Raw genomic sequence first — 144,179 nt, forward strand, 5'->3', positions numbered from 1 at the left:
CTACATCCTTGCCAGCATCTGCTGTCATCTGAATTTTTGATCTTAGCCAATCTGACTGGTGTGAGGTGGAATCTCATTTTTGTTTTGATTTACATTTTTCTGATGGCTAATGATGTGGTACACTTCCTTAGATGCTTTTCAGCCATTCAATATTACTCAATTGAGAACTTTTTGTTTAGCTCTGTACCCAATTTTTTAATAGGGTTGTTTGATTCTCTGGTGTCTAGCTTCTTGGGTTCTTTGTATACCTTGGATATTAGGTCTCTATCTGTTGTGGGGTTGATAAAGATCTCTTCCTACTCTGTTGGCTGCTGTTGTGTTTTCTTGACAGTGTCCTTAGCCTTACAGAAACTTTGCAATCTCATTAAATCCTATTTGTCAATCTCTGACCTTATGGCACGAGCCATTGGTGTTCTGTTTTCTCCTGTTCCTATGTGTTCTAAGGTTTCCCCTACTTTCTTGTTTCTTAATGGTTTAACATAAATGAAGGTAAGTTGTCAAGTGTTTTTCACGTAGTTCAGATTTAAAATATGCAAAGTGCAGGACTCCCAATGAAATCTCACTTGGATCATTTCTTACCTTGAGGAAACCCCATTTCAGAAATTCAGTAGCAGTACTCACCAGTCCCAAAGAAGACACTATGTACCCAGATACTGCTGAATACAAGAAGGTGTCAGTTAAGGAAAGGTCAGTGGCTGATGTAGCTCAGAACAAAATTCTTGTGTATTACAGGCTAGGCCCTGAATTCACTCCTCAGTATCACAGTCAATCCATCCAGTATTTAGTTAAGGGAGGAGAAGTTAGAGTGAATTCTGGAATCCTCAAGCATGAACTCCTAATTGTTCTTCTCTAGTGAAGTTGTCCAAGAAAAAGTTAGTTGTGAGGGCACCAAGGCCTGACACTGATGCTATGACATGCATACAGGTGGGAGCCTGGCCTGGTTGTCCTCAGAGATGCCCAACAAACAGCTGAAAGAGATAGAGGCAGATACTTACACCCAATCATTGCACTGAAGTTGGGGACTTCTGTGGTTCAACTAGACAAATGATGGAAGAAGCTGAATAGGAAACTGATGTCCATAGGAAGACCAGCAGTCTCAACTAACCAGACCCTAGCAAGCTTCCAGAGAGTGAGCCACCAAGCAGGCAGTATATATGAGCTAGTCCAGGATCTCAGGCATAAATATAACAGAGGACTGCCAGGTCTGACCTCAGGGGGAGAAGATGTGCTCAATTCTGGAGAGAATTGAGGCTCCAGGGAAGAGGTATGACTATTGGGGGAAGGGGGTGACATCCTCTCAGAGGCAATAAGGAAAAGAAATGGGATGAGGAACTGTGGGAGGTGGGACCAAAGAGGCAGGAGCACCATCTGGAATGTAAATAAAGTAATTTTCAAAAGAAAGAAGAGAAAGGAAGGAAGAAAAAAAGGCAGGGAAGGAGGGAGGGACAAAGGGAAAGGAAGGAAGAAGGAAGGAAGAAGGAAAGCAAAAAGGAAAGGAAGGAAGGAAGGAAGGAAGAAAGAAAGAAAGAAAGAAAGAAAGAAAGAAAGAAAGAAAGAAAGAAAGAAAGAAAATGAAAGACGTAAGTATACATATACTGAGCACCAGAAATGCTTATCTTGTTTTATGGATATAGCTGATCAAGCACAGAATAAAGCATAGTCTCCAACAGCCTTTCCAAAGGCTAAGCTGAGCTGAGACCATATGGCCACAACACACACACACACACACACACACACACACACACACACACACACACACACTATCATAGCCCATGTTCCTAAGCTAATTTTTTTTTCTAACCAGGAGGATATCATACAGATTTCTGGGACATTTTACAAAAAGTCATGAGCAAAAACAAACAAGCCTCTATTCAAACAAGGCTCATTCTTTATACATTAATATTTGTAGGAAGCTTTTGTAAATTAAATTTTAATTAAGTTGTTTTCTAAGTATTTATTATAATCAATTATTACACTATAATTATTAAGGGCAATTTGCTTAATTCAAATATTTATTTTGAGCATTAAGTGATTTTTAACCAAGATATTGTTAAAGTGAATAATTATAGAATATTTGGCTTCCTGGGCATTATCAAAATCAGAAAAAACCCTAACATTTGATCACTAAGACTAGTTTCAAGATGTTTTTATTTAAAACAAATTACAATTTGAAAGGAAATTATTTTGCAGGAATTTATTATTATAAATTTATTTTATGTATTTAAGAAACACAACAGGATGTTATATGTATATATGATAAAATTAGTGTCATAACAGAACAGATTAACATATCAATCAGAACAATCAAGGTTATCTATTCCCAAACCCTTGATAAGAGAAGACAGAGATATTTATAAGACAAAAATCTCAAGTCCTTAGTATTAAAAATCAGCAATTACAACCTCATTTTGTATGCTATAATTTTTGACTTGTTAATCCTATAAACTAGATACTCTACATCCTCAGATATAAGATTGATATCATTTGACCTCAACAAAAATGTGAATTCTGCCATTTGCCATAATGTAATGAATCTTGACGGCATTATTATAAATGCATTGCTTACACAGGAAGAGAAATATTGCATGACATCTCCTCTACATATGTAGAGTAAAAGAACCATAATAGTTAAGTGCATGGAAATGAAAAACAAAACATTTGTTACCATTATAAAATTGATTTTTTATTTATATCCTGAGATACAAGCATACATATGTGTTAATGTATATAAATACATATATTTATACACATTTAAATAGCATGTACATCGTATATAGAAAGTTACGTGCAATATAATATATACTTCTTATGTCTCAATTTATTGAGATGAGAAATGATATAACACTGTATTAATATGTTAAATGTGCTAACAAAGCTAATTATACCTGATTGTAAATTTTAAAGTTTGTGAGGAAATCTGGTTATATGTTCTCTACATGTAATATTATGGGTATTAATGTAAATTATATCTGAAATTATAATAATATATGAAATATAATATTAAAATAGATCCTTAACAAATATAGAAAAAGTTTAAAATAAACTACTTCTAGGCAAATTATGGGTTAATTATTGTTACATTCAAAACTAGTAAATTTTATAAATATTTTACTCCAAATTATTACAGAAAAACATACAAGGTAAATAAAGCTTTTGCCTATGAATTACCATGTTTCACCCTAGGGCAGAAAAAATTTCTATTTTTTGAGAAGGATAAATTCTTATTAATAAATATTTCAGTTTTCTGTACCACTTCTTTAACAATTATAAATTATAACCCACACACACTACTGTGCTCCTTGTATTTGTTTTCCAAAACTAGACTTGATCCTTCTTCATTCAAAATATTAAATAGCCTACTACCAATAAGTTTAAAGGAACTAACATATATCCTACTCCTAAACTACTGAATAGTTTAATAAATGTATTGAATAAGATCACAACTCTTCACAATTACATGTGCACTAAACACCAACACCAAAGGTTTGTGGTCTGTCTACTGGGTTGTAGGGCCTGAAGACAATTATGGGTCATATTTCAAAACACTTAATTGATACCTCTTATACATCTGAGACTAATCTTTCTGTGGCCAGAGCATTTCAGTAGAGCCCTTAGACAACCAATCTAGCCTATGATTTGAATTATTTCTGGAATGATCTTACACTCACTAACAAGTTACAAAATCTTGGTGATCAAATCTTTATCTTACATTATTATCACATTCATTAATAATCCTGGCTATAGTCTCCAGAATTCATCAACATGTAAGAAGTCTGTATTGGGATTTTGTGGTGGACTCAATTCCAAACTACTGAAGATCATTTGGAAACCTAAATACTGATGTTGTTTTATATTCCTCTGATTATGGAGGTCAGAGAACTACTTTGTGCAGTCAGTTTTCTCCTCTAACCTTTATGTAAATTCTGGGGATTGGTGAACTGAGATAATGATATTTTGTGAGGCAAGAACAATTACCTGCTGAGCCATTTTGCCAGGGCATGACTTGGTATTTGAGAGAGGTACTGAAATGGTGCCTATTTGTTGTCTAGCTAAATGTTCACCTTGGAAGAAAGCTCTTTAAGATTTTTTTAAAAAGCTATTCTAAAGGAAGATAATACATGCCATACAACAAAGAAGCTCATTATTAAAATCTTAAAAGGTTTAGGCAGTCCTATGAATTGATAAGGTACACCAGACACCTTTCTCAATAACTATTTGTAGTAAGGAATCTGAGAGACACTTTCAGATCAGCCAAGCCATCTCCAAAAACCATAAACCAGCCACAATGGTTTTGGGTCAAGCAGGGATAGACCCAAAAAGGGCTAAAAAGCTACCTGAAGGAAACAGTCTCAATGTATTAAATTTGCTAAAACTGTGAAGTTCAGACAAGGTTTCCAGCTTTTGTGAGCTGTGAGCCTTTTCATTATGTAATGATTTTTGAGTCATTTCTGTCCCTGTAGATAACCCCAATGAAACTCATTGAGTCAGTATGTTAGATATTGGTGGTATGCTTAATTTGATTGCACATACTTCTCTATCTGAGATGAGTAGACACTTGTCCACATCTTCTAAGGAACAATGTCATGTAACACCACCCAATGTATTTGCTGGCGGCAGTGGACCATGCCTGTGTTCCCAGTCCTTGGGGTATAGGTGAAAAAAAAAAAAACTTAAATAACTATCAAACAAAACTTCACAACCAAATAAATAAATAAATAAATAAACAGCAATTTTACTTAGACTTATACTTAGTTTACTTTGAATAGTTCTTGTGATTGATAGGTATCACAAAACCTTTATACTTAAAAAATATGTACTTGTAATGTGGAAAATATTGTTAACCCCAGTGAGTCTCACTGATCATGTAAAGCCAATGAACATGTTAAAAATTAGATCATCAGGGCATGTCTGAATGTTTAAAATTACAGAGAAAATAATTTAACTAAAACCATACACTGAATTCAGATAAAAGGCACAATTTCTTCTCCAAATCAAATTAAGCAAATTCACAACATGTCATGCATTTGTTTTGTATATCACACTGTGAAAGGACTCAGGTATGAAGAAACAGTAGCAACATAGGGCAAAAAGGGCAACAGTAAAACCAGAATATGAGCAAAATAAATGATGCCTCATTTTACAAGACAGGAAATATAAATAGCTCATGCTAAATGCCAAGTGATATCTTCACACTGACAACTTACTCTTCATGTTTGCTTAAGTGAGGAGACTCATGTCATAATATAAAGAATTCTGTGTGCAATCAAAAACATAATAAAATTTACAAAGAATAAATAAACCTGACTGAGAGTAAAAAGAATAAAAGTTATCTTTTACAGGAAAAAATTCTAATTGTATTAGAGCCACCTAAGGCAGAGCTAAATTTTCTATTCACTTAAAAACTGATCTGAGGTAAAAAGGGCAAAAGAAAATGCTTGCTTTAGTATAACCATTCCATTAATGTCACTGTGTAGCCTTTTATACCCAACATTAAATCTGTAGAAGTAATTAGGAACTTTAAAAAATTATCTTTAAGTCAAAGATTACATCATAATTCTTTGCAGTATTAAAGTTGGGTCAATGGCCAAGTTCCTTAATAACAATTCATTATTTTTTAAAAAATATCAATAAGAATCAAAATTATGAAGTAAAACCAAGGATAGAAATGTTTCCTACTATTCAGCTACTCAGTGCTTTTCAAACTTCACTTATGGTATATAAATTCATAGCTATACTTAATTACATTACATTCAATTTGAGAATTATATATTCCCATAATTATATATAACATTTGAAATTAAAAGGACATGTGTGTGTGTGTGTGTGTGTGTGTGTGTGTGTGTGTGTGTCTCACTAAGGACTGACAAAAAACCCAGTATTTTTCAGTTGAAGAGTTTATTAAAATACGAGTTACCCTATATTTCCCTAATATGGTGAATAGAATATATCTAAATTATTTTGTTACTATGGAAAAAAGGCAACCTTATTTTAAATGATTTAAATGCTTTATCAGTGTATAATTGACAATAATAAACTACATTTCGTACATTGAAAAATAATAAACTACATATATAGAGATATATATCAATATATAAATAAAATATATTGAAATATATAAAATATGTATATACATGCACAATATATAGATGCCAAAATTTCCTTTTATATCATTTAATTTTCTTACCTATTTATTTAACTAGATAATTAAAGCTGAAAATAAATATAAATTGCTGTCTTAGGATAAATGAAATATGAAATGGAATGGCTGAGATTATATTCATAACATTATGTACGCTGTTTCTTTTCTGTTTTCCACAGTTAGCTTCATTTTAAGGCTTGGGTATCTAATTATGTTACACCAAATAAAGCTGTAGTAGAATCATTACCTTTGGTGAGATGATACAGCATTTGAACAATGTATTAGAATAACTTAGAAATGTAGCCACAAGTAAAGAGCTTTCACCTCAATAAAGCGTTCATTGATCTCAGAAGTGACTGTCAAGAGGTGGCAGTTGAAGGTAAAGTAATAGGAGATAACAGTACAGGGAGTGTATCAATCATTATGGAGCTAAGTCTCTGGAAGATTAAAAAGCCAAAATGGTGCCAAGTTGTGGCTTGAGGTGAATATAGTAGAATACATGTAGGGTTGGTATAATACTCATATTTTATTATTACAATTTAAAGCAATAATGCAGCTAGCTCTAACCTAGAATCTGTATATATCAGCACTGTGTATATTAGTAATGAACTTGAATATTTATTACAGTATCATATAAGCCTACAGCAGAGGCTTACTCATTCTTGCAGAGAATGGGGCCGGCATAACCTGAGGGGTGCTGATAGCAGTAAAGGTCTAAAATAACTCACTTCCTAGTTACAGTTGTGCTGAAATATAAGATAAAATGCAGCATGTATTCAAGACATATTTATTTTAATTCTTAATGTATCTAGTTGTAAATGAGTATATATTCATATATCAATGCAAATGTTTTCAGAATCCCCTGGAGCTGGTATTCTAGGAGGATGTGAGCAGCTCCATGTGGCTGGTCAAAACTGAACCCAGTGCTCTGCTAGAACAGTTCACATTTTTAACTGTGATCTGTCTCTACAACTCCTCTAACAGAAAGCAAAACCTTTATTGTGAAGTAGGTTGTTGGCTTTTATGCTGGGAAAATTGGCTGAGCGTTCTTTACCCTTTCCACAAAATAAGTCAGGAAGCATTAATAACAGAAGAGTCTGGCTGAGAAGTTTAACATGAGTGTTAAACAGACAACATACATGAATCATGAACACGGTTATGAAGGAGGAGGAAGGAAGCAAACACATCTAAATACCTGAATTCCCAGACATAGTTTTTTTTTTTTAAATAAACAGGGAAAATTTTATATACAAATTTTATACTAAAAGAAAAATACAACCTTAACAGAAGGCACCCAATGTGGTTTCACCTGGAAATGTTTAATCATTAAATAGACAATTTTAAAAAATATCTTCAGTGGTAAATCAATGACTTTCGTGTGATTTTAGAAATATGGCAACAAACAGTACAGAAAGATATGCCAATCAGTGGGGCAAAAATACAAGACCCAAACAGAAAGGAAAGTAACTTCAGTCACCTAATATTAGACAACCCTACCAAAAATACATATGGGGGTAGACACAGAACATGAAAAATATTGATGGGAAAACTGGGTGTTCACATTTAGAAGAGTGAAATGTCATTTATATCTACCACCCTCTAAAATATGAACTGCAATGGAAAAGGAATAAAATATCAATGTTAAAATATCAAAGAATGTCACTGCTAAAAGTAAACATGGACAGTGTTCAACAAGATATAAATTTAACAGCAAACATTGTAAATAGGATTCAATTTGCTAAGGCATTAAGGCCAAAAGATAAAAAATGGCCAATAAGACTTGATGTCATACTCCACAGATGCTGACTCAGTCACAATCATTGTCATCCTATCCACAAAATACTGGAAACAAAACAACCCAAATGTCTTTAATGAAAATGTGGTACCTACACACAATAGAATTCTAGTGTATAACCAGGAGTAAACACAGGTAGCAAGCATCAAGACTGTAAGGGTGGTCAATGGAGTTGGGGAGGGTGAGCTCTAGAGAATGAATGTGTTCTATTAACAAATGGAAATTAGAATTATAAGGCAGGAGTGACTTTAACTGGGGAGGGAGAAACAGGAAGGAAAGTAAAAATCTGTGTTTTTAATAGCTACCGGAAATCATATTATTTTGTGCTTACTTAAACTTGCATAGTGTGTATATGTGTGTGTGTGTGTGTTAAATGAAATGATGTTTCTTAGAGTGACAATGCTCACTCAAAAAGCCATGAACTATCTCACAGTGACAGGCTAAAAAAACTCCAAAAATTGTGTCTCCAAAGCTTCACATGTTATTATAATTACCTGTTTCCCTTCAAGAAATAGACACTAAGCCTATATTGCCGAAGACACCATATAATTTGAACACTGTACTTGGAGGAATGAGTCTGGATCTAACTAACATCAAAGTCTTCCCTTTAAGGATTAGTATGGTAAGGTATTGTTATGAAAGCTGTCAAGGAATAAAATTAATCAACAGTATTTCCTGTGTAATGCCTACAAGCTGCATTAAATAGCACACAGCTACACCGAAGCTGTAACAGTATCATTTCTTATGGGTAACCGCTGTAATTTTGAACTTAAAGCCTTCTGTCTTAGTTACAGTGTCAGTTGCTGCAACTAAACATGATGACCAAAACCAATTTGGGGAAAAATGAGTTTATTCAATTTACACTTTGTTATGGTAGTTGGTCATTGAAGAAAATGAGAACTGGAACTCAAACAAGGAACCTTGGTGCAGGAGCTGATACAGAGGCACGTGGGTGCTGCCTACTGGCTTGTGTTTTATAGCTTGTTCTGCCTACTTTTTTGTAGCGACTTTGACCACCAGCTCAAGGATGGCACCTCCTTTACTACTTAGCATAATGCCTTAGAGTTGGCTCACATGGAGGCATTTTCTTGATTAAGATTTCTTTCTTTTAGAGCAATCTAGCTTGTGTCAAGTTGATATAACACTAGTAAGCACAACTGACCACTAGTCAACTTGACAGAGCACACCATTGTTAAGGCATAATCTTTCCTTTCTTGTTTTTCTTCAAGACTATGCATTAATATCAACCAGACAATATTAATTTCAACTTTTAAAAGTTACTCAGTCTTTCAAAATTCACACACTTAAAAATTCAATGTGTTTTAAAATACAAATTTTTCTTAAATTGAAGGCTCTCAACTCTGGACTTCTGTGTAATTAAAAAAAAAAGTTAAATACTTCAAGAAATAACCAGGGCGCAGTTATGATATGAATAAAGCAAAGCCAAACTCTAATGATGTAAAAATCTTAATGCCCAATTCCTGGGCTCCATTCACTATCTGTTGGGCTGTTATAAAGGCCTTGCATAACTTTTCTGTCTTTGCTCTTTGCAGCAAACACAGCTTGTGTTCTAATCTACTTCTGGCTATGCTCCTCCACTGCTGCTGTTATTGGTAGTCATCCCATGGCACTGGCACCTCCAAAATGCTGATGTCTCTGCTAAAGCTGGGTTGTACTTTCACCATTAGACTATCCTGGGCTCCCTTCAGAAACTCTCTCTCTGGCACATAAGTTCCAAGACTCTCTCCATGACCTTCAGATCCATCACCACATGGAAGAGTCTTATACTACCATGACCAGATGCCAGTACAAAGATATAATTATAGCCATCTCTGGAACACAGCTTCTGTATGCTGATCCTGAAGGAACACTTGCCAGAATATTTGTCCTCAGTAACACTTCTAATTTCTAATTTCTTAGCTCCAGTTAACCAACATGAACTATGCAACTAAAGCAAAGGTTTCATTTCAGAGGTTCTGTTCTCTTGTTAATTATGGCTAACAATTCAGCCTCAGCTGACCCCAACCACAGATTCTGAACATAAAAGACCTGATGGAGTGTGCTTTCCTCTGAAAGTTCACAAGCCAGACCTTCATGATCAACACTAATCTCAGCATTCTTATTTTTCAAGATCTTACAGAACAACCAACTGGCTTTTTCATCTCAGAGTTCCAAGTACTTCCACAATCCTTCCCAAAAAAGCATGGTCAGATATGTCAAAGCAATACTCCACTATCCTGGTACCGAGTTGTCTTACTTAGGATTTCTATGGCTGTAATGAAACAACATACCCACCACTAACACACACACACACACACACACACACACACACACACAAGTAAATAAGCAAGTTGGGGAAGAACAGGAACTTAAGCAGGATAGAAACCTAGAGGCAGGAGTAGATGCACATTTCAAAGGGAAGCCACAGTTGGGCACTGCCTCACCCATATTGGTTGGGGTCTACCTGATCAATCACTAATGAAGAAAACACCTGATAGCATTTTCTCAGTTGAGTTTCCCTTTTCTCACATACCTCTAGCTTGTGTTAAGTTGACATAACTTAAGCCAGGACTTCTCCTCAGCAGGATTCAGTTCATTCCTGCTGCAGTTAACCTAGCTAACTATTCATGGCTACTGAGGCTACGGAACCTACAGGAAGTCCTTTGACTATCGACTTCCGAAAGCAGTGTAATTTCTAGCTACAGCCTAAAGACTTATCCTTATACCCATAAAAATGCATAGCTCCTGCTCCTTCTCAAAGAATCTACTTTTGCAGCAGATAGCAACTGTTATAGAAATCTACAACTTGTGAGATATGGAGAAAAACTTAGCATGCTGTGTCTAGTCGCAGATGAAGAATCTATCATAAACCCCTACAATTTAAGGGTTTACACTTACTATAAAATCAAATGTTCACTTTCCACACAGAAATTTTTTTCAATATTTGTGACTACAAATTTTTAATTGGTAGTTAGCTAAAACCTGTGTTATAGGTAATTATAAACATAATAGCTTCATGTTTATCAAATAATAACAGTAATTTTCAAAGGATAGATAAGTATCCATTTCTACTACATCATTCTTTTGATTTCTGGTAAAAGCCAACAACCACAATAAGCATGTTGTAATACTTACTATCTCTGAATAATATATATATATATAAATATTATAATTAATATATATTAATATATATTAACTATATATATGAGATTATATATATATATTAATAATATATATTAATATATATATGGTAGCTAACTCATAAAGACAAGGGTCTGATTCATTTAGTTGTTTTAGATACTCTACTCCAATTATACTTCAGATGAAGGTGTTAAATGCATTTGGTGTGTCATACAGGGCCAGGAAGCCAAAGAAAATGAGAGAGTCAGCTTCTAGTATAACCTTTAGGGACACTCCTTCACTCACTAATGACTTCTCACTCAGCCTCATCTACTTCTTACATCTCTCCATTCTTTACCCTTGTGAATACTCCTTAAACAGTGAGACTTTGAGGGTACTTCAGTCCTATTCAAATTGTAAAGGTTCTTTTTCCTCAGACCACTGAGTGAGACATGCTTTGACTACAAGGCTAAATTTAAAATATAATATTATAAAATTTATAATATTATATATAATTATAAATACATTCTCATAAAACCTTTGGAGAAAAATAGGAAAGATGATGTCAATAATTTTGAAGCTCATTTTTATATATAAAAAAAGGCTATCAAAAGTGTTTTTTTAATCTATCACATTTGCTTTTAAATAAGATATTTTAAAGCATGAGTAAATGTTCATTATTAAAATATATTTGAATGCTTCAACAATTAATGATTGAGAATAAATGCCATATATTTAGCCACCATTTAATATTAATTAATAAAATATTTTAGTAACTATGGGACATAGCCATTATTAGCAGAAAAATAAACTCTTAGTGGGTTTTTTAACCATACTATTTTTGAACGTTCATTTGTAAAAGCATCCCATTAAATTGTGGTTTCCAATTATTTAACTTATGTATATTTTTTATACTCAAGAAAGGTTTTTATTGATTTACTTCCATGGTTATAAAGAAGATATTTTCTATCTTTCAACATTAATTCAGAAACTGGTAAGATTAAAAAAAAAACTTTAATATCATAGAAATAGCAAATATTTTGTTTTTTTAATTAAACAACTTTATTTTAAAAAACAGAGATAAATGTAGAGAATTTAAAAGCATTTTGCATAAAAGTACATGAATATATATTTTTGACGGTGGCCTGGGAACCCCATTCCTCCAGTTGATGTCCTGTACTTCCACCTGAGGAGGTAGACTCTACAAGCTCCCCCTCCCCACTGTAGAGCTCTACATCCAAAGTCCCTCCCTTTGAGTCCTGAAAGTCTATCATCTCCCAAATTTGGTTGCACAATGTAATCTTAGAATCCCACAAGTAGAAGCCGGAGGATCCTGAGTTTATTTCTGCCCTATAGTAGGGTTGGGACCAGTGTGTCTGGTCTAAAGGAGGACCTGTCCTGATTCACACACACAGACACACAGACACACACACACACACACACACACACACACACACACACACACACAGAGAGTTAGATAGATAAATAGATAGATAGATAGATAGATAGATAGATAGATAGATAGATAGATAATATGTGATGAAATCATAATATATAAATCAACTTACCAGGTAGATCTTCAGTTGCATAAATGTGATAAATTTTATTTTTCAGTATGTTTTTCAATGCCCTAAACACCTTAAAATGTCAAAGACTAGTCCTCAAAGCATCCTGAAGATAATGAATTTATTGAGAGTTCTTCAAAATTGCCAACTGTCATTTAAATTTGTTTATCCAAGTCTTACAACAACCACAGACTGATTTCTTTTAAAAATGCAGCTGGCTATACTACATAACAGCCTCACTCACTAGAAAGCAGAGTATTAATTTTGGAATTTTAAGTATTCATGATTTACAAAACTCAAACTTTCCACTTAATAACATCTGAAACAAATTAACTATATAAATACATTTTTATTATTATTTTACTTACCTAAAAATGCTAATTTAAGATCGCTCAATACTGAACTACTAGGTTTATTTTAATACTTAAAAAATAAATAATTTGGTTAAGTTATTGTTTCTGATAGCAGAGTAGTACTCCATTGTGTAAATGTATCACAATTTTTGTATCCATTCATCTACTGAAGGACATCTGGGTTCTTTTCAGGTTCTGGCTATTATAAATAGAGCTGCTATGAACATTGTGATGCATGTATCTTTGTTGTATATTGGAGTGTCTCTGGGGTATATGCCCAGAAGTGGAATAGCTGGATATTTAGGTAGTACTATGTCCAATTTTCTGAGGAATCGCCAGACTGATTTCCAGAGTGGTTGTATCAGTTTACAACCCCACCAACAGTGGAGAAGTGTTCCTCTTTCTCCACAACCTTGCCAGCATCTGTTGTCATCTGAGTTTTGGATGTTGGCCAATCTGACTGGTATGAGGTGAAATCTCAGGATTGTTTTGACTTGCATTTCCCTGATGGCTAAGGATATCGAGCACTTCCTTATATGTTTCTCAGCCATTCGATATTCCTCAATTGAGAACATTTTGTTCAGCTCTGTACCTCATTTTTAAAAGGGTTGTTTGATTTTCTGGAGCCTAGCTTTTTGAGTTCTTTGTATACCTTGGATATTAGGCCTCTATCTGGTGTGGAGTTGGTAAAGATCTTTTCCCATTCTGTTGACTGCTGTTTTGTTTTCTTTACAATGTCCTTAGCCTTACAGAAACTTTGCAATCTCATTAAGTCCCATTTGTTAATCTTTGACCTTAGAGCTTGAGCCATTGGTGTTTTGTTCAGAAAATTTTGTCCTGTGCTTATGTGTTCTAAGGTTTTCCCTACTTTCTCATCTAATAGTTTCAGTGTATCTGGTTTAATACGGAGATCTTTGATGCACTTACACTTGAGCTTTGTACAAGGAGATAAGGAAGGGTCTATTTTCATTCTTCTGCATGCTGACTGCCAGTTGAACCAACACCACTTGTTGAATAGGCTGTCCTTTTTCCATTGAATGTTAACAGCTCCTTTGTCAAAAATCAGGTGACCATATACGTGAGGGCTCATTTCTGGATCTTCTATTCTATTCCATTGATCCACGTGCCTATTTCTGTGCCAGTACCATGCAGTTTTCAGCACAATTGCCTTGTAATATAGCTTGAGGTCAGGGATAGTGATTCCCGCAGATGTTTTCTTGTTGTTGAGGATGGATTTCGCTATTCTAGGTCTTTTGTTATTCCAGATGAAATTGCACATTGCTCTTTCCAACTTAATGAAGAACTGGGTTGGAATTTTGATGAGGATTGCATTGAATCTATAGATAACTTTAACCAAATTCTTAAGAAAATGGTTGCATCTAGAGTATATCATCCTGAGTGAGATAACTCAGTCACAAAAGAATAAATATAATATGCAGTCACTGTTAGTGGGATGCTAACCCCAGTGGGCTCAGACTGCCCCAGAAACAACTCACAGACTGTGTGAATTTCAAGAAAGAAAAAAAAAACAGAAAAACAAAACAAACAAAAAAACATTATGCTCAATCCTTACACACCAAGAAAACATTGACTAATTCCGGATTACATCCTGTTTTACATGTACTTTTTGCTCATTGTACCTAGTAAGACCTTAGTGCAGAGTATCAAACCTTAAAAAAAAAAAAAGAAAAAGCCAAGCACTGACGAAAATGTATTCGTATACATTTATGCAAAAATGCTTAAAATTTGTTCTTTTATCTTTGTTTTTTAAAATAAAGTTAAAAAAATAAGCTTATCAATAAATAAATGATATGACCCTGTTAAATGCAAAGAAATAGAGCCACAACTTAACAAGCACTGGGATGTGTCACAGAGCTCCACAGCTGTTCAGGGCACTTCAGACTTTATTTTATTGTATTTTTTATTGGATATTTTCTTGACTTACATTTCAAATGTTATAGCCTTTCCCAGTTTTCCCCCCAGAATGGGTCCCTCCATGTGTACTTTTTGGCTGGTGGTTTAGTTTCTTGGAGCTCTGTTGGGGTCTTGTTTGTAGATATTGTTCTTTCTATGAGGTTGCAAATACTTTCAGCTCCTTTAGTCCTTTCTCCTACTCATCCATTGGGGATTCCAATGGTTGACTGAAAGCATCCACCTCTGTATTTGCCAGGCTCTAGCAAAGCATTTCAGGAGATAGTTATATCAGGCTCCTGTCAGCATGCACTTCTTGACATCCCCAATATTGTCTGTGTTTGGCGACTGTATATGGGATGATGTTTCAAAGCGTAAACTTAATATGAGTCAAAGCATCTAATGATATCCAAGCTCTTTCAATAACATCACCTGCCATTGCAAAGAGAGCTTAATTCCCCTAGGCCTGAACTTATGCACATAAAATAGTTCAGATTTTAGTGTGTTCATCTTTTACTCTAGCTGCAAAGGTGACTGAGCAGTTAAAGGCACCAACTGTTCTTGCAACAAACCCATTTGGTTCACAGCACAAATGTCAGAAGATTACAAGTGACTTTAACTCTAGCCCCCAGGCATCTAGTGCCTTTCTAGGATGTCACCAGCACCTCTTTTCGTATATGGAATGGTACTTCTCACACAAATAATAATAAATAAATATTTTAAATGCTTTACTGAATAGAACTAAGTTATAATAAAGTTTTAGGATGTCAGCCTAGAACCTATGCACTGGTATTGAGTACGGTTAATGATAAACCTGTAACAGTATGTACGGCAAGTGTTGAGGAAATAAGTAGGACAAATTCTTCAAGGAAATAAAAACAGCAGATGAGATAAATGGTCAGGTTAAAGGTAGACACAGTGATAGATGCTCTGTAATATGAAGTGATCAAGATGTGTGCAGTCATTGTGCTGTTAGAGACAATTATTCCACTGACTTTTGTCCAATGCCTATTCTATCAAATAGGGATCATTTCTCCCATCAAGTAGGTGTAAACATAGAACTTACATAAGACTGCTAGCCTGACTCTGATCCACATACCTTTATCACTTGCAAATCAATCGATTCCCTATTTACCCTTTAGAATTCTTTTCTTAATCCAGAATTAATGAATAAATTGTCACTCAAGGAAAATATTTAAAGGCTAATTAATGTTCAGAGCAATATATTTCTGAGCAACCAATTAAACGCTGCATAAAATCAAGCAGAGAGTGCTGAGCTTTTGGAACTCAGCATCCTCTCCCCTGGACAGCAGCCACAGCTGGTATTCGCAGTGAAATCCCTGGTTCCTGAGCAATTAGATTACATAAATTATCTATGCACGTGCCAGAGACTCTGTAAAATGTGTGTTTTAATGAGGCAGAGAAGGCATGTGACTCTCATAGTGAGCATTAGCAGGGTAATTCATATTTAAACACCGTGCTTTTGATTTTTTAATCAGGAAAGCTCTTGTCTTTAGCTTCACGCAGTCAGTTTTCTGGGTGTCTGCTCACTAAGAATGCTCATGAGCTATAAAAGTAAAACTTCATTTCATCAAGTCTGCCTTTAGTCAGTGCATGGTCTCATCACCACCAGCATCACAATGATTCAGAGTTGTTGTCCATAATGCCAGTTTGTCTCAGTCTCAAGGAGACACTAAATGATATTCTAGGGTAGGTGAACATTAAGAAAACCAAGATTTGAAACAAACAACTGTGTGTGTGTCACATGAAGAATCACCTGAAAATATTTTCAATGTGCTTCAGTGAGAGAAACCATAAACCAAGAATGCACAACTGTGCACTGGGTGATTGTTTAAATATGATCAGAGTTGAGCACATGTGGCTTAGTAGCACTTCCTGAATATGGGACATTAAGCTTCTCCAGTGATAATATGAAGCCACATGTGTGACTGACAGTTTGAGGGTATTTTTCTTTCAGAAGTAGGCCAGAGTGAACTGCAAGGTTATTTTAAAAAGAAGAATTTAATTGTCCCAGCAGGTGAGTATATCCTATATGAGTCTTTGTGATTATTCTAAACTAATGAAAAATGAGGAAGTCACTGAGAAGAATGTATCCTCATCCACACATTGGATGTTCTAACTGTGTCCTCTGGAATAACCCACATACACATCTGAGGCAAGAGGGAAAACTGTAATGAGACCATGATAAAGATAATGGAAAGTTACAGTATAGTCACATAGGTGTAACATAGTTTGACCCAGAATCACTAGACTACAAGGTCTAGCCAGCACACCCAAGAAAGCCACAAACACTGAGTATGCAATAATTAACAACTGGAATGATTATAAACACAAATGAAGTAGTATATAAGACATTAACATTAGAATTCTATCAATAAAGAGAGTGTCTTCCTATACTACATATCAATATGTGAGTATGAATATGTGTGTATGTATATGTTTGTATATATATATATATATATATATATATATATATATATATATATATATATATATATGAAGCCTCAGTTGAAATAGACAGTAACCACAAAGACTGATCACCTGAATTTGGTGCCCAGGACTCACAGACAGTCTTCTGCCCTTCATATGTGTACCCTGCTAGACCCACAAGAATGAAAAATATAAAATATTAATTACAAGTTTTTTATATGTTTGGTTGTGACCCTAGCCCTTAACAGCTAAACCATCTCTCCAGCCCTACTTACATGTTTTTAATAAGGAAATATTTTCACCCTCTAATTTCCTGCATTAAAACTCTTTTGAGGATTTCTCACATTCATTTGTCATGCTACATTTTCTGTGTTTTTCAATATAGAGAGAGCAAGCCCCTATGTTAGGGACACAAGGATAGACCAGCACAGATCACACGGGCACAACTGACATCAAACTCACAGACTACAGGAAACAGAGACTACAAACTGTGCAGTAACCACAGACTACAAAGGTACGGAATTCAAACACAATGGTTGTGCTCTTGAGAAACTCATCTATGAGGAAATGCTTTGTTTTCATCTCTTAATTCCACACCAACACATTTTAGGGCCCACTGAGGTTATCTTTAATGTACTGGCAGACACACTCCTTATTTAGTGTGTCATGGTTTTCTGATTCTGTCTTAAGATTACTATCATTATTTGGCAAAGCTTTCCTTGCAGGCAACACAAATTTTATAGAGAATGAGAATTGGTTTTGATTTCCTCTAAGGAAAAAGGGTGAATAGATAAGATGCTATTTTTGACCATTTCCTTCAGGTATAAGGCTAAGGCATCACAAAATTATGCAAAATATGGATAAATGCTTAAAAACTTTAGAGAAGGTATTATGTAAGAGAAACAGACAGAACGAGAGACACACACAAATAGAGACAAAGAGAGACAAAGAGAGAGAGACAAAGAGAGAAACAGACAGAAAGAGAGAGACAGAGAGAGACAGAGAGACAGAGAGAGAGAGAGAGAGAGAGAGAGAGAGAGAGAGAGAGAGAGAGAGAGAGAGAGAGAGAGAGAGAGAAGGAAGGAGAAAGGAAGGATGATATTTAGGGGGAGGAAATGAGGAGTTACTCATCTGTGTGGCTTTTTTCCTTCTTACAGATCTATTGGTGTTAAATGAGACACAGAAACTTAGGAGGAATGAACCTTTTAGTCAAATGTCAATCACTGTGCCTAGGCCAGTACACCAACAAATGCCATAAACAAGGGCTCCTGAACTATCATGAACACTACCATACCTAGCAGTCTGTCTCTGTCTATAATAAGGAATCAAGTGGTTCATCAGAGAGGGATGTGTACATTTCAGAGAGGTGAACCCATAGAAGGAACATAGAATGTGCAAGCCTGAGAAAACAGAGGGAGTGATTTGTGGATATGCTGAATCAGAAACTTTAGCAAAGAAGGAGGAATGCATACTGGTATGCTTTGAACATATCTCTTAAGTTGTCAGACATTTTGAGAAAAGTTAATGAGGCATAGTGAACACCTTAACGAGAATCATTGTGACTGGCAGAGACAAGTGAGAGAGAGAGAAAGGGATAATGGTTGTCCATAAGGAAAACCAGCAATTTCGGCAATAGAGAAGGGATGCTAAGTTGGTTTTGCTTTATATAAATTAATATTTAATATTCTATATAAATATTTAATAGAGTTCTAACCATATTGTTTGAATTATTTAAAAAAAAGAAGTGAAATAAATGTGAGGAGTTATACATTTCAGAAAAGGCAACATAAGCCGGTGAAATGCCAGGCAATCACAGATGAAAAGAGCTGCAATTGGCGAGAATCATGAAGAAGACTTAGAAAGGGAAGTAATTATTAATGGCTAACTTGCACAATAAGCCTGCCTACATGCCCACACAGGATTTATGAATAATTTGCAAACTAAAGAAGAAACCAATGAGAATGTGTGTTGTGATATTTCTAGGACAATTCAGAGAAATGTTTCAAATTATTTTTATTAGTTGCTGTCTCACTGGTTTTTTAATGCATACCATAAAGAAAACAATGGCAAGATTATATTCACTATTTTTGTTTATGTCTCCTGGTGATATTACTTGGGAATCTTTGATTAAAACCAGTAATCAAGGCACCACTAATGGAAGATGTGTTTAGATCATTGTGGGCTACCATAATAGGGCTATATTTTTAAACTAGCAAAATTGTATACATGAATTCCTCCTAAGATGCATATAGAAATAATACACTGAACATTTAGCATATTATAAGGGATCATAAATAAATAGACAAGCATTAAATGTAATACTTTAAAATAGTAATTAAGATGCATCTTAGGAAACGCATTTTTGTTTTAACTATTTTAAGTAAAAATTATCTGAAATAATTTTTACTTTAAAATATTTGAGTATACAACAATTTTGGTCCATAACAGTCATTTAAAATGAGACTTGCCTACTGAAGCAACTTATATAGAGGCCTTAGGTCCACGCACTAAGTGACATTCTTCTTCCTTCTTTCTAATTTATTCTTACTTCAATTATGAGAAAGGCTTGAAGCAGAAACTATCTCTTACACAAAGATCCTATGTTATGAGAAAATGTGGTGGATTCAGGGAATCTTTATACAACTTTAATCTGTTACTTAGTTTCAACAGCTTTCTCTCAGTAATATAGTAAAAATGAGGCTTTTTTTGTTTTGATAAAATAGACTAAAATGAATAATTATTTGGAACAGAATAGAAACAAGTTATTAATAACTGGTTTCCAAAACACACCTGCCTGTTTCCCTCACATAGAATTTATGAATAACTTGTTTCCCTCACAAGAAACTTGAAAGAGGAAATTACTACAATTCTTTAAAACTGTCCCTTAAACCTTTAAAATATGAGGAGTCCAATAGTTGATGCTATTACCACATGGATGGCTTTTTACTTACGTTTATTTTAAGGCTTTGTTATTAATCAATTAGTTAATTAGGATAAAGTTTTTTTTTTTTAATTTTTCACCATTATATCAAATTTCTGAGGGAACAGCTACCTTGTGCAGCAGGGAGATTTTACTTTGACTCACTGTCTCACTGTGTTTTTTTTTTTTTTTTTTTTTTTTTTTTTGGTGGTTGTCATCTAGAAAGCAGAGGTCAAAAGGCAGAAAATAGCCCAAGCCACCCAGTTTATTGTCTGCTTTTTCCAAGTGGGTCATAATTTCTAGATTTGCATAGCTCTCAAATTATGTATGGGGCAGCAGTATCTGCACTCTTATAGAGGCTTAAGTTGTGGAAATAATCTTATAAGTACTCAGATTTAGCACTGACACTTGGGTCTGTGTTCTATACAGTCTTACCTCACTCTGCAGGACTGGGTCTTCATTTACACCGAGGAATGCAGGAAAAATAATATGTTTAGTTATTTTAAATCCTGTCAGTGACTGCAGCATGCAAGTATTCCAATCACAAATTAACCCCTTTGTCAGGCAATCAGCCAGCTATCATATAGTGCATCTAAGGCCAAGAATTTGACTCCCATTTGAGCAAATGGAAGGATCTAAAGAACTGCATATGTGAACTGACCTGATATTTAGGACTGAACAAATGCTTTAAGAAAGAAAAGTTTGCTTCTAGCTTTGTGTGTATGTGTGTGTGTGTGTGTGTGTGTGTGTGTGTGTGTGTGTGTGATTTATTTAGAATCACTTAAGCAAAATTGTATCAAAGTTATATGAATGCTTACATACACATTTACATCTTTTTACTGGATATTTTTTATTTACATTTCAAATGTTATTCCCTGTATCCACTCCTGAAACCTCTTATCCCATCTCCCCTCCCTCTGCTTCTGTGACATTGTTCCCCAAACACTCGCTTCCTCCTTACCACCATGGAATTCCCCTAAGTAGGGCATCCAGCCTTCACAGGACTAAGGGCCTCTCTTCCCATTGATGCCTAACAAGGCCATCCTCTGCTAAGTATGCAGCTGTAGACATGGGTCCCTCCTTGTGTATTCTTTGGTTGGTGGTTTAGTCTCTGGGAGCTCTGGCAAATCCGATTGGTTAATATTGTTGCTCTTCATATGGGGTTGCAAACCCCTTCAGCTTCCTTCAGTCTTATCTTTAACTCCTCCATTGGGGACTCCGTTCTCAGTTCAAATGTTGGCCTCAAGCATCCAGCTTTGTATTTGTCCTGCTCTGGAAAAGCCTCTCAGGAGACAGCTGTATCAAGTTCCTTTCAGTTTCCACAATATTGCCTGCATTTGGTGACTGTATATGGGACGGATCTGCAGGTGGGGTAGTCTCTGGATGGCCTTTATTTCATTCTCTGCTCCATACTTTGTCTCCTTATTTCCTCCTATGACTATTTTGTTTCCCCTTCTAAGAAGGACTGAAACTTCCATACTTCAGTCTTCCTTCTTCATGAGCTTCATTTGGTCTGTGAATTGTATCTTGGGTATCCCAAGCTTTTGTTGTTTGTTTTATTTTTACACCCCAAATTTTATTCCCCTCCTTGTCCACTCACCTAATGTTCCACATCTCATACCTCCTCCCTGGCATCCCCTTCACTGTCTCCTTGTGGATGTCCACACCCCACCCTCATACCTCTAAACTCCCTGGGGCTTCCAGTCCCTTGAGAGTTAAGTGCATCTTCTCTAACTAAACCGAGACCAGAGAGTCCTCTGTTGTATATGTGTTGGGGGACTCATATCAGCTGGTATATGCTGCCTGGGTGGTGGTCCAGTGTCTGAGAGATCTCAGGGGTCCAGGTTAATTGAGACTGCTGGTCCTCCTACAGGTTTGCGCTCTTCCTCAGTTTCCTCCAGCTTTTCCCTAAATTCAATCACAGGATTCAGCAGCTTCTATTGATTGCGTGGGTGCAAATATCTGCTTCTGACTCTTTCAGCTGCTTGTATTTCAGCTACATGGGTCTTTCAGAGGACAGTCATGATAGGTCCCTTTTGTTGAGTGCTACATACCCTCAGTAAAGGTGTCAGTCAGGCCTTGAGGCTTCCCCTTGTGTTGGATTCCCTTTTGGGACTTTCCCTGGACTTTCTTTTCCTCGGGTTCTTCTGGTTTTCCATCCCTGAACTTTATTCAGACAGGAACAATTATGGGTCAGTTTTGACTGCGTAATGGCAACCCCATCCCTCATTTGAAGCCCTTTCTTTCTGCTAGAGGTGGGTTCTACTAGTTCCCTCTCCCCACTGTAGGGCATTACATCTAGGGTTCAAACCCTCTTAGTACTAAGGGTATTTCATCTCCCAGGTTTCTGATACATTATGGGGGATTCTCCCAACTTCCTATCTCCCAAGGTTGCCTGTTTGCGTTCTTTCTGCTGGCCCTCAGGACTTCAATCCTTTACCCCCACCCAATACCAGATCATGTTTCCCTCCACACAATTTCCTCTTCCTCCCAGGTCCTACCTCCCTCCCTCCTTGTGGTTTCTTTCTCTTCTCTTCTAAGTGAGACTGAGGCATCCTTACTTGGGCCCTTCAACTTGTTAAACTTTGTGAGTTCTGTAGACTGTATCTTGGGTCTTACGGACTTTTTTTCTTTTTTCTTTTCTTTTCTTTCTTTCTTTCTTTCTTTTTTTTTTTCTTTTTTTTTTTTTTTCTAATATCCACAGATTTGTGAGTATGCACCATGCTTGTCCTTTTGGATCTGAGTTACCTCACTCAGAATGATATTTTCCAGTTCCATCCATTTGCCTGCAAAATTCAGGATGTCCTCATTCTTAATGGCTGAGTAGTATTCCATTGTGTAAATGAACCACATTTTCTGATGATGTTCTTGATGCTCATTTTATGTCCCTGCAGAAAGTTATTTTCTATGACTAAGCTGAAGCTTCAGTGTTATTCTCCCTCTGCTGAATTGTTTTGTATTGTTGAAGACAATCCTGTGCTTTCTTACACCTTAACTCTCAAAAATAATGCTGTAATGTAGGTGGATTGAGTACTCTCCAAGAAATTATGACATATTTCCTTAGTAACTCAAAATAAAACCCCATTTGGCTGGAAATTTAACTCTTTCCAGAATTAAATCTAGTTGGAAATGAAATCATTAGCATGGATTAACCCAAGATAACAGATGTTTTAGAAAACTTGTGAAATTTAAAAACAGAACACATACACACAGAGAGAGAAAGAGTGGGGAGGAGAAAAAGAAATTGGGGCTTAAGAATTAAGATGTACTTAAGGTTATCCACCTAATGTTCCCATCAATATATTTATGGCCTTATCTGTTCAGTTGTCCTAGAAACTTCAGAAAATTGATGAGACATTGGATCACAGTACTGAGGATCATGATCTTATATTTAATTGTGAGAAGAAAAAAAAAAAAACTATCTCCAGTCTCTGTGGAGTGAATGGTGTCTTTCTGTATTGAGAGCTAACACATAGCTGAACCATCTCCTTTTTTGCCATCTCTGGTTTTATTTATTTATATTTCCAGCTCACATTTTTCTGGTTTGATTAACTAAAGTTTAATTAACTTAATCTACATTTGGAAAAACACAATTTGAGTCATTTGTTTTATTCTTTTTTTTTTTCCATGAGCTGTTTTCAGAAAGCTGACTTGAATGCTAGTTCCTCTTGCTTAGCTTCCATCATGTTGTAATTTAGCAACAACAAAAATTTTAAGTTTTTGACTTATTACATGCTTTTTTCTTCTCATTTTTACTTATATCTGTTTTAATTATATTATTTCTTTCCCTTTACTACTTTTGGGTTTAATTTTCTCTTTTCTGTGTTTAAATTGTTTATTTATATTCTGCATTCATCCATTTAATTTTGTTTATACTTTATTTTACATTTAGATAATATTTAAGTTTCTTTTTCCTCATTAGCCACTATTCATCTCTTTCCTAATTTCTTATTAACAGTTTCATAATTCATTATAAGAACTTCAGGGTTTAGTTTCTTTTTGATTTCCTGTTTCCTTAAAGAGCACTTAGAGTGTTAATGTCATGACCTATTTTTGTTTCTATTTCAAATATATCAATAGTACAATTATTTTATTATTATATAAAACAACTTTAGTTTGAGTTACATACACAAATATGCATTATAATTTCTATAAATACTGTCATTACAGTGGAAATATTAATGACTGTTCTGTTCTGTTGTCCAGACATAAATAGTAATAGTTAATTTTATGTATAGACTTGTCTGAGTAAAAGCACCAGGTAACATGATATTACTACATGTGATTTTGAGGATACTTCTGGAAGAGATAAGCATTGAATCAATACCCTAATTAAAAAAGAATATATTCAGTGCAATATTCACCTCCCAACTCAGCTGGTATCTGAATGGGAAAAGAGGAAGATGGATGTCTTGTTGTTTCTGCCTCTGGACTACCTATGCCCTACTGTCTCAGATTGGGCCAATGTTTTTCTGAGGCTGTGGACCTAGAATGAATTACACCAGTAACTTCTGAAGGTTTCCACATTCTCCCAGCTCCTGCAATAAATTCTGCTACAGGTGTTTATGGATGTGCTCTGGGTTTTGTTTGTCCAGAGAATCTTGACTTAGATCTTGTCCTCATTGAGTTTTCCAACATGTTTGTGAGAAAAATTTCTGTGTTAAAATAGGTAATAAATACATCCAGATTTGATAGACCTCCTTGATGTATCTTTTAATTCATGGTTCCCTGAACTTATGTGATGGTAAGGTCTTTTATTGTGTTTGAGTACTGTCTTTCATAATTTTATAAACCAATTTTCCAACTAATATAACTTTAAATCCTTTAGTAAAACTCAAGTTTCTGAAATGACAGTAAAAGAAAATAATGATTTAGAAACATCATTTCTGATGCTGATAATGAAATAATATTACTGTGTAACAATAGCCATATTAGTTAATATCCAAATGTTAAATATTAAAGAGATATGTTGAGTTTGAAACATGCATATGAACATATACTTTAAATTATTATTTTATCTCTGTAAATGTGCTTCCATTCTAAAACAATAAATAATAAAAAGCACCAAAATAAGAAGCATAGGCAAGAAAACTAGTTGCAGAGACACAACCATTCCATGATATGGAAGATTGAGAAAACACACATGCTTTATCAATCTATCATTTAGACATACAGGTGTACATATGCAAATATGTATAAAATGTCAAATGATGCTATACATATATACCAATATTGTGTAATAAACAAAGATAGATTTATATAACATTGGGAATGTTATTTTTGTACATTGTGAGTGACTGAGTTTTATCCACATGGAATCTATGAGAAAAAGCTATGAACAGTTGCTGGCAATTACAGTGCTCAGGCAACAGAGATCAGAAGTTCACAGATGCCACTGGGCTCCTCCCAGGCCGCTAGCAACAGCTTACAGCTTCTATCATCATCTGCCAAAGCCAACAGGGAATCCAGATTTGGGATGCCTATAAAAGGACTGTCAATTTTCTGAGGAACTGCCAGACTGATTTCCAGAGTGGTTGTACCAGCTTACAACCTCACCAACAGTGGAGGAGTGTTCCTCTTTCTCCACATCCTTGCCAGAATCTGCTGTCAACTGAGTATTTGATCTTAGACATTCTGACTGGTGTGAGGTGAAATTTCAGGGTTGTTTTGATTTGCATTTCCCTGATGACTAGGGATATCAAACAGAAAATTGGACATAGTGCTACCTGAAAACCCAGTTATTCCACTTCTGGGCATACACCCCAATGATGCTCCAACATATAACAAGGACACATGCTCCACCATGTTCATACTAGCCTTATCTATGATAGCCAGAAGCTTGAAAGAACCCAGATGTCCTTCAGTAGATGAATAGATACAGAAATTGTGGTATATTTACACAATGGAGTGCTACTCAGCTATTAGACACAATGACTTTATGAAATTCCTAGGCAAATGGAAGGATCTAGAGAATAATATCCTGAGTGAGTAACCCAGTCACAAAAGAACAGATATAATATGCTGTCACTGATAATTGGATACTAGCCCCAGAAAGTTCTGAATACCCAAGAAACAACTCAGATCACATGAAGCTCAAAAAAATGAAAGGCCGAAAACCGGAAGCCCCAGTCCTTCTTAGAGAAAAAAATAAGTGTATAGCACCCTCTGAGAGTGTGGTACACCTAGATCTTAAATCATAAATAATTCAAAAGCTAAGAATATAGCCTCTGTACCTCTCTCCCTCTCATCCTCTCCCTCTCTTTCTCTTTCCCTCTCACCCTCTCTCCCTCTCTCCCTCTCTCACCCTCTCCCTCTCTTTCTCTCTCCCTCTCATCCCTTCTCCATCTCCCTCTCTCCCTGTCACACATTCTTCCTCTCCCCGTCACCCTTTTTCCCTTTCCTTCTCTCCCTCGCACCCTCTCTCCCTCTCACCTTTTTTCCCTCTCTCCCTCTCTACCTCTCACCCTCTCTCCCTCTTCCTCTCTTACTCCCTCTCTCCCTCTCTCCTCTTCCTTCTTTCCCCATCTCTCTTTTCCCTTTCTCTGCCCCCCTATTCTGTCCTCATTGCTCCATCCCCATCTGTCTATCTGTCTGTCTCCACTCTGCCTCCCTTTCTCAGGTTCTCACTCCTTTCCCTTAATAAACTTCTTTTACCCCAGATCTGCTGCATGGCATAAGTAACCAGGGGCATGCCTTCATGTAGGTCTGCCAAGTATTTCCTCACCTATTATATTTTATAACACTCACTCAATGGGTCTCAATGGGTCTTGTTGACAAGTAAGTCTAAAACTAATGAGCTTAAAGATCAATGAGAGATTATGCTTCAAAAAATTTAGGTAGGCATCTATTGGCAAAGAGAGAAGATATCTACTTATTTTCTCATCTTAAGGTTATTGATGTCACCACAGAAACTCTTATAAAATTGAACATTTAATTGGTGGCTTACAGCTTCAGACATTTGGTCCATAATCACCACTGTATGAAGCATGGCAGCATGCTGCAGTCATGGTACTTGAAAAGAAGCCAAGAGTTCTACATCTTGATCCATGGGAAGCATAAGGAAGCTGTTCTGTCAGTCACACTGGGCATACCTTGAGGATATAGAGGGCCTCAGATCCTAACTCCACAGTGGCCCAGTTCGTCCAACAGGTCACATCTACTCTCACAAGGTCATATCTACTAAGAGTGTCACTCCCTATGGACCAAGCATTTGACTCAAGTCTATGGGAGTCATTTCTAGTCACACTACCACAGGGTTTTATGTGAATGTGCATATACGTATATATATATATATATATATATATATATATATATATATATATATATATATGATTATGAAAAAATGTAAAATAAAGTTTTAATTTAAATCTTTAAAAGATATAATGTACTATAAAAATGTTGAAATAAAGGTACATAAATAAATAAATATTTAAATAATCACCTCAATCACTCTAGCAACAACCAAAAATGGTTTTACTGGAAAAGTAACTTTTATTTTCTCTGAGTAATTTTCATCTCTTAGGCTTACTGCTGAATAAGTTCACCCTTTCCAGTTCATTCTGATGCCTGCCTATTCTGGCCCCAACTCTTTTCCAAGGTGACTGATTCAAACTATCTCCTCTTGGCTCTGACTGAATTGCTTCTGCTCAGCCTCAAACTAATGCTGGCAATCTATTCTAATCATTGGGTCCTTCTCATTCTCTAACCCATTTTTGTCTTTACCTTCAACCTGTCTCTGTAAAACTTTCGCAGTAAAACTACTCTCTCTCCCCCTGCCTCCCTCTCTTTTTTTTTTTTTGGGGGGGCATTATTCCTTTAGAAATTTACAAGCAATACAATCATTTAGGTTATTAGGGAGTCAAGCATGAAACTATGGTTGTTCTTATGGCTGCAGTACAGACTGGCATAAGAGTGAATTGAAAAGAAGAGGAATCTGTTATAATAACAAGAAATAATACAAAGATAAAACGGGGGGGCTAAGTCAAAGACTATTATGGGTATGACATGACATTCTTAGGCAAATGGATGGAACTAGAAAACATCATCCTGAGTGACATTACACAGTCACAAAAACACACACATGGAATGGACTCACTGATAAATGGATATGATTCCAAAAGCTCAAAGAAACAATTCAGAGACCACATGAAACTCAAAAAGAAGTAACCAAAATGTTGATGCTTCAGTCCTTCTTAGAAGAAAGAACAAAATGCTCACAGGATGAAATACAGGGACAAATAGTTGAGCAGGGGCTGATGGAAAGATCATCCAGAGACTGCCTCACCTGAGGATCCATCCCATATGTAGCCACCAAACCCAGTTTATATTGCTGATGCCAAGTATTGCTTACTGGCAGGAGCCTGATATGGATGCTTCCTCAGAGGCTCTGCCATAGCCATACTGATACAAAGGAGGATGCTTGTAGCTAATCATTGGACTGAACATGGAGACCTCCAATGAAGGAGCTAGAAAAAAGCCTGAAGGAGATGAAGGGGTTTGCAACAGCACTGGACAAACAACATTATCAACTAACCAAAATCCCTAAAACTTCTAGGGACTAAAATACAACCAGTGAGTACATATGGAGAGACCCATGTTTCAACCCACATATGTAGCGGAGGATGACATTGTCTGGCATCAATGAGAGTAGAGTTCTTTGGTTCTGTGAAGGCTGGTTTCCCCAGTGTAGGGGACCATCAAGGTGCTGAGGTGGGAGAGAGTGGTTGGGAGAGGACGCAGTTTTATGGAAGCAAGGGGAGGGAGGATGGGAAATGGGGGAAAGGGGATGACATTTGAAATGTAAATACATATAATATCCAATAAAAAAGTAACAAGAGATAAAGATTATGTTCTATATATTTTCTACTCTGTTACTAGATGTTCTGCCTTGAGTCTCCTCTGACCAGAGCTGAGCATTTAGCAGGGGATGGTATAATCTGCTGCTTTGTTGCTCATTACAGAGCATCAGCTGCATCCTTGCTGAGAAGGAAGGAACTTTAACATCCCTCAGGGAAGTGATTATTTTCTTGCTTATCACTTTCAATTTGCTGAATGCTGGTTCTGACTTCATATCGGTATTTTCAGTAACAGAGACCACATTCAAATATAGGTAAGCCAAAATATTTAAATGTGTGAATTTACTGATCCTCTAGGTTGAAATATATTGGTTATCCAGCCATTATTCAAATAACATTATCAACACTTTTAGTTTACTCTTCCCATCCCTCTTTGAGGTAGAGTAATATAATCATATGTAACTAACCATATGAATAGTTAAAACCAAGCTTAGCTTTTACTTGGAGATTATCTTTTTCAATTCCAATGAAAGATTCTGATAAACTCTTTACCCAATGACTATTACACAAATCATAGACTTATACAAGGAAAAGAGTACTGTGTTCAAATGAATACAGGTTCATATGTGCATTTGGAACAGTGGAAGGCAGTAGGTTGTACAATTGTATTGGAAAAGGAGGATTGCCAGTTTTGAAGGGATGCTGAACAGAATAAAGCAAAAGACATCATCTTCGGTAGACCCAGTACTTCCCACCCCATATACAACTATATACAAATGTATCTAAATTGCAAATTCACCTTTTAAACAAATAATTTAGAAATGATAAAACACATAGGCATCTGATGAAAGTGCAGTGAATTAAAAGAAGCAACAAATATTTTCATGCAAATAATATCTTAGTTCAATATGGAAGATCAAGTAATTCTAAGTTGAGAAATTTATCTTCTGACACAATGTAATTAACATGGCATCATATGTTGGTAATAATGCTCCAAAAATGACATTTGTATTTATAAATACATATTGAATTTGATATTTCAATAGAAATATTTTAATGGATATTTATGCATAAATTCATGCTTACATGAATTTTACTTATATGTAAACCTATCTATAAAAGTGCTCATGTTTGCCAATATGACATATGTATTTTATATCTCTAACATGAGAGTGAAAAAGTAGTGAGCCTTTAGTAACAATCATCCCATCTGATCAAGTCTCAATATCTGATTACAACTGAAGAAAAGGAACCAGTATTACGTTCTCATGCTAAAGTTTGACTAAAAAGAATATGACCCTACCTGAACACAAGCCAATACAGCTTCATAAACATTATGAATAAGATGTTGATTGTAACTTAGATAATGAAGTAAAGGCTTGTGACAAAATGCTGATACCAAAGAAGTCTTTGAATGAATGAGAAACCTAATCAATAACATCATCACTAAACAATGCTTTCTTGTTTGTATATTTCATTGTCATGATCAGGTTTCTAAAACATGTTAAATGGTTTGTATTTCTGGAATTTTCTAGAATAATTTAGCAGGAAGACTATACATTGATTAAAAATCATATTGAATTTTGATATTATTTCATATTATATTTTATTACTGAAAATAAAATCATGCAATGAAAGGTTGAACAGTGACAGATTTAATTGGAAAAGAGATGTGTGTTTAAGATTTTATTTGACAAAATTGTGACACCCTGTTTGTAGAACATTTTAGTGGGGTTCATTCTTGGCTTCAGAGGAAGCAATACAAATTTAATTATGACAAATCAATACTCTATGTAGAACAAGTAGGATAATATCAAATATCTATTGCTAAAACTATGATAATAATTTTCTGTGATCATTTTTATTAAACTATAAATCAATCAACTTAAATGGGGTATGAAATTGCCTGGTGTGCTTAACTAACCTTTCATCTGACTCTCTTAGACGCTTGAGTAAAGCAAGGAATTATGTGCTAACATAATCTTTCCAAAATTTTTGATTATGTACAATAAGATATATAACTTTCCTAGAACAAGATCCCCAAACCTGAGAGGTCAGCTCCTTGTAGTTTGATCAGATGTTTTGATCATTTTCATGACTGAAATTTTCTAGAATAATTTAGCAGAAAGACTATACATTGATTCCAAATCATATTGCATTTTGAAATTATTTCACATTATATTTATATCACTTACCACAAAGTCTAGGGTAATAGTATTAGTAGGGTATTTGTCACTTCCCTTTGGAAAGGGTACATTTACAAAATACAGCTGTATCTAAGGTCTAGGAAACATTGCATAAGAGGGGAATGGAAGTTAATATGACACAGAAGATCAAGAAGTTTTATGAGTTTGTGTCTATACCTGTAAAGTCTCACCAATATGTGATGAGCAAGTATGATACCAATGACCATGCTAAACTAGATGAGAAAACATCCATATGGCCTCCACCCTACACAAAGAACTATACATATATGCATAACAATACCTCAATTAGTGGAAATAAGCACCATGAATTTGAAGAAGGGTAGAGAGTAGCATATGGGAAGGTTTGATGGGAGGAAAGAGAAGAGAGAAATACTATAATTAAATTAAAATTTCCAAAAATGAGCATTTTTCCAGTAGGACTAGGATGTTAGGAATGAAAGTGAATATTTTCTATAAGGGCCTTTTAGACTCTTCGGTATCAACAGTGCCCAGGATGGGGGCTTGGGCCCATGAGTTTTTAATATAATTTAGTGTACTGTTTCACCTCTTTCCACAAAAGATTTCTACAGTTCAATGTTTTTAAATCCTAAAAAGTAAATAAATTTGCTTCAGAGTCAAATGTAGCTTTGTCACTAATTTAGATTCTGGCCACATTGCCCAAGAGCTCTGTGCTTATTTATCTGTCTCCTTCATGGCCCATGATCCCTGGGATGTCTTGTCTCATTAGTATCTTTACCCTTCGGTAGTGGGCCTGGCACCTGGGAAGTAAGCACTAAATGCTTCTTGAATAAAGAATAAAGAAACATCAGTGAAGAAGGAAAATAAGACAGTGGGAGATCAAAGCAGAGCTAAGGCAAAACCAAGCCAGCTGCTTATATGCCAAGAGACTCCCTTCCCTCACAAAGTTCATAATTGGGGCTCCTGCATTGCCTAGAATATTTGTTCTTCTCTTTGATGTTATAGTAAAAAAATAAAAGAATTTTGGTTTAACCACATTTTATTATTTGTTGTAAGATAAATGTCTAAGTTTGCTTTAGCTTACTAATTCATGTCATATAAAATTTTAAAATTCAAAGTGAGCCCAATTAATTCATATTTGAGGACCCTATAAATGCAGAATAAATAATAATAAAATATTTATGTTCCAGTGAGCTTTGAGACATAATCTAATTTTGATAACTAAAGAAGGAGACTGAAATCAAACTGAAGATAACAGCTGATATTCAAGAGTAATTTTCTATAATCAAGGATCTATGAAGTTGTGGCTTCAGAAAAACAGCTGGTGTTTGGTGCTTGATTTTGGTATTCTTTGCAATTCTTCATTCCTATGAGATATTTACAATTAACCTTGCATAAAAAATTCGGCATTAATATATTCATAACAAGTTTAATTTTATATATCAATTTTGTGACCATATCATTGGATTTATAAGAAGTCTTAAAGAAATTGGTGCATAAATTTTTTAAGCTTAAGATCAAGACTATGATTTTACAAAATGCAGATGCTCTTCAACTATAACAATTCATTGCATCATCTTGATTATCCCATTAAAATTTGTCAAGATTTAAGTTAAAATGAGCCACCTTCCAAATATAAATTAGAGCCCAGTATCTATATAGCTCACATTGTTATCCCTGTAATCACATGACTGCCTTAGAGTTACAGCTCTCTGCTTCTCCTTCAAAAATCCAGAATACATAATATTATCTGCATAGGCAGAGAGTCCCTGCCACTACCTACCATTGCCATGGACTGAAATAATGCATGCCATTGACTAGGGAACAAATCAAAAAACAAATGTACATTTTATTCTTAGCATGAATTACTTCTTATCATTTTAGAGTCAATTGGAAATAGATCTACCTGAAGACCCAGCTATACCACTCCTGAGCATATACCCAAAAGATGCCCCCACCATAACACAAGAGAAAGTGCTCTATTATGTTCACAGTGGCCTTATCTGTGACAGCCAGAAGCTAGAAACAACCCTATGTCCCACAACGGAAGAATCAATACAGAAAACATGGACCATTTACACAATGGAAAACCATCAATCCAGCTTTTAAGAATGAGGACATCATGAGTTTTGCAAACAAATGGATGGAAAATATCATCCTTAGTGAGATAACTCAGACCCAAAAGGACATGCATGAGATGTACTCACTAATACTAATACGTGGATATTAGCCAAAAAAAATCTAAAGAATACCTAGATACAATCAACAGAACTCAAGGTTAACAAACAGAAGGGCCCAAGTGAGGATGCTTCAATTTCATTATGTGGAAGGAAACAAGGGAGGCAGAAGGAGTCAAAGTCTTTTAAACAATCCAATGCCAAGAACTGTTCACAGAGGTTGGTATTAGAAAACAGGAGTGTGTGCTTTTTTAGAGGATGAAATGAATGAGAAGTATCCAATACATAAAAAAATTCAAGAAGTTAGACTCTAGAGAATAAAACAACCCTATTAAAAAATGTGGTACAGAGCTAACCAAAGAATACTCAACTGAGGGATATTGAGAAGCACCTAAAGAAATGCTCAACATACCTAGTTATCAGGAAAATGAAAATCAAAACAACCCTGAGATTTTACCTCAGACCAGTCAGTATAGATAAGATCAAAACCTCAGGTGACAGTAGATGCTGGCATGGATTTGGAGAAAGAGGAAAACTACTCTACTGTGAGGCTGTAAGCTCTGGAAATCAGTCTGAAGGTTCCTCAGAAAACTACCTGAGGACCCAGCTCTACCACTCCTGGGCATATACCCAAAAGAAGCTCCAACATCTAAGAAGGACATATGTTCCACCATGTTCATAGCAGCCTTATTCATAATAATCAGAAGCTGGAAAGAACCCAGATGTCCTTCTACAGAGGAATGGGTACAGAAAGTGTGGTACATTTACACAATTTTATACCACCCAGCTATTAAAAACAACTTCATGTAATTCCTAGGCAAATGGATGGAAGTTGAAGATATCATCCTGAGTGAGGTAACCCAGTCACAAAAGAACACTCATGGTATGTACTCACTGATAAGCAGATACTAGCTCAAAAAACTCAGAATAACCAAGAAACAATTCACAGAAATTATGACACTCAACAAGAAGGAAGGCCAGAAAGTGGATGTCTCAGTCCTTCTTAGAAGGGAGAACAAAACTCATGGGAGGAAATAATGTGACAAATAGAGAACCAGTGAGTGGAGAAAAAATCACCCAGAGACTGCCTCACCTGGGAATCCATCCCATATGCAGCCACTAAACCCAAGCTCTATTGCTGATGCCAAGTAATGGTTACTGGCAGGAATCTGATATGGATGCCTCCACCGATGTTTGTACAGAGCCATAGTGATTCAGAGGAGGATGCTTGCAACTAACCATTTGACTGAATACGGGGTCCCCAATTAAGGATCTAGAGAAATGACTAAAGGAGATAAAAGGGTGTGCAACCCCATTGGAAGAACAAAATTATTAACTAACCAAACTCACCACAGTTCCCAGGGACAGAAACACCAACTGATGAGTTCTTATGGAGAAACCATGACTCCAGGTGCATGTGCAGCAGAGAACAGAATTCTCTGGAATCAGTGAGAGAGGAGGACTTTGGTCCCGCAAAGGCTCCTTTTCCCAGTGTAGGGGATGCCAAGGTGCTGAGCAATGCTGGGAGAGGCAGTGCCTTCATGGAAGCAATGGGAGGGGTAGCGGGGATGGGATTGGTGGAAAGGGTGTGTACTTACACACCTGAAATGTAAGTACAGAGAAAATCCAATTAAAACAGAAGAAATGACTGAGAAGAGGGGTGAGGTGAGTGAGCTGAGGGAAAGACAGAAGGTGTTTCTCTGTGTCACATTCACAGGGACATAGTTAAAAGTGTGTTTCATCCTCTGTTGACAGTCAGGAAGCAGGGTGAGAAAATTACTCAGCCACAGATACGTCAGAGGGTGGAACTGAAGATCTGGAAGAATGTTTTTGAATTCTAGCTAAGAAAACTTCAGTAATTAATTATACAATGAGATATAAAATTTTGTGCAGAGCAGGGACTTTTCATTTTCCTTCATGATGAGAAGCTATTTTGCTTTTCCTATTGGAGGAAGAGCAGTCTTGCCTTTAGTTTCAGGTATCTGCAGGGGACACACAGCCAGAATTTCATGCACCATGATTCAGTCTTCTCAGGTGTTCATATTTTCAGTTTTGAATCTTTTGGAAGGAAGTGAAGACATTTAGACTAGTGAATGTAGTAACTGCTCAGGATCATTAAGAAACTATAGCCTGATGAATTCTTTATTTATTGCTCAAAAATTCTCAAAGCTTTGTAGGCATGTCACATACAATCTAATGAGAATGACTATGAATCACTCTAACGATTAAAGGGAAGTAGCTAGTAAATTTCAACAATTTTATAGATATAAAGTCCCCATACTTAAGGTTTCTTTTGGCTAATATAAAAAATATTAGATTGAGTTATATTAAATCTTGTGAAATCCTTTACAGCAGAAAAGTTTTGAAACAATGAAATATGACTTCTAAAAAAGTCAACTTACTGGATCAGAGTAGCCTCTGGGAATCACATCTGGGGAATAGTGAGGTATCCGGATGAGCATTGCTCTCTGTTCCTTAAACCTCAAGCTTTGATGACTTCCTGAAACCACACCTAAAGCCACTGGCCAGCTTATACTTTTGCTTTTGCTCTCTTGTGGGCTGAGCAAGGGGTACAGACATCTTGCATTCATAGTTCTAACCAAGAGAAAGTATGAGAAACCAATGTGTCAAATTAAGGTGTTTTAACAATCTGTCAATGTGGAGATATGAAATTTTCATATATACACCTTGGCTACAGGTAGGAAAAGACATTCACGAACCACAGTCCAGCAACTGACGCTTCCAAATAAGACATAGTTATAGAGTTATATAAAAACAAATTCAGAAATAAAATAGTAATGAACTATAGATACTTGCTACAATTTTGATTTAGAATGAAAAGTAGAATAAAAGTCTCTACAGCCCCCAAATCTTAAAAGGCTTTTTCTATATTATGACCAGAACAGGCCAAGGTTTGGTGTCAGAGAAAAAGAGAGAGAGAGAGACAGAGAGAGAGAGAGAGAGAGAGAGAGAGAGAGAGAGAGAGAGAGAGAGAGAGAGAGAGAGAGGGAGAGAGAGAGAGAACTAGCCTGTATCCCTGCAAAGGATTGTAGAAATGAAAGAACAATACCTAAGAGATTTGTTTTTTTTTTCTTTTGTTATTTTGTTTTTGTTTTTTTTTTTAATGAAGCAAAGAAGATACTCTAAAATTGTTTTGATGGCTGTAGAGCTCGGAAAAAAATAGAAAAACAACAACAAAAATAAAAAACACTAAATTCTTCAATCTGAGTAAAATATGTGTAAAGCAATTTCTTTTACATTGTTAAAATTCCATGTATGTTTGAAGTAATTTCATTAAAGTCATGAAACAATATTTATAGACAATCCTTATCCTGGAGCTAGATAGACATTCAGCTCTTCAACCTCACTCTGCTTTTGTTTCTTTTCTTAATTCCATACTGGAAGACACGTTTTAACCTCTAAAATCTGGATGTCTTTCACATATCTGGGTACGATATACATCTCTGTCTTCCTAATGCCACACCTCTTTAATACACCACATTTCCCCATGTTGTGTGTCCCTAACCATAAAATCATTTCCTTGCTATGCCATAACTATGATTTGACACTATTATGAATTAAACATCTCCACAGTTTGTCTGACACATGATACAAAGGAGCTCTCGGTCTACAGGTTGAGAACGGTTGTGCTAGAGTAATAGGAAATATTTTCTTTCTCTCCAGCCATGACCAAATATTCTATTTCTAATTCTAATTAATCAACTACATCCCATGAAGGATTATTCTAGAATAGTCTACTTGTTGTTTGATTAAAGTAAGAAACAAATGAGAAATATGGGTGAAACAGGTGACAAAGTGAGCCTTGAGCCTAAAGTGGAAAAGTACAAGTTGGGGACAAGTTTGGAACATTATAAAGACAGAAAGAAAGTGTAATGGTGATATTCGGTTGTCACCTTGGGTCTATCTGGAATGAACTACAGTCCAGAATTGGAGGGCGCACCATTGATTTAGATCTTGATGCTGGAAGATACAAGTTTCTGACCTGGATCTTGCCATTGAGATCTTGAGACATAGTGGCCATGAAAAGCTTAGGCCCAGGCAACGTAGTGCATACCTTCAGTCCCAGGAGACTAAGGCAAGGAGATCTCTGAATTCAAGGTAAGCCTGGGAGAAAACAAGTCTGAGATCCTGACATAGTGGTATACACCTTTAATCTGGACCCTCCCCACTTGATCACTAGTTGAGAAAATGCCTTACAGCTGGTTCTCATAGAGGCATTTCCTCAACTGAGACTCCTTTCTCTGTGATTAACTCAAGCTTGTGTCAAGTTGACACAAAAACAGCCAGTACACTCATGAATGAAAAGAAAACATCAGACTAGATGACAATTGACTCTAAAAAAACAAGTAAACAGTCTTTTGAAACATGTGGTCCTGAGGAAAAAACAAAAACAAAAAACAAGACCATGGGTGGAGAGAGACCCTCAGCTAAGTTTGATAAATTGAGCCAGAGCCAGCCTCGTCAGCTAAGTATTTCAATGAAGACATTTTGTAGCAGCACACCAGACTCCATGGTATTCACAAGAAGACAATGAATGTTTGCTGAAGCTCATTTGTCATTTGAGATTTTAGAGATCGGCTTAGTTGGCTGGGCTTAGAAGGGCAACTCCTGCTTTAGGAGATGTGTATCCATTCTATTCCTGATGTTATTCTCAGAGTCACAATATCAGAAAGAAGCTTTCTTTTACATGGAACAGTCATAGAATAGTATGTTCTGGCATGAACAAGCCAAACCTTCACTTATATGTGCTAACCATCCTATTGCCTATAAATGCAGCATTCATGGGAAGGGAAATATGGTTCCTGTGTAGAATGAGCAACGATGTAAAGAAATTATCATTGTATATCAGTGATGGTTCTTTGCTGTAAGCTGTATTTCACCCAGTCAGTTTAAGTGCAGATTTATTCTGGCTCATAGTTGAAAATATATTCATCTCTGGTAGCATAGCCTTCCTGATGAATATAACAACTCTAGCAGTTAAAGCTGGGATGTACAGAAAGTGGGCAAAAAGGTACATCATCAAGCAGAGAGGCATGAATATTGACTTCCTTCTGTTTACCTTTTGTCCAGTTAAGTTTTGAGCTCCAATCAATGTATGGTGTTATACACATTCAGGGACAGTCTTCATTCCTCAGTTAAGCCTCTTTAGAGATAGCTTTTAGAAATTCCCAGAGGCATGTCACCTAGGTGATTCCAACTCTGATCAAGGTGAGAGTGAAGAAAAATGATCATAGTTAAATCTACAAAACAGTAAATTTTAAATTACACTATTGCTAATTATATCAAAGTAGGTAGTACATATGAAAGAGATGTCTCATTCTACAAAATGTATCTAGTTAGAAGAAAAGATACCTACAACACATTCATCTCCAAATTGAACGTTCACTCAAAAATTTTAGAGACAAAGAAGGAATTTGAAAGTAAATAGTAAGAGTTTTTAGATATTTATAGAAAATTCCAGGTCAGTGAGCCATAAAGCTGAAGTTCAAGAAGAATCTACTAAAACTGAAGAGAGCTATCTCTGCTAGATTTTACTCAAGGAAAATGACAAATATGTAACCTGTCAAGTGTTTAAAGTATGAATCAGTACATGCAATTATCTAAGAACAAATATTACCCAAGCACACAGGTCATTCCTTTTGTAAGTGGATAAACATCTGTTGCTGTGATAAATACATTGATTAGATATAGCATAGGGCTAAGTTTGTTAATGAGACTGGGAGATAGGAAATAAGTGACTCAGATATAACATTTTAATGGCATAATTTACATATAAATGTGACTTTTAGCATTTATGTACTTCTGGAAAGAATTAATGAGTAAACTTTATTGATGAAATAAGAGGTAAACTGTCAATAAAATATTTCCATTACAAAAGAGTTTCCATTTGTTAAGAAGGTAATCTTTGTATTGTCTCCTACAATTTTTTAATGAAAGAAATTGGTAGGCATTGTCAAACTGCTAGCATCCTCCTGCCTAAATTTGTTCTGTATCTAGAAAATATTTAGTCTTTTTACTGAGTAATTTTTAATGCAATTCATATTTGGCAGCTGTTTGACAAAACTGCCTTCCTCATTATGGAAACTCTACTTGTGAAAAAAATTCAACTGCAGGAAATGGGCTTATTGAATTATCCAGCTCACCAATTATATAGAATAAAATTATTCATCCTTATATAATTTGATCAGGAAGACTCATTTATCTCTTGCAAGTATGTAACATTTGATATTATGCTGCAGATGAGCAGCAGTTTTAAAGAGACTGTAGTTAAACTTTTAAAATGCATTTGAACACTGAATTATTGCATATTTTTGCATAGCGGTGTGTTATAATAGAAAGGTTAGGCTCTAAGTAATTGCTCCTCTGAGTCCACTTCTCCTAGCACTTAAAAGGCATCATTTAGGCTGTTGAACTGTAAAGTGTCTATCAGTTATTACTCTTGGCTATGCAAATTCTGTAATCTTGTCCTTATCCTTGCTCAATGTTTATAAATTAATGGCTTCAGAATGATTTCCTAATAAAATCAACATAATTTGAAGCTTTTCAGCTTATCATTGCCACAGGTATACGTCAGAGACAATGTGACAGAGGATGTGTAAGGGCTGGGCTGACACAGCTAGTTATTCATTGTACTTCGCTCAGCATTATTACTTCCCAGTCTATTTATAGCTCTTTGTATCTTTCCATATTTAAAGACTCGGCTTGATGTAGTCAAAAATTGCTTTTCTGTTAGAGTTAACCAAGTGAATCTAAATAGGCTCATCAAGAAAATCGAATGCCCTAATAAAAGTGAGGATTTGGCTAAGATTGTCAGGCAAACCAGATTATTTTTTTTATTTGGTCATTCTGTCTACATCTTTTCCAAGTAATGTATTAGTCAGATAAGAGGTCAGAATAATTGCAGGTACTTTACAAAATTTACCTGTCTACTATTTTCTGTCACTCAAGCAATATACTCAAGTTTCTCAAATTAAGGTCTCCCTTAGAGGCTTAATCTACTTATTCGTTTTTAATAGATTTTTTTTTCTTTTAATCCTAGCCACAAGGAAATGCAGAGGTATAATAACTAAAATTTTCTTAATTTGCTATATTATATCCTCTAGAGCTGTGGTTCTCACCTTTCCTAATGCTGCAACCCTACAGTACAGTTCCTCCATGCTCTGGTGACCCCCAACCACACATATATATATATATATATATATATATATATTACTTCTACTTTATAACTGTAATTTTGCTACTGTTATGAATTATAATGCAATTATCTGTGTTTTCTGATGGTCTTAGGTGACCCCTGTGAAAAGGACATTCATCATAAAAAGGGGTGGAGAACCATGGCTCTAGATACATATGTATATGTGCATATATTTATTCCTAATATATTTTAAATAATTTCTTCCTGTAGTTTCTCTGAAAGCTCATACAGATATATAATGCATTCTTATTTCTGTCTTTTAATAGTGACAATAAAATTGTATCTGAAAATTTTGACAAAAAGAGAAAGAAAGAAGCCACAAGACCTCAATGGGTTTTTAAGAATTAGATAAACTCAGAAATTATAATCTTATGTGAAACACATACATTTCCAATACTACCATCTAAAAATGAATTTGGTATGAAAAATATATGAATTGGGAATACATTCCATGAATTTCTTTTTAATTTATAAAAATTAAAGAGATACTCAACTTACTCTAACAATTTTAAAATGGTGTTTCACAAATTCATTTTATTTATGCAGTGACTTTAATGTTTGTTTAGTAAAAGAAAACTGACTTACATGACTATCAAGATCAGATATTTCAAAACAATTGGCCAGTAGAATGCCTGTGGAGTAAAACATAATTTTAATTTATGTGAAGTAAAGATTTCAAGTGAGCTTTACTGGGGCTTAGTAAATACATTCAGAAACATTTAAGATAGAGAAGTGACCAGGAACCATTGAGGGCATCTCCAAGAACACAGTGTGCAAGAGTGAGAAATAGGCCTCCAAAACTCCTAGCAGCAAACCACTTATTGTTCCATTTACTTTGTTACATGAATTACTTTATTAGTTAAAATAGAGATAAGTATGTAAATTTATATTAATCTGCTAGCATTGCTTGTCTTGAGATAAAGAGACTTAATCTCAGCCTCAGCCTTATAGTGATAGAGTCAGCCACTCCTTTTATTGCTGCTATTGTCAAGGGAAGGGACCATGTTTTCCTTCATGCTGTCATACACAATGTCATGACATGACCTCCAGCTCTTCAGGAGGCCCAGTGCTTCTGCATCTGTCTTGCCCCACACCCTTATTTGACTCACTTCAGAAGTTTCAGTTTGACTTATAGTATGAGATGATCATATGTGCCATGATGAGTGAGGCAGACATGGAAAAGATGTTTTTATTCGGTAGTATAGCGATGTTATATGGGTTTTAAAATTCAAGGAGCCTCAATGTAAAGAAGGGATTGCATAGCTTCGAACATTCCTGAAATAAGAAACTGACTACGAATTTTTTCTTTTGAGATTCAAACTAGGATTTAGGACAGAAAAATAGGACAAAAGAAAGAAAGAAAAAAATTAATGTCAGTGATGAACAACCTATAATAATGAACATAAGATGTCTTCCATGCTTATAAAGGGAATATTAATTAAGAGAAGGAATTCCTTGGGAAAAAGCAAGTGCAGAAAAGTAAAATTATGTAATGATAAGCAACAACATCATAAAAGAAAAGGTATTTAAAAGTAGAGAAAAGTCATCTCACAAAGGAAGAAGTGGTTCCAGACTGTGCAACTGTCAACAAGCTCATAGTAAAAGCATACTTCAATATTTTCTGTACATATTAATTCAGAAAACAAAAACCTAAGTAAAATGGCAAGGTCAAGAAGGACAAATTTAATGTCCATTAAAAATACCTATATAACACACATATTTGAATATGACTGCATTTACTACTCTTTTCCTGGTTTTCAGGGACTTAAATGTTCAGATTAACTTAATAATAACAGAATATAGGAAAATTAAAATATTCAGACATTACGGAGGAGGATTTGATGCTGATCTATTTGCCAAAGTCCTTTAAATTTTGGAGAGAGATGCCTTTTGAAATAATTTCCTACATGTACATGGGTATATATAATATATCAAATGTGTACATTTTTGTAAGAACAAATGTGAAAAAGCTTAAAACCATAAAACATCCAAAAGTCGTGAAATGTCAATAGGTGAATTATGAATTTTTAAAGAATCTAGTTATAATCATTAACATAAACAAACAGATAAACCATGAGTTTGAATAAAATAAAATCTCACTTCTGAGTGATTCAATGGAAATTATATTATTGTACTAAGGCATATAAAAATGCTATGTTTTCTAAACACCTAGAATTGTCATTGCGCCCTAAAACTTTATGAGAGTTAGAAAATCGGTTAATATAGCTTAGAATTTAACAGACATTTGGAAGCACATTGACTTCCAAGAGGCATAGAAAGCATTTTAACTACAACATTAACATTTTGTTTTTTAAAACTGAGTTAAATAATAGGTATTGATAACTGTTGTCATACATTTTTATATTTCTAAATTAATAAATGTAGCATTAAGAGAATTAGTGCTTGCTCTGGTTTGATGTATCTTGTGAATCACTGATAGGTTTAAGTGTTAGCAAATGGCCCACAATGATTTTTAGAATCAAGAGACAAATTAATATGGTCAGTCTTTTAATATCTTGCCTTAAATAGATAATATTTTGGAAAAACTGGAAGAGACAGATTACCCTGAGTTCAACCTTGCTTCTGTTGCCTTTAATTGTTAAAAATAAAATAACATCTCAGAAGGTGTTTAGATTGCAACCGTATCTTTTGAGTAGTTCTGCACAAGAGGGAAATTAATACAGTGGCTAGATGTTTATCGTACAGATTCAAGTATCTCCATGCTATTCTAAGCAAAGTCAAGGGTGACCTTGTGAGCATAGACACAGTGACCAAACCCAATGGTATTAGATGTAAAAAACTAAACAAAACAAAACACATGCTGTTCAATTTGATGCTTAGTTAAATAGGCAACAAACCAGACTATGAGAAGAGAGATTCTGAACAGTTTCCTATCACCACTAAGAAACTATGATGGTAACAATCCATCTCTAACACTTAATTCTTAAGGGCATGTTATCATTCTCTACACAAAAAGTAACAAATGGAATTCAATTTTAATGTGAGACAGGAGGTGTTACTGTACTCAACTTATGGTATTTGTTTTTGTTATGTGCACACTGTGTCAGAAACATATTGTAACATTTTTGCCCCTTTCCCCAATGACAAAATTCAATAAATATCAAAAATCTAAATGGATTTCATGATATTGGTGGATTAATAGACTTAATAATATTAGTTTTTCAGAAACTGTTTTCCTTTACATCCATGACTATAGTGCACAGTTTCTTTTGTTCCAACCCTCACTGTTTATAACTCTGACATCACATAATGCAATTTACACAATGAACATGTTTACTGTCTGTTTTTTCTGCTATCATCAATAACAGAATAGGGTCAGAGATCTAAAAAGGAAAAGAATACCAAGGAGTTCAAAGAGACCTGAGAGGCCAAGCTGGGAATTGAAAATGGGTATAAGGATTTCTGTATTGAAAACAATCCAAACTGAGTTGGAATTCTGATGGAGAATGCTCTGTGAGGGATGGAGTATGTCAGCTGAAGAGCTGGGTTTCAGGCATAGAGTTGATATTCAAAGTCAAATTTAGTTGGAAAGAAGAAATGACAAGGCTGTGTCCACAGCACATTTGGATCACACATCCAGACTAGAGAAGGAACTAAATGAAAGGTATATGGCAATCTGAGAAGGTTGCATCAATAGCATAGGACAAAGCGCCTAGGATAGTTGGGCGTTTTCTATTCCTTATTTTTCCCATTTTTATTGAATATTCTCTGTACTTACATTTCAAATTCCGCCTCCCAATCCCATCCCTCTCCCCACCCCTTGCTTCCATGAAGGTGCTCCCTTTTCCACCTCAATGCCTTGGCATTCCCTTGCACTGGAAAAACAAGCCTTCATGGAACCAAAGAACTCTCTTCCCACTGATGCCACACAATGCTATCTTCTGCTACATATGCAACTGGAGCCACAAATTTCTCCATGTGTGCTCATTGGTTGCTTTTTAGTCCCTGGAAGTTCTGAAGGGTTTGGTTGATTAATAATAATTTATATGTTTCTTGACATATACAATGAATGGGCAGACGGTAGTTGGATGCCTATTCTTGGTTGTCATTTTTACTTCCTGTGGAATTAGCTAAAACTCTCAAACTGCATGGCAAATCTGTAAAAGATACTTTTTAATTTAAAGGGAAAAATAAAACTCTAATTTAGATCACTCAGGTGGAAAAACACTTTTAATTCAGATGTTTTGAACAGGGGAAAATTTACCACTGGGCCATGCCTTCTTCTGGAAGCCTATATAAGGACATATGTGGAAGAAGAAAGCTTTTACCCTTTGGCTGCTTGCTCTCAACTCACTAGCAAATCTATGCCCTCTTTGGCATCAGGGCCTACTCCTGGAGTATGGTATATGCTGAAGAGCAGCTGAGACAGCCAGTCTCATGAACTGAACACTATTGGATATTGGACCTCCCATTCATAGGCAGCCATTGTTATATTAGCTGGACCATAGCCTGTAATTTCTTCTAATAAATTATGTTCCTATATGTATAGAGAAATTCATTCTATACTCTAATATAGGGTATAGGGACATGTTACTCTAGAGAACCCTGACTAATAGAAACAAATTGATAGAAGTTTTCACCATTGCAGTACAGATGTCTATATTTTTCCTGACTCTAGATTATGGACCATATTCTTAGTCTGCTCTAGCTAGTAAGTTCTTAGGATTTATTTTTTATATAACATTTAAATAGCTCATGTGCCTCTATACTCTCAGTTTGCCCAGATACACTTTAGACTGTAGCCTTCTATCCCATGCAGATAATGCCATTCACTTACCCACTCAGGTACAGAGTCAAGCCCCATACTCAAAAGGGCCTCAAAAGCTATTTTTAAATAGTGTCAGTCAGAGCCAAGCACAGTCTGCAAAGGTACCATTTTTGTACAATATGCAATGACTTAGGACAAGATACATCTTGATCTCAGTAATATTTATGTCCTAGATCTATAAAATATTATAATGCTTATTGTTTCATTACATGGGATAAGAAATAAACCAAATTATGACTTATCATTTCCTTGGTGCATGCCAGATATTGCAAATTATACCACCATGGTTATTAAACAGAGCAGAAGTTTCATTCACAAAATTCCTTTTAGTTTACCTTTTATATTAAATTGTAATTATTTTATACACATACATTCTAAAGATCTGTTTCACTAAACTATTGGTATATCTTACTATATTAAATCATTAAGTAATATAAAGCACATACCTCAAATGGCTTTACATGCTAATGTCCATAATTACGTCTCATGTATTATTTAATAATTTTAATATAAGCTAGTTATAACAATCACTATTCAGATGCTTCTTTCTACCAATGGCTGATAAAACCAATCTAATATTATTTGCTTTCTGTAAACTGAAAGTGACTATAATTAACTTCTTTTAGGGGATAGTGAACTGCAAAGTAAATACTCTGTAGGAGTCAGTTCTCATAACAATATGTGACACTATTTTTTTTTTTTTTTGTAATGCATTCAATTTCACTGTGTAAATGGGATTTTTCTCCTACCATCACTTAGTGAATAGATGGCTAAGGTGGTATTTGACATTTGGTCTACACTGAATGTTAAGGCATTTCTTTTAAGTACAAGCCATTCAACCTAAATTAGTTATCCAGAGAGAGCAAGCACCACAGGACTCGAGGCTAGCCATCAGGAGTCAGCGATGGCACTTATCCTTTAGGAATACTTTTCATAGAGGTTTTCACTAAGGGCCAGTTATAACTGATGCTACCAGTTTATGTGACAGTCTTGATGGGTTCCACTCCAATATCCCCATAACCAGATCTAGAGATGAAGAAAGAAAAAAGATGGCTTAGAGTAAATTCGCAAAGAACCAGAATGATCAGTGAATGGCTGGGTGGACCTTTAAACTCTCAGTTCAACAGTGTGGGGGGGGCAGAGTCAGATATTTTAAACCCTATAACATCAAGATAGAACCACCTTAGATCAATGGTACAACCAAATGCAACTGACAGAAAAAAAAAGTTAATGAAATGATTCCTAATGATCTTCTGCTACATTCATAGACAGGTGGCTACATGGATTGTCAGCAGAGGAGTGTCATCCAGCACCTGATTGAAACAGATGCACAAATCAACAACCAAACATTAAGTGGAGTCTGTGGAAAGCTGCCGAAGTAGGAGAGAGAGGAATGTAGTAGTGCATATTTTATAAGCATTCGAGTAGCCTTCATATTCTCTTTAGAATAGAGATATATTCTATATCAACTATACTTATTTTAAAGAAAGAAAAAAAAAAACAAGTACTTGTTCTCTTGCAGTTTCATGTTCTCTCACACTTCAATGTTTTTGCCTATCTTTCCTCTAACCACTGGTGTGTATGTGTGTTTGTGTGTGTGTGTGTGTGTGTGTGTGTGTGTGTGTGTGTGTGTGTATGTGTACATGTGCCTGTGTTTGTACTCTGATTGAAGGCGCCACTAACTGTGGATGCAAGGTACAAAGAAATGAAATCTAATTGCATTAGAAACTCCCTCCCTCTTAGATGAAGCTCTCTGAGCCAGGCATGGTGGACAGTTAATACATATGACTCATCCACTGAGTACTCAGAGCTCTTTATACTCAGCATTTCTACCAGTTAGGAGACTCTGCACAAACCATTTCCTACTGACAAAAGAAGTTTATTTTACCGAAATTAAGAGCAGCAGAACTATAGACACATATGCTTAGAATTCAGGCTGAAACATGAGCATTCATTAAGAAAAACAGCAATAACAGTTTCCCCTGGAGCCAAAGATTGCCCCTCAACACTCATGGACTTTTGATCAAGGTTAGAGCACCAATGAATAAATTCCTCTTGTGATCACCCTCCTATCCAATCAAACAGTGGTTAAAGCGGTTGGTGGTTCCCATTCATCTCTATCACATTAGTATCGTACTTGTGGGAATATCTTCCCTTCAGGTCACTGTAGAATGCAGAGCCCAGCATTGGCTAAGACCACAGGTATCTGTTCTTCCCTCGCGATATGTATGGTGCCTTCTGTCCTTCATTCTGAGTGGGTAATGTTTTCAAGAACAGGGTTTTTTATCATCTCGTTAGAGTGACCAAGAGCAATGGTGGTAGTCTAACTGCACACTTTTTATGTGGATACTCGTGATTCACATTCAGGACCCTAAACTCTCATGGTGGCCCTTCATGTAAGTCCAGTAGTCTTTACTTCATCTCAGCTTTTAATGGTTTTTCTTTCCCCAATTTCCCGACCTAATCAAAAGAAATAACCTCTGTGCTTTACCCAGTTTTGAGTCACGGATGTCATCACAAGTAAATGTTTACTGTGGCTATAGATGTGTTTTTCATAACTATGAGTCAATGTTAGATCCTTCAGTAACTTCAACAGAGAAGAAAAATGCAGGCCTGGAAAAAAATAGCTTTACATCACATCCAGCAGTATCTTTAGGAGTATACTATAAGAGAAAGGTCCACTTCTATTGGAGGTGTAATACACAGCAGTCCATAAGTTGCTAGATATGACTTTATTAATGTAAATCATAATTGACAGAGTGTGATCTTTGATTCTTCAACAACTAGCAGTCATGCTTTCTAGACATGACCAGCAGATATTTTACACTGTGAAACACCACCTACTTCAGGCAACAGGAGAGAAAAATCAGCTTCTGTATGTGTGTAGATCTTAAATTGGGGAAAAGGCAAAGACTGCAATGCAGAAAAAAAGGCTGCCTTCCTCTTCTTAGTTTCAAAACCCATGAGCCATGTCCTGAGGCTTCAGCCTGAGGCTCCTTTGCTCCTGTCTTGCTGACCTCCATAAATATTTGCTGAATTAGTAAGACAGATGACCTTTAAGCTCTGACCAGGATGCTTACCCTATAACCCTGCTCTTAGGAAGATTTTCTTCCATGAAAAAAAGACTGTTTCATCTCTTGAATTGCCTTAGGGTGCCTGCTGGCAGCTTTTAGTCTGGCACTTTACTAAAGAACGTTTATTTGGCCTGTAGTAAGGCATTTTATTTTTCACTAGTATTATTATTCTCATATACTTTTATTATATTTTATCCATGTTTATTTTGTTTTATTTTAATACAAAAGAAAGAGTATCTCACTGATGACCCAAAATTATAAAGAAGTTGGCATTAATAATATTTTGTGTGCTTAGGTCTAATAGCAGTGTATCTTTTCAATTAGATTTCTTGCTTAAGTTCACAGGTTCCTTTGGATACAAATGACAAGCAGTATTCCAATTGTCACCCATCTCTGAAACATGTCACCATATATATGAACTATACAATTTTATTCATGTCCTAAATCTTTTCTTTCCACTCCCATTTTATTAGTAAAGCCTAAACCACACCTTCTGAAAACTGTCATGGCAACTTCATGACTGAGCCAGCAAGTTCAATCCTGTTCAAGGCAAAAAGGGACTGGCATTATATACAACCTCAGGACACTCTGCCTCCTGTTACCAAGTGTATATATGTTTCCCAAATAACTTCCAGAGAGATATTTTCAAACCATATCTTTCACAACTTTCCAATGCCACTATATAAAATTGGGAGAGTACCTCAATGGAAGCAGGATATTCTAGTGTAGGCAAAGCAAAAGTCTAAAGGTAGAACATTGGAAGAAACAGGACTTATGTAGTGAGAGGCAAAGGCATACTGGAAAATCTCAGTGCTGGGAAGGATAACTACTCCCTATACATAAGCTTCCTAACAACACACACACACACACACACACACACACACACACACACACACACACAATGATAGAAAAATGTACTGCCAAGTAGTGTAGTAATCTGCACCAAAAACAGACAGGAGCTGATATGATGTAACACACAGCAGGGTCTTTATTTTATTTGTGTTAGCCTCAGGGGTCCCTCCTATGCATCACAGTCACAGAGTCACACAGTAAGGTTTTGGTGGAGCAGGAAGCCCCAAATATTTATCAGGACAAGGTTTTATAGTAGGCAGTAAATGGGTATAGATGGGGTATAAATGTGCAAGCACCTAACTGGAAAACTACTGTGGTCTTTAATCCAGAGTTAGGATCTTAGAATTACTGTTTAATCAGCTCAAAGTACTGTTAGTACATGAAGGTCTGAGCTCAAAATCTTGGTGCATTTGAATAATTTGAAGACAAGAGGGGAGAGGAAACTGCATTCAGGATGTAATATATGATAGAAAAATTTAGAGAGACATAGAACTTTTAAATGGCCTCATTTTGGATATGTAGGACCTGAACATTCATTTCTGCAGGGTTAGATTCAATCCACTCACCAGAGGTAGCTAGAAATAGCACCATTTGTCGTTGAACACAATGGAGAAGAATAAAGGATCTATTTAGTCCTGGAATCCTGAGTACAAAACACAGCCAGGTTACATAAATTCTTCTACTATGATTGACTCAGTTTTACAGGTCGGGAAATTGAGCTTGTGAGACTTGTTTTCCCTTTAATCTCAGGGTGGAAGGGGATATTTTTTTCTGTTATAAAATAAAACAAATAATTTTGTAAATTATATGGATCTATTGTTGCCACTTCAATAAAATTGTAATATGCTTTGCTTAATAAAATACATTTGTTGATTTTATAAATGTCTTTTTCTTTTTGTAGAGACAGTGCCAGTGAAACACTTATTAAAATAACTAGCAATTTGTAAGGGAGACACTTGGATTCCATGAGAGATTTTTAATGTTATCAACTCTCTTTAAAAAGCATTGCTGGTAAAAAGAGAGACATTTAAAAATGACTTTACTGTGCTGAAAAGATAGGGTTGTGTACTTTAAGAACATAAAATAGGATGTAAACGAATAAATGAATGAGCAAATTTTACAAAAAGAACAGAAAATGGGTTTGTTTCTGCTGAGGATATCAATGAATTCTTACAAACTATGTTTAGCTTTAGAATAAAACTGCATTTTATTTTTGGAAAAAATATATATATTTGCTCTGGAGAAAGTGTGATTACTGGAGAAGGATCAGGGAGGGAGTGCAGTAGGGGATGTGAGATTGCCTATAGAGGTAGAGTTGAACAAAACCTTTCAATACTTGTCATGGCTTAAATAACATTTTATGTTTACTCATATTTTGTTTTGCATGTTCTTTGATCTTTTCATGATTTGCTATCTTCTTTCTCTTGATCACACACTGAACATTCCAAATGTTACATATAAATGCATGTCAACAATCTAGCATATATCATCTAAAAGTTTTTATAGCTTATAATATTTTCTATTATTTACATAATCACAAATATATATTGTTATAATTTTTAAAAACACATAAAATGTATTCATTCATAGTTGTGAATTCCCATTTTCTTAATTACTCATATACAATATGAGTTCTTTAAAATGGACTTTACAAAGTTACTGAACAGTGAAAAGAAATATGCTGCTGCTGAGTTGTGTGTGAAGTCTTCATTGTCCCTTTTCCTCCTCCTCTTCCTTCTTTCACCTCCTCCTTTCATAACTAAATCTCTTGAAACTAAGTTTCAAATTTCTGTGATAGATCATTTTTGGTTCAGTTGTTTCTATTAAAAAGTAATGATGCATGTGCTAAAGCAATGGCTCAGTGTTTAAGAGCACAGGCTGTTCTTTCAGAGGAACCAGGATAAATTCCCAGCAACCTCATGATGTCTCACAACCATCTGCTCCTCGAGATTTAGGAAATCTAATAAGTTCTTACCACCATAGGCACTTTGCATGTACCATATGCATAAATAAGCATGAAAGCAAACATGTATGTACATGAAATTAATAAAAATAAAAAATTTAAAACACTTTTAATACCAATTTTAAGTCTGATAACTGAAATTTGATACACACACACACACACACACACACAAACACACACACACACTAATTCGCAAAGTATCCTCCTTTTCTTCTGAAAGTTTTACACTGTATTATTATCATTTATCATTGTTTTACTATTGAACATAAATGACTCATTGAAAACAAACAGTTCTGAGACCATTCTTCCTCCACTGATTGAGACAGGAGTACAATATTTTTGCTGTACTACCACTGAGCCTTCTATGGTTCATGTGACAGAGTTGCTGGCCTCACCAGCTCCAGCAATTCATGTTTATGGTTTGAGTACAATTACAACATCTGTTTGTCTATCAACAGTGAGTTATAAGATGTCAATAATTTAGGGCCATCTTCATGCTTTTTACAAGAATAGTGTTCAGTCTTCCTTTTAGTATCAGCAGGCTTGCAAGATACACAAATTGTGTGACAGTGCATGGGGCATAGTCAGCACTAACTGCTCTAGAGAAGTGAGCAAAATCCCAGTCGATAGTGGCAGCTGCTTCCATTAGCAGGGCACTGTTGCCTTCACCAACAATGATGCCTTGTAAAATATCTTCTTAGATACATATTTTATTTTCAAGTTCCCATTGTACCAGAAAGACCTTCACTCAAAGCCTCATGGTACACGTCAATAGACTTTTCTGCTGTTTTGACACAGACTAGAGCAAAGAGAATAGCTATGACAGATAAGAACGCACCAGTCTTTACTATGCTTATGACTCAGTACAAATACCAACAACTTCACAGTGACCTTGAATGGGAAGCTACAAAAGTTTGTTGGACAAAGTACAAGATACAATCCAAAGCTTCCAGCATTATGACTTTACTGACACCACCCTCCTTGTTGTTTTATTTCAATTTTTTGAACCTGGCTCCAGTATGTTGTTTTCATTTCAACCAGAAATTTTCATGAATGTTAGTACATCAAATTTGAACCCAATTTTCTTGATGACAATTTTAATAATTTTCTCGCATATTTCTGGCTACATGGAAACTTGGTAGAATCTATTTTGTTGACACCAAAATTAGTTATCAAACATCAAACATATAAGGTAGAAAGGCATGATTATCATCATCTGCTCATTCTTGAAGATGCTGGCTTCCAATTCACTAACACTACAAGTAACAATGAGGACAACCAGATAGCCTAAGACATGCCCGTAATCATGTTTTTGAAAGCTTATCTTTCTTAAAGCATCAGTGATATTCCTGCAATATTTTCTTGCCTTAAATTCCCACAGGGAAATACTATGCTCACATTTGTTATTTGGTTTATCAAGACCCAGACATACTTGCAGGAACATTTTCCCACATCTACAGCCTTTTCTCTAAAGTTTCTGAATGGTCCCTTTGTTGATTCACCCACATTATAGATCAAATATCCAATAGATAGATCAGGAAAATCTCCATATCAAATGACTTCAGTGTTGATATGAGTCTTTTCCTTTTTTTATTTTGTCTTTGAGCCAGTGCTGATTATTACAACATCTTTATTCAGAAGAAATTTTTTGTGAACAATCCATCTATATTTTTCTCGCAACCTTAAATGTATGGTAGTTTCCTGTAATTTCACATTACCTCATAGTAATGTCTATCAAGAAAAAATTTTTAAAGTTTCAATTATCACTGGTTATAGTATATAGTTAATAATTATTTTAATTTATTACTAGTTATAGCTATTAATATCTTACTATATTTAACTGATAAAATCACCCAGGCTGGGACAGTAGAGATAGATGCTTTGGCAGTTAAGAGTTTATTTCTTTGCCAGAGAGAATCCATCCAATACTCAGCACCCATGCTAGGTAATTTACAATTGAATTGCCCATGGCTCCACAGCCAAGGTATCCAAAACCATTACTTGCATATACACATATACATTAATACAATTGATTCAAAAATAATAGTCTTAGTATGAATATTTATCTATATAAAAATTGAGGGTATGTAATATATAATTTATAGTAGCATGTAATTTCTATTATCTTCTGTGGGTCTTTGAGATATATTCCTCAATAATAAAGGGGGACATTGTATGAAGCTGAATATCCAGTCAAAGCATATGTACCTGCTCTCTGACAATATGGCTTTCTGGAATATGGCACATAAAGATTATGGGGAATTAAGATGCAGTTTGAGCTGTAAATCTGTAGATCATTTTCCTTTAGTCATTGCAGACAAGTAAATATTCTTTTCTTTTTTAGAAATGCTACATGCAGTGTTCAACTCAGTCAAAATACTCACAAGCTAAGAAACAATGACTAGGTTATCTCTAATTTAATGAAATGACTCAGAGGGTACTCAACAGCAATATTCCATAATTCACTTATGGAACATCAGTTTTTCAAATGATAGCTCTTAGAAATTTTTTAGTTAGGAGATATTAATTGCAGTCTACTACCTCCAAAAGCCAAGAAATTTTTATCATTTTGAAACATGTATTAATTCATGTATATTACTCATCGCTATAAAATTTCTCACTTTTATTTGTAGTAAGGTAGCACACAACCAACATAACCCCAGCTTTTAAACCAATTGTGAACTGTCTGCATTTGGTATTGGCTCACTGTTTCATGGTGTTGGTATAAATAACCCACTCACACATGGCAAATTTATATAGAGAAATTATTTTAAGAATGTGTACATTAAAATTAATGTGATCCTTACTAGTTGCTTTCTTAAACACTGACGATTTACATAAATCAATTGATACATTGACTTCTCCACATGAACTTAACTTAAAACACCACTATGGTCTGCGCCAATAACAAAATTAAAATATCATTATTCCCGGAGTCTATAATAGTGACTTTACCATATGGTTGTGAAAGCAAGCATCCTCTCTAAGATCACAATTTTATTTTTAACTTAACTTCTTCAAGTTTGCACAGAAAGGACCACGAGCCATTGACGGGGGAGCAGTCTGCTCACTCTCAGGCTCTCAGATGGGAGATTCATTGATCTATTTTGGCAATGAGACATATAATGAGGTAGGGAAAAACTCACCAGAAGCAGAGCTTTGAAGCATATGCAGCTGCATATTAATGATCGCATCTGTTATGCTTTGCCCAGAGTTCTTTCTGTCTGTAGAAAGTTGCATAACCACTGTCGAGAGATTTAAAAGGCTTCCATTAATTTGTGATGGCAGCAATTAGCAAGACTGGTGCTAAGGCAGACTGGGTCTCAAGCTGTCATTCCTGTCCATATTTTATTTACGTTTTATTAGCTTGTACTGTCATTTGCTTAAAAGCATTAATTAAAACACACACACTCATATGAAAAATTTGGGGGGCAGGAATACTTTTCTAAATTGTAAGAATATTTTAAATGTCATTTTAAACCCCCAAATTGGTCCCAAGTGAAATATATGTGACCATGTAAAGACAGGAATGAAGTACGTCAAACCACATATTGGAAGAGTGGAAATACATTATAAATAAAAATTGCTGATGTCATGGAATGAGAAAAGCCCTGGGATACGGGTACAGTGAGCACATGATGTGAATGTAACATGTAGGCCCATAGTCAGGGCATCAGGCCTAAAGCTCTTGGCTTGCAGCAAATGCATTATAATAAAAAATGAAGTTTTCAGGGTTCCATTTGACAAATCAAATGAGGTTGATAGTTTCATATATGCCTATCCTTATTTCCAATAAAATGATAAGCATAAGTCCACCCAGAACTCCATGTTTTCTAGAATCTTGCGATGTCTGAATGAACTTCCAGGACTCTGTCCTTCTAAGATATTAACACCACTAGCAGTGATAAATGTTTATTGTAAAAAAATAACACAGAGTGTGTGTGTGTGTGTGTGTGTGTGAGAGAGAGAGAGAGAGAGAGAGAGAGAGAGAGAGAGAGAGAGAGAGAGAGAGAGAGAGAGAGAGAGAGAGAGAAAGTCCTGATTCATGGCTGAGTGGCAGAAACAGCTGTGATAATAGCAACTCAAACTTCGAGTAAGAGAAAATGCTTTGTCTGCCTCATGGTGTCCTAGGCCAGGAGGCAGCATGCTCCTAGCCTTGATGAGTCATATGTTAAATAATATCCGGGCCCAAGGCAGAGCTCTCAGAACTCTGCAAGTCTCCACTGAGGCATCAAGATAGAAATAACTAAGGGGAAAAATTGGGAAGGTCAGAACAGAGAGCTTGCTGCTAAATTCCAAACCTGTCAATGACCCATGTGTAGACACTTTCTTGCTTCTGAAATAGAACTGGGGAGGTTCTATTTGAAAGAGCTGAAACTTGGTGATAGCTTCTTGCATTGTTCATATTCAAGAATGCATATGACTTGGGATTGAAGATAAACGTAACTCATTTGATATGCAGTATTGTCACCTGGTTTGGAAAATATCATTTTATATCTTTGTTATAAACCCACATTGAAAAAAACTTACTTGTAGAAATAATTATTAATAAATACTGAGGATGGGTTCACTAAACTTTCCAATGGTCTAGGTCCCTGAATAAAAGGCACACACAGCCTTTATATTTTAGCATGCCTTAAACAGCACAATAGCTGGGCCACATGCAGTTAATCCCATGTTATTACATACTAATTTTATATTCTATCTTGGTTGCTATGGTCCCATTTGGGCATCCCTCTGAGTCATGTTCTCTGGCTCATTCGCTTGGTGGCTATGACTCTCTGTCCTGCACACTTCTCAGGCATGTATCTTTCTTCTCCTCCATGCTGTCCTAGCATGACAGATAACTTTTCTCCTCCTCCCTGCTTTTAATCTGGGAATCTTTAAATCCCACCGTTGTCTCTCCTCCCCAGCTATTGGCTGTTGGCATCATTATTTACCAATCAGAACTAACTGGGGACAGGTCTAGAAATTTCAGTTTCTTCAAGTATTGGATGCTCAATAAGAATTATTTATTGAATGAGATAACCTTTGTAACTGTTACCCTGTGTATACATACTCCTAATCTTTTGGGGGTAAATAAGGAAATAGTTTTTTGTCTGCCTTCTACAGTTAAGGTTTTTTGGGTTCTACCTTTAGTTCATGGTCCTAGGAACTCCAGAGCTATGATAGCCTTACCCATCTACTCCACATGATAAATACACTTTCTTCAGACAGGAAATTCTTACCAGAAAAATCCTCTGTCTTATTCTGCAGAGGGGACAAATTCCCCTCACCACTTCTCTGAGACATCTATGTCTGAAATGTGTCTGCAAATTTAAGACATTAATACATTGACAACTGCAGATAAAACTAGAAGGAACAATGTGCAAACAATTGAACAGACTGTTTCAGAATCTCTGTGTTGCAGGGCTTCCTTGAGAAAATCATACAGATTGTCTATTAGCAGAACCTCATTAGTTTCACTGCACGATAAGGACCAATGATTCAGGTGCGATGTCTGAATTACTAATTAACTATATGGCTCTCTTTATTTTATCTCTTTAGAAGGGCTTGAAAAACTATTATTTTTTAAAATTTGTATCAAGCACAATTACTTTAAAACACTTTTTGAAATAATGCCAATACATGTCCAACATTTTGTTTTATATATACATATTCACCTGCATGTGTTAACTTATGGCTCTTTTAACACTGGTGATTAATTCCTGGAATAAATATAAAACTTAGATTGATGATTCTGCATTTTACAAATGTCCACATGGAGTTACTAGAAATTATACTCTTTACAATATAAATTTGGTTGATGGCTTAATATAAAATTGGTAGGCATAAAAGTATTTGTTCAGTTGGTTTCCGATATGGATGATATTAATTATGTGTCACTTGGATATGGAAATATGTCTTCACAGAAATAGTAATAAAGAGTGGATGTCATCTGCTAGGGTTGCATATAGCATCTGTGATTCTGGAGTCAAAGAAATGTTTCCAGGTAGTACAGATGGAAAACCAAGTCCTTTAAAATCTGCATCATTTTAATGAAGTGTGCTTATTATGGCATGGTACCTTCTAAACATAATAAAAAAGATTTACACTAGTTCAAGTTTTTAAAATGTAGAACTCATTCACTCTAGATGTATTTGTTTGCCATACAGAATTTTTAACTGAAAGACATTTCCTTCCATATCATAGACTCTGTTCTTAACTCTATTGCTCTTAGTTCATTTATACTACCCACACCCAATTCTTTTCTCTTTAGACACAAACAGGCAGGGAAACAAGAAAATAAAAACAAATACACACACACACACACACACACACACACACACACACACAGAGAGAGAGAGAGAGAGAGAGAGAGAGAGAGAGAGAGAGATGTATGCAGTCATGCAGGCATACAAAACTTGAATTAAGAAATAAAAAAAGAGAAATGAGAGTCCTGCTCTTGGGTATGTCAGAGAAGGTTTATTGTAGGTAAAGGGAGAGCACATGAGAGAGTCGAGAGTGAACATAACCATGAGCCAGGTCATGTGCAGAGAAAGAGAATGGAAGGAAGGATAACCAGGTCAAGAGGCAAGGGGAGTAAGGGTAGACTTACATAGAGGAAGAGACCTGCATAGCAAAACACATGGACCATACAGGGGAATTACATAGGGTAGAACAGCTGGTAGATGATGCAGCCCATCCTGTAAGCTAGAGAGATTTTGTGTTGGAGGCAGAGTGTGCAAGCCATACTCTGTATAGGTAGGAACTGAGGGATTCTGGCATAACCTAGTGGCTAGGTCAACTTCCACATATTAAATTGACTCGTTAGTTAGCCATTTATCCTTGGTTTGAAACCTAAAAACACTCATGTAAATACAAAATCAGAAACTGTAATATATAAAAAGAATATTACAACTATTAGTTTTATAAATTGTAACTTACAGTGGTTAAAAATCATTGCCCAATATCATAAAATTTGAAGTAAAAATATATGTTACTTTGAAAACATTGAAAGTTTAACTAATGAAATCCAAGTCATCCTTGTGCATATTATAGTAGTTGGCAAGCATTAACTTTCAGGTTTGGATCCTTCATATGATTGACATGAGCAATGTCTGTGTCTTGTATATAAATAACAAAATCATACATATAAGATAAGATAAAAACACACTCCGTAGATATGTATATAAGAAGATATATAATAAACAGAATTTTTCTGAAAGAAGAAAAGTTATACTTGATAATTAATGCCCAGGATGTGTTGACAGAGGAAGAAAATAAAAAATATCAAATGTCTATTCTTGTAGGATATTCAAGTTCCAGCTCCCTGTAGTAGCTGGCATTCCCTAGAATGACAGGCAGTAGGTTGCAGAATGAGAGAGATAATGGAGATAATAAATGCAGAAATGGAGGAGATAGACTGGGACAGCTAGGCTGACTTCATGACAGACTTCAAATGGACAGTTCAAGAAAGGAGGCCTAAATCTCTGTTTCCCAGAACTGGGCAAGTCCAGGCAAGACTGCCTTGCCACCTGACCTGAGACAAGAATAGTGGGTCACAGCAGTTTCTAGACTTCCTCAGCTATTTCTTTAGCAACAATTTCCAGACATCCCCAGCAACAGTTTTCAGCCCCCACACCGCAGTAATAGAATGTCCCCATAGAAGGAGCCAGATAAAGGTGACCTACTCTGGAATCCCCTAATGTGCTTTAAATCAGGCCTGTGAACTCACTTGGTTGTCTCTCTATCCTGGTAATGGGAAACCACAACATGCTGAACTTCTGCAGATTAAAACACTCTTTGCATTTACATACTATTTGAGTTCAGAGGTACCATTATTTGGCAAATCATGTACCCTTATAAGAGGAAAGAGAGGGTAAGCACACAGAACAGATGTGTAAGGAGGAGGATCTGAAGATGGGCAAATAGGAAGGGGAGCTCTACTGAGGAAATTGCTTCATTATTTCTGGAAGCTCATTTCTCTCATGATAGACTCTCTACAAACTGAGACCAACAGAAGTTGACCTGTTGTCTCAATCCAAGTTCAGAGATAGCAGAACCAGAAAAGGTGTGACATGAAAGTTGACTAAATGCTAAGGGCTTAGGGTATGGGTAACTGATGATAACAGACAAGGTTCAAAATCCACAAGGTTCTCTTGCCAAAGAACCATGAAATTCAGTCCTAGTACCTTAACAATCACTTTTCTTCTCTTATTTTTGTTTAGCCTGTGACCTCAGGCTGTGGATGATATGACCAATATTAATCTTTTCTACAGCCAACTAAATAGATACATTGAAAAATGGTGAATTATCTGCTACCAAGGTATCCCTTTATTTATTAAGGTGACACCTAAAATACACTACCACAGCTTCCTATGATTTTTTAATATTGTTTTCTACTTTTTCAAAATTAAAGTTTTATACTTCATATCCTCTTATTTAGAAAGAAATAAAATCTCCAATATATAACTACAACTGCATCATTGCCAACTTACCTAGTCAAACTTTAGTCTGCTTGCCATTCTATTAAATACTTATTGAATGATTTTTTTAAATTAGCATAAAATAATATCTTCACTAATTTAAAATATTTTCATCCTTATGTTGAAAGTATATCTCTAATTCCAGAATGCTTGTTTAGTGTGCACAAAGCTGAGATTCACAACTAGATCCATGTAAATCAAGGACTCTGGCACTTGCTTGCAATTCCAGAACTCCAGAGATATAGGAATGATGTTCTTAAGCACAATGCCATCTTCAGACACATAGACAATTCAAAGCAAGTTTGAAATATAGCAGATATTGCCACAGACAAATCAATGACCTTCATCTTTTAACTCATATAAAACTAAATTTATTTTAATTAACTTGAACATACATGTTTGGAATTATCAGAGTTTTTTTGTTTGTTTTTCTTTTAAATTCTTTTTGCTGAACTTTATGATGTAATGAAAACCAAATGTCATTGTCCTACCCAAAATTAGTCCACAGTAAATGGAAAAAGAAGAGGGCAATAAAGTGACTTACAGATGCAGTTATGATGTTGGAGGTTCAGAAGGGCTAAGATCAAAACTCAGGTGACAGCATATGCTGGCAAGGATGCAGAGAAAGAGGAATAATCTTCCACTGTTGGTGCAGTTGTAAACTGGTACAACCACTCTGTCAATCTGTCTGGCGGTTCCTCAAAAAATTGGAGATAATGATACCTGAGGACCCAGCCATACCAGTCCTGGGCATATACCCAAAAGAAGCTCCAACATCTATCAAGGAAACATGCTCAACCATATTCATCTTAGCCTTATTTACAATAGCCAGAAGCTGAAAAGAACCCAGATGTCCTTCAACAGAGGAATGGATACAGGAATTCTGGTACATGTACACAATGGAGTACTACTTAGTTATTAGAAGCAATGACTTTATGAAATTCTTAGGAAAATGGATGGAACTTGATGCTATCATCCTGAGTGATGTAACCTAGTCATAAAAGAGTACTCATGGTATACACTCACTTATAAGCAGATCATAGACCCCCACTACTAAAACAAAAGCTCAGAATACCCAAGAAACCATCCACAGAACTTATGAAGCTGAAAAAGAAGTAAGACCAGAATGTGGATAACTCAGTCCATCTTAGAATGGAGAACAAAACAGTCATGGAATTAAATTCAAGGTAAAATAGAGAAGCATGGATTGAAGAAAAGATCTACAGAGACTGGTTCACCTGGAGAATCACTCCATATGCAACCACCAATCCCAAGCACTATTGCTGATGCCAAAAAGTGTTTATTGGCAGAAACCAGACATGAATGTCTTCTCAGAGGGTCTCCCTGAGTCATATAGGTACAGATGAGGATGCTTGCAGCTAAATGTCAGACTGATCATGGGGATCCCAATGAAAGAGCTAGAGAAAAGACTGAAAGAACTGAAAGGTTTGTAACCTCATTTGAAGGCCAACATTATCAACAGCCAAGGCACTGAGTGGAGAGGGTGATTGGGAGAAGGAGCACCTTAAAGTTTTGGGGGAAGGGAGAGTGTGGTGGAAGGTTATAACATTTGAAATGTAAATGCAGAGAATATTCAATAAAAGTGTAAAAAGAAAAAAAGTATCTTCACTTGACATTGCTTTTAACATTTTGTTCCTAATTGAAATACAACTACACCACATTCTTATCCTTTTCCTCTATCCAGACCCCCCTATATATCCTATCTTATACCTCTCTCATTAGAAATATACATAATGCAATTGTATATAGGACTATGCATAAATATGATATCTGAGTCTAATTTGTTTGTGTGTATATGGCTTCAAGACATAAGTTTTGCTCTAGAGTAGCAAAAAGGATATTTATACTTTGTGAGAGGTTAATTCCTCTTCTAAAAGAAGTTATTAGTGTGTTTTTTCACAAATAGGACTTACTATTTGTCACTTTTAAAAATCTGGATTTTTAAACTGATTCTTGGCCTGGTGGTTCATAATCATCAGCTTGTTCAACTTTAGCACCACTCCTGGGCATACACCCAACAGATTCTCCAACATATAGCAGAGATACATGTTCTACTCTGTTCATAGCAGCCTTATTTATAAAAAGGCAGAAGCTGCAAAGAATGCAGATATCCTTCAACAGAGGGATGGATACAGAAAATGTGGTATAATCATACAATGAAGTACTACTTAGCTATTAAAAATAATAACTTCATGAAATTCTTAGGCAAATGAATGGACCAAAAAAAAAAAAAATCATCCTGAGTGAGGTAACCCAATCACAAAAGAACACACATGGTATGCATTCACTGATAAGTGAATATTAACCCAAAAGCTCAGACTACCCAAGATACAATTCATAGACCACATGAAGCTCAAGAAGAAGGAAGACCAAAGTGTGGATGCTTCAGTACTTAGAAAGAGGAACAAAAGATTCACAGGAGAAAATACAGAGACAAAGTGTGGAGCAGAGCATGAAGGAAAGACCATCCAGAGATTGACACCCCTGGGTATCCATCACATATACAGCCACAAAACTGCAGATGCCAAAAAGTGCATGCTGATAGGAATCTGATATAGATGTTTCCAGAGAGGATCTCCTAGAGCCTGACAATTACAGAGGTAGATGCTCCCAACCATTAGACTGAGAACAGGGTCCCCAATGGAGGAGTTAAAAAAAAAGAACTGAAGAAGCTTAAGGGGTTTGCAACCCTGTAAGATAAACAACATCAAACAACCAGACCACCAGAACTTCCAGGGACTAAACCACAAACCAAAGAGTACACATGGAGTGACTCATGGCTCCAGGAGCATATGTACCAGAGGATGGACTTATTGGGCATCAAAAGTAAGAGCCAGGAAGAGTAGGGGTCTCTTGATTCTGTGAAGGCTCCACGCTCCAAATCAAGGGAATCCCAGACCTGGGAGGAGGGAGGGAGTTTATGGGTTGGTGGAAGAGCACCTTTATAGAGACAGAGCAAGGAGGAATGAGAAAGAAGGATTCTGAAGGGGGATATGTGAAGGGGTATAACATTTGAAATGTAAATAAAGAAAATATACCACAGAACAAAAATATGGAAAGACTTCTAAAATTATGTCACCAAACTTAAAAGCAAATTTAGAAATGGCCTCTTCACTTCAAAAAAAAAAAAAAAAGACACATAAGTAGCCTTATTCCTAGTTATCATGAACTAATAAAGACCCTACCTGACATTTAAATAAAGAAATCACATGAATATATCAAAAATAATAATAGTTCACTTACCAATAAAAGTCATTGTTCTCTGAGGTGCACAGTGATGTCAAAAGCCATGAGAAAAGGGATGCAGAGAAACGTTTCAGAGTTTATGCTTGTGATATTTGTTATTTACCTTAATGAATGTGCTTCTCATTGATTGATGATCTCTAGCAGGCCCAGCAAGGCAAACCAGGCACTGACAGTTCTTTTGTTTTGTTTTTATCATTCTCCCTGTTCCCTCTACCTTGCTAAACTGTTACATTACATTCCTGAAGCTAGCCACCAAGATCTCTTTTCCTATTTGGCCACTTCCTCATTATTCAGGTCACCAAATTCTAGCTATCAAAATATCAATGTCCAGTAATCAACTGCCCCCCCTGTGACTACTCTAAATTAATATGCCCAACCAAAACAAGCCAATTAATTCACCCAAACACAAGATTTCCCCTTTCCCTATATAAGCTGCCATGTGCCTTGAGTAACCAAGTCACTTCTGCCTCATCTCTCCAAGGGCAGTACTTTATCCTCCTGGGAGTTATCCCTTCTTGTTCTTCCTTTGTCCCTTTTCTTCTTCTCTCCCTCTTCTTTTTTTTTTTTATTTTTGTTTTTAAATGACTTTATTTTACAAAACAAAGATAAATGTACAGATTTTAAACATTTTTTGCTTAAAATTATACATTTTTGTCAGTACTGTTTTTTCAGACATTGAAATAATTTTTACATAAAACAATGTGAATATATTTTTTTCGTCAAAACTTTATTTTTTTCAAGGGCTTGACAGTATGCATTGAAAACCTAATAGTTACAATAAGCGTAAAGTACATGCAAAACAAAACAGAACATGGAAATAGTCAAAGTCTTCTTGTTTTGTAAATATATGTATATATTTTTTTTTGTTTTCTTTATTTCTTGGACTTCATACAGTCTGTGAGTTGTTTCTGGGGGAGTGCAAGCCTCTGTGTTTAGCATCTCATTATCAGTGACTGCATATTATGTCTGTTCTTTTGTGACTGGGTTATCTCACTCAGGATGATATTCTCTAGATGCAGCCATTTTCTTCAGAATTTGGTTAAGTCATTGTTTCTGGTGGCTGAGTAGTATTCCATTGTGTATATGTACCACAATTTTTGTATCCATTCATCTTCTGAAGGACATCTGGGTTCCTTCGAGCTTCTGGCTATTATAAATAGAGCCGCTATGAACATTGTGGTGCATATATCTTTGTTGTGTATTGAAGTGTCTCTGGGGTATATGCCCAGAAGTGGAATAGCTGGGAAAACATACCCTTCACAATCATTACAAAAACTATGAAATACCTTGGTGTGACTCTAACTAAGCAAGTGAAGGACCTGTATGACAAGAACTTCAAACCTCTAAAGAAAGAAATTGAGGAGGATCTCAGAAAATGGAAAGATCTCTCCCTCTTCTTTTATCTCGTTGTCGACTTGCCTTTGTCTACCATTCCTTTGTACTGAGAACTTCATCTTGGTGTATCCTGGGCCCCATGTACTTTCTTTCATTGGTATGTTGATCAATGAGATAGCTCAGCTACCCTCTTGCTGCATGTTCTTGACATTAATGTCTCTGTCCCAGATCTTGGTGCTGCTTCAAGGGAATTGGCAAGAACATTTGGCATCCAGCTAGGACAAGGAAGTAAGTTCAAGAGAAATAAAGCTGAAGCACGTATTCCTTGTATGCTGATCATCTTGATGAGTCTGTGAATACATTAACCAGGGACCTTTGTTTATGCCTTGCTTGTTCCTTGACTACTTTGTTTATGTCTTAGAACTTCCATATTTCTTGCTTGTAGCTAGAATGATATAAAAGCAGACTGGGGAAAAATAGCCCTGCTTAAGCATTTGCTGGAGTCATACTATAGTGTTGTCTAATTGTCTTTTTTTTTCTTTCCTTGAATTCTCACTTTCTCCCCTGAGACCCTATTGACTCATTGAGCACCTTTGGTTTCATGGCACCCAGGAGCTCAGATACTCATTCTTGAGATTAAGAAGCCCATGCTCTACTGTCAGTCTCCAAGAAAGTAAATAAGACAGGTGCATTTTTTTCATCATCATCTTCTTCTTCTTCTTCTTCTTCTTCTTCTTCTTCTTCTTCTTCTTCTTCTTCTTCTTCTTCTTCTCCTTTTTGTTTTTTTGGATAAATGAATTACTGTGTTTGACAGTTTCCAATCCTTAAAATAACCTTACTTAGAACACTTGTATTCTGGCTGGTACTGGCTGCTGGATGGTTCTCAGTTAAAAACTACTAGCAATTGCAGACTATATTACCCACTTATTAGACTATTGTAAAACCAAATGAATAAATGCAGATATATGCAGGTGCTCCATCTGTTTTATCTCTTAAAAGAATGGTGATTGATTTATTTCAGAATGCAATCTCCTAGATCCTGCCTCAAAGTTTTTTCTTTTGTTAAAATGTAAAACCCTAACACATGTACTACCACACTGCAAGCCATATGTTTCTAGTTTTTGATGTTTTTGCTTTTATGTTAAGGAAAAAAATTGAATGTTTATAGTAAAAGGAAGGAAATAAAGTTTGAATATAAATTAAAAATTAAAATCTCTATTTCTTTATTACACTTCAGGTTATTTAAACTACAGTTTAAAATAATTGTAAGTAAAATAAACAAAATATTATGACTATATCCCATGGAAATATTATTTAGTTGCAAAAGACTATTTTAAAAAATTTTATTTACATTTACAAAATTATAGTTACCAACACTAGTCTGTCTCATATGAAAGTGTTAAATTTATTAGTTGATGGCATTCAAAATCTTCTGTGAAAGTTTAGAATTACTTTTCTAGGGTAAGTTGTATGGACAGTATAAAAAGTTAGAAATTACAGTCTTTTATTATTCTTTAATGGAAAATGCAATTTTTGTTTCTTGTTGCTATGGAGTACATGCCTAAAAATAGGACATTGCTGACAATAGAAAATAAAACTCAATCCAAGAATAGGTACTTAAAATATATACCATTGTAATTAAAAGTTCATCCACAAAGGACTATTAGAACTAACGATTATAAAGGACAGAAAAAGAGGACAAAATATTTGAACATCCTTATAAATTTGGAAACAGCAAAAGGAAACTTAGGAACTACTTCCTGTGGTGGCTTCCTATGGTGGATTTTGACACTTTGAAGCATCTATAGCTTTGTAATAGGATTTTTTAAAAGCCCTAAATGAAGAGGAAAAAAAGTCAGGTTTTGGGCTCACATAAGGTAAGCAGCCTAGTTTTCTCTCTTCTTTGCATCATTAAGGTTGTGTTTTATAAAAAAGGAGAGAAGGGATATGTTTGGTGGATGTGCAGTCAGATTCAGATGTAGGGAAAGGGGGTGTCTCATCAGGCCCATTCTGAGGCATCCCTTTGCCCTGAGAGACTAGCCACCTGATTGACCATAGTATAGAATAGAGTTTATTCAAGGCTTCCGGAGGGGAGTTGAGAGAGTAGTAGTAGTAGAGGAGGGGGGGGAAGGAGGATGAGGAGGATGAGGAGGAGGATGAGGAGGAGGAGAGACCAGCCATGAGAACTAGGAGAAAGAAGGAGAGGAGAATGGGGAGAGAGGGGAAGGTGGGGCAAGAGGACAGAGTGAGAGCAAGAAGGCAAGAGAGTGCTGAGGGAGGGGGCAAGCAGCACCTTTTATAGTACGTCCAGCATACCTGGCTGTTGCTAGGTAACTGTGGAGCAGAGACAGTATGATAGCAAGTAGTAAACTTAGAAGTCCACTCATTCTCAAGTACTGGCCTGCACCTGAATCAAGATTTGTAGTGGGGATTCACATTCACCTAAGGACAGGACATGGGCACAAGAAGATGTACCATTCAAAGACTGTAAAGCGATACTGGTAACATAGATTTCTAAGAGCTGAGTGTAGTTTCCTTTCTGCAGGATGGGAATGAATCCCTCACTTTTGCTGTTGAAGTAAAGGATAAATAGCAGAGGAACAGGTAGAGGAGACTGCAGTGAAAACAGAAGCTTGCAGAAGTAAGCTCCCAACGATTGATTTATGTCCTTATTATATTGTCCAACAAATGAGAAAAATGAATCCTGTTTTAACAAAGTCAGGATGTTGTGACCATTTTCCAAGTGAGAAAAGAAAAGTTGTTTTTGGAAATGAATGATGTATTACTCAAGGTTCTCTGGAGGAATAGAACTTACAGCATGGATTTTTAGAAGGGCCTTTTTAGAATCTATAAACGGGATTTATTAGAAAGGCCTACAGGCTGTAGTCTTGCTAGTCCAATAGTGGCCATAGAGAATTTCAAGAATGAGGGAGATGTTCAATCCACAGAGATGGATCTCTCTGTTGATTTTCAGCATATACCACAATCCTGAAGAAGTAGGCTTCTTGGTTTTGTCAACAAGAGCTAGAGCAAGCAGGCAAGACAGCAAGTTTCCTTTTTCCCTACCCTTTATAGTAGCTGGCAGGAGAAAGCATTGGCCAAGCAAAGATGGGCACTCCCACCTCAAAGGGTGCAGACTTTAAGTGGGTCTTCAAAGTTTAAATGATTTAATTAAAAACTAAGCAAAACAACAAACTAACTAACACTTCCAACCTTGACCCAGCCACTTGAACTTTAGTTAATTTCAGATGTAGTCAAGTTGAGAATCAAGGATAGCCATTATGGATGACTTTTTAATATGCTAAAAAAGTAATTACTATGAAAAATATCTTGACCAAATATCAGAATATGAGCTAATTAATAGTCCCATAAAACAAACTACTTTAATTATAATGACAATACATATTAAGCTAATTTTTAAATAAGGTTTCTTTAGAAATACTCCATATAATAACTCAAATGAGAAGCTCTAGCTATTGAGAGAGATCAATTAAACTAATAGAAATATTGTCACCCACTTGGCTTTGTTTTCCCTTTCCATAAACCTTTGCCTTACTGTTTTCGTACTGAATATTGCTGCTTCACTGTCACAGAAAACAGAACAAATGTGCTGCAGCTAAACTGAACAGAAAAGAGGAAATACGAGGCCTACGTTTCATTGAAATTGCTTAGTGCCAGATGGCTCATTCGGTAACAAGTATTTTAAAATGATCATCACTGGCCGATTCTGACCTACTTACAGAATTCTTCATACATCCTGGCCACTTGCAGAGTTTTGGGGCAGGATGCTCTAGAAGACAACACGTTAAAATCTTGGCATCAATGTACATGTTGTATATTATACAAGTTTTTGTAGAGTCTCTTGTCACTATGTTCATGACACAGACAAAATGGTGTTCTAATGACTGAAGTCATCATATAGACCCCACACTTGGAAGAAATGTGTCAGTCAAGAGACTAAAATTGTGTGTGTGTGTGTGTGTGTGTGTGTGTGTGTGTGTGTTTAACTTATTTACTCTGAGAACCTGAAACACTGTATTTTCTTTTGAATCTGTTGAATCTGTGTTCCTCTGACACTAATTGGGGGTATTTCTGTGTTAGGCTGCTAAGCAGTGAATTTAAAATTGACAGAAAAAGGCTTTTAAAGTAGGAGAGCCCTTATTGGCTAGTGAACAAAATTGTGACATTCAGGAGTAGCAACATCAGCCAGTAACCCCAGTACCTGATGAAGGAGGACTTACTGCAAGTTGGAAGCTTGGACTTCATGATAAGTTCAAGAAGAGTTAAGCTACATAGTGAGAACCTGTTCCAAAACCCACTCAAATCACTCAGTGAAGATTATCTCTGTTTACTGAACATATCAGAGAAGACTGGAGAATTAGGTAAGGGATTGAGCTACATGACCAACAGAGGTGTTAAAGTCAAGATGAACAGTGAAGAACACACATTAGTTTACTCTCAGTTAGTATCACATTCAGTTAGCTGTGCCATCAGCTCCATGATTTCCATGGTACTAACACACCAACTCATGTATCTCCATAATTTCTCCTCCCCCCCCCCCCAAAAAAAAAAGGTTTTCAAAGGGTCTATAGTGTCATGAGCATACTTGCTCCAAAGAAGACTGTGGAATAAGAAGAAATTGACTATTTCTTCTCTGAGTATTTATGAGCTAATATATAGTTGTTTTACTAGTGGCTAGGTGATCGAGAGAGAAAAATACAAGGCATCATTCTCCAGGGTTCTGTGTAGAGTATAAAAAACATTTTTTTCTGTTTTTATACTCCCTAAACAGGTAGTAAGTCCCTTAAGTGAGGCAGCAGGTATGCTGCAGACTGAGACAACCTTGCCTTCAGTGGTGTTTACTGTTTCAGTGGGAGTCTGTAGAGATTCATTCCTTGGACTGAATTGTACTTGATGGTAAAGCATCAAAAGGCAAGTTCCAGAATAGGGGGCCTTAGTTTTACATTGCAACTGCTTCAGTGATACACAGTCCTTTTTGCCTTTCAAAATATTTTCCTGACAAAACTGAAAAACACCATCAATGGAATGAACTCTAATCCCATCCCCTTAAAAGAATAGGATAAATTAGGTGCTGTTTGCCAACTTCCTCCTACAAGAAACAACACAGGGTACAAAAAGTGACTTTCCAAAGTCAAATGCTGGCTTCTTGGTTACAGTAAATTAATAATTCAGTTACTTTAAAGTAAAATATATTACTGAAATGTATAATGTTAAGGCAAGTGAACTAGACAGACAGTATAGATTATTTGTACTGCTAAATTCACCAAGATAAAAATATAGGATGTAGAACATGTTTTGTCCCCCCTTCTCTCCCTCCCTCTCTCAGACACACACATGCATGTACATAGGCATGCACATGTATGTACACACACATGCACACAGACACACACACAGACACACACACACACACACACACACACACTCACACACACTCACACACATCTAGAGTTGAAGCACTGTACCGGATAGTGAGGCAAACAGGAGAATAATGACTTTTGAGCTTCCATGATATAGCTCTGAGATGGATTTGTTCTGACATCCCATCTTGATCATTGTGATTTTAGGCTGAGAAACCTGGCACACATTTCTCTCATCCATTCCCCCTTTTTTATTACCTTCAGCCTTTTGCAATGCCATTCCAGAAGTTTTAATTTACACCCCACCCCCACCCCCTCTTAGGAAAATTCCAAGTAAAGAGTGCACGACACTACTGCATTTATCTTTACATTATTGCGTGTACGTTTTCCATCAGAAGCCCCCACCCTATGTTGTCTTTGCTTCTGCTCCCACCCATGTCTTTCAGTGCAGTTCTGGGAAGTATGTGGTTAATTTGTCACATTGGGCTTCCATGTTATCTCAGTCAATTGTTGAAAATGATTTTGACATGCCAAAACATGCTCTGGAGTATTGAAGATGGCAGGGTATAGATAACCATCATTTTTCCTATGTTTACATGAATCCAATAAAAGTAAATGTGGCATATAATTCTAAAATATGTAAGGCATGTGTAAAGGCAAAGCAAAGGTCACAGTTAACAGAATGTGAGAGAATAAATATGCTAATGTGGAATGCTTGATTAATAAAAAAAAATGACAGACTAGACCCACAGCATGGGACAAAGCAATGCAATCACCAACAACAGAGAAAAGGAGACTACCCATAAAATGGCCAAAACAAACAAACAATCAAGCAAACAAATGAAACCAAAAATACATGAAGCAGATTATGCAAAATTACCTAGAGATGGCCAGACATCTCTTGTAATTATCTAAACTCTGGAGCAAGGAGTAACAGATCCTGGGGGAAAACTGCAGTCAAACCATTCCTCAAGGAAGAGCAATAAAATGAGAAAGAACTCACAAGTTACCCACCTATAAGATCATGAAGCCTAGAAAACTCCTACAAACCAGGATGACCTGAATAATACTTAGTGGTTCAGACAACTTGTGGAATGATAAGATAATAACACAACAGGAGGCATATCAAAGTCAAGGTATGCTTGTATAATCTTCTATTGGACATAGAATCTTGCCCTTCCAAGTATGGTGACATGGCTCAATGGTAAGAACACTTGTTTACTATTCAACCACATACAAGTGTTACTATCACACATGAAAAGGTGTTAAGTATAATTATTGGAAGGCTTGTGATGCTATTCAGAGGGTAGACAGTTAACAGCTCAGTGTCAAGGTCATATGAGGGTATGTTTCGGCTGATAAGGAATAACAAACTGTTTTCCAGTTGGCGACAATATTTCATAAAATGCTGTTCTATCAGGGTAAATTATTACTTCATCCTCTGTGTCACTGAGTACTTTTTCATCTCACAGACACCATTTCAACTTCCATTTGGAAGAACATTTTGCTTCATTAAATATTTTAGCAAATATAAGCAAAGTGCCATCAGTATTCATATTTGCTAATGTTAGAAATAAGTATCAAAATATTTCTTGAATCAAAACTTAAAAGTTTTAATTTTTCACTTATATAATGTTTGTTTAACCATGTTAAAGTCACAAGTCTGTGTCCCAAATAGCATATCCCATTCTAAATGCCCATATACAATAACAAGGACTGTGTATTACTCCAAATCCCAGAAGGACTTTGTACTGCTTCAATTTTAATAGTGAATAGTCATATTTCACTATAGTTTTTGTTTGTTTTACTGATAACCGATGCTGATGAACATTTTGGGTGCTTTTTTAAAATATGTGCATATATAATACTTTCATAGAAGAAGAAATTTATTTGATTAAAAATAAGAATGTTTTCTTCTTTTCTGTTGAGAGTCAAGTTTGTTGCATTCTCTAGCACTTGATTAAAATTAAAAATAACAAATTTTTAAAATTTTATGTGTATATATTTGTACTGACAGTTTTGATTTATTGCTTATTGTCTAAAACGTATTTTGCAACACAAGAGTTTTAATTGTAGGTATATACTTTATAAACAAAATAATTTATGTATCGGAAAAAATTTATTAACAAAGACAAGTGTTTTCACTTAAAGTCTACTAAAACTTATTTGAGAAAGGCTGTTAATAGTCCTTGCCTTTTTACATTCTACAGAGCCAGCAATAAAGTTGACCTTCTGACTCATCTACCTCCACTTCCTACATGCTAGCTTTCAGGAGTGCACTGGCACCCTGGATGTGTGCAGTGCTAGGAATTAAGCTCAGGACCTCATCATATTAGGCATGCAGTCTAACAAGCTATATCTTGATGCCTGAAAAGATTTTTTTTTAATTTTGGGTACAATTTAAGTTATAATTTAAATTTTCTTGTGCAATTATGATAGAATATAATTAGTATTTTATACATAATTTTTATTTGACTACCCAATATTACTATTTTAGCTATGACATAATTTCAAAAGCTGGTGTGATTTCTTTATGATTTTCCACATAGACAATCATATAACTAGCTTTTCTTTACATTCTGTGTATATTACTACCCTGCTTCTCTACACTAGCTTGAATTTTCTGTGTGATGAGAAACATCTCCTCTTGTAACAATAATTTCTTTCTCTTTTCAACAAAGACCACAACGGAAAACCACAAGCAATGGAGTTAAAGTGCTCAGTGCCAGTGGATATATCCACAAATACTTCACCTAAGGTTTGGGAAATGATGCAAAACAGAAAGTAGAAAAACTGTAAAAGCCAAAGGATCAGAGTGTTTGCACTGGAATTATGTCTCCTAGTAATCTCAGAAGCTCCATCCATAAAGTTTTCTGAACATGACTACTTACATATGAGCTCAGTAAGGACATGGCTGGTCCACAGGGAGAATGCTAACAGAGGTGAAATAGACTTCTCCAGAGGAAAACACAATTGTTTATCCAATACGAAAGAGCCCAGAAAACAATTATACAAGTAATAGTATACATATTGAGCATGTTATAATTAGGATCATCTATATACTCACATATATACATATTACACACACACACCTATGTGTGTGTGTGCAATGACAACTAATGAGAAAAAGATTATAAATTTAAAAAACAGTGAAAAAAGGAAAAGAAATTATGTAATTATATTATAATTTTAAAAATTGGCCTCTTTTTTATGAAAAGAAAACTGGAGAGGGAATTGATATGAAGGAGAATGGAAGTTGAGTGAGTTAGAAGAAATACAGGGTGGGGATTGTTGTTAAATATGAGAAAAGAATCTATTTTCAATTGAAAAGGAAAAATAAAAACTGTTCAGTGGGTATCATCTTATTGCTACATTTATGCTGCATATAACTGTGGTATGCCATTGTACTTTAGGGTAATGACATGTAATACTAAGTCATTGTATATTCTATATTCCAGTATTTAAGATTTAAAATGCAATGCCTAACTTTAAAAGGTGTACAGGTTTGAATAGGTATGGCCTCCATAGATTCATGTGTTTGAATGCTTGGCCATAGGATGTGGCACTATTAAGAGGTCTGTTCTTATTGGAACAGGCAGGTACAGCCTTGTTAGAAGAGTGTACTGTGGAGGTGAAGATTTGAGGTTTAAAGACCTATCCAGTGTGAAATACATCTAATATCCTCCTCCTGATTGCTAATCAAGATATAGAACTCAGCTCCTTCTTTAGCACTACATCTTTCTTGAAATTATCATACTTCTCAGACTAAACTTCTGAAAATGTAAGCCAGCCACAGTTAAGTATTTTTATTAACCAGGAGTTGCCGTTGTCATGGTGTCTACTCACAAAAATGGAAAATAGAACTAAGACAGAAAGTGTTATTGACTCAGGATATCATTTAACCAGGGATCCTGTTACAGCCCCAGCAAGCAGCAGAACTTGACAGCTTTGGCCATATAATTTTGGCATGAGATTCAAGGCCCCTGTTTATTGCAGCCAGGTTTGGTAATCTACACAGGTCACTCTTATGGAACTGGTTTTGAAGGCATGGAGAAGAGCTGAGGTTTCACATTGTGAGAGACTAGGGGAAGTTTCCCAGGACTTTTCTCAGCTTGGAGAGAGGTTTCTGAGAGAAAGGTTATCTTGGAATGATGTAACAAATGGCTCAAAGTCAAATTGTGGGTCCAAGTTGATGGCCTATGTTCTGCTAAAGACAGCTTTCCAGATCTCTCTCTCTCTCTCTCTCTCTCTCTCTCTCTCTCTCTCTCTCTCTCTCTCTCTCTCTCTCTCAATCTCTCTCTCTCTGTGTGTGTGTGAGTGTGTGTGTGTGTGTGTGTGTGTGTGTGTGTGCTATTGCTTGAGATGGCTTTTCAGACTGATCTCTATCTCTGTGTTCTGTTCTACTAGAGATAGCTTTCTCTTCCTATTCTAAAAATTCTCTGGACACAATGTTGTAGATATAATGCTCAGTTATTTTTATTTTCATATCAATTCAGTTATAACCCTAGATTACCTTTAATTATTCCACGAATAAGTATTCCATGATTTTAACCCCTAGGTTCTTAGAGAGTCAGGACAAACAAAAGCACAGACAGCTGCATGGGACCTCACCCTGAAATTACAATTCCTACCTAATGCCCTCTGTCCCAGCTGAACTTGATCCAGGAATCTACCTGCCTTTTCATAGTTGGGTAGTATCTTGCCCTGTGAGCACCACTCCTGAACTATCTATTGCCTTCCTTAGCATATTTCTGACAAGCTAAATCGCAGTGCATCTATCTCTGTTCCTTTTGATCTCTGAAGATACTTATAGAACTCATATTTCATCATTATATTTTGCATAGGTGAAAGCTCATCCCCCCTCCATATATATGAACTCATGTTTTCAGTTTTCTTTCCCACAGCCTCAAGGGCTGGCCGGAAATTCAGAATTCTATCATTTTTGCTGAGACATTAGCCACACCATCACCCCCTCTCTCTGCTTATCATGGAGTCATTAACTTTGGCAGAGAGGAGGACATTTAGCTTTATGCCCACAGCAATCATTAACACTTGTAAATGCCCATGCTCTGCTGACTCTGTTCCATGAGAAGAAAACCATCTCATACTGTCCCTTATATGGCCAAACTGAATTCAGGACGAGGCCATTAAGTGAAGGTGTATCCTCAGTATTAGTTGAAGGCATTGGACACAAGAGGTCATGCAAAGAAGACGAGGTTAGGCACTTTGAAAAGAGCCTATAAGAAACTGCAGGCCAGTTGGAATAGAAGACTCTATCAATTTAGAAATGACAGTACCATGGCATAATCATCAAGAACAGTAGCAGCAGAAGCTGTGTGCTAGAATTTGTGAAGGTGAAACCTAGGTCACCTTGGAGACCCCAGGATGTCAGAGATTCCAGAGCAATGGGACACAAGGAAAGCTGGCAATAGGATGTGAAACTAGAAAAGAATTGTGTTGCAGTCAATAAAGCTGTAAAGAGTTGTAAATCTTAAGAGCACTTTGACATCATACATGAAGACAGAGTTTGAGTTCTTCCAGCTGGTTTTCACTCTTGTTTTGTTCCTTATGTCCTCAGTATGCTCCCTTTCCTACTTAATGCTGATATATGCCGAGGGCTATTACATGTTGGAAGTATGCAATCTGCTTTCTGATTTTATAAGAGATTACAGTTAAGAGATTGGATAAATCTCAGAGACACTTCAAATTTTGGACTTTTAAACAGTGTTGAAGCTGTGATAGACAATAAAAACTTTTGAACTTGAACTAAACGAATTTTGCATTATGCTATGGCTATGTGTAAGCCTAAGGGGACCTGGAAGCAGAATGTGGTGATGTGCAAAGGCATGCCTCCCATAGATTCATGGGTTAGAATGCTTGACCATAGGGTGTGGCACCATTAGGAGGCATAGCCTTTTTGAGGAAGTGTGTCACCAGGGAGGTAATGCTTTCAAGGCTTAAATATTCAAGCTAAGTCCAGTGTGGAAACGTCCAGTCTTCTAGCTGCTGGCTAATCAAGATTCAATCCTCTCAGTTATTTCCAGCTCCATTTCTGTGTGGATGATCCCACACTTCCCAGCTTAAGCCTTGACACTATGAGCCATCCCCAATTAAATCTTGTCCTTTTTGAGTTGCCTTGGTCATGGTTTCTCCTCACAGAAATGAAAATCCTAGCTAGGAAAAAAAAAGAACCCATTTAAATAATTCACAGTTTTCTCAGTGTATCCACTCATGAAAATATAAATAAAACCCCATTATAATGTAAAGAATTAAGTGTTTAATGTACTAATTATATAAAAAACTTGAAAAAAACTTGTAGACTTGCAGTTCAGGAGCTTGAATCCTGGTCTATGTGGGGACAAGAATTTCACATAATGGATTTAGTTAGGACATTTTCCAAAGTGAATATTTTTAATTCAAACATTGAACCACATAGGGATATTTCATTTGGACAATGAAAGTTAATTGTATCATTTTTTTCTATAGAGAAAGTAGATGTCTGGCTTCCCACATGCCTCATCATGACCCATGGGACCCTGCTGTAGCTCTTTGGACTAATTATGTTGAATTGCTTTTGGCTGGCACATTCTGACTCCTGTCTCCTGGGAGATCTAGGGTTGGTGTTTATTTGCTATTGGCTACACAGAAGAGATATTTGCCAGAATTTTCAGGTCAAAGTGATTCTAATATTCTCTACTTTTAAAATATTTTTTCATTTAATATTCTAGCTAGCTTTATTCTTCTGCCCCTAGAGAGATTTATATTATTGTTTGGAATTATGTATCATAAATGGTTTTCAATTAATAAATAATTTTATGACATGTCACAATACTTGCAGATCACTTCAGTAAGAGTAATTCTTGCTATTAGAGAAATAGCACATGGACTCATAACCTGGAGAACCAAGAATCTAGGGAGATTTATGTTGCTGTTTTGGTTGTTGCACACTGTTTTTATTTTTTTCTTGAACTTGCACAACCAATACCTTTATTGTACTGCTTCAAACAAAAGACATTTTAGTCAATAATTTTACCAATTTATGAGCCAAATATGAGTACTTATCTGCAGATGTTAGGAGAGAGTATATTTTCAGTTCTGCTTTTATTTAATTCTTATTCATTATTCAACATTCTAAAGTACATATACTTTTTGTATAGGTGTATATGTGAAACACACATACATGTACACACACATAGATAATTTAAGGGAAGTTCCTCTAGTTATTACATAACTGGAAAAAACAATTTTAAGGAAGGCATACTTACAGGGAATGGAGAATTAACTCAGCAGTTAGGAGCACTTGCTGCTTTTTCATAAGACTTCAGTTCTGTTCATACTCCAGGTACAGGGGGTCCAACAACTATTTCTGGCCTCAGAGGACACATACAAAAACATGAATATACTGACACACAAATATAAATCTAGTAAAAATAATTGTGTAAATGTGTGTGTGTATTATAAACTTACCTAGACAATACTACAAATGCCCTATATTAAAATTAGTTTTCCGTTATAAAAAAATCTTGTGTTTTTCAAGGGTTCATTTTCTAAATAATATTCTATCACCTGATATTTAAAGGAGGAAAAAGAAGAATATGAAACATGTCTTGAATCAGGCAACTGAGTCACTATTTTAAAATATCCTGTGCAGTTCATTTTATACCTGAACTGAGATCTTGAGATAGATTCGTTAGGTTCAAGGTTACCATGGCAACAAGTCATTATTTCCAAAAGTAATTTGATACATCTCAAGATTTTAGCCCTTCTGTATTCCAGCACAGTGCTACAAAGCAAAAAAAAAAAAAAAAGATAGTTAACTTAAGAAATATCTTCAGTAGAGACAGCAAGGGCAAACTGCAATATTGTACTTCAGAGCTCTTCACCCCAGAGGGAAATTAATTGAGAATTTTAGGAAAAGTAGTCTGTCAGGGCACAAACCATGCTGACACCACATTTTATTTTATTATTTTAGATCTGCTGAAGTTCTTGAAAAAAATTCACATATGATTAGTGACATTTTTCCAGTTAAAATTAAAAGCAATAAAATATAAGCAGTAATCAATTGAAAGCACCATTTTTATGTTCTTATTTCTAATGATAAATCATAGAAACTGTCTTTTACCACATGGCAAGTCAGTTGTGCAGCTTCACCTCCACTGTGTCAGCCAACAGCCTATCTGTGAGGCTTAATGAAGACACGAAGAGGGATATTCTGTAAAGGATGATTATGATGATGCACTGACTCTTCCCATCAAATATCTTCTAGTTTCAAAGCACCAAGGATTCACACATCCTTTAAAGCTTTAGCAACTGGAATTCACCCAGAAAATATAAACTGACATTTAAATAAATGAGCATTCATCTCCTATATGGAAGTCACACTTCAGAAGATGTTTTCTATGTTTTGACTTTAGTTGTGATAGTCATCAACTCATTTCTACTAGATTTATATAAACTTAAACATTTGGACTCAATTAACTCAAATATAATTTTGATGTTAATAAACGAAAATGTCAATGTTTTTGTCTTTTTCTCTCTTGTTTTTTATGGATATTCTTTGTATTACATTTCAGGTGTTATCCCCTTTCGGTCATTACCATTCCCCCCCCCCATTGCCTCCATGAAGGTGCTTCCTCTCCCAACCTCCCTCTCCCAACTCAACACCTTGGCATTCCCCTACACTGTGAGAAGGAGCTTTCACTGGACCAAAGGCTTCTCCTTCTATTGATGCCATAGAATGCTACCATCTGCTGCATATGCACCTGGAGCCATGTTTTAGTCCCTTGGAGCTGTGCTGGGTTTGGTTAATTGATAATTTTGTTCTTCCCCTGGGGTTGCAGAACTTTTCAACTCCTTCAGTCCTTTGTCTAGCTCCTTCATTGCGGTTCCTGTGTTCAGTCCAATGGTTAGCTGCCAGCATGCTCCTCTGTATCAGTATGACTCTGGCAAAGCTTCTGAGGAGGAATCCATATCAGACTTCTGCCAGTGAGCACTACTTGACATCAGCAATACTGTTTGGGTTTGGTGGCTGCATATAGGATGTATCCCCAGGTGAGGCACTCTCTGGGTGATCTTTTCTCCAATCCCTGCTCCTCTATTTGTCCCATTATTTCCTCCCATGAGTGTTTTGTTCTCCCTTCTAAGAGTAACTGAGGCATCCACCTTCTGGCCTCCCTTATTTTTGAGCTTCATAAGTTCTGTGAATCGTACCTTGGGTATTCTGAGCTTTTTGGGCTAGTATCCACTAATCAGTGAAAATATACCATGAGTGTTCTTTTGTGACTGGGTTACCTCACTCAGTTTGGTAGCTTCAAGTTCTGTCCATTTGCCTGGGAATTTCATGAAGTCATTGTTTTTAATAGCTGAGAATGTTAATGTTTTAATGAAAGTTTTCTGATTCTGCTCATACTATGGAGGGATAATCTACATTTGTGTATCCTCTATGTCCTGTATATATTCTGGCTGATTTATTATCTCATCTGATTAAATGCAAAACAAAGAAAATCACAGAGATTTTTTTTTCCTTTTTATACTAAGTGCAAACATATGACCCAGCTATATCACTCCTTGACATATGCTCAAAACACTTGGTACCTTACCTCAAAGGTAATTGCTCAGAAGTGTTCATTGTCACTCTATTCAATGATAAATGAAAATGAAAAAAGAAAAAATAAACAAACTTTTAAACACCTGCATGTCATGTTATTTGTGAATAGATAATAAAAAATATGGTGCATATGCACAATGGAATGCCATTCGGCTGTAAGAAGAAACAAAACTATCATATTTGTAGCTGAATACATGGATCTAGAAAAGATTGCATTGAGTAAGATAACATAGACCCAAAAAGATAAATTCCATATCTCTGGTTCTAAGACGAAATTCTTCTGATATTAATGTACAAGTTGTTCAACATGTAGGAAGTATAACATGGACACAGGAAGTATAAAGAGACCATAGAAAGAGATGGGGGTTAGGAGACAAGTAGCAGGCTGCAAGAGAAAAACAAGGAGTTGGAAATAGAACAATGGTGAAGGAACTCCAGCTGGAGAGAAGTGAGGGATTCAATACAGAATGAGAGGAGGGGTAAAGAAATAATACTAAAAATATTTGGGTAAAGCCTCTAGGATATATATATATATCCATACCTCATATACATATATACACATACATATATTTTAAAAAGATGAACTATTGGTTAACAATGGCTCTCACATGACCCATTGACTAACCCTCCACCGTACTAGACATGAAAAACTCCTTCTAGTCAGGGTGACTTCCCAAACATCATAGTTATCTTTGAAGCCTTGCATAGACTCCCAAGGGTTGCAGGTGGGCTAGTATTGCTGAAGACACCACACGCTTTGAACATAAGACATGAGTTGGCTCTGACATGAACATTTCCTTTTTTGCAGTCTGGCTTTTATGGTTCCAAAAACAATGGTTCTAGCAAATGATCCATGATGCTAGCAAACAACTATACTCATTTTTAACATCTATGGACCAAGGAAAGGACCAACATGGCATGATAGTCATGAAAGAATAATAAATGGCTCTTACATAACAATGGCATCCAGTTAAATGTCTGATTGGAGTTGGTACCCAGTCAATAGGAGGAAAATCATTCTTAAAACTAGAAACCCAGCTATCAAGAAGAACACTCCCCCATTGATTGTGTTTGTAAACTTTTACATCAAATTTGGAATCAACATGGTGATTTGCCAGAAAATCAGGAACTGATCTGTTTCAAGACCCAGCTATACGATTCTAGAGCATATACTCAAAAGACCATCCATCTTAATACAGAGACACTTGCTCAAGTATGCTCATAGTAGGTTTATTTTAAAATATACAGAAACTGAGAACAATCTAGATGTCTCTCCACTGAAGAATGTATACAGCAAATGTGATATATTTACACAATGGAATATTACTCAGCTGTTATAATCAATAGCAGCATGACATTTGCAGGTAAATAAACAGAACTAGAAAAAAAATCATTCTGAGTGAGGTAACCCAGACCCAGAAAGACAAACATGCTATGTACTCACTTACAAATGAATATTAACTGCAAAGTAAAAAATAATCATGTAATCTACACATTCAAGAAGACTAAGTAACAAGGAGGGCTCAAAAGAGGAATGCATAGATCTCCCTGGGAAGTAAAACAGAATAGATTTCAATGGTGAACAGGAGCAATAATATGGAAAGAAGATGCAGGAAGAGAGTAATAATAAGGACAACTGGAACTGGGGTGGGTGGCAATTTTGAGGGAAAGTAGAAACTTACTACAATGGAAATTCTCAGGAATCTATTAGGATTACCCTACCTAAGACTCCTAATAATGGTAGATATTATACCTCAACCAGATATCTCCTATAGTCAGGTAGGATTTTAAGTGGAGGTTTATTATACCAACCCAGTCACAAAAGCTTTGATTTAAAATTTGTCCTGCCAGATGACTTTCATGGGTAAATATGACATAGAAATTGTGGGAGTTGCTTAACCGATCGATGACTAGCCCAACTTGAGACCTATTCAACTAGGGAGGAATACTGCCTGGAGTACCAGAAACCAGAAGCCTGGGGACCAAGATACCTAGGATAGAACCAAATACAACTGGGGGTGGGGTAAGCAAATGAAATAAAGTTTCCTAATGATATTATTTAATTAATTTTCAACATTTTATCAGATATTCTATATATTTACATTTCAAATTTCCCTTTTCTCCTCTCTCCCAGTCCCCTCCACCCTTGCTTTCATAAAAATGCTCCCACTCCCAAACACCCACTCCCACCTTATCGCCCTAGCATTCCACTACACTGGGGAAATGGGCCTTCATTTGATCAAAGAACTTTCCCCCATTGATACCAGACAATGTCATCCTCTGCTATGTATGTGGCTGAGACCATGGGTTTCTCCATGTGGACTTATTGTTTGGTGTTTTGGTCCCTGGGAGCTCTGGGGGGAATTGGTTGGTTGATGTTGTTGTTCTTTACATGGGGTTGCAAACCATTTCAGCTCCTTTAGTCCTTTCTCTAGTTTCTCCACTGGGGTATCAGTGCTCATTCCAACAGTTATCTGTAAGCATCATCATCTGTATCTGTATGACTCTGGCAGAGCCTCTGAGGAGACATCCATATCCTATTCCTGCCAGTAAACACTTCTTGGCATCAGTAATAGTGACTGGGTTTTAGGCTGCATATGGGATGCATCCTCAGGTGAGGCAGTGTCTTTAAGACCTTTCCTTCAGTCTCAACTCCAATCTTTTTCATTGTATTTTTGCCTGAGTATTTTGTTCCCTCTTCAAAGAAGGACTGAAGCATCCATATTTTGATATTCCTTCTTTTTGAGCTTCATATAATCTGAGATTTGTTTCTTGGGAATTCCAAGCTTTTCAACTAATATCCACTTATCAGTGAACACATACCATATGGGTTCCTTTCTGAATGTGTTACCTTATTCAATATGGTATTTTCTAGTTCCATCCATTTGCCTAAGAATTTCATGTAGTCATTGTTTCTAATAGCTGAGTGTATTATACATTCTGTAAATATACCACTTTTTCTGTATCTATTCCTTGGTTGAAGAACACCAATGTTCTTTCCAGCTTTTGGCTATTATAAATAAGGCTGCCATGAATGTAGTAGAGCATGTGTCCTTGTTATATGTTAGAGCATCCTTTATGTATATGCCCAGAATTTGTATAGCTGGATCCTCAGTTGGTACTATGTTCAATTTTCTGAGGAACCACCTGACTGATTTTCAGAATGATTGAACCAGCTTGCAATCACACCAACAATGGAGGAGTGTTCCTCTTTCTATACATTCTTACAAGCATCTGATGTCACCTGTGTTTTTGATCTTAGCCATTCTGACTGGTGTGAACTGTAATCTCAGGGTTGTTTTGATTTGCATTTCTCTGATGATTAAGGATGATGAACATTTATTTAGGTGCTTCTCAGCCATTTGATATTCCTCAGTTGAGAATATTTTGTTTAGCTCTGTACCTTATTTTTAATGGGGTTATTTGATTCTCTGGAGTCTAAATTCTTGAGTTCTTATTATATATTGGATATTAGACCTCTATCAGGTGGAAGATTAGTAAAGATCTTTGGATAGAAAGAGGTCAAAATATTACTATTTGCAGATGATATAATAATATAATCAAGTGATACCCAAAATTCCACCAGAGAACTCCTAAACCTGATAAACAACTTCAGCAATGTAGCTAGATATAAAGTTAATTCAAACAAATCAGTAGTGTTTTTATACTCAAAGGATATACAGGTTGAGAATGAAATTAGAGGATCAACACCCTTCACAATAGTCATAAAGAATATAAAATAGCTTGGTGTGACTCTAACCAAGCCAATAAAAGATCTGTATTACAAGAGCTTCAAGTATCCGAAGAAAGAAATAGAAGATATTAGAAGATGTAAAGATCTCTGCTCGTGGGTTAGCAGGATTAATATAGTAAAAATTGCCATCTAGCAGAAAGTAATATAAAGATTCAGTGCAATCCCCTTCAAAATTTCAACTCAGTTATTCAGAGTTAGAAAGAGAAATTTGCAAATTCTGTAGACTTGTATGTCTTACTGTTCCTCCTGAGACTTGTGTGCTATGTTTGGAAAATTGTTGATTCAAAGGTTTTGAGTAGGTACTCATTCCCTTTACTTTCTGCTATGAGTCATCTTCATCTATTTTCTGAAGCATACTTGGTACTGTGACTTTGGTGTATTCTGTTATTTAGATTTTCTGTAAGTTTGTGTCTATTGCTTTTTATTCTCTGCAGGTTTGAACCTGGGATTCCCCCATTTCAGGTGCTAAGACACTTCCTTGAAAGATTCCTCTTCCCTTAAGCAGGTGCAGTAGATTAGCATTTTGATTGTTCTCTTTAGAGAAGAAGACAGGATGAAATATTTATGTTTTGAATGGCAGTTAACAAAGACTATGACTTTTCAGAAATCACCACAGAGACCACAAGATTCAAAGGTCTCTAGGGGTGAAGGAAGCTGCTATCTTCAGACTCTAATATTCTAATAAGTATCCCACTTTGGTATCCTTAACCCTTGATGATAGTTCCATTTAGTGATAATCTATGTTATTTATGTTGCTCAAAACTGATTGTTGCTGTTGTTGCTTTGTTTTGTTTTGTGTTTCATGAGACTGCCAGTGTTTACAGACCATGCTCTGGAAACAAACCAGTATATTCTGCCACTTTCTGGACTCAGAGTAACCCTCAAGGGAGAAAAATATTTTGAGTCAGATTCTGTCAACTCATAGAAGAAAAATGCTGTCTCTGGTCTTTTTATGTAATTTTTATTTATTTATTGCCAGTATACTCATGATATTTGAGTGAATCTCACATCCTACAAACCAGGATCTAACCTATGTCTATCTAATTGTCATCTCTAGAGACTTTAAACTTAAAAACTTTGTATTTTTATACATTCCTGATATTTTCTCACAAAAATATGATCTCATTGCAAAATAGTTTATTGTTCTCAGAATCACAGCCAATCAACCATTTATGTGGATTTTCAATCACCATATAAATCTTTCCTTATTAAAACAAACAAACAAAAACAAAAACATAAAATTCCTGAGAATATTCTAAGAAAAAATGTTACATGAGATCAATTGAAATAAAAAGTAAATTTATATTCAGAACTTAAAATTAAGTAAACAACTATGAAAGTTGCCATCTGTTCATGAATAGGAAAATCAGTTACCAAGATATGTTTTCATTTTTAAAATTTATAAGTACATGAAATAAAATTTTAATGAAATTCATAAAAAATAATGTTGATAGAAAGCATTAAAGATAGCCTTAGAGGCACCAAAATGCATCAGTGTCAAATTAAGGGAACAAAAACAAAGCACTTCCCACGTGGATTACTTTGACCAGAACTGAAGTAAGTTTGAATTCTCTGTTTCTTTCTCTGGGTCTCCTATCTGTCTTTAACCTGCATTTTGTGGAATAATCTTTTTTCGTATATTTATACCGTCATGATGTCTGTGGATCTGCCTTGTCTCTAGCAGAGGGTTTTGTTCTATAGTTATTCAACAGCACAGGAAGCATCAAGTAGGGAAATGAGTAAGGGCTATTTTGCAAAACTAAAATTTACACAAAGCACTTAGTACGCAAACATAGTATTTACCATATACGTTCTGTAGGCTCTTTCTAGCATTTATTATTTTTTTAGAAAATGGTTATGCTAACATATACATGCATTTCTCATTGCTCTCTGGTTCAGGGGAAAATTCAAATACATTCTCTAGATTAAAGCTATGCTATACCACGGGTTGTAGAACTTCAGTATATGTGAAATCTAGGACAAGTATGGCTGTCATTTTATCCATCTCTTGAAATCAAATTAAACAGACAGGATAAGTACATAGAAAGATATCAGGCTATCCTAAGTGAGTGTAATGTGTATTGTTAATTCAATTGAGGGGTATAGAAATTTTATAATCTCTCTAGATTTTGGCGATATGCTTATAAAATTATCATCACAAAAAGATGTATTAGCCCAAAAGCTCAGATTACCCAAGATACAATTAACAGACCGCATGAAGCTCAAGAAATTGGAGGACAAAAGAGGGGACGCTTCAGTCCCCCCCTTTTTTTTCTGGCTTTTTTCTTTTAATAAGGTTTGAGAGTGTGCATTAAGATCTTACTAGTTACAATGAGCATAAAGTACATGTAAAACAGGATGTAACTTGGAATTAGTCAAAGTTTTCTTGGTGTGTAAGGATTAAACATAATGTTTTTTTCTTTTCTTTCTTTTTTTTTTCTTGAACTTCACACAGTCTGTGAGTTGTTTATGGGGTGTTCAGAGCTTTCTGGGGTTAGTATCCAATTATCAGTGACTGCATATTATGTCTGTTCTTTTGTGACTGGGTTATCTCACTCAGGATGACATTCTCTTAAAAGGGAGAGCAAAATATCCACAGGAGAAAATATAGAGACAAAACTTGAAGCAGAGTCTGAAGGAAAGGCCATCCAGAGACTGTGGGGATCCATTCTATATACTGTCGCCAAAGCCAGACAATAATGTGGATACCAAGAAGTGCATGCTGACAGGTGCCTGATACAGCTGTCTCCTGAGAGACTGTGCCAGAGCCTGAGAAATACAGAGTCAGGTGCTCTCAACCAACTCTTGGACTGAGAATGGGGTTCCCAATGGAGGAGTTAGAAAAAGGACTAAAGAAGCTGAAGGGGTTTGCAACCCCACAGGAAGAACAACAATATCAATCAACCAGACTACCCAGAGCTCCCAGAGACTAAACCACCTACCAAAGAATACACATGGAGGAACCAATGGTTCCAGCAACATACTTAGCTGAGGATGGCCTTATCAGGTACCAAGGAGCAGGGTTCCCAGGTCCTGTAAAGGTGCAATACTCTAGTGTGTGGGAATGCCAGGGTGGGGATATGAGAGGAAGTGTGTGTGGGGAAACACTCCCATAGGGGCAAGGGGAAGGCAGATGGGATAAGGGGATTTAAGGGGGGAAACTGGTATAGGCAATAACATTTGAAATGTATGTAAAGAAAATATCCAAGAAGCAAAAAGAAAACAAAACAACAACAAAAATTTAGCTATCTGTTATATTCCCTGAAAACGTTTCTAAATCCTTTGGTGACCAACCCTATGGCCCAAGGCATAAATTAATAATACAACTAAGCTAGGTTTTTAAATTAATTTTATTCCAGTTACTTTTTAATAATGTATGACTTATGATTAGATTAAAAAGAACAAAAATAGCAGTTGTATGAGAAAGACATGGAGGATAAGAAAGTATAAAATGGTATCTGTGTGATTTCATGTGTGGAAGGCACTACAAGTTATAAATGTATAAAAGAACCTAAAATGTGGTTTCCAGAAAAACAGGACATATTATTGTCAAAGGTAAATAATATCAATTATGCTTCCATGTAATGAACTAATAGAGAAAAATATGAAAGGTTAGTTATAGAAACAACATTTTTGTTGTTGTTTGTTTGTGTTTGTGTTTTGTTTTGTCTGAGATGGTGCTTCCCTGTATAGTCCTCTGTCCTGGAACTCAGTTCGTAGACCAGGATTACCTCAAACTCACAGATCTGTCTCTTGCCTCTCTCTCTCTGACTCTGCCTCTGCCTCTGCCTCTGCGAGCTGAGATTGAAGGAATGTGTCACCATACCCAGCACAACTTTATTTCTAATAATACCATAAATATAAGCTGCTTTGAAATTTGTTAATGCCAAGATGTTAAAGACCTGCCAATAGAATGCACTCAATGCCATGGAAAGAAATTAAAGACACCGTTACTGAAAATATAAACATAGTGAAAGATTTAATACTGTTAATATACCATTTCTATCCAACATAAGAAAAAGAAATTCCTATTATATTTCCCATGAGTTTTTGAAGAAACAGCAGTCATTCTAAAATTCATAAGAAATCTCCAAAGATCACAATTACCTGATGAAATCTTGAAATAAAAGCTTGGTGACTAACTTCTTGATATAAGTATTTATTGCAAACCAATTAATGTGGTGCAGACATACAGACAGATGCATAGATAAAATTAATAATAAACTTTCCTCCTAAAAACCTCACACTCTGTGAAGCATGATTCTCTAGAGAAACAGAAACCATAGAATGAACATATGCTTACTAGAAATGAGTATTTACTAGACAGGCTCACAGTCGGAGCAGGATGTGTGCCAACTGCAGAGACTAAGAACCTGATCCTAGCTGTTCAGCCCAGGATGCTCTTGGGTTGTTGGAAAGTTAAAACGCTGGTTCAGGTGCTCGTGAATGATAAAGCAGCAACAACTTGATAGACATGTAAAATTGGAAGAAAAAATAACACAAGCAAAGCTGCACCATTTGTCTGGTATTGACTTTATATCTGAGCCACCAGAAGGTGGTGGTATCCACTCTAGGGAAGGTTCTCTTCCATACTAGAAATGGCTTCATGCATCCTGTCCTAACATGTCTCAGTTTCAGATTCAATCATCTTGACAATCACCATTACACACATGCATAGTAGATAAAAGATGTTTGAAGACTGTACTGAAGCCACTAGATCATGAATCACTGTTGTTTAAATGGTAGAAAAACTTGCATGCAAAAACTAAAATAGTGAGGACTGAGATGGAGACTCAGTGGGTAAAACAGTCAAAGCCCAAACAAGATAATTTAAGATAAAAATTTCCAGAACCTCCATAAATACAGATACCTCAGTCTGTCTACAATCCTAGGCCTACTATAATGGCAGGAATGAGCTGGACTGGCACACTCATTCAGAAACAACAAATGAGACTGCATCAGACCAGGTTCAAAGTAAAGACCAACACTTGAGGTTGTCCCCTAACATGTGTATCCATTCTCCATGTACATCCATCCTTACATACCTCTTTAGCATCTCTCTCTCTTTCCCCTCCCTCACTCCCTCTCCCTCCATCTCTTCCCTTCACTCTCCCTCCCTCTCTCTCTCTCTCTCTCTCTCTCTCTCTCTCTCTCTCTCTCTCTCTCTATCTATCTATCTATCTATCTCTATCTCTATTTCTCCCTCTCTCACACACAGACACACACACACACAAACACACACACACACACACATACACACATACATCATACACAACACACATGCCCAAATACAGGACACACATACATGAACAAAATAAAGATGGATCCACTCATGATACCATTTATTGATTAACACAACATGAATTCAAGTCAAGATGTGTAAGTCAAACATTTCCTAGAAGAGAACCTGGAAAACATCCTCACATCATTGTGTTTGGTATTTAAAATATAAGTCATAGATGGAAGAAGAAAAAAATGAATTGAACATTGTGGAAGTTATGCAAAATATCAGCACAAAGTCATTAAAAGGCAGTTTAAACCATAAGAATATCAATAGGCTATATTTAGAATTTCTATTGTTAAATGGCAAAGCAAACAACTGATTAAAAAAATAGAGCAATTCAGATAAGAGGAAAGGAGGAGAGCACCAGCAATAATATGTGGCCTTGAGAGTGAAGAGGCACTGTAACCCTTTAGCCCCACTCCAGTATCAAAATGCTGAGGGTCCAGGTCCGCAGGATGGGAAAAAGGTTCAGAAAAACTCCAGTTTGAATTTCTTTAAGGGCGTTTTGTTGCCAGCAATAGTAAGTTTCCATTTCTTTGTGGTTTTGTCTGTCTGACAGTTTCTATTTTTCAGAAATGTGGCTCATTTTCCCTGGCACACAGTGTACTATTATAACATGAAGATCAAAGGAAGTTATGGTGCCTGCTTTTATCACAACCAATCAAAATTCAGCTATTTCTGTCCTCATGGACAAAAATTGAGACCCAGTCCCTCCCACAGAAGGAGCAGAGAGACACCTTTAGAAACAAGGAAAAGGGAGTGGAAGGAGATTATAGTAATGCACCCTAGCCAACATGGAACCTCAAAACCCCTTAGAGTCAGTGGTACCCCAGCTCTGAAGAGCCTTCTCCCTGCAAGTAAACACAATGAGGGTGAGTTTTACTTTAATTTCTCAGCGACTTTGTTATGGTATTTTAATTTTTTAACAATCAAAGAAAAAGAATTCACTTGCCTGATACTTTGGAAGGCTCAGCCATAGTGGAAAACATGCTGATTACTCCTCAACACCATATGAAATATTATATATTGATTCTACTTCTGGGCATTTGCCTAAAGTGGTTGATAATGAAATCTGGAAGACGGGCCAATACATCCGTGTCCATAGGTGCATTATTCATAATGATAAGAAGATGAAGTTTCTATATGCATACCTATCTGTACATGTCTGTAGCAGAGAAATAAATATGAAAAACTTGGGATGTAGGAACAATGCAATGTTATTTCTCCTTAAAAGGAAGGTGAATTATAACATTTGCTAGAGTGTGGAGAAATGAGAAGGGCAGTGTTGCAAGAGACTCAACTAGTGATATAAAGGACAAACACCTGCACGGTCCCACTTGTGTTCTTCTACACGTTTTGTGACTTGGGTCTTGTATTTTGGATTGGTATTCATGTTGAGTTCATTGTTAATATTAGTGTGTGTGTGTGTGTGTGTGTGTGTGTGTGTGTGTGTGTAAATGTGAGAATATGGATACTGGGAGAACACATGTGTAATGATAACAGCATGTATTGGTAAGAAAGTAACCTCAGGACTGCTCCTTGCCTTCCACCCCACATGAGGTACTTTAAGTAGCCCCAACTATAACAACAAAAACTAGAATGTTTTCAAGTGATGGGAAGCAGGAAAACTTGAAATGATGGATATAGTGTTTTAGTTAGAAATTGATAAAAGTTATGAGGTTAGCTGACACTTCAGTTCCACATTATAAATGTATTTAATACTGATCATATACATATCGATTTTGGATAAGATGATCAAGTATAGTGATTTATGCCTGAAGCTAAGCTTCTCAGACAGAAGTACCTTTAGTTTCAGGCCAGTCTAGGGTCCATAGTGAGATCAAATCTCCTTCAGGAACTGGGGTAACAGGAACTCAAGTTTAAGGCCATCCTGCTACATGCTAAGACCTTGCCTGAAACAAGACAAAACAAAACAAAACAAAAAAAACCAAAAGCAAAAACAACAAACATAACGCCTAATATGGTAAATTTCATGTTATTTGTGAATACTTACAGTCAATAGAAAACTACCAGCATAGTGGAAAAACTATAACATTAGTACATAAATTGTTGCCACACCAAGAAAAACTAATGGCTCTTAAATTTAAGTGACTTATTGTTACCAACTTTATATGTCATAAAAATGACTACAAAGTATTCAAATGTTAAGGTTTAAAATATGAACTTTTGCTGTGTCAGGAAGCTGAAGAGAAAAGGACATTCACATATTAAAAATGGCTACAGTGGTATCAAATAAATTTTTTCACCAAAAATTATTCACTTAGCAATTTATCATAACTCGATAGCAATATAATAAAAAATGGTATACATTGTTATAATTCTATTTAAAATTTTGTTATTGTTCAGATTTTAAAAATGTCAAAAGTCTATCAATTAAGAATCCGAAGTAAAACTTAGTAATTAATGAATAAAGCACCCATCAAAATGATCAAAACACCTCTATGCAAACCAGTAAGGAAAGTGGCATGGCAGGCAAATGAGTGGGCTTACTATATGTATTTGCAATCTGTCTATCAATGTCATCATTACAGGTCTTTATGTAAACCAGTCGGGAAAGGGCAAAGTACATAAGCAGGTGAATATGTCATGCTTATTTACACACATTTAAATATGATGCAAAACATGTCATGTAGAAGATAGAAGTCTGTCATGGGAGGCACATAGAGAAGGGGAGGATCTGAGGGATGTTTATTCTTGTTTCTAAAAACTTACTAAATTAAGCATTCAAATTCCTATAAACATTTGACACTTTAAGTTCTAGATTAAATATTTGAATGGGAGGCAATTAAAATGGTATTTTCTTTTTGTATTGTCACAGTTCATTATCTTTTCTGTGTTTAAATTTTTGTTTTATATTACAAAAACAAGACTCCGGGAGATGTCTTTTTAAATTGTTCTATATGTTTGTTATTCGTTGCAATAAATAATTTGAATTTTTATATCTACAGTAATTGCTTTAATCAACCACTCTATAATTTTTATGAGTACCATAATTACTAAATTGTTTATTATAAATATTTAGGCTGAATATTTTATTTATTTTTATTTTTACTCATGCTTTGGTTATAGTTTGTAATTATAGTTTAGAATAATCTAGCTAGTATATTGAAATTACTTTGATAGCTTGTGTCTTAGCTCATGCTGAGGGAACTGTGGTTTATATTTCACTGTTCATGTCAGAACTCTGCTCACAAACACTGAGTTCAAGTTCTGGGACTCAAAGGCATGAAAGTGAGAGAAACAGCAGACCTAAAATGACTCCTAAGTGAACAGTCTATGACCTACCATTACGAGAACAGTGACTGACATACCATAGTGAGAACAGTGTTTGACCTACCATAGTGAGAACAGTGTCTGACCTACCATAGTGAGAACAGTGTCTGACCTACCATAGTGAGAACAGTGACTGACCTACCATAGTGAGAACAGTGTCTGACCTACCATAGTGAGAACAGTGTCTGACCTACCATAGTGAGAACAGTGTTTGACCTACCATAGTGAGAACAGTGTCTGACCTACCATAGTGAGAACAGTGTCTGACCTACCATAGTGAGAACAGTGTCTGACCTACCATAGTGAGAACAGTGTCTGACCTAACATAGTGAGAACAGTGTCTGACCTACCATAGTGAGAATAGTGTCTGACCTACCATAGTGAGAACAGTGTCTGACCTGACATCATTATTTTTCCATGTCTTCAACTACATTCCTTCTTAGGGTTTCTTGTCACAAGCATGATGGATTTCTCTTTGGTTGTGGTTCCCGAAAAAAATTAAGTTTACATGAAGCAATTTTTGTGAATCTACAATAAATTATGTAACCCAGAAGTAAAAAGTTAGTTTCAGGATCCATATATACTTGCATACCTTGTAATCTATCTCGCTAATTCACACAGAAACAAAAAGAAATAAAAAATGCATTGAAAAATCTGTATATGCACTTTCAAATATTCATGGAGTTAATTTTTACCACTTTAGAATTAACTAACACTTTAACATATATTTCTCCTACTTTAAACTCTTGTGATTTTAACTCACTGCATGCAAACTTCAAGACAAGTACAAATTAAAAATTAAAAGATGAATTTTCCTTGTTAAAGTTAGAGACTTTCTCCAGCCCATCTTTTCTTAGATAATTAACTTTACAAAACTTAATGGAAAGTATTTTATTTGTCTCTTTGAAATGTTAAACATGGCTTTGATCAGGTTTAAGACTTAGGAATGTGTTTCTCAAATACATTAGAACCAACCTATGAAAATATAGTCATAGAAAAAAATGAAGGAAGTCTTGGGGGGTGGGTTACAAGAAAGAGTGCTACCACACCTTCTGGTTTTAATCCATTAAGGGGTAAACTGAAACAAATGTGCTATGGACATAAACTTAATTGCAAGCCATGAGAATATGGACATATGTTTTCATATTGCTCCTTTATTGTTAAAATGAAAACGCTTTCTAAATTAAAATAATAAGCCTTGATTAAGTACGTTCAAAATACTGTTTCCAAATATTATTCAGAGCATAACTTTCAATTTAATATGGTAGTCATTATATAGAAATAGCAACAACAGTAATTACAGACGACTCTAATGTTTTATGGGTTTACAGTAATAATCATAACAGAAAGGAAGAACTATTTAAATTAAAATATTAGTAAAAAATTAAAGCCAGACTCAGAACTGGAAGTAGAATTCACACAAATTTGTGCATCACATATATGTAGCTACTACCAAGGATGCTAAAAGAATATACAAAATGCTCAGGTCCCCAAAATTTCTTGTATACCATATGAGTATGTGTGTGTTTGTGTGTGTGTGTGTGTGTGTGTGTGTGTGTGTGTGTGTGTACACATTAGTTTGGGTACAAGAATGGGAAAGTTATCCAAATAAAATATACCACAAGTAAAATAATGAGTACAAAGTTATGTTTGTGCTTTTAACAAAAATCTCGCTAAATGAACTAAATACATTGAAATAAATATTGATCTGTCTAACCACAAAAGATAATGTGCAGCGATTCTTTCTATTGAGCTTTTCTTAGTAATGAGACTAAATGTACTAAAACTACATAAACTAATAACTATCTATTTTAATTGAGAGAGAAAAGAGAAGAGTATGCTACCTTATTGATCAAATTCAAACACACTCACACACACACACACACACACACCAAAAACAAAAACCCCAAACCAATGCCATAACATTCAGGCACAATTGGTGTGCCAGTCGAGATGGTATATTGTAAACTGATTTTTAAATTAATATGTAAAATATATAGTTATTCATTTAAACTTCTTAAGAGAGTTTTTTTTTTCATATTGAGAATATTTGTCCTAATAAGGTTTTAATTACATGAAGAAAATATTCACAAGTGGAGAAAATATTGCAATTTATATAAAGAAATTAATGATAATAACTTGTTAAACAAGTACTACTCTTTGAAATATATAATGGAAAAATAGTGATTAAATTATTGTAAAACTGTTTCATTTAAGGTACTGTTTTGTTTTATGTTATACCACCTTCAAACTTTAAACAAAAAGTAATTTTCTTATCACATTTACTTAAATATGTATCTTAGTTTTGTGAATATTGAATTTGAACACTCCATGTTTACGAGACTGACTGCCTCCCCACATTTCCACAGAGGCTGACTCTTCTTCACATTGTAATTGTTAATGTATCAAATCCTGTGAGATACATTTAATCAGTGGTCTCTTTTATTTTAATTATTGGCTATCAACATGATTTGCATAATATTAAGCCAGTGAATATAATAAAATAGTTATGTTTCTTAGCAAACACCACTTCAGTAATTACCACATGAAGACTAGTAAAAGTTGAATCCCTTTACTTTCCTATTTGTTTTTTGTTTTCTCTGGTTCAAGGCTAATAAAAAAAATCTGTGCACATTTTTTTTTCATCTACATCCAGCATGAACCAATGCTTAATGGAGAGTCAATATTCTTATTATGAAAACTGATCAAAATCAATAGTATGCAGACATTGGTAAATGATGCCAGACACCTTCTCCAAAGCATTCAGTGACAGCATAATGCTCCTGTGGCCAGGCATTATTGGGAACACATCCTGAAAGCACAGTGAGGCTCAAGAACACATGCAGATGCCTGGTGCTTAAGACTGAATTTAATCACCTCCTGCTTGTGGCCACTTGGCAGTGTTGGGAACATTCTCCCTGAACTAGCTCTCTGAAGCCAAGCTATTAAAGTGCTAATTAAAGGAGGGACACAGAAGACATGAACACTAGGATTCGGGGGTAATTCGCTACAAAAAAGACAAGACTGGGACACATCACTTTGTCTGCTCCTTCTGATTAGCCTCTAATTCGAATACCAATATTTCACTGCACGCCACAGTGCTCTGGGAGAAGTATCTGCCTCTCTCCATTGATGGATGGCTCTTGTGTGCAAAGGGAAAAATAGCAATTTTGTTTTATAGTTAATCCTCTGACACCCCTAGGAACAACAGGGAAGTCCACATAAACTTTCATGTTCATCCTGATATGTCTTATTAAAGGTGACAAAAGCAGAGGGGGAGAAAAAAATCTCTAATGAAACAAATAAGTAACTCTGTGTGATGGAAGTCATTCAGCAAGCCCACCACGAAGCAAAGGTAATTATATCTGAAGTGCTTATATGCACCGATAAAGCAAATCCAAATACCAAGTCTATTTCTCATCTACTTCTTCCAGGTTTCATAAATGAAATATGCAAGAATAGGACTAAAGGTGGAAAAAGAGAAGACACAAAGGGTGTGGATGCCTTTTCAAAAGTTTTGAATATTCTTTTGTATGCTAGATATACAACTTCTGCTATTCTGTTTGATACATAAGTGGCTCAAAGACATTGAATACTGTTTTCATTAGCAAATGGTGTTAGGTAAACTGGATTACCAATATATGTGTATTATATAAGAAAATACTCAGTGAATTTATGACTTATTTTGAAGATTAGGTTCATGCAATCCTAGCTGGCCTTTAGCTAACTATGCAGACAAAGATCACACTTCATTCTTCTGTCTGAAGTGCTAGAGGATCTGTGCTCAACTGGCTTTGTGTACACAGGATAGGCATTCTATTATCTGAGTCATTGTCCCCACATATTGTGAATTTCTGTTTTTACCTATGGATCTTCTAACAGTTTCACAGCCAGTCCAGTCTAGTCTTAAAGTTTAATGTAATTTCTGTTACTAACAACTTTATTAAATTTAGTATGTACTAAAGATGACTATTAATATTCATGAAGACTATGGCTTTTACAAGAAATTTATTATCAACATTTTATTTCACTAACTTATAATTAAAGTGAATATGGTACTATTGGATAACTTAAATTTAAACTTTTACATTTATTACTATTTCCTATCATATTTTATTCACTTCAAATTAGATAAACCTTACACTTTATGAGTGCTGAAATAGTGACATCATCTTCCTGGATAAATGGTATTAGTACATGACACATTACACCAACAAGGTCAATCTCACATATATCATATTTTATAATAAAACAATTTCAACTAAATATCCAAAGATGAAACTGCACCTGAATTTGACTCATTTGAGAGAAGTTAGAGAATTATTGTCTGAGAGGTTTCTTAGTAGGAAAAAAAGGTAACTTCGGAAAAGTTCATCATTCATCCTGTGTAGAAAAAAAAAATGTGGGCAAAGAAAGATTAGAACTTGTGACTTACTCTATTTTCTCTAATTCTTGACTAACCTCTCTTTGAATATTTCAACAAATGCATATTTTTGTGTATGAGAGCAAACAACTTTTAGTAAATTGATAGAGTGCTAGAGAACGGATATGTAAGGATGGAAGCCAGAAACAATTTTCATTATAATGGCAGTCTCTAATGTTTCACAGATATAAGGTACAAAGAGATGAATGAAACCTTTAGTTCCTTAAAGACATAAAGTTACATGTTGACACAGAGTGAAAGAATTAGATAGGAAGAGATCAGAACAAGTATCTGTTCTATTACTAAAAAAGTAAGTCATGTGAAGAAGAAGAGAATATTATGTAAATCATGGGTTCATGTGAGTAGGAGGTATCCTCACATCTGAGGGTGAGCACACTCCCAGGTGCTTACTGGTGCTCTTCTACCCTGGGGACTGAGATCCCTGGCACTTCTGCTTATTTACTCAATTGCTATTGACAAAAAAAAAAAAAAAAAACCCTACTGTAGCTTTTGCCTTTAAATGTCATTTCAAAGTGTCCTTCTGGACAAACTCAGTCTCCGTCTTTGCTGCAAATTTGCATAGTTCTACAAATCTCAATTCAGACCTTTCCATCGTCTGAGGAAGATTCTAGGCCACATTGAAGCCATGCATGCCTCCTTCACAAAATTTATATATTTGTTCACAGATTATATGCAAACTGAACTCAAATGGAAATACTGTGTGGGATAGTAGGAGATGCCCAGTTCTATGCACAAAGAAGAAAGTGTTTCTCTATTATTCTTTCTGAAAATTGTGATTTAAGGGTGAGAAAGATGGCTTTGTGTATTAACCATCCACTTAGCATGAGGGTTGGAGTTTGCTTCCCAAGAATCCATAAAATATCTAGAAATGTTTGATAATGTGACTGTAATCCCAACACTTGGGGGTCAGTTACTGGAATCTCTGGGGCAGGTTGGCTAAGTAGTCTAGACTATTATGCAAGCTCTGGGCTCAGTGAGAGACTCTGCCTTAGTAAATAAAGAATAATATGATTGAGAGGACACCTGCCATCGATATCTGGCCTTCTCAGGTGCTTGCAAACACATGCTCTCACACACATGAACATGCATGCATGCATGTCATATAAACAACATATGTAAAACGTAGGAGAAATGGTGACAGAGAAACAGGATCCAGTCTTAATGGCCAGTAGTTAAATCACAAGCAAAACCTGTAACACCCCTTCCTCACACATAGCCTACTATAATTGTCTAGACAGTAGAAACACATACTTATTTGGGTTTGATTTTTGGGACATACATATTTGTAATATGTGTTTGTTTTAGGAGACTAAGTAAATCAACTTACCAATGAACAAGCAAAATGAATCTCTAACAGATTTTATTGGAATATGAAAAATGTCAAATTTCTGATTTTTTTAAAAACAGAAAGTGCATGTATACTTTGAGCAGAAAGGATTCCAAAAGAGCCAATCCTGGCTTCAGCAGGGACTTCATGCTGTTACCACCAATGGGACTCAGAAGCAGTGATTGCTTGGAATTTGCCTGTGTATCCATGGCTCCGGCTAAACATGGTGGCTGAGAATGGAATCTCCTAGTGAGTCATTGGTGCAGTTAGAGCAAAATTAAGGTGAAACATGGGAAGACATAAGGGACTATCCAGATTGCACCAGACATAAATGTGCCAAGCAAACAGAAGTACAGGATTAAAGTCTCTCTGTCAGAAGCAGGGCAGAACTAGATGGACATCATGCTCTAAATCTGGGCCCCAAATCTTCTCTACACTGTCTTCACAGGACTACAAACCCTACTGTTCACATACTAAGATCAACATCACTACTTTTTCAAATGTAGTGTTCCCAGTGAATGAATAAAACAAATATCATCTTTTATGTTCACTTAAAATGTGATTTCCATGTGGTTTTATGCCTACTCTTAAGGACAATACTCTTTGCTAGGTGAAGAAATCAAAATAGGATGATCTAGTTTTCCAGTGTTCTTCATATTCCAAATGGCTTTCTGAGCCCTTGACAAGAGTGTGCAACCTTCCTAACAGTTCAAGTATTGTCTTGAGGTAGAACATAGGCAGATGGGCTCAGGCTGACTTTGCTGCAAAACTTACTTTGGGAGTGAAATACAGATCCACAGGTTTAGGACAGTGTCTCACCACCTGTAGCCACTCACAAGTATTGGTCACATAAACATTGACTTCTAGCCACTGGTGAAATATTATGTACTGCTTGATAAATTACTAGTAGATAAGATCTAGTCTATTTTAAGGGTTTTTACCTAATAAAATCAGGTCTTTACAAAATAATCTTATTCTTTGTAAATGTAACATCTATAATCTTGAAAACTAGAAACTTACATCATACACATATGTAAATGAGGTGCAATTGTTACTCACACTAGAAATAATGAGGCTGTATAAATAATAAATAATAAGATCTGGAGATTGTCCCATTTAACAATAGATATTGTGAAGCATTGGCCAGGAGAAAGAATTCCTTATGTAGGGAAGAAGTCAACCTTAACAATGTAAATATGTATTATTAAAACATTTTGGAACACTTCCTGTTAGATTATCAGGCTCTCCAAGTCTACTGAAGTTGATGTTAAATTACAATTGTGCTGACTACTTTTTATACATCTAGAAAAATTATTATGCAATTATCTGCCTATTTCAAGTCTCACTAAGAATACTTCACTTTACTGTCTCTTTGTTGGGAGTTAAGTCTTGGCTGGCAAGCAGGTACTCACTATGTAGACTAGGCAGACATGACTTGTGACAATTGAGACTCTGGTCACTTTCTTAATTTTAACATTCCTAGTTTTTTTAAGTCTTTAAAATTTCAACTCTGAAAAACTATTATGGTTTTAAAAGGAGGAGTAGAAAGACAACTTTTGAGATTAAGTGCTTTAAGTTTATCTTATGGAATATATGCATATACATATATGCATGTGTATGGGTAAGTATATGGGTATATATGTATATATATACACACAAACACATGCACACACACACACACACACACACACACACACACACACACACATATATATATATATATATATATATATATATTACACTTTATTGGTATAAAAGAATTAGTTTGTAATGGAAAAAAAACTGAAGGGATATTTGAGAACGGATTCTCTGCAATTTGCATATACATTGCTGCCCATTGTAAATTGGAGAAATGTCCACTATATTAAAAATGATTAAGGATAATAACAGATAAGTCTAAGTGTCTAGTATAGGGTTAATAAAAATAAAATGTATGACATTATAGAATTTATAAGCATGTAAGCAAAAAAAATTTGGTCCATTATTATCCTTGAACAAGTCCATTTATTCTCTTAGAAATACAGCTATGTATATTGAATTTTGTTATTAAACAAAGAGATATTTTGCTTACTTAAAATCAGGTGAAGGAAGATGCGTTCAAACCCTTGTGTGCTTAAGAGCACAATAGGACTATCACTGCTTCTGAGCGAACACCCACACAGAGGTGTCTTCAAGGCCTTCATCAACAAGTACATGATCATTAACCCAGAATACTATTGAACAGCAACGATAAGGGTACCATTGTGTCAAAGTTACTTCATGGCCTCTTTGTAAATTGAACTTTTTTGTTTTGTTTGATACTTGCACAGATTCACTTGTCTTACATAGGCAAGACTATCTGACCCCTATCACTTCAATTAACTACACACAATCAGCTACAACATTATAATGGACAAGAAGCAGATATCCACTTAATATGGGCCAGTGAGTAAATTGTTGTAGTTTTTTGAACAAGTGCTTTTTTTTGATTTGGCCTTCTGGTTCACACTTGATAATGCCATGCCATATTATGCCTTCTACATATGGTAATGGAACTTAATAATGACTTACCAGGGTGAGTAATGAACGTAAGGATTTCTTCTTTTCTTTAATCAATCAACTCAAATATTTGCTTAAATATTTACCTTATGTTTTTATAGAACTTTGTGACTTCACATAACTTCAAAACATATGTATTATCTTTTGTTGTCTGAGACAAAGACTTTCATGTAGCAGAAGACTGCCTCAAACTAAGTATGAGGCTGAGTTTAAACTTTAAACTTTTGATCCTTCTGTCTCCACTTACCAATATATAATATATATAATATATATATATATATAATATATATATATTACAATGATTAACTAAATATTGTTAGTGTAAAATTTAAATGTCATTTTAGACTATGAACCATTATAAGCTTCATACTACTATTTAGTTGTATTCATTTCATTTATCTTTGCTCTTAATGTGCATTTAAAAACTTGGAGCTTCTTAGAAAACCCACCTTGCCTCTCCACTGTGCTTTATTTCTGGACTCCTGCTTTTAGGGTCTGAAGGTTGTTCTTTCATGATACTATCCTAATTTTTAGCAATATCTGGTCTAAATAGTTTGACCTTCAGGATAGCATTTGTTTGCTTCCTTGCTGAAAATGATCCAGCATCTCTGACCTCACTGTCTCTCACTTTTCCCCTAGTTCTCTGCTCTTACCTGTCCTGCATGATCTCTCCTTCCCCGTTCTCATTACTGACATTCTCCCTCAGTTTGTGCGTCTTTTCTCTTTATTCTAACTCTAACCATTTCACATTCATCACCAAATTATCTTCTTCTCCCAAACACTGTTGTTTCCTGAATATTTTGCTTGTGACAAACAGCTGCCTTTTTTTTCCAGTGTAGTTTCTTAAGTAGCAATAGTTCAAGGCAGGCTAGTCATTTGGGGCTGTGGGCATAGCCATTAATTACTGACATATTATTAGAAAATCTTTCCTTCACAGCCACTAACAGTTGCACCAAATGAACACGAGTCTTCAGGTTCATGGAGGTTGATGCATAGGTTTGGTAGAAGGCATCCATACATACTTATAAATTTTGATTCTACCAAAATTTTATTATATTTCTTCACTTATTCTAAAAATTTTCCTCTGTATTTAGCATAAGTGTAGCAATGCATGCATACATACATACATACATTCATACATACATACATTCATTCATACATACATACATACATACATTCTTTTAATAAATTATTAGCTTGCTTTCATTAATCCAGTGGGTCATTTATAGACATCTCAAAAATTTAAAAACTTTTTTTATCTTTTCAATTGATGTCATCTTAAAAATGACAGTTTCATAGTAGTTGAAGATATATAATGGTCTTTTTCCTGTCGCTGGTTGAAAATTAAACAATATTTTATGGAAAAATAAATTCTATTATTTTACCTTATTTTAAATTAAGATCTTTGCTTCCTGTTATATAATAAGTATATTGAAATTACAGCATGTAACATCTTGTCAATTCCCCCTCTCTTTCTCTTATCTATCTTCCTCCACACAGCCTTTTATGTGTGTCTCTATGTGTATATAAATATGTAATATATAACATATTATATATAAATATATATATTTGTATACATACAAAACCTGTTCAGTCTATGTAATATTCTATCTATATATCTATCTATCATCATCTATCTATCTATCTATCTGTCTATCTATCTATCTAACCATTCTTTATTATTTATTTCAGAGATGGCCAGTGGCAGGCTCTATCTTGAGGAAGACCATTTCTTCTGCTTTTAACATTCTCTGGTCACATAGTTCATTGTTAGGGGTGGAGCCTTTTGAAATTTTCTTCTACCATGTTCTTAGTGTCAATATTGTTTAGCTTTTATTTAGACAGCTGTATTGATGAGACTTTAATGGGTGCAGCCTTTCTAACATTTCTGGAAAAAAATTTCATAATTAATTTCATGTTCTTTTGGATCTTAACTTCTTTTTTTCCCTTCTCCTGCTATTATCCTTGAGGTGGAGTATATTTTACCAGTTGGGACTGAAGACCAAATAATCTGTTGTTCTTTGTACTGAGATTCACTGTAGTCTTCCTTCCCCCTTTCCCCCTCACTCTCCCTTTCTCTTCCCTCTTTCTTCTCTCTCCTCTTCCTCTCTTCTTTCTTCTTACTTTCTTTCTTTTTTGTCTTTCTCTGTATAGCTCCAGCTGTCTTGGAACTTACTCTGTAGACTAGGCAGGCCTAGAGCTCAGAGATGCCTCAAAACTGGTCTCTGGGATACAAACACAGCATGAGCCACCCCCAGGCTCTGTTGTGATTGTCTGTAACAGTCTTTGTTTCAAAGACAATTTTCTTTGTTTGGAAATAAAAACTAATCTTACCTGAGGAATAACTTTACCTGAGGATAAAGGAGTAAATATTTCGAACAAATTTAGTAATTACTCAGCTTTGATAAAATTGTATGCAGTTGTATGTTCTCATCCAAGATCCATTGCTCTACTGACCCCAGCTTTGATAGGCTTTCAGTATTAGGTATGATTTCCCTCTTGTTGAGCAGATTTTACATCCAATTAGAGACCTATGGAGTGCCACTACACACCTCTAGGTGCTATTATGACCTGATTGCAATTTTAGTTTGGTCCCTTTTCTTCTTTGAACCTTGCACTGTGACTTCTGGTGTCATGAAATTCAAGGAGGAGAATTTCTGATCTTGTAGAACTCAGGCCTTTGGGGCCTGTGCTTGAAGTGTATGGTTTTGTCAGCAACAGGAACTCACCTTCCACCTATGGTAAGTACCTAGGGTTAATAATAGGAGTCTCAAGAGACTCATAAAATGTGTTTGAAAACACCAGTGATGGCTTCATAATAAAATGACATATAAAACATGCTAGAGAGAATATACTTTAAGATAATAAAAAGCTAGATATGAGAAAAACACTGCCAACATTATCCTAAATAGGAATGAAAATTAGAAGCAATCTCACTAAAAACAGGAATGAGACAGGGTCATCCAATATTTTTGTTCATTGTTAAAACTGTGCTCGAAGTAGTACCTGGAAGCAACAATGCAAGAGAAAAAAATTAAAAGCACAAAAATAATAAAAGAAGAAATAAAAGTATCTCTATTAGTAAATAATATAATAAATTCAGACAGAAAACTTACAAAAGTGATCAATTTTTAATATATAGCATGAAACAGTATAAACTTGCTCAAATCAATAGCATTTCTATGCATCTGCAACTAACAAAGGTTGTGGACATACTCCCAGTCAACTAGCCTCAAAGAAAATAATATATCTAGGAACAAAGAAGAAGATTTTAAATGAAAAATAAAAGAATCTCTGAAGAAAGAGATAAAGACCCTAAAAAATGATGAGACATCTCCATTCATGATTTGTAGAATGACCATTTCACCAAAATTCACCTGCTCCCTTTTTAGTTTCTTTTCCTTTTTAAATATGTAAAACTTATAGATGTCGAACAAACTGAGGAGTGTTAAGAGTTAAGTATTTTGTCTTCTAACCATAACTTTAAAACTACAGTTGATACTGTGTCTGTTTATTTGTGCCACTATGTGTGCCTCATCTCTTTTCATATCATCTATGTGTGTTACAAGCAGTGTAGACAGGTGAGGCCAAGCTTGTAACACACAAGACACTCCATGAGGCAGTATGCCACATGCTTTACTAAGTGAGTAATAAAAAAACAAACTTCAGAAAAATCTATTAGCATAATTACTAATATAATTCCCACTGCACACCCTAAGCGATGTATTTTGTGGTCACCTTTTCTGATGAGTCCTAATGATCTAGGCTGTCTTTTGTTTAGGCGATAGAGTCAACACAATGGTTATTTAGATCCACTGAAGATGATAGATTCATTGGGTATCCATCCATGATGTGATCTGTTTTAACTTCCATAAGCGTCTTCTGAATACAAATTTATACTTTCTTTGCATAATTTCAGACAGTAACTAAATTATAGAGAAGAAAATAAAAGCAAAACAAAAAGACAAAACAAAACCGGCAGTTTTCCTCCATTATGGAAGGAAATTTACTAACATATCATTTAAACACCAGCTGTGATAGTCACATTGTTTTAAGTGACATTTGATTCAATAAAGTAATTTTTAAATTAACAGTTTAATTTTATTCCAAATCTATGACAGTAAATTTTATTTATGTAATTTTAACCAGAATGTTAAGTTTCAGAACAGTGGCAATGATATTACTGAATTTCTAACATCTTTCTCATATTCTTCATATTCTTCTACACACAATTACCAGAAAAAGAAAAGGAGACATGGGCGACTTCCGGACACAGAGCGGAGCCTGGGCTACCTGCCACCCGGATCAGCAGCTCGTAGAGGCTGAGCAACTGCGATTGGGAAAAGAAAATTAGAATTTCTGTTTCCACCCGGAGGCGACTTCCGGAGGTGACTTCTGGATGCAGAGCTGAGCCTGGCCTGCCTGCCACCCGGATCGGCAGCTCATAGAGGCTGAGCAACTGCGATTGGGAACAGAAAATTAGAACTTCTGTTTCTGCCCGGAGGCGACTTCAGGACACAGAGCAGAGCCTGGCCCATCTGCCACCCGGAACGGAGGCTTGTAGAGGCTGAGCAACTGGTGGGTGGGAGACCTGGGCTGCAAGGGAGCAGAGAGATCTCTGTGGAGTACACACGGAAAGTGCACCCCCTGCCTTGCCCTGCCCTGCCCTGCCTGAGCCAGCAAACAGAAACAGAACATTGGAACATCTGCTCACACCCGACGACTCTGAGGCATAAAACAGGGCTCGACCCATCTGACACCTGAACCAGTGGAAACCAGGGACACAGACCAGATACAAGGGAAAGGAAAGAACATATCACTGACAACAAAATGGCAAGAGGAAAGAGAAAGAGTATATCCCAAGGAACCAAGACAATCTAGCAACACCAGAGCCCAGCTCTCCCATAACAGCAAACATCGGAATTCCAAACACTCCAAAAAAAGAAAACACAGACCTGAAATCATACCTCAAGATGCTAATAGAGATACTTAAACAAGAAAGAGAGGAAAAGCAAAAAGATTCAGAAGCTTTTAAAGAAGAAACAAGAAAAACACTCAAAGAACTCAAAGAACTAGAGGAAAACAGAACCAAAGAAATAATGGAATGGAAGAGGGAAATTAAAACAGAGATTGACACAATAAAGAAAACACTAAAAGAGATAACCCTAGAGTCAGAACACCAAAAAAAGAAATCAAGAGTCACAGAAGCAAGCATTTCCAATAGATTACAAGAGATCGAAGAGAGGATCTCAGGGGCAGAAGACAACATTGCAAACATAGACAAAACAGCCAGAGAAGATGCAAAAAACAAAAAGCTCCTAACCCAAAATGTCCAGGAAATCCAAGACACAATGAGAAGACCGAACCTAAGGATAATAGGAATAGAAGAGGGAGAAGAGTATCAACTTAGAGGCACAGTAAATATCTTCAACAAAATCATAGAAGAAAACTTCCCTACCCTCAAGAATGAGATGACCACGAGCATAAAAGAAGCCTTCAGAACTCCAAATAGGTTGGACCAGAAAAGAAATACCTTCCGACACATAATAGTAAAAACATCAAGTGTTCAAAGTAAAGAAAGAATACTAAAAGCAGTAAGGGAAAAAGGTCAGGTAACTTATAAAGGCAGACCAATCAGACTCACACCCGATTTCTCAACAGAGACTATGAAAGCTAGAAGAGCCTGGACAGACATCATGCACTCCTTAAGAGAGCACAAGTGCCAGCCCAAGCAGCTATACCCAGCAAAACTATCAATCACCATCGATGGAGAGACGAAGATATTTCAAGACAAATCAAAATTCACACAATATCTGACCACCAACCCAGCACTACAACGAATTATAGGTGGAAAACCCAATACAATGATGGAAAATACAGCCTAGTAAAAACAATTAAACTCCTAAACAAGAAAACTAAAAGAAGAAAAAAAAACACAGACACAACTCAACCCAAAAAAGCAATAATGGCAGGAAACAGAAACAACTATTCCTTGATATCTATTAACATAAATGGTCTCAACTCCCCAATAAAGAGACATAGACTTTCAGACTGGATACATAAAAAAATCCAGCCTTTTGCTGCATACAGGAAACTCATCTCAGAGACAAAGACAGACACTATCTCAAAGTAAAAGGGTGGGAAAAAAACTTCCAAGCAAACAGCTCCAAGAAGCAAGCTGGAGAGGCTATTCTAATATCAAATAAAGTAAATTTCCAACCAAAAGTTATCAAAAAAGATAAGGAAGGACACTTTTTACTCATTACCGGGGAAATCTGTCAGGAGGAACTCTCAATCTTTAACATATATGCTCCAAATAAAAAATCACCCACATTCATAAAAGAAACCCTACTAAAGCTCAAAAAATACATTTCACCCCACACAATAATAGTGGGAGACTTTAATACCCCACTCTCACCAATGGACAGATTAGGGAAACAGAAACTGAACAAGCACACTGCAAAACTAGCAGAGACTTTGAACCAACTAGAATTAATAGATATATACAGAACATACTATCCCAAAGTAAAAGAATACACCTTCTTCTCACCACCCCATGGCACCTTCTCGAAAATTGACCACATAATTGGACACAGAACGAGCCTCCATCGATATAAGAAGATTGAAATACTCCCATGCATCCTCTCAGATCACCATGGTCTACGGCTGGTCTTTAACAACAACAAAGACAACAAAAAGCCCACATACACATGGAAACTAAACAATGCTCTGTTAAAGGATAGCAGGGTCAAAGAAGAAATAAAGAAAGAAATTAAGGATTTTCTAGAATTCAACAAAAATGAAAACACAACATACTCATACCTATGGGATGCAATGAAAGCAGTATTGAGAAGACAACTCATAGACCTAAGTGCTTCCAAAAAGAAACTGGAGAGAGCTCACATCAGCAACCTGACAGCACAGCTAAAAGCCCTAGAACAAAAGGAAGCAGATATACGCAAAAAGAGTGGACGGCAAGAAATAATCAAAATTAGGGCAGCAATAGACCAAATAGAAACAAAGAGAACCATTGAAAAACTTAACAAAACCAAGAGTTGGTTCTTTGAGAAAATCAACAAGATTGATAAACCCATAGTCAGACTAACTAGAGGGCAAAGAGAGAGTATCCAAATTAACAAAATCAGAAAGGAAAGTGGCGACATAACAGCTGAAACTGAGGAAATTCAAGAAATCATCAGATCCTACTACTAAAACTTATACTGCACAAAATTGGAAAATCTGGGGGAAATGGACGAATTTCTAGACAGATACAAGGTCCCAATGTTAAACCAGAACCAAGTAAACCATCTAAATAATCGTATAACACCTAAAGAAATAGAAGAAGTCATCAAAAGCCTTTCAACCTAAAAAAGCCCAGGTCCAGATGGGTTTAGTGCAGAATTTTATCAGACTTTTATTGAGGATATAACACCAATACTGGCCAAACTATTCCAAAAGATAGAATCAGATGGAATATTACCCAACTCATTTTTTAAGGCTACAACAACCCATGTACCTAAACCACACAAAGACCCTACAAGGAAAGAGAACTTCAGACCAATCTCACTTATGAACATTGATGCAAAAATACTCAACAAATCCTTGCCAACCGAATCCAAGAACACATCAAAACGATCATTCATCATGACCCAAAAGGCTTCATCCCTGGGATGCAGGGATGGTTTAACATAAGGAAATCCATTGACATAATCCACCATATAAACAAACTCAAAGACCAAAATCACATGGTCATCTCACTGAGACGCTGAGAAAACATTCGACAAAATCCAACACCCCTTCATGTTAAAAGTCCTGGAAAGAACAGGAATCCAAGGCCCATACTTAAACATAATAAAAGCAATATACAGCAAACCAACAGCCAACATCAAACTTAATGGCGAGAAACTTGAAGCAATCCCACTAAAATCAGGGACTCGACAAGGCTGCCCACTCTCCCCCTACCTATTCAACATAGTACTGGAAGTCCTGGCTGGAGCAATTAGACAGCAAATGGAGATCAAGGGGATACAAATCGGAAAGGAAGAGATAAAAACATCACTCTTTGCTGATGACATGATAGTGTACTTGAGTGACCCCAAAATTCCACCATAGAACTCCTACAGCTGATAAACAAGTTCAGCAAAGTGGCGGGATACAAAATTAACTCAAACAAGTCAGTAGCCTTCCTATACTCAAAGGACAAACATGTGGAGTAAGAAATTAGGGAAAACGTACCCTTCACAATCGTTACAAAAAGTATGAAATACCTTGGTGTGACTCTAACTAAGCAAGTGAAGGACCTGTATGACAAGAACTTCAAACCTCTAAAGAAAGAAATTGAGGAGGATCTCAGAAAATGGAAAGATCTCCCATGCTCATGGATTGGAAAAATCAACATCTTAAAAATGGCCATCCTACCAAAAGCAATCTACAGATTCAATGTAATTCCCATCAAAATTCCAACCCAGTTCTTCATGGAATTGGAAAGATCAATGTGCAATTTCATATGGAATAACAAAAGACCTAAAATAGCGAAATCCATCCTCAACAACAAACACATCTGTGGGAATCACTATGCTTGACCTCAAGCTATATTACAAGCAATTGTGCTGAAAACTGCATGGTACTGGTACAGAAATAGGCATGTGGATCAATGGAATAGAATAGAAGATCCAGAAATGAGCCCTCATGTATATGGTCAGCTGATTTTTGACAAAGGAGCAGTAAACATTCAATGGAAAAAGAACAACCTATTCAACAAATGGTGCTGGTCCAACTGGCACTCAGCATGCAAAAGAATGAAAATAGACCCGTTCTTATCTCCTTGTACAAAGCTCAAGTGTAAGTGGATCAAAGATCTCCACATTAAACCAGATACACTGAAGCTATTAGATGAGAAAGTTGGGAAAACCCTAGAACACATAGGCACAGAAAAAAATTCCCTGAACAAAACACCAATGGCTCAAGCTCTAAGGTCAAAGATTAACAAATGGGACCTAATGAGATTGCAAGGTTTCTGTAAGGCTGATGACATCGTCAAGAAAACAAAATGACAACCAACAGAATGGGAAAAGATCTTTACCAACACCACATCAGATAGAGGCCTAATATCCAAGGTATACAAGGAATCTAGACACCAGAGAATCAAATAACCCTATTAAAAAATGGGGTACAGAGCTAAAAAAAATGTTTTCAGTTGAGGAACACCGAATGGCTGAAAAACATCTGAAGAAGTGCTCGACATCCTTAGCCATCAGGGAAATGCAAATCAAAACAACCCTGAGAATCCACCTCACACCATTCAAATTGGCCAAGATCCAAAACTCAGATGACAGCAGATGCTGGCGAGGCTGCGGAGAGAAAGGAACACTTCTCCACTGTTGGTGGTGTTGCAAGCTAATACAACCACTCTGGAAATCTGTCTGGCGATACCTCAGAAAATTGGATATAGTACTTCCTGAAGACCCAGCTATTCCACTTCTGGCCATATACCCCAGAGACACTTTAATACACAACAAAGATATTTGCACCACAATGTTCATAGCAGCTCTATTTATAATAGCCAGAAGCTGGAAGGAACCCAGATGTCTTTCAGAAGACGAATGGATACAAAAATTGTGGTACATATACACAATGGAATACTACTCTGGCACCAGAAACAATGACTTAACCAAATTCTTAAGAAAATGGCTGCATCTAGAGAATATCATCCTGAGTGAGATAACCCAGTCACAAAAGAACAGACATAATATGCAGTCACTGATAGTGGGATGCTAACCCCAGAGGCTTGCACTCCCCCAGAAACAACTCACAGACTGTATGAAGTCCAAAAAATAAAGAAAACAAAAAATATACATATATTTACAAAACAAGAAGACTTTGACTATTTCCATGTTGCGTTTTGTTTTGCATGTATTTTACGCTTATTGTAACTATTAGGTTTTCAATGCATACTGTCAATCCCTTGAAAAAAATTAAGTACTGACTAAAAAATATATTCACATGGTTTTATGTAAAAATTATTTTAATGTCTGAAACAACAGTACTCACAAAAATGTATAATTTTAAGCAAAAAATGTTTAAAATCTGTACATTTATCTTTGTTTTGTAAAATAAAGTCATTTAAAAAAATAAAAAAAAAAAAAAAAGAAAAGGAGACATATATGAACATGATGTCACTGAAGTTAATGACCTAGGAAAAGTACCAAATATATGAATTGTTATATGTTAAGAATTAGACACTATAATTAGTGATGTTTATTTTAAATTGAGAAATTTTGATAAGAAGTACAAACTATTTTAGATAGGTATGATTCACATATGAGAAGATTTTATTAAATTACTTATTTATATTGTAAATATTGGCCCCATTAATGGTCTCCCCTCCCACAATTCTTCACCCAAAGAACATCCTAGAAGATTTCAATATTGAAGTTCTTAAATATTATCTGACTAAAAATGAAATATTTTAACTGAGGTCAAAAAATCAAACTGCATTTTGTCTTTTGTCTTTCTCAATATATTAGAGAAGCTTCCTACTCCAAAAAAAAATTGAGCTCTTTATTGAGAGTTTTTCTGAGAAGAAAATGATTTCTTTCTTTCCTTCTTTCTTTTATTCTTTCTTTCTTTTTTCTTTAAATTTTATTTAACCTTTTTTTTTCCACTCCAGATTTTATTCTTCTTCTGGTCCACTCTCTGTTCCACATCCCATACCTCCTCCTGTCTTTATAAAGATGTCTCCAGTCACCACACCACACCAGAGCTCCTTAGTCCCTGGGATCTCTAGTCTCTTCAGGGTTAGGTGCATCTTCTCTGACTGAACTCAGACCACACAGTCCTCTGCTGTATATGAGTTAGGGGACTCATATCAACTGGTGTATGTTTTCTGGTTTGTGATCTGGTGTCTGGAAGATCTCAGAGGTCCAGGTTAATTGAGACTGCTGTTCCTCCTACAGGGTCGCCCTCCTCCTCAGCTTCTTCCAGCTTTTCCCTAATTCAAACACAGAGGTCAGCAGCTTCTGTCGGTTGGGTATAAATCTGTGCATCTGACTCTTTCAGCTGTTTGTTGGGTCTTTCAGAGGGCAGTCATGATAGGTTCCTATTTGTGAGCGCTCCTCACCTCAGTAATAAAGTCAGGCCTTGGAATCTCCCCTTGAGCTGGATCTCACTTTGGGTCTGACTCTGTGCCTCCTTTTCTTCACGCTCTTCTCCATTTTTGTCCCTACAGTTCTTTCGGACGGGAACAATTATGGGTCAGAGTTTTTGACTATGGGATGGATCACTTGATGCCCTTTCTTTCTGCTGGAGGTGGGCTCTACTAGTTTCCTCTCCCTTCTGTAGGGCATTTCATCTAAGCTCCCTCCCTTTGAGTCCTGAGAGTCTCTCACTCCCAGGACCCTGGTTAATTTTCACCACTCTCTGGGTCTTTAAAAATACATCATTTCTGTTCAAAGTACGTTTGCAATCACACTGCAAATGAATTTGTGCTCAACAACATTATAATCTTCAATATCAGTTAATACAGTCACTTAATTTTTTTTATTGTTTTTTGTGTTTGTTTTAACAAATACTCAACCTTAGCAGTTTAAACTGATCAATCATGGTTTTTATATGTCTAGTAAAAGACAAAAACAAATAGAATTTCCTAATATTTTAAAACTCCCAAGTTTCTAAGTTTGATGGCAATGAGCACACATAAATGGTGGCGCAGAGTTACTATTGTGTTTCTGTATACTTAAACCATAAAGCTAGCCAATCAGATAGTATTTATGTTGAAAACAATGAAAGAATTTGCATTTGTAATCTTTTATGAGAGTGGTTGCCCAAATGACTTTAGGTTTTAATTAAGATGTCCTTTGTGGAGATCTATGATAGTGTTCGAATTTAGTTCATGGTGGTAATTTAGAGAAGAAAGAAATGTTATTAGTAATTAATTTTAAAACTATTTCTTTCAGTGTATTTATTTATAACCCTTTTAACTCTTAATTCAGACGTTACATTTACTAAGTTAGTATAGAATGTGGTGAAGAATTCTACATAAACTTTTATCCCTAACAAAAGGCATTTTTCACTGTTTAAAACACGTGTTTTATTTGAGAATTCCAAGTACCATCTAAATGTATTTAATGTGTGCATTCAATAATTGAGATATAAAAATAGTCATCTTTAAAAGTAAAATTAAATGTTATAGAAATTGAAAGTCTATGCAAACATCAGTGACATTTTGGGAATTAAATGAATGCATGAAGAAAAAATCTTTGATTAATGTAGACATAGAAGTGTAATAATTATACAGGTTTCTCTAGAGGACTGGAAATAATAGAGTGAATATATGTCGTTAAAGGGTATTTATCGGATTGGTTTTCAGGACAAGGTCTGTGGAGGTCAATCATCAATGTCATCCTGCTGCAGGAGCAGAGATCTGCTGGCTGTTTATCTCAGCAGTCTCTATCTGATACTGATGGGCTTGTGGATCCCTACAGAGCATGGAAGGCTGAACGCGCTCTGTTCTGGTGTCAGCAAAGGGCTGCGGCTGCAGCGGCAGCAGCAGATTTAGCAGACAGGATAGCTGAACTCTTCAGTTAGAGGAAACAGCAAGCCAGCGGGCAAACACAAAAGCTTTGCCCTCAGACTCACCACATCCAGGCTTCTACAGGAAGGTGACAGCCACTGGGGAGAAAGTCGTCTGCCCTCAGTCAGTCCTTCCAGGAAATGCTCTTCTAGACTAATGCTCATGTGTTGGTTGATTCCAGATCCCCTCAGGCCAGCAACAAAGAACACAGGGCAATTCCTTCTATGCAAACAAGAAACTCTTCCAAAGTTATTATGAAGAATATAAAATAAATCACATCACATTCAGAACGACTTAGTAAAAATAAATCAATAAAGATATGGAATACTGTTATACTGTTGCCTTAAACACATTGTCAGAGGACTGAAGACAAAAACTAGAATAAGGAGAGATGCATGATGGGTAAAGCCCTGAAATCCAAAACCAAAAAAAAAAAAAAAAAAAAAAAAAAGACTTTCCTGACTTCATCACCAAGTTTCAAATAAACTTTCCAAGGCAAATAACTAAATCACTTTGATAATAGTTTTTAGATATGCAATATACTATAATCCCATGGCAAATACATGATCCCTAATACCATGCATGAAAAGAAAGTGTGTTATATTATTATATGTAAATTGCAAACTAAAGGCAAAAGTGTGGTAAAACACACCAAGAAAGGTGTGAAGCCTGACACTTTTACCTCATATAAATATCAGAGAGCAGCATTTGAGTTTAACATTTATTTATTAACACATAATGTATAGATTATCACCTTTAGTAATTTAGAATTCTTTAGTCTCATGGGAGTGTCAGTATATTGCAACAAGAACTGTGATATAATACCCATTCCCATACTTACTATATTGAAAAATTTATCTTAAATACAAATATTTTTACTATTAGACATTTGTAAAAGTGTTCTTAAAATGCAGTTTAACTTTATCGATTATTTACAATAATATTTTTTTTCATTTGCATAGCTTATGGGAAGGGTCTGGTTGCTGACTTGTATTGGGGAAGTTAAGGAATAGTAGGTGAGTATCCCTTCATTGGTTGGGCATGGTGGCCTGGGAACAAAAATCTGCCATTCCAGTTATTGACTGTCCTCTGTTCAATTTTCAGCAGGACTAGAATAACTTATTAATGCTCAGGTAGCCCACTGAGCCTTGATGGTTAGGTTTTTCTTTCTTTCTTTCTTTCTTTCTTTCTTTCTTTCTTTCTTTCTTTCTTCCTTTCTTTCTTTCCTTCCTTCCTTCCTTCCTTCCTTCTTTCTTTCTTCTTTCTTTCTTTCTTTCTTTCTTTCTTCCATCCTTCCTTTCTTTCTTTTTTTCTTCTTTCCTTCCTTCCTTTATTTGTTTATTTATTTATTAATGGAATCCTATGAGGTTTCAGGGAACAGGATGGCAAATGATGGATGGTCCAAACCACTGAAATGAGATCAATTGGTACTCTGAGGTATCAAGATAACACAGGAAGATCTTGCAATTCCAGACCAGTGATTTTTATACCTCCTGGTACACACGACCACTGTTTTGAGAGGTACAGACCTCTGTCAGAGGATCAGTAGTATGCCGCACCCTTCTATTATACTGCATTTATGGTGTGCAGAAGCATAGACAGCAGAGACAGATGGACAGTAACTATTCCTAACCATTTCCAGGACAGTAACAGAATAATTGAGATCTGAGACAGCAGCTGCAGCAGCCTCAGAACTTCATTGTTAAATCACCAGAGTTTATTGACTTGGGCAGCAGGAGCAATCCTCTCTCTCAGAGCATCAGAGCCACTGTGGTCAAAGTCATAGAGAATCAGCCTGAACCATAGGAAGTAGCAGTTGGATATCTATCAAAATATTCTCGACATGATGGAGATAAAAGAATGCTGGTAGCTATGTATGCAGTTCAGCCAGGGAGAGATCCTGTCAAAAGACAACCATGGGCCTCCCCAGGCTGTGCTGTGATCAGTATGCACAGAATACTGTTTAGAGACTTGTGTGGGTCCACGGTTGGAGTCTATTTGTCTTATAAACTTCTGCAAAGCCCTGAATCTGAACAAGGATCCATTATTCCCATATGAAGGTCCCTACAATTTCTTACACCTGAAGGTTGTTCACATATCAAGAACAATGACATCATCCTAGTTATACATTTAGATTTCCACTTCTTCAAGCTTTTTCTACATTGCTCTAATCCGATCTCATGGTATGAGGTGTGGACAAGGATGAGAGTGAGAGCCATGAGCCAAAGAAACTTTCTGATTAAACTTAAGAAACTGAGAGGTTCAGAAGAGGAATTGTTCCTCTGAATTTACCTATTTTTCTATTTTCTATCTCTCAAGACACTGTTTAGAATGTTAGAGATTTTTTATTTCATTAAATATAAAAAGCAAAAACATTGTCACTATGTTTTCTAAGATGTAGAGGTTGGAAGAGAATTGGTTGGGAGATCAGAGCAGATAAAGTCATATTGTATATGTGTGTTAAGTTGTCAAATCATAAATAAAAGTTATCCTAAATATATCCTCTGAACCTGAGCACATGCATGCAGTTTTTTCAAATAAAGGGATTAATTTCTCGAGTCTAAAATATGAAGAAAGGTTGAAAGTAACATGATAAAAGAATTATAAGCACTAATAAAACAAAAGGTATATAGGTTTATATTAAACATGAAACCAAACTGACTTGTAGGAAAAATCATTAGAGACAACAGCAGTGACCATTTATAAAAAGGAATGGATGATTTAAGAGGCCTCAGGACCTTAGCACAGTTGATGTCACAATAGAAGTCCATTCAGGACTTGGAACACAGCACCTGTACAATAATGCCTTCCAAAACAGGAACAAAGCAAAGTCAATCCTCTCAGGATGAGGCAGGAAATGTGTAAACTTACTAGCTTTGCTTGTGTTCTATAGTACTGCTTCTCACTAAGTGCTCTATTAACTGAAGTATGTCAACAAAGGATGTGGGATTTGTGCTCAAAAGGCACTGAGATGGAGATAATAATTGGGAGCTAGTGCACCTTCCAGAAGACAAGTAGAGTGGGAGGAGGCACAGGAGAGGGGTGGGTGAAGTGGATAACATTCAAATGTAAATATAGAGAGTATCTAATAAAAGAATTAAAAGGCTAAGAATAGGGAAGCCTGGGGCTGCTTGATTTGGGGAAGTTTCTCATATAGCCACTTTCTGAGAATACCTACTTTCTATTTGCCAAAAAAAGGGGATCCAGGAAAATATGAGTATACCAATGTTGTTTAGCCTTTGCCTAAATTAGTCAACTGATAGCTGTTCATATGCTGACTTTCCTTTGTTAGATACAGGGTCAACTAAATTCAGGAATATATTCCTTGCAGTGTTTGCCTTGGTTTTAGAGATTAGAAAATTTTGAGATCCAGTGCCATTTACTAAGACATTTCAATAAAATCATGCTGACGACTTTAAAAAAAAGGGTGGCTGTGTGTGTTCTCTTTGGAAGTTACTGCACAACATGGGTGCATTAGATACATAAAGCTATTCTAGTTTGTGGTTCATTTAATACTATTGCTACATATCTGTGGAACAAAAATTGATGAGGAAAAGTTTCTGATCAAAATCAAGCATCATTTATGACTCTTAAAATTATCTACAAGGAATTAAAATATTTTCACAGGTTCAAAAAACTATGACCTAAATAATATACATATATATATCTACATTTATACACATAAAAATTGTCTAGTGACTGTGCAGTAATTATTTTATAATTTTAAACAAAGTATTCAGGAAAATGGGTGCATGTCAGCCCAAATAACAAGGTAACAAAATAAAATTATCTTTTAATGAAAATTATTTGAAATTAACCTCAAAATGTCATCAACTCTCGGTATTTGAATCCATTTTTGTGTCTTTACGTTGATTTATTTATTGTTTGTGCAGAAGGGTGTCATGAAGCTCTAGCTGCTGCAGCTCACCAATCAGCTCTAGCCTCCTGATTCTACTGCCAACAACCTTCCAATGCTAACTTAAAAAATGCAGCATCAAGCTCAGACTCTCATTGTTTGGTAACATTCACTGTATATCATAGTGATCATTTCCTATAAGGGGAAAAGCAATCTGTTGGCCAAAAGAATCTTATCTTTAGGGAGATTTATTTTTACTCCTGTTGATCAACCAGGTTTACTTAAACCCTTCCCACTTGTTTTCTCTTTATAAGGTCAAGGTCTCAGAGAGGAACTTTACAAAACACAATCACGTATATTTTGCAACATTCATTCACAAAGAAAAAGAGGGAATAGAGGCAAGTGTAAGGTTTCCTTATGTTCCCTTTTCCAACCAAGTAATGAATATAATGTACTAGTGTGAAGAACTCAGGAGAGGAACCAGAACAGAAGCAACATTTGGGCCATAAATGAATAAAATAATTTAACAAAAAAATAAAGTCCTCTAAGGCACCCTAATCTTTTCCTTCCACCTTCCTCGTTCAAAAAAGCAAACAGCATCCTTGGAGACTGGAACCTGCTCAGACCAGCAATATTCTTCATAATTATGTGAGGTAAGTTCAGCATAAATGGACTGTAGAAGAAACACTACTTCACATTCAGTCAGTACTGAAAAATGAATAATGTAAAGTGCAAAAGCGCCATGAACCCCCAACTTGAGCTTCAACAAACCCCAACTTGAGCTTCAATATTCCACAAATAAAGCTTGAAGACTGACCTCCTCAACTGTGCTACTCACCATAAATGGGTGGAAGCCATGTGCTACATCTTGGTGGTCTTTACAATATTAAAATGTAACTAATCTTGGGACGCAAGATGTGTAAAATATTTACTAATTTTAGACAGCTTTTCTTTCTTCTATGGAAAACAGATTTCATTACTATGATTCACAGTTAAGTTTCCCACTCAAACTCTCTGTCAAAGACTTAAGTCTTAGCTCCCAATTTCTGCCAGATAATTGGCCTTGTTTGGCAATAAATACCATATTCCTCTCACATAGGCTCTTACTATGGAACATACTTTCTTACATATTTCTGCTCCAGGCACCAATATGCTAACTGTAGTCTACTTTAATCCATGCTACACACTTGGTCGGCTTTTCTTTCTAAGAAAGGGACTAGAAATAATTCACCACCAAGAATATTTCTATAATGAAGCAACAAAACAAAGCAGCAGAACTCTTCTGACTCGTGAATGTCCTTTAGTTATTCAGTACTTGAATCACAAGGAAGAGAAGCTGAAGATGCGAGCTTTTATAGGAATTTCTTTTATGATAAAAGGTAAAAATTCCTTAAAGATAATTTTCTTATCTAACATTGTACAGTACTTACAATTTACAAAACAATGTTATATTTCCTAAGAAGCAACTAAATTAATTAAACAAATTACTACAAATCTCTGTTGGGTATGTTAAGCCATAAATCATCCACAATAACACAGACACCAGCTGTCTTGTGCATTGACTTTCTGTGTGCATGTACATAAAGTTCTGAGAATTCAGTCCCATTTTTCATCTTATGACCCATGGATTAAACTCAGATCATGAAGCTTAGCAGCAAGTATATTTCCCCACTGGTCCACATCTCTGGCCTTGATCTTTGAGTGTTCTATATGAATATGCCACACTCTTATTTGTTCTGACAGTTTAGATATTAAGAAAATTATGATAATTGCAATTACTTGAACTTCTGATTTTTTAGTGATAAGAAAATTTTACTATTCGTTTGTACTTTATTGGGGTATGTAGATATATGTTCCAGTTTAAACTTCAGGATTACATTAAAATATGTTTTTTTTTTTAAATTATCCTTTTACACAGTGTCTTAGGGTTTTATTGGAGGGAAGAGACACCATGACCAAGGTAATTCTTGTCAAGGCAAATATTTAATTGTGACTGGATTATAGTTTCAGAGGTTGAGTTCATCATCATGATGGCTAGAAGCATAGAAGCCTGCAGGCCAACATGGTGCTGGGGGAGCCAAGAATTCTACATGTTGATCCAATGTAGGAGGCTTTCTTCCACACTGGGCAGAGCATAGGGCTTCTCAAAGTGTACCTGCACAGTGTCACATTTACTCAAGGTCACACCTCCTAATAGTGCCAGTCCCTATGGCCAAGCATTTACACACCTGAGACTATAGGACAATATCTATTCAAACCACCAAACACTGATCAAGTAGAAAGCCTCACTTCATTCTCAGAACTATATGTGAATGTTAGGGGGCTGGAGAGATATTGTTGTTCCTTCTATAAGGTTTCAAACCCTTTCAGCTCCTTCAGTTCTTTCTCTAACTCTCCACTGGGTTCCCCTGCTCAGTCTGATGGTTAGCTGCAAGCATCCACTTCTGTGTCAGTAAGGCTTAGTTAGAGCCTCTCAGGAGACATCTATATCAGGCTCATGTCAACAAGCACTTCTTGATATCAGCAATAGTGACTGGTTTTGGTGGCTGTGTATGGGATGGATAGCCGGGTGGACAGCCTTACCTTCAATATCTCTTGGGATCCACCACATATGCAGTCACCAAATCCAAGCACTATAGCTGATACCAAAAAGTATTTACTGGCAGAAACCAGACAGAGCTGCCCTTCAGAGACTATGCTAGAGTCATATAGATACAGCTGAGTATGCTTGCATCTAACCATTTGTCTCAACTCCTGGATCCCAATGAGGTTTTTAAAGAAAGGGCCTAAGGAGCTGAAAGGGGTTGCAACCTCATGGGACAATAACATTGTCAATGAACCAAACCCTCCATAGCGCCCATGGAGTAAAACACAAACTTTTGTGTGCAATTTGAAAGACTTATTGATTCAGTTGTGTATGTAGCTGAAGATAGCAGTGCCTGGCATCAATGTGAAAAGAGACTTTTGTTTTAGAGAGGGCATGTTTTCCCAATGTAGGGTAATGACAAGGCAATGGGGTAGAGAGGGGCATCAGAAAGGAGTGTACCTTTGTAAAGGCAACTGGAGGTGGAGGAGGGATGGGAGTGGGGTGGGATAAAGAGATAACATCTCAAATGTAAATACAGAGTATCTAATTTAAAAAAAAAGAGAAAAAAGAAATGTAAACACATAAACAATCCAATAAAAATAGAGTACTAACTTTTCTTGCACAGGATCTGGATTCAGTTCCTCAAACCACATGACACCTCAAAACTGCTTATAACCCCATTTCTAAAAAATCTGACCTCTTCTGGCCTTTCTGAGATCCTGAATTTATGTGGTACACTAAAGCTTATTCAGGCACTCAAATAAATTCTTTACAGGGGAAAAAATATTAAATTCACTTTCAGTGAAAGTTTATCATTACAAAACTAAAATTATCCAGTTTAAAATGAATTTTCAAAGATTATAAAATCCAATTCTGCAACAGGCCATTGATATTCTTTGTTGTATATTACACTCTCTTAGTAGTTCCTATATAGTGATATCCTGTGAGTTACTGTGATTATAATATTTACCAAAAAGTTCAGTTACCTCTATATGAAATTTTGCATAGAATAATTAATAACAAATTCTCATAATAAGCTGGTCAAAATATCCAAAGCAAAGTTGGTAATTAGAACCTAAATTTTGTGTGTGTATTTTTTATCAAGATCATGCTCTGTCATAAAAGGCATGCCATATCAAATTTTTTTGAGGTCATAACTAGAAGAGAAAATTCCATAGGAAAAGAAGTAACGTTTGTGTTTTAGACAAAGTGTGACCAATACATTCATGGTTCATAAGTGTAGCAATGTTTGCAGCAGGGTTGTTGCTTAGCTAATTAAATAATTTGTGAAACAGAATAAACAGTGAGAGTCATATTCCTGAGCCAGGTAAATATAAGTAAATAGACATTTCACTATAGAGTAGGCATTAACACAGTTAAGGAAATGTGCTACTCATCAAAAAAATTTAGCAGATTCTTTTCCTGTTTTTTTTTTCAACATACAGAATTGTTTAATTGCCAAAATAGAGGAACAGCTTGTTCAGGACCCCAAGCGGGGTCCTACCACTCAAGTGAAGGACAGATGATAGAAATGTGCTTAATAAGGGAAGTCCAGTGCCAGAAATGATAAGGGAAGACAGTGTGGGTCTAGCCTCTAAGTGCTTTTGAGACCTTAACCTAAAAGCTGACACAAGCTTGTAGTCAGGTCTACTGTCCGTAAGGCAGACCCAGATTCCCCATAGCTGCTGTCACACAGAGATCACATGCCATCTCTGGGACAAACAACCACCACCCCTATCTGAGACTCTATGTTCCTAGCTCTGTTGGACCCCTTTCAAATCACTGGACTGTTTCCTGCAAACCAAAACCCATTCAGCTGCCTGGTGGTAGCAAGTGTGGGGCAGAAACTCTACCACCTCTCCACCCTGTAGCAGCCCATGTGGATGGTAGAAAGACCCCTTAGCAGGGTGCATCATAGTGGTGGAGTTTTCAAGAAGGTGGCTCTCTGAGTAACCATGGTTGTTCCTTTGAGCCCACTCTAGAAGCCTTAAGAGAAGGCATGTCATTACTTCCCCGCCTCCAACTACAGTCTAAGAACCAACAAAGCCATCTTCAGTACTGAAACCTATGTCATAAGCAGAGAGATCAGGAATCCTAGGACATGGTTCTCTGCTGTCCAGTTCAGAACTAGGATGCTGCTAGATGAGAAGTAGGAGCAGACTTTAAACAATCCAACATGAAGGAATCAGGGAGAACACAACCAACGACCCTGATGCACGGGTTTACCTGACTGCCTCCAGGAGACCCCATACATGGAATGTCTACCATTGAGGTCACAGGGAAGCCAGCAGTTCTACCTACCTATGGCCCATGTAGTAGGCTACCAGAGCCAGTGTATGGGAAGGTCACCCAGGATCTCTGTAGAACCTTCTATAGTAGGACATCCTATCAGAAACTAACATCCCTCACAGGAAGATTAGTGCCCAGTGAGATATAGTAGAAAGACCAGAGAGCTGAGAGGATTGCATGGCCTAAGTTAGGGACTAGGGTGAGAAACCAAACAATCCAGCCTTCAGAGCTAGCATGAGGTCACAATTTTCCACTGGTAGCATCTTTCTTTCCATCAAATGTCCTCTGAGTCCACACTCACTTCTTTGTTCTTTACTGCCATTCTACATAAGAAGGTCGAGAAATAGCATTTCCCTGAGTCAGATTCCTCCTAAGACTTAGAACCTTGAATGATGGTCACAAAATTTGCCCAAAAGCTAAGAATACTCAAAATGCAATCCACAGACAATATGAAGCCCAAGAAGTTGGAAGTCCTTAAAAGGGAAAACAAAATATTCACAGGAGAAAATACAAAGTGTGGATAAGAGCCTGAAAAAAAATCCATCCAGAAACTGCCCCAACGGGGGATCCATTCTATACACTGTCACCAAACCCAGAAATAATATGGATGCCAAGAAGTGCATGCTGACAGGTGACTGATATAGCTGCCTCCTGAGTGGGTCTGCCAGAGCCTGAGAAATATATCATTGGATGCTCTCAACCTTCCATTAGATGAAAATAGAGTTCCAAATGGAGGAGTTAGAAAAAGGATTCAAGGAGCTGAAGGAGTATGCAACCCACAGGAAGAACAACAATTTCAACTAACCTGACCTCCCAGAGTTCCCAGAGACTAAACCACTTACCAAAGGGTACACATAGAAAGACCAATCATTCCAGCAACCTATATAGCAGAGGATGGCCTTATCAGGCGTCAAAGAGAAAAGAGGCCCTTGGCCCTGTGAAGGCTCAATACTCCAATGTAGGGGAATGCCAGGACAGGGAGATGGGAGCGAGTGGGTGGGAAGGAACTCTCTCATAGAGGCAAGGGGAGAGGAATTGGAGAACGAGAATCCAGAGGGGAATCCTAGAAAGGGGTTAACATTTGAAATGCAAGTAAAGAAACTGAACAAGGACACTGCAAAACTAGCAGAGACTTTGAACCAACTAGAATTAATAGATATATACAGAACATATTATCCTAAAGTAAAAGAATACACCTTCTTCTCAGCACCCCATGGCACCTTCTCGAAAATTGACCACATAATTGAACACAGAGCGAGCCTCAATCGATATAAGAAGATTGAAATACTCTCATGCATCCTCTCAGATCACCATGGTCTACAGCTGATCTTTAACAACAACAAAGACAACAAAAAGCCCAGATACACATGGAAACTAAACAACGCTCAGTTAAATGATAGCAGGGTCAAAGAAGAAATAAAAAAAGGAATTAAGGATTTTCTAGAATTCAACGAAAACGAAAACAAAACATACCCAAACCTAAGGGATGCAATGAAAGCAGAATTGAGAGGAAAACTCATAGCCCTAAGTGCTTCCAAAAAGAAACTGGAGAGAGCTTACATCAGCAACCTGACAGCACAGCTAAAAGCCCTAGAACAGAAAGAAGCAGATATACCCAAAAAGAGTAGACGGCAAGAAATAATCAAAATTAGGGCAGAAAGAGAGCAAATAGAATCAAAAAGAACCATTGAAAAAATCAACAAAACCAAGAGTTTGTTCTTTGAGAAAATCAACAAGACTGATAAACCCCTAACAAGACTAACTAGAGGGCAAAGAGAGAGTATACAAATTAACAACATCAGAAAGGAAAGTGGGGACATAACAACTGAAACTGAGGAAATTCAAGAAATCATCAGATACTACTACAAAACTTATACCCCAAAAAATTGGAAAATCTGGAGGAAATGGACGAATTCCTAGACAAATACAAGATCCCAAAGTTAAACCAGAACCAAGTAAACAATCTAAATAGCCCTATAACGCCTAAAGAAATAGAAGTCATCAAAAGTCTCCCAACCAAAAAAAGCCCAGGTCCAGACGGGCTCAGTGCAGAATTTAATCAGACATTTATTGGGAATATAACACCAATACTCTCCAAACTATTCCAAAATATAGAATCAGATGGAATACTACCTAACTCATTTGAGGCTACAATAACCCTCGTACCTAAACCACACAAAGACCCTACAAGGAAAGAGAACTTCAGACCAATCTCACTTATGAACATTGATGCAAAAATACTCAACAAAATCCTTGCAAACCGAATCCAAGAACACATTAAAACGATCATTCATCATGACCAAGTAGGCTTCATCCCTGGGATGCAGGGATGGCTTAATATAAGAAAATCCATCAATGTAATCCACCATATAAACAACCTCAAAGACCAAAATCACGTGGTCATCTCACTAGACACTGAGAAAGCATTCAACAAAATCCAACACCCGTTCATGTTAAAAGTCCTGGAAAAATACAGGAATCCAAGGTCCATACAAACATAATAAAAGCAATATACAGCAAACCAACAGCCAACATCAAAATTAATGGCGAGAAACTTGAAGCAATCCCACAAAAATCAGAGACTCGACAAGGCTGCCCACTCTCTCCCTACCTATTCAACATAGTACTGGAAGTCCTGGCTGGAGCAATTAGAAAGCAAAAGGAGATCAAGGGGATACAAATCGGAAAGGAAGAGATAAAAACATCACTTTTTGCCGATGACATGATAGTGTACTTGAGTGACCCCAAAAATTCCACCAGAGAATTTCTAAAGCTGATAAACAAGTTCAGCAAAGTGGCTGGATACCAAATTAACTCGAACAAATCAGTAGCCTTCCTATACTCAAAGGACAATCATGTGGAGAAAGAAATTAGGGAAAAGGTACCTTTCACAATCATCACAAAAACTATGAAATACCTTGGTGTGACTCTAACTAAGCAAGTGAAGGACCTGTAGGACAAGAACTTCAAACCTCTAAAGAAAGAAATTGAGGAGGATCTCAGAAAATGGAAAGATCTTCATGCTCATGGATTGGAAAGATCAACAACTTAAAAATGGCCATCCTACCAAAAGCAATCTACAGATTCAATGCAATCCCCATCAAAATTCCAACCCAGTTTTTCATGGAACTGGAAAGATCAATGTGCAATTTCATATGGAATAACAAAAGACCTAGAATAGCTAAATCCATCCTAAACAACAAAAAAACATCTGCGGGAATCACTATCCCTGACCTCAAGCTATATTACAAGGCAATTGTTCTGAAAACTGCATGATACTGGTACAGAAATAGGCATGTGGATCAATGGAATAGAATAGAAGATCCAGAAATGAGCCCTCATGTATATGGTCACCTGATTTTTGACAAAGGAGCCGTTAACATTCAATGGAAAAAGAACAGCCTATTCAACAATGGTGCTGGTCCAACTGGCACTCGGCATGCAAAACAATGAAAATAGACCCGTTCTTATCTCCTTGTACAAAGCTCAAGTGTAAGTGGATCAAAGATCTCCACATTAAACCAGATACACTGAAACTATTAGATGATAAAGTAGGGAAAACCTTAGAACACATAGGCACAGGAGAAAATTTCCTGAACAAAACACCAATGGCTCAAGCTCTAAGGTCAAAGATTAACAAATGGGACTTAATGAGATTGCAAAGTTTCTGTAAGGCTAAGGACATCATCAAGAAAACAAAACAGCAACCAACAGAATGTGAAAAGATCTTTACCAACACCACATCAGATAGAGGCCTAATATCCAAGGTATACAAGGAACACAAAAAGCTAGACACCAGAGAATCAAATAACCCTATTAAAAATGGGGTACAGAGCTGAACAAAATGTTCTCAGTTGAGGAACACCGAATGGCCGTGAAACATCTGAGGAAGTGTTCCACATCCTTAGCCATCAGGGAAATGCAAATCAAAACAACCCTGAGATACCACCTCACACCAGTCAGATTGGCCAAGATCCAAAAATCAGATGACAGCAGATTCTGGAGAGGCTGCAGAGAAAGAGGAACACTTATCCACTGTTGGTGCGGTTGCAAACTAATACAACCACTCTGGAAATCAGTCTGGCGATACCTCAGAAAATTGGATATAGTACTACCTGAAGACCCAGCTATTCCACTTCTGGGCATATACCCCAGAGACACTTTAATACACAACAAAGATATATGCACCACAATGTTCATAGCAGCTCTATTTATAATAGCCAGAATCTGGAAAGAACCCAGATGTCTTTCAGAAGATGAATGGATACAAAAATTGTGGTACATTTACACAATGGAATACTACTCAGCCACCAGAAACAATGACTTAACCAAATTCTTAAGAAAATGGCTGTATCTAGAGAATATCATCCTGAGTGAGATAACCCAGTCACAAAAGAACAGACATAATATGCAGTCACTGATATTGGGATGCTAACCCCAGAGGCTTGCACTCCCCCAGAAACAACTCACAGACTGTATGAAGTCCAAGAAATAAAGAAAACAAAAAAAAAATATATTTATTTACAAAACAAGAAGACTTTGACTATTTCTATGTTGCGTTTTGTTTTGCATGTACTTTAAGCTCATGGTAACTATTAGTTTTTCAATGCATACTGTCAAGCCCTTGAAAAAATCAAGTACTGACTAAAAAATATATTCACATAGTTTTATGTAAAAATTATTTTAATATCTAAAAAAACAGTACTGACAAAAATGTATAATTTTAAGCAAAAAATGTTTAAAATCTTTACATTTATCTTTGTTTTGTAAAGTAAAGTCGTTTAAAAAAAAGAAAATATACAATTAAAGGAGGGGGGGAGGGAGGGAGGGAAGGGAGGAAGGAAGGAAGGAAGGAGGGTAGGAAGAAAGAAAGAAAGAAAGAAAGAAAGAAAGAAAGAAAGAAAGAAAGAAAGAAGCCAAGAGATGCTCTGTGGTCCAATCCATCAGCCCTCCCTGGTATAGAAAATCAAGGTTCCAGAAGCACACATTTTATATAAGCCAAGATAGTGTCATTGGCTAGCATCTCAATGTGTTCATTTCCTGGCAGCTCCTGCAATGATACTTTGTGCTCTTGGCGGCTCTACCAGGCTTGGCACTACAAGACACTCTCCAAGTTCAGTGTGCTGTCACTATCATCAAAGCAGATTTTTGGGTCACAATCAAGAAAGCTCTCATAGTAGAAAGAGTTTGGTGTGCGAACACCAGGTGACAGAGGGCTTCAATCAGTCCTTCTATGCCCTGATGCATGAACCAGCCATCTTCAAAGCTGATGTCCTGGAAGAACCAGTGATAATCCCTCAGTGTGTAGTTAGTTGTGGGTGTGTGGACAAATACCTTTGCATGTGATCACATGTGGGTATATGAAGTAGCCAGCTGGTGGAGACAGCAGTTTAATCCTTTTTCTGGAACTTCAGTGGCTTAATGACAGGGATGCAGTTATTGTCTTCGGACGCCAGGACATGCAGGATCTTACATCCCCCACCCCACCCTCCCGAGAGCACCCAGTGAGACAAAGGCATGGATATACTTGTCCTTCCAGGACTGTGGTTTCTACCACAGAAAATAGTAGTACCACGCCCCCCCCACCCCCTATAACTGGATAGCATCATCTCGATCATCTTTTGGAGGGCCAAGAAATAGGGCTCGTTTTCATTTGGGGCTCTTTGCCAAATGTAGAGAGCAACTCAGCCATCTTCTCCCATTGTGTAGACCCAACCTACAAGGCTTTTCATCATAGTGTAGAAATAGGAACACACATTCCTTTTTCTGGGGTCTAGAAATTCCTTAGAAAATGTTTCCCTAAAGCCAGGGACACATACAGCTACACCACTGGGAAACTGGGTGGCCCGAAATGTTCTGTTGTAAACCAACCTGATATTGTAAGTCCAGTAGTCAATGATAACAGGCAGACACAGTTCAAGATATAGCCAGAGTGTGGAGTAGCTGTCTGTCCTCTTGGAGCAAAAGTAGTATACAACCTTTGGCTTATCCAGCTTTGCTTCCAACTGTTTACTCAAATTACCAGGCACTGGAGAAGAAAAAGACAGGCATGGCCCCAGGCCCTGGCAGGCTGGTGACCCTCTTACAGTTTGCAACAGAGCCACTCTGAGTGATGAACACCAAGGCATGTCTTTGCAATCCTACTCTGAATTTGAAGCACAATGCCAGGGTTGGGGAAATTAGAAAAGGCCAGGACAACACATGTGTATAGAAAAGCACGACTATCAAGGCATGGTGGTGGATACCTGTAAATCCAGTACTTCTGAGGCTGAGGCAGGAGGATCAAGAAAGTGCTAACTTAACTTGGACTATACAATAGGATCCTGTTTCAAAACACACACACAAAACCAGAGCCATATTAGCGGGAAAGAAGCTGTGAGCTGGTACCCTATAGAGACTTAAAGAGAGGTCTGGTATATTTGGGGAGTGCCGGTAATGTTATAGAATAAAAAATTAACTTTTATGGATCTCCAATGAAACTTTCTCCAGCAGATTACTTCCTAAGCTGTCTATTTTAGGACTGAAAACTATGTGAGTCTGTGAAAGTCAGTCTCTTTCCTGTGTGTGTTCCAGTTAACTAGAAACATAGCCATTAAAAAAAATCAAGTCTAAGTTTTTAAACATCCTTCTTTCCACATTGTTAATATAGTTCAGAAAGTTCATTTTAAGGGGAAAAAATTTAAAATCAAAACAAGTATAAAAAACTTGACAAACAGGAGCTTTGAGGTAAGGTCCTTAGTGGAATCCAGAGGGGAGAAAATCATTAGCTGGAGTTAGGAAAGTTGGCCTCTCTCTTCCTGCTAACATTTTTTTTTCACATTCTGCTTTTGATCATCGCTAACAGAGTTCATTTGTGCTGTTTCCTTTAATGTTCTTTGCCTCTTCCCATCTATTCCTCTAACTAAGGAAGATTTCAGGTTTTCAAATAAAGCCTTGAGAGAGCAAGGGCCAAGCAGATTGATAACTATGCGGGATGCCTTATTAGCAGAGGCAGAAAACATTGGTGAAGCCAAAACATCCCTGCAAAGATTGTAGTGTTCATTTCTTTTTCCTTACAAAGTTACTTCTACTTTGTTGGTTAAATTGCTCTCTTGCTGGCTGAAGAATCTTCTCATTAGCATGAAGCTATAAAATATTAACAGAAGAATTACTCTTCCTTTGGAACAAGATACCTTGAATAATTTGCTCAATATATTTAGAAATTTATATTTTCCCAGTTTGTTGGAGAAACTACCTATCTTCCCAAATAAGAAAATATGGGTAATAAAATATAACAACATAAAACAACCAACCTCCCACCACAGAACATCCTGTATTACACCACAGCAGGCACTTTTATTGATACTTTTGACCATAAAGTTACATGAACACTATTACTCTCCAAACAGGTACAAGACCTGCTGCATCTTTACAAAGTTTACACAATATTAAAACCCTTAACCAACATCCTTTTTTTCTCCTCTCAGTTGCTGAAGTATATATTTGCATGAATAATTATCTCCTTTGTTAAGGAAATATCATAAGATACATCACGGTTGGGAGTATGATATTTTACCTACCAAACAGTATTCTAAAAGATACTCTGCAATATATTTTTTTAAGTTTTAATTTGTTTCAAAACAAAACACATGTGCCATAGCATACAAGTAGAGGACAGAGGACAATTTGTAGGAATTGGTTCTGGGGATTGAACTCACATCATAAGGCTTGACAAAAAAAGTGCTTTTACCTGCTGAGAAATCTCATTGGTTCCCTAAATTACTGTCTTAATGAAAAAGTAGTGTAGACATGAAGGAAAGAGTAAATTAAACACTGCCTATCTTCCCTGTACATTGTATGCAATTAGAGTCAAAGTTTGGTCACAGAACTCACATTAGAAACAACTATCACAAACCTTTTTTTCAATTTATTTACTAAAAATTTAAAAAATTATTTCTAAGAGATAGCTGTCAATAATTACTTTGGATGTAATAAACTATGTAAAGTGAAATAACAAATATTCTTACAAAATGCATTGAAATTATCTCATAATAGTCTTATCAGAACAACCTTTGTAAATTATTTAATCTAGGGGAAAATGCTCTTTTAAATGTCATATTTAGGGATTAAAAAACAATCTTAATATACAAAAAGGAAGTAAATTTCACTGCATATTGATAGCTTGAGTGAGCAGACATTACTTCCTGAGAGACTGGATTCGATGGATTAAAATATAATTTTGTAGAATTTATGGGTATATGGTGAAAGTCTTCAGTTAGAATCATTCCTGATAAACCATCATTATAGGAAGGAAAGGTTAGGGTCAACTGCCATGGTCATCTAGTAGAATGTACCAAAGAGATGTGGAAGGAGTAACAGTGTATTTAAAGCCCCAGGCACACATGCATGGGAGAAACAAAATTAGCCCAGTGCTCACCATTTTGAAGATATAAACACCTTGATACAATGAGTTGAACTGGTAAGATTTCATCACCATTTAACTCCAGCACAGATCATTCTAAAATAAATGAAAATACTACACAGACACTGATCCTGAACACAGAAACACTCTTATTAATCTTTAAGACAGGCTGGACTCACAGCTAAAGTGCTAGACCAAGTATGGCCCAGAAATAACCATTATATGAATATGTAATATAGAGTATGAATCTGATAGTGGAATATGTTTTAGTTTAGCCAACACTAGAGTTCTGATTCAGTGACCTCGAGTCAAAAAAGTATATATCCTTACAAACTGAGATTTTAAACATGTTTCACTCTTGTCTTTTTCTTCCTTCCCACCTCCCCTATTCTAGCATACACATACTGTAGATTAAGTTGTTCTAACCAAGATATTTTAGCTCAGCATGTGTTCAATAAACAAAAGATTCCACATGGACATGTTTATCTTCACAATCAGATAGGCATTCTGGTCCAAATTTCATGAGTTATAAGAAGTCTGGTTATTAAAGTTGAAGCCGTATTGGTTCAGTAACTTTCTGGAAGTGGATGTCCAGGGTGCAGAAGGTCATACATTCAGAAGTCCCCCAATATCTCCCAGAAGCCACACAGAAGACATTGTAACTACAATTCTGATTACCTCTTCCATCCATAATTAGCTTCTCTATGAGCTAGGGTACAGAAAATTTCTAATATAAAAAGAGTTTGTATATTCATAACATTAAGTACTTTGGTAGGAAAGCAATTAAGATATCATTAATAAATGAGCGATAAATGAGCGATGCTCACTCTATTTGACTTTATATCCTTGGGTAAACAACTCAGCTATGGAGATAAAGGCCAAGGCCAAAAAGTCAGCCAGACCTGTCTTCCACCACACCAGAAATCATATAAATGACTTTCTTTACTTAAACTCTGTACCTCATTTTCTAAAACAAGGTCCAGAATATCTTCCTCATCTATTTTTCTTGTGGAGTTTAATTGCATAGTGTCTACACTAAGAAGATTGCAGTTTTTCACAATAAAAAAGTTATTCACAATAAATAACATTACAAAATTGCAATTAGAAGACAACACTTAAAAATTCCTGAATTTCATGGAAATTATTCAAATATCTGTAGCCTATGATAAAACACCAGGATATGCAAATGTAAGTAATTACTTTAGAACCATTAAGTGTCCAAATAAAAAATATCAGAAGCCCTGTAGTAGCACTGTAAATATGATGCTTATGTGTTTCTTGCATTACTATAAGTGCAGCATAGCCTCACTAACTACATTTCATATGAGCAGAGATACAGTGTATACACACAAACAGAGATACAGTATATACACACAAACAGAGATACAGTATATACTCACATGAACAGAGATACAGTATATACACATGAACAGAGATACAGAGTATACAAATGATTAGAGATACAGTATACACACATGAACAGAGATACAGTGTATACACACAAACAGAGATACAGTATATACACACAAACAGATACAGTATATACACACAAACAGAGATACAGTATATACACACAAACAGAGTTACAGTATATACACACAAACAGATACAGTATATACACACATGAACAGAGATAGAGAGTATACATATGCATAGAGATACAGTGTATACACACATGAACAAAGATACAGTGTATACACATGAACAGAGATACAGGGTATACACATGAACAGAGATGCAATGTACACACATGCACAGAGAAACAGTGTAAACACATGTGCAGAGATACAATGTATGTACATGAAAGAGATACAGTGTATACACATGAACAGATATAGAAAGTATGCACAAACCTAAATCTACATTTTAAAGATACAGAAATAAGAAACACTTTAAAATTTAGAGGATCTAGACTGAATCGTGCCTTTCAATTGGTTAATTAAAATATAAGATCTTTTAAAATAGATTACTTGCTTTAAGATAGTTTTAAAATCTGAGGAAAAGCTTCAGGATGAACATTACAGGAGTATGTGTACAAGGTGTATCAAGAAAGATTATATCCCACTGTGATTTGGGGATGAATGTTATTATATCCCTTTTAGGCATTCTTTTTTGTATTTATTAATACTTAATAAAATATTAATCATAGGGAAAAAAAGAAAGATTTTGTCTGAAGTAGTTTTTCATGCACCCTGTGGAGCAGTCTGGACTAATAATGTAAACAATTTGACACCACATTAATGAAGGAGCTGCTGGCTGAGTCCTTGTTGCAGTGAACTAAGCAGAGGCTGAGTTCCAAAGAGATTTTGACTCTGGCAGACCTCTTTAAGCTTTGTGAAATGTATTCCCATTAAAGTCAGCAACATCTTTCAGCAGGAACACTATGGCCAATTATGCATACCCTTGCTTTTAAGGATAGAGTTTTAAAGATAGTCTAAGAGTATTATTTCTTCATCACTATTAAGTTGGCTCAGAAAGTTGACACAAGGTGATGGTTTTTAGATACTTCAATAAAACTTTGTGAAGTTTGGACAATCGAAAGCATGTATTTCATGCTTTTATTTCTACTCTCTGAGTTAGCATGGTGGGTTAAGTTGCAGGCACAAGACTAGACTAACCTAATCCAAAACTGAGGTTTCATCTTATGCAATTAGGCATCACTTTCTTTCTTTTTTTTTTAACGACTTTATTTTGCAAAACAAAGATAAATGTATAGATTTTAAACATTTTTGCTTAAAATTATACATTTTTGTCAGTACTATTTTTTCAGACATTAAAATAAATTTTACATAAAACCATGTGAATATATTTTTTAGTCAGTACTTGATTTTTTTCAAGGGCTTGACAGTATGCATTGAAAACCTACTAGTTACAATAAGCGTAAAGTACATGTAAAACAAAACGCAACATGGGAATAGTCAAAGTCTTCTTGTTTTGTGAATATATGTATATTTTTTGTTTTCTTTATTTCTTGGACTTCATACAGTCTGTGAGTTGTTTCTGGGGGAGTGCAAGGCTAGGCTCACAACCAAAAATAATAGGCATCACTTTCTTACCTGTATGGATGTAGACTGAAGAGACTGTCAGCAGAGAGAGGCTGGTTGGCTTATTAGAATTTCAGTACATGAACAGATTAAAGTGTTGCAGGTCTAAACGTAAGTTACCTTATCTTGGGCTATTTCTACTCATCTGGATAAGGCATTTCTTGCTCACCTCTGTGTCTAACTAAAGTTATATAACTAGTAGATTAAAAAACAAAAAACAAACAAAAACCCCAAAAAACAAACAAAATAAAACAAAACAAAACCCACTTTTGCACTTAAGGTAGTAAGCATAGCAAATCATCCACTTTTACCTACCTACAGACTCAGATAGCGTCCTGGGTCTATAGCAAAGCTTCCCTTATCTGGATGGAGCCACTTCTCTGATGTACCCACCAATATATTATAAACTTGTTTTTATTTATGACATTTTCTGTTCTGTAAAACTATTAAATAACCTTATTAACTGATTCAACATTATAAGTTAAAATTAGCAGTAATATGAACCTTTGTTCCCAGGTCATGGTCACTGAAAATGGGTCTAGAATAGACTATCTTATCCCATTTAAGATATGAAACATGCTTTTTATATTGACGCCTGTGTGACATGTTTAGAATTAAATTATGATATAAGTAAGATAATCTATGTGGGGTAATTATTAAGTGCAAATGCTAGGACCTGTGTAATAAAAATATAGAAGACCAAGATTAATATACAGAAATGTTTATGGAGGAGTTTATTTCTGATAGAAGTCACTTGTAAATCTAATAGAGGATTAGACAAAAAAGACCAGAAATAAGTTTTGTAGTTTTATAAGGGAGATAAATAGCAAATATATAAAATAATTGAATGCATATGCAATGAGAAGCTCAAAGTAAAAACAAAATGAGATAAAATAAAGGCCATCAATAAAAAGAGATGTTGAAGGTGCTGTGAGTGAGAGACCCTTCAAGTGTTGGTCAATTGCTGGAAGTAAATAGCCTTCCTATTCTTGAGGTGGAATCTTTGCAAACATTGCCTTCTGAGTTAGGCCTCTAAAGGCTGATCCTCCAGTAGGTCCTGAGCAAAGACTATGGAGCAAACAGAAGGCATGCAGAGTTTTCTATTCTCCCTTCCCCGAAAGCCCCTGCCCCATCTACTGGTGGTACTCTTCCTAACTCTGTGGTATCTCTGCAACCAAACTTGATTCCCTCAGAAATAGAACACTCATTTAAAGCAATGAGCTCAGTTTATTTTATTTTTCCAAAAGTTGAAAAATAAGCTTTGTAATATTTTGATGTCCCTAGACAAGTGTTCTCATCTTTTCTGATGCCTCCTCAACAAATGTGTTCCCAAACAAGGAGACAGCGCGTCTCTCTCACACAGGCTGACACCACCACTGAAGTGGGGCCCTTACCTCTGCAACCAGAAAACACACCTAAAATGGCTCAGTCTCTAGTTTTGAACATCAATAACCCCAATTATTTTCTTTTTTGTCAGTACTAGATGTAGTAGACATTTCTTTCAGTTTCTTGCTCTTTAAAACCTTAGTTCAATTCGTCCCTTATTTTCTCTTACTTTTGAGGTTATAATACAATTACATTATTTTTACCTTCGCCTTTCCCCTTTAAAAATTCATATATGCCCCTATTTACTCTCTTTCAAATTCAAAGCCTCTTTTTTTATTAAATATCACCTCTCAGTTAATTAAATGTCATTTGTATGTATGTTTTCAGGGCTGGCCATTTGGTCTTGATGTGCTCTTCCCCAGAGGTCATTTATATCATTTTTTTCTAGTTTCAGCATTCCCTAGTTGCTTAGTTCTTTGTGTAATACTAGAGACTGGTAGACTTATCCATTGATACTATTCTTTTTCAGTTCATGCTTAACCACCATGCTAGTGAAATTTTGTGGTTGTAGCTTTGGCTTTACTAGGTGACACAAGCAACCCAACTAACATTCTATACCTAGGTAACATTATTTTCTATTAAAGTTTCTTAAAAATGAAAAGGCAAAAACAAAACAAAACAACAACAATAAAAGCTTGAAGCAAGATTTTATTTCCTAAATGCAAACAAATATTTAGGAATAAAGAAAGTCTGAGTGAAGACCTAAAGAAAAGAGGGAACACAGCATTCAAAAACAGAAAGAACATACTGCAGAAAGTTTAAATGCAAAAGCCCTGCAGTGGGTCTGGGTCTAACAAAGAGAAGGCAGTTTTGTAGAATGGGTAAAAGTTGACCAGGGTCAATGAAGACCTGAGAGCTGTCAATGCTGCTCAGTGGTTGGTCACCTAGACACAGTGAGCAAAGGTGTTTGAGGAGGACTTTTTAAGAGTACAAAAATAGAGCAACTATTACTCTGAAGGAAAGGATAGTATTGGAGAGTGCTCTGGGCAGGCAGACAGAGAGTCTTCTGTATAACTCACTGGGAAGATGGTAGTTCAGACTTCTGGTGGTTCATGAAGAATGCAAGACTGTAGTATGAAGAGATTAACAGCTCCAGCTACTCTTTTAACTACTCCCATGAGGAGAATAGATGCATACTTGCTAGAAAATATAATGTTTCTTGACCCACTATGAATTATTTAACAACACTACATAATGAATATGGTAAAGCATTCATAAGTTTTTGCAGTCAATTTAATAGAATTGCACTCACAGAGCAACCACAATGTATTAATCTCAAGTTGCTTCGAGTATCAATAATTGTTTAGGCAATATTTGGCTTTCTCTTCACCTTCAGAAAAATAATTAGAAAATCAGAATTACACACATTAAATTACATAGTCTTAGACACTAAAGAATTGTGTTCCTATTTATTCCATGTGTCTTGAAGGATGGATAATTGCATGAGAAGGTAAATCAGCATGAGAATCACAGACACAAACAAATGCTTAAGGAGTCCTGGCCTGCCTTCAAAGCTGCTACAAAGCTACTATTTTGCCTGCAATAACATTCTTTCTCTCAAATTTATAGTCTCTTAACTGCATTTGAAACATTAAGTGTAAAAAAAATAAAGGTATTAGCAATATCAATTTGTTATTTGGGAAAATTGAAACATTTAAAATAAGAAAAAATACTTTTTTAAAGATAAAAATAATTCTGAAATTTAAGATTTTTTGACATTTGGTTTACATTCTTCTCAAAGATCGAAGTAGAGTAAAATTTGACTGCTAAAACCCGAAGGAGATTAACATCTTGAGTGGAAAAATAAAATAAAATAAAATAAAAATAATTTATTATTAATAGTCACATTCTCCAATGAAATAATATAGACAAAATATTTGTATAAGAAAATAAATGTTATTTGTTGTTCCCAGATAAAAAAAATACTGAGAAAGTCTCAGAACATTGGTAACACTTTTAATGAGAACTAATCATAACTTCATTTTCTTAGTAATTTTTATGTATGGAATTTGGGAAAGTTTAACAGACACTCTTTTCCATGTCAGAAAATATCAATAACAAATGTATTCATTACTTCTGGCTATTTAAAAAATTGTGTAGTACCCTGATACTAATTTATTCTAAATAATAAATAAATAAATAAGAAATTATATAATACTAAACGTAGTATTCACACTCTACTGAAATTCACCCTTTCATTTCAAAACATTCTTTATGAATAATTGATTTTAAGGTGGCTTAATTCTTTGATTAATTGGATTCTCAGACATTTATTATGAAGAAGGTACTTTTTGTATATGAGAGAACTTAAAATCTATTTTGTACAAAACAATGCCTCAAAAGAAGGTCAGTTTCAACTGTTCTGTCGATAGTGGTGTCAGCTTTTGTTTGTGGCACCTCGCTTTGAGCAAACAGAGTTTTGTCTGCATTGGAAACAGTCTGCAGAATGCTGGCTGGAAAGGCTTAATGAATGGTGTCCTCTAGTTTGGTGGAACAAAGAGAGTGACTAGGATTGTAATGTCCCACAGTCCATTCTAGCAGATAGCTCAACCTTTTCAGTTCTGGGCATGCTCAGAACACAGAGTTTTATACAGCCGTGCTCACTGTTCTGCTCAGATAAAGCTACTGGTAAATCTATAAGCTACTGGTAAATCAGGAGGGACGGTCAGCTATTGAGTATACTTGGGTGATCCCATCAGCCTATAAGGGACAATTCGAAACTTTTTGTCAAGTGACAGTCCTGTTTAAACATAGTGAGTCAAAAAGTAGAACAGAAAGGCACGGATATGTGGAACCTGTAGGAAGGAGGCATGGTTGGAAAGAACGGAAATAAAACTAAAGAGGCTGAAGATGAGAATAATTAGAATTCATGATATATCTATGAAAATTTTCAAATAATGCATTCACCCCTCCATGACGGTTCTTCAGAAAATTGGACCTAGTATTATCTGAGGACCCAGCTATAGTACTCCTGGGCATATACCCAAAGACCAAAAGATGCTCCAACATATAACAAGGACACTTGCTCCACTATGTTCATAACAGTCTTGTTTATAATATCCAGAAGCTGGAAAGAACCCAGATGTCCTTCAACAGAGGAATGGATACAGAAAATGTGATACTTTTGCACAATGAAGTACTACTCAGCTGTTAAAAGCAATGACTTTATGAAATTCTTAGACAAATACATGAAACAAGAAAATATCATACTGAGTAAAAAAAACCCAACCTCTCTGTCTTTCACACACGCAAACAAACACAAACACACACACACACACACACACACACACACACACACACACCAATCAACCAAAACAAAACAAAAAGAACAAAAACACAAGAACACATGGTATGCACTCACTGACAAGTGGATATTAGCCCAAAAACTCAGATTACCTAGAATACAATTCATGAAAAAAATCAACAGGTATTTTCTTCTTTATAATACATTTTACCAAGAGACAAAATTTTAAGTTAAATATTATTATTGAATTCCATGTTTAAAATTATTTATTACCTCAATCAGAAGCCTTTTTGTTACCGTTTGGCAACATGAAATTTAGTTTTGAAAACGTTCATATATTCAGGAATATACATGTATATAAATGTACATATGTGGATGTAACAATAATTAATGAAAAATGAATTTGAAAGAAAGCAAGGAGGGGTATATACTATAATTACATGTGTCGTATTAGAGTCTCAAAGGAAAATTAATTAAATTATAAGATGTTTATTAGATACATTTATTACATATTTTACATATAAGGAAACATCCATCTTACTTCGAATAAGTTAATTAGGTAAAATTCATTGGATTTTTAGAATATGGAAGTAGAACTGCTTACGTACAAGTAACTAGTAATTTTCTGTTTAAAGGTGTGTACATGCACAGTTTTGTGTGTGAGGTGTGTACATGCACAGTTTTGTGTGTGCAGTGTGTACATGCAGTTTTATGTGTGCAGTGTGTACATGCACAGTTTTGTATGTGAGTTGTGTACATGCACAGTTTTGTATGTGAGTTGTGTACATGCACAGTTTTGTGTGTGCAGTGTGTACATGTGTTGAGGGCCGAAGGCTGCACCCTTACAAAATGGTGTTGGTTTCAGGTGCCATGAATCAGCTAAAGTGTGGTAAATAACCACTGGGCGCATGTGCAAAGAGTGGTGCAAGCCAAGTCACCGCCCAACCCGGGGTGTCACAATCAGACCACTAGTGGGCAACCAATCACACAGCGACACGCCACCATTGGGGGTTATAAATTAGGGTGCCTTTTCCTGCTCGGTGTCTTCCTCTTCAAGATGCAATAAAGGTTTTGCTGCAGAAGGATCCTGGTGTCAGCGTGCGTTCTTGATGGCGAGACGGTAGCGCGGGACATATATGCACAGTTTTGTATGTGAGTTGTGTACATGCAGTTTTGTATGTGAGTTGTGTACATGCACAGTTTTGTGTGTGAGGTGTGTACATGCACAGTTTTGTATGTGAGTTGTGTACATGCACAGTTTTGTGTGTGAGGTGTGTACATGCACAGTTTTGTGTGTGAGGTGTGTACATGCACAGTTTTGTGTGTGAGGTGTGTACATGTACAGTTTTGTGTGTGAGTTCAGGAACATAACGATTGCCACAATTCACACATGAATATCAAGGACGACCTTGGGTCCAGGTCTCTGATTCTACGTTGCTTGAAACAGTCCTCATTGCCTCTACATATCCCAACCCACCTGCCCCATAAAGAAATTCCTGCGGATTTCTTGTCTCTGCTTCATATCTTACTTTATGAATTCTGGAATTACAGACTTAATTAATTATTTAATTAACTACCTAACAGGTAGCTCTGCCTTTCCATGGGACCTAATGGTATCCAAATTTACATCCCCACACTTGCACCGCAAGTGATTTATATACTTTAAAAAAATCTCAGCTTCATTTCTCTGAAGAAAAAGACAAATTAAAAAAATAGAAATGACAAAAACATTTATAGAAGATCAAACTAAAAGATGGCAAATTTTTAATCTGGATCTAACAGAGTGATTTCCAAATGTTTAATTCCCGTATCTTTGGGCATGGGGAGGTAGCTTTAGAATGAAGGCAATAAAAGGCATTGTTCTATTCAAGGGGCAAAACTTAAGAAAACATATTACCAGCAAACACTTTCAAGAGATGAGTAAGAAACATTCTCTGAATAAATAGGAGCTGGTGCACAGAAGAGGCTGAGGCTCACAGAAAGAAAACCACATAGTAAAATCAGGGCAGATAAAAATAAAGCAAGAAAGTACTCTTTCCCTCTTAAGTTTTTAAATTCAAGTAAAACCATGGATATTAGTATTTTTAAATTTAGAATTTGTTGTGTTTCTTCTTTATCAGTAAGTACTAGACTTTTCATATTCTGTTAATCTTAAATTTTAATTGCTGTATTCTCATAAAGAATTCATACAGTCTAGACGTTTTAGTCACTGACTGGACACAGGCATTTTGTGCCTTCCAATATCACTTCCACACACAGTATCAAAAATTGGATGATGAGAACACTTACAGGAATGGAATATGTATGGCATGTGGTGCTAGCACAAGCTGAATATTTAAAGTACCAAAAAGACATTTTCTAGTATGGGATGGTGGTTGCAATGAATATATCCATGAAAGAAATTCCATCCTCTCAGAAGTACACTACTGGCAATAAATAATTCTTTTTTTGTTTTCTAACCCAACAAATACAAAGTGATGAATCATGTTTTCCATTTATGCTTATTTAATTCAACATTTCAACATTATCAGCCATTTACCCATATTTTCTTAAGTATATTTTACAACACCATCTGCATGTGATGAATACTTTTATAGCTGTGTACATATGTGTGTATTCTTGTCTTTATGCATGTGTGTAGGTGCACACATATTTATGTGTGCTTATGCGTGCAGAGACTGGGTGTTGGTGTTGGGTGTCTTCATTTTCTATTAATTTATTTATTTTATAAAGTATTATAATAGCTCCCAAAATGTGTTACATAATAATATTGATAAATACACAATTTTTCCCTTTTTTTCTTTACTTTTTTTTTAAAGAAGGCCTGAGGCTTCCATATTTTGACCTTCCTTCTTTTTAAGCTTTATATGGTCTCAAAGCTGTGACTGCATATTATTTCTGTTCTTTTGTGACTGGGTTACCTCACTCAGAACCCAAAGGTCCTTCAGTAGATGAATGAATACAGAAATTGTGGTATATTTACTCAATGAACTACTACTGAGCTATTAGAAGCAATGACTTTATGAAATTTCTAGGAAATTGGATGTTGGAGCATTATTTGTTGGAGCATCTTTGGGGTATCTTCAGTCATTCTCTGTCTTACTTTTAAGGACCGAGTCTCTCACAGAAGCAGTTTACAGACAACCTATAATAACTGACCAATGAGCAGCAGGGTCTTGCCTCTTTAGTTGAAAAGCTATGTAGCTTCTATAACTTTCCTCTGGAGTTTCCTGAGACCTAGCCAATGTTTTTCATGTGGTAAAGACTTCTCAAAAAATACAAAAGGAAATAAATAATCATATCCAAGTTCTTTGTATGATGAAAATCTATGTAAATTGATTAATGGTATTTCTTTAAAGTAGATACTTAATACTGTTTTTAATGTATTTTGTGGGATACTAGCTCACAGAATTATTTATTAGGACTATTTATTAAGACAGAACGTATAGATTTCAGAATTCCTAACTTTGGACAAGGCCACAGAAGTTGCTCGGCTATCTGTAGATAGAAGGATATGATCATGACTTACTGTTTGTGGAAACCCATGAACCTGAAGAGTTCACTTCCACGCTGAACTACCCTTGGTTCTGTGAGAATGGCTAAGAAATTACGAGGGTGTCACCAGAAGCTGCCTCATCTGTGCTCTAGGTTGTCAACTCATTTTGAATTATTAGGTAAGTTTGAAGTAGTGTATGAACTTGCAGCCTAATTTGTCACCTAATACTAAATGTTAGCTCATGAAGTTATGGCTCTGTGTTTGCTTGGCTATATTCACACCACAAATTATCACATTTGTATCTATATCTTATTATGAGTCATTTATTTCATCCTTTGCTCTAATAAATATACATTTGATCAAATATTTATAATTTATCAAACTTTTAATTTTACATAGCTAATAGACAAACAGTATTGATGAATAAATGTGCACGAGTCTTCATTTTTTTTTACTTTACTGAATTTTTTATATAATATCTTGAAAATACAGACTGTTTTATACTAGCCTCTGTAGAGTGATAGATTTATCACAAAGCAAACAGTTCATCTATGTTGCTGTTCTATATTTTTATTATTAATTTACTTGACTGATTTTAGACACTCATTTTCAAAGAAGTTAAGTTAGGGTTATGGCTTCAGAGTTTCTAGGCCAGAAGTTATATAACATTGATACCTGCTTGGAATTTCGTGCTTGGAATTGAATGGAGTCCTCTGAAAGAGCACTCAGTGCTCTTAACGAGAGAAACATTTTTTTTTATCCATCTCACCCTATTTTTGAGGCAGTATCTCTCACTGAACTGGAGATAACTTTCTGGATGCCCATTGTATGCCACTCCCCCTGGTTTATACATGGAGACAATGGATTTGAACGCAGGTAGTCATGTTTGCATAGTGGGCAGTCTACCGACTCAACAGTTTCTCCAGTAATTTCACCTAGTACTTGACCTAGCAAGTCCTTATTTGTGTCCTGGCTAAGATAATAATGCTTTTCCCCTTAATTTGTTCTTATAATGATTGATATCATTGGGTTTCTCACATGGAACCACTTTTTAAATTTTAAAATAACTCTTCCTATTATTATGAGATACTTTGTTATCAGTAAAATTGAAATTATGGGAATAACCTTGATTTAAGAGAAATTTTGAACAAATAAATTGTATTTAATAGTCATGGCAAGAGTATGGCCAAATAAAAAACAACCCCAAAATATAAATTATAAGGCTTATGCTTCACTTATATATATTGTACTTTAGGTCTGGCAGTCTCCATAATAATATCTTCCGATTGAGCATGATCTGTTATAGTAATATCTGATGTAGTCTTCAGCTGACTCAACTTAAGTCCTTTCTTTCATTTGGTTTTCCTTAACAAACCTTTCAATTAGAAAACTGACTGCAGAAAACCAGGTGGAATTAATGTATTGTTTAAGAGAGTTTATTGACTCCTTGCTAGGGACTGAATGATCTTCTAGAGTTGTTTAGGGCTTTTATTTTCCTAGAGATTTTACTTCTGTGATATGTGTATGAATTATATTTATTTATGTGTTTCTAAAATTTATCCATTCCAGTATTTTTCTCACTTAGCACATTTTTATTTGTCAAAAAATATTCTGTTCAATTGTATTTTGTATAGTTTTCTCCCTTTCCTTTTGATAAATCTCATCAAGACCATTTCTGTAATCTTTGAATCTGGCTTTTTGTGGCTTAAACACAAACAAACAAAAAACGTTGAAGGGCCAATCAGATGGCCAGTTTGTAATCCAAATACTGAATAGCTCTAACAACTTGAAATTGGTCCTCAAGAACTAATTTTCAATCATTGTCCACTAACCTTCACATATGAATCATGACTTCCAAATCTCTTCACACTAGTCTCAAATCTTAAAAATTATGACCTCACAAATGATCAAGCCTCTAACTTACAGACATTTGGGAAATGTGACTGCTAGTCTTGCTTTCAACTAGATAAGATATAGACTCACCTAGAAGAAATGTATGAGAGGGAGTTTCCAGAGATATTTAACTAGTTAGAAAAATCTGCTCTAAATGGGCTGTGTCTCTACACTAGAAAAGAAAGAAACAAGTTGGGAACAAGTGTTCATCTCTGTCTACTTCCTGAATTATAAAAGTCATCTTACACTTTTGTTCCATTCTTTCTGCCACATGGGGCATCACATCCTCTCAATTATGGGTTAGAACAAATTCTTCTTTCCTCAGTTGCTTCTCTCAGATACTTTGCCACAATTAGAAAAGTGTCTAATAAAGGAGATAGCACACATTGAAACCCCTTATAAGAACATAAAACTAGTGGTATATTTAGTAATAATTCAATAAAAAATTTGCAGAGTTTCCAGGAAAACTGTCATTCTTATTTAGGGTTTTTATTACTGCAACATAAACACCATGATCAAAAAACAAGTTGTGGAGAAAAGGGCTTATTCAGCTTACATTTCAAGATGGTACTCCATCATTGGAAGAAGTCAGAACAAGAACCCAAGCAGAGCTGAAACCTGGAGGCAAAAGATGATGTGGATGTGAGAGAAGAATTGCTTATGGTGTGCCTCAACATGGCTAGCTCAGCCTTCATTCTCATGGAACCTAGGACTACCAGCCCAGGGATAGCCTCACCCACAATGGACTGAGCACTTACCTGTTGGTCACTAATTAAGAAAATGTCTTATAGTTAGATCTAATTGAGGCTTTTCACAACTGATGGCTCCTTTCTTCTGATGAGTCTGACTTGTATCAAGTTGACACATAAACCCAGCCAGTATAAAAAAAATCAAAGAACATCACTTTAAGAAATGAAAGAAGCAGGCATATGCTATCAATTAATAATAATTAAGATGCCAACTCTTCTTAAAATGGTGCTAAGACAATTAAAGTCTTTTTTTCTCTTGAAGAGTTTTTTTTTTAATTAATTTTAAATTGCAAAGACTTATCAGTATGAGAGTGACTTGGTAAAGAAATGTAAGACCCTGCACCATTATGTGTTTGTTATGAAACATGTATAAAGCTTGGATGATGACTGTCACATCTTAAAATATGGTTTGGCAAATCAATCAATAAAGAGAATAATATTGCGAAGGTATATCAGCATACAGCTTCCTTATTTATTTTTGAAAAATAAACTTTGACATTACTGAAGAGAAGAAAACATGTTTCGGAGTGAATGGTGAAAAGAAACCTAGGTGCCAAGTAGAAAAAGAATTAAAAACTAATATTATTTCACATCAAACAAGAACTAATTTGAGATGAATTACATGGTGAAGCATAACAAATACCACTCCATATAACAATACCACATCTGAAAGACAATATAA

At 35.9% G+C, this 144,179-nt stretch overlaps 1 pseudogene across 1 annotated transcript; it reads right to left on the reverse strand.

Annotated features, from left to right (window-relative positions):
- Window positions 1-126,250: 126,250 nt before the first annotated feature.
- LOC308423440 (lysosomal phospholipase A and acyltransferase-like) lies at window positions 126,251-127,412 on the reverse strand (annotated as a pseudogene). The gene has a single exon. The product of its transcript is annotated as a lysosomal phospholipase A and acyltransferase-like (transcript).
- Between the last annotated feature and the right edge of the window lie 16,767 nt (window positions 127,413-144,179).

The sequence above is a fragment of the Micromys minutus genome (genome assembly GCF_963924665.1).
Source record: "Micromys minutus genome assembly, chromosome: 8".
Lineage (NCBI taxonomy): Eukaryota > Metazoa > Chordata > Mammalia > Rodentia > Muridae > Micromys > Micromys minutus.